This window comes from Nymphaea colorata, chromosome 1 (assembly GCF_008831285.2).
Source record: "Nymphaea colorata isolate Beijing-Zhang1983 chromosome 1, ASM883128v2, whole genome shotgun sequence".
Taxonomy (NCBI): Eukaryota; Viridiplantae; Streptophyta; class Magnoliopsida; order Nymphaeales; family Nymphaeaceae; genus Nymphaea; species Nymphaea colorata.
Window position 1 is genome coordinate 19,060,776 of NC_045138.2, and position 142,215 is coordinate 19,202,990.

Here is a 142,215-nt window from a genome sequence, read left to right on the forward strand (position 1 = left end):
ACCTGCAGGTTCTGCTGAGGTACTGAGTATGTCATAGAATCCATCCAATACTTTCTCCTCATAGTCAAGCAACCCATATTCCTGTTAACCACAGTGTAGAGAATAAAAGTCACATCCAAAAAAATATAAAGAATATCAAAAAAGCCTGGGTATCTTTAAGGACAAATGGGTCCAGCAACTAATTTTTATCAGATAGGACATGAAAACTACAGCAATAGCTATGCAGCACATATAGCAAAATATCATCATTTTATCCTTTTATGTCTACAGTAGCATCAAGTAAGAGGCAAATAAAATGGTAAGGATGGGGATGATTATCACACTAAATAAAACACAATTTACTCAATTTAGCATGGCCATATGTTCAATGTGCTATAGTTGGATTGTTAACAAAGAGAAATACATTTTACCAGATTCAGGACAATATTATTCAAATGGAAGGTGATAAGAGAGTCATGAGCAAGACAAAAACAACTAAAGTAGTTCTTTATATTTCAAGATTTGGAATACTATAAATTAAATATTGTCAAAAGCTAAAACAGTGTAATATCTAAAGTCTCACTTTTGGATAAACATATGAAATCTTTAGCTTGAGACAGCCATCAAGTGAAGTTTCAGGTCCGGGACTTATCATGGAAACTAAACATAAGGCTGACTTGTTTAGCATAAAAGTCTTGTACACTTTTTTCCTTTTAGTGGGAAAGAAAAGAGAACAATCTTTCCATACAATAGACCATGCAAATGCCTTAAAAATGATTAACTTGAACAATTTACCATGCATATGTGTAGCACTACTCCATAGGAAACTTTGCAGTAAGCACACAAGAAAATAAAGAACCCAATGACGGATATGGAAATTGGAAGTCTTACTAATTAGGTCAAATTTATAGTGGTATTGGAGATACACCTTGCTTTGCATGAGCTTCTTAATGAAACTTCGTTTCAAAACAGGCTAATCCTTGCGTGGTGAACATTTGTTGATATGACCTAATCTATCAGATGTGTTCACCCCTTTTGCATAATGGAATACAAAGAAAATAGGGAGAAGTAAGAAACTGCCATTTGCCTGATAACTTTCATCTTTTGTGCACAAGGAATAGACGATGAGATCAGAAGTTTTATTAAATAATAAGATCTATGTGACAAATATACTACATGGAGAGATTATTATCTTGCTTTCTTTCTACAATCAGAAATCTTGACTTCTGAAATTCAAGCAAATGCCACCGCAATTCCCACCAAACCAAACTGCAACTTTTCATAGTACATCATGTGAGGCATAGATGTCATGTTGTCTTCCTGCAGAAGTGATGAGGATGTAACCTGCCATATGTTCCAATGCATGTAGGATGATAAGACAAATTGAAACACATAAATAGGATTATTATCGCCCTTTCCATTCAGACCGTGAGAATACTTCTGCCATATAGGTTGAGTTCATTTCGCATGCACCTCTGTCTCATGAAATGCCGTAAAAAACTATAAATCTGAATTGCTCTATCTCCTTCCTATTCTTCTTGACTCTCCATTTTATCATTCACCATTCTCTTCTTTTCCCTTTCTTGCATGGACTGAAAACAGGCGATCTATACATCACAATCCATTTTATCAGAACTACGCACATGCCACAATTTTATTGTCATTCCTCTCCTGAGGCCAAGCAAATGATACGCCCGTGCCCACGTTACATCTCATGCTACATTTTTGCTTCCATTCGTCTCCTAAAATCATGCAAACGATTCTTCAGCATTACGAAGTTTCTGCTTCTACAATGAACTTTCACTATCACGCATCCATACAAGGAACCATCCGTGCGTCGCCCCCAAACTGGCCAACAACCGCTGACCCATAATTGTGCGATCAATGCAACCAAAAAAGGTGAATTTTAAAAATCATAAATACCAATAAATGCTGTAGCTGAGAAACTCCTACCCCAACTCCCCAAAACCGGAAAATCCGCGTAATTCTTACACAAGTCAACGAAAAAGAAAAATACCAAAATTTGCCGAAGTACATTAAAGCCAATCAGCACAAACCACAAAAGGGATTAAGAATTCTTCTCCAAGTATAGATGAAAATCTCAGGCAAAGTGCGCACAAAAGAAACATAAAAACCCTAGAATATCCATACCCAGTACCGCCTGGACTGAGCTCCCGCGGCATCCCCAACACGAACGGACAACGCAGGTGCATGGCCGAGGCTCATGAGAGTGGCCGCATGGATCTGCTCCTTATCTGGGTCGTCCCTGAGGTCGCTGTTCGACGCGGAGATCGCCAGGGCCAGCTGATACTGGAATTCCTCCTCCGACGTGTAGAAGTCCGTCATCCCTGTCTCCGCCACCGACGGGGCAGTGACGGTGTTTTGTTCATCACCTGCACTGGCGGCCGTAAGCGAAGCGAAGCCGCCACCGCCAGCGGGAGAGGGAGCGGAGGACGACGAAGACGAAGGAGAGGGGGTCACTGCAATCGCGCCGGAGGTCCAGCAGGGGGATGCTCGATGATCCGATCCGCACGATTGGGCGGGAGTGGCCGCGCCGCCGGCGTCGTTCGATCGGGGCGGCTCATGGCTGCCGCCAATGTGCAGCTTCCGGAAAATGTGCTTCATCTTCGGCATCGCGAGAGGAAGGCGGAGGAACCGCTGCCCCCGATATGTAGCCCGAATCTCCCTGGTAAAAACGACCTCGTCGTTGGTCCTAATTCACAGAGATGCCCTTCCAGTGTTGGGAGTACGTTGGCCTCGTCACCGATGGAATATTCGTGGGCTTAATGACGAAAACGTCCTTCACTAAGTGAAGTGACTCTGTGCCAATGAGCTTCGAGTTATCGTGTTCACTTTAGAAAAAAAAGTGTAGGGTTTTAACTCAACTTAATGCAAAACCCTAAAATTTTCAACAAATATGCAATACAAAGAAAAAAAAACTTACTAATTTATTGTAGTTCTATTATAGCAAACACACCGGTGACCTGATTTTTTTTAAAGAAATTTTGTGTTAAAATTATAAGATTATTTATAGATCCTTGCAAATTAGCAAATTTACGGTTGGTGCCAAATTCGGCTTTTTGTGCATTTTAAGATATTAGATGTTAGATGTTTAAATGTTTGTTGTAATGTTGATTTGAAGCTTTCTTGATTGCATCATAATGCTAAGTGGAGAATATGCATTAATTAACCACAAGTTTGTGCTTAAAAGTTCATTTATCACTTCTAAGCCATAACAAAATAGAACTTCTTATAGTCATTCACTTTGCATGCATGATCCTATCGATGACATGTTGCCGTTCTTTTCGATGAGCGGGAGGATATTCTCACTGCTTGAGTGAAGACCGAAGCCTCTGCCTTTGGCCCTTTCCCATCATCCCTTCAAGTTCAGAGCTGTAGTGCTTCAGGGTACCATCCCACTATACTTTAACTTGCATATCAATATCAATGGCAAATCCATAATGCATAAAAATTAAGCAAAAAAATAACGGTTTGAATCCAGATTGTATTCAATTGTACCAGATTCTACTAACCAGATCCAAATCCAACATTTACTTATATGGGTCGGATCTTTATCACATTTAAATAGAATACCCATACTGGACTTCGGATGCAACTAAAAACTGCAAAACGGACGTCAACCTACGGTGGACTAAATGGTAAGAGTACCCACGCCAGTGGCACCCGATGGCAGTTTGAAATTCTTGAGAGGTACGAGGGTATTTTAAGGCGTGGGACGCAGCGCAGCCTCTGGGAGGCGGATCGTTTTGAAATTGGTCAGAGGGAACTCGCAAGACGGAGCAGGAGTAGGTCTGGGCCCCACTTTGTATGTCCGAACAATGTCGACCGTCGATTGGTGCCACGTTTTCGTTTTGGACGCTCAAGATCGGGCGTCCTGGACATACATGTTTCGCCTTTTATCCGCACAGAACCCCGACTTCTGTGTTAAGCAACTGTGAATTTATTTAAAATTGGCCCAACTAATGAAGAAAATGACAGGAGACGTCCTTCCCGCGGTTGAAATCGCGAAATAATGGAAAAATTAACGCGAGCGTGGGGTGATACGAGTTGTATGTATTTTAATTATCTATTTTAAAAGTTACTTTAAAATACTTTTGGTTATTTTAAATTTTAAAATGGAACATAAAGCAATAAAAACGGATGTATAACAATGTAAGGGTGGTTGATTTACGAATTTCCTCTATTTCTCGGGGTTTTCTTTGGTGGAAATCTCCTCCATTTCTTAGTAACGAATTTAACTGCCTACTTTTTATGTCTTATGTTTAAAGGCAAAGTTTAACTTTAAAAAAGATTATGTAGTTGACCACCTTTAAATTTGACGAAGCAACATAAATACGCTTTCATTGTGCATATTCCTAAGAAAAAAGAGTTTGAGGAATTAGTTTTCAAAAGTAATTACCTTTTTAATCAGTAATTATCGCACTTGGGTTTTACCTTACTAGTTACATTATTTCCCTAAGTGCAAAGATGACCACATAAAAAAAAGTGTTTTCTTAATAAAACAGTCATTAAAAAACCCAACAAAAATATACGTAAAAAAATATTCGCCGAAATCCGACAATAAACTAAATCTCCTTTGCTTTGCAGGACAAATAACTTTAACCGAGTACTTAAAAACCTGAGGTTTATAGCATATTGCAAAATAAAAGAAAAAATAAAAAAATAATAATTAATCAATTATAGCCTTTTAAAACATCATAATGTTTTCAAAAATAATAACAAAACAATGATGTCACATGCTTTGAAGAACTTGAGATCATATCAATATAGTTAGTAACTTGAACAATAAGTTGGGTCTTTTCATGTAATCTCATCATCAATACACCAACAAGTTTTGAAGAAAGGCTTCTAAAAGTGAAATAGTGGCAAACTTGTTATAGTGTTTCGTGAATCTGCTCCAATTGATAGCGTAGACACACGAAATAGTTTGTTACTATTTTGATTGCAAAGAATCCCCCAAAATTAATTCCTTTGTTGTTCAAATATAGGTACGTAGAAGGAAAATATATCTACTTAAATAACGGATCATAAGGGGAAATTTAAGACTTAGTCCACAGGAATGTTAGATTGAGCAGATCCAGATGGCACATCAGACCAAAGTTTTGAAAAAAAAAATTGAATATAAAAAAATTAACATCAAACTAAGAACTCATATTGGATTCAGATTTAGAAAATAACATCTATGTCCAATACCTATTCATTTTAAAACTCGGTCCTTAACAAATCATAATGCAGCTCGAATTCTGCTGTCTATTTAAAAATTGGATCCAAATCATATTCAGGTTGTGATTTTGAAAATCGGATAAGATTATGGTATGTTTTTTTTTTTTTTCTGTTTGTGTTTGAATCCGAATTCGAATTCGAATATGTGAAGATCCGATAACTCTACGGCCGGCTGTAAACATTGATTGCACGTCTCCTGTTCAATAGGGGAGTACACCTAGCTTCCAACTTATTTCCAAGAAAAAAGGATTCTTCTTGTCGGAGCCAAGGTGGGGTCCACATAGGCCTTGGCCCCACCTAAAAAAATATTTTTTTTAAAAATTCACTTGTTTTATATAAAAATTTTAAAAAATGATATTTCGGCCTATTGAAAATTTAAAAACTTTAATTCGACCTACCTCATGAAAAATTTCTACCTTCTCCCCTGTTTGCAAGAGCATAGTTCTTGCAAAAAACACAATACCAAAAAATACCAAGCCATCTGAAATTGAAATTCACATAAGGACCAATCCAAACAAGAGTGGGTTTGGATATGGTGGAAACGGGTCGAATCCTTGATGGATTCCGGCATGTTTCGGACCACATTCGGGTTCTGTGAATCAAAGTTCATTCTGTTATTCTTTAGAACCTCAATCAAGTGCGTTCTGATGGTACCTGTTTGTCTAGGAAACATATATTTATTATTCACATATGTATGATAAAATAATAATAGCGTTACTTGTTATGTTTATTTGTTATGCATTATTCAACCTTTTCTTTCCATATAATGGTGATTTTCCTCCTTCGGGGATTTCTCAGTTCGAGGGACAGTTGATAGGTGCTGTTTTGTGAATTTGCCTAATGACAAATTCATACACCAACTATATTGTAGAGTTCCATAAATTTGTCTCAATCTTTGAGTTGATTTATAAAACATTTGATTTATAAAACAACAACACACTATTGCTATTACTAAACGCCCCCTCTTTGTAGGAACAGACATTTATGAACAAGGAAAGATTTAGTGGATTGAGTCCTTACACAAACAAAACCTACAATGGGAATGTTACAAACATGCATGTTTGCTGATGTTTAGTATAAATTAATTATGTTGCAATTATTGCTAAATGCTAATAATGTGAAAGTATCATGAATTATCCCATAGTCATAAATTAACAAAAAAGGAGTTCAAAAAACTGTCCAGTTTTATCGGATGTTTTCAAGGAGACAGTGTGCCAGATGGCTAAAACTTAAAAATTCATTACTAAAGAAACTATGAATAGTCACTAAAGCCACTACAATATTAATTTAATGACTGTACTTTAGTAACATATTTTTTATTTACACTTGTCAAGTTGATGGATAAAATGCCGTTTAGAAAATCCAAAAAATCGGGTACTAAAAGTCCTTGGCACCAGCTGCCATCTTTGTGCTTTTATAATATTTCAGATTAGCTGGGACAAGAAAATATCATGTTTTATTTGAGAATAGACATGCCAACAAGATTTTCATCAACTAGTAGGTGATTCATGGACTTAAGATCCACAAATTGAAGCAAATAAAATCGTTCAATATTAACTAGTGGACAACTGCCTAAACGAGGCCAATCTATAAAGAAGCACACCACACGTTCAAGGATTCAATGTCCACAATAAAAAATCGAGGATAAAAAAGTCTTGAGATCTGAAATCCCACGAACAGGATCTAAGAACCACAGTTCTTAGACCTAAACGTACTTTGTTTTGCCTTGTCGATACTTGTCCATTTGGTTGCATATGAAGCCGAGATTTTCAAACTTGTTTTCATCGTCCAATTCTTCTATATGTCAGATAGAGACCATAATTTCAGGTGTTCTTTTGGTTAATCGAGGTTCTAAATTTTTTTTTTGTTTAGATCTTATTTATTAATGTTGATATTAACATATTCTGTATTTCTTCCAAGCCGTTCTTAAAATATTTAAATAAGGTTATAAGGAAATTTTTAATATCTCAAATGAACTTTATTATATAGCAAAATAGGAGGCCTTTGTTTGTGGATTATTGCGAAAAGGTCAAATCTTAAATCAAAATTTCCTAAGAACTGCCTTAAATTGTTATTAATTGGACATCTTTTATGGTGGACAAACAGATCGGATATTGGATCAGCAAACACATTCAGAACCGGATCGTATTCGAACACAATTAGTGTGCGTGTGGGATCCGGGCACCACCAGGCTTGCAGCATCCTTTTGGATCTAGACGATTCTCATGCATGGCTTTAAAAATTAAGAGTTTATTAACTTTAACAAACTAAGCTGTTCTCTTGTTCATCATTCAAATAGTTTTTGTTTATATATATATATAAGGTCAGGGACAAAAATCAGACCCTTTAAATATGACATTTAAATTGTTTTTTTTTTTAAATCTAAACTTACTAATATGATCTTAAAGATAAGTTGATGTAAATATATACTAAGTTGATCATTTTTTGGGTTTTAACAATGTTTTTATAATAAGCAAAAAATGAATGGCTCTCATAACAGCAACATTTTGGTAACAGAAAAATCAACAGTTTTCATAAAAACAACTTGATTCAAAACATGTTTTATACCAAAATAGTTTTTATAAATATATTATGATGTTTATAAATATATATATATACACACACACACCCACACACATATATTATATAAAAAGCAGTAAAAAAACTATCATATATGTAAAACTTGCATTCTGGAACAACGCCTCTCATCTGCTTGTCATAAAGGAGATTATAAAGATTACGAGATCAAGTCACTTTTGTGTATGCTCATGCAAAAAGCAACCTGATGGCATAGACAGAGTCGAGATAGTTTTCGTATCAAAATGATGTTTTAGATTATCTTTCTGAAAAACAAACATGTTTTACTTTGAGATGTTGATTTTCTCTTTTACATATTAAAATGAAGTGATTCAAAGCATGATATTTATCAAATGTTCTATATATACAAATCACGTCCATCCAGTTGTTTTGGCCATTTGGATTGGTTTCGATGCACGGAATATAATAAGAAGACATAAAATATAGGACAAACTATTCAATCACTCGTGTTATATATAAAACTAGCCAGCGACCGTCGTGTATAAAGCAAGATAGGATTTCGTTTTGTCCTTTGGTGAGAAGATACCTAACTTTTGTTGCTCCACATCACGAGCATCGATGCGATACAAAAGGTTGTAAAATGTGGCTATCCCGTCACCTTTCCATATCAAATAAAGGCGATGCATAATTGAGTGTACCCTATCGACTGTTGCTTGCTTTTGGACACTATTTTCAACAGTGGCGCTCTTGTTTGTTTCTTGCTCTTGAATCTTTTCAAAGGTTTTCGTGTAAAAGCCTGTGGCAGAGCCAAAAAGTTGATGTGGAAAACACTAATAAGATGACAATCGTATCTAGGAATTCGTAAGGTTATCCACGAAAAACTGGGATAACCAGAGAGAGAAATCAATGCTCTATGGTAAAAATAAGAAGAGAGTGTGTCCATGGTCTGTATGGTGAGATATGACAAGGACTATGATGAAAGAGTTGTCATTTGCCAAGGTTGTAGTATCTTAGACTGAGTTACACGAGATGATCAAACTTAGCATGATTTCTTTTGAGATGAATATATAAAGTCTTATTGAATCAAGTCATACCAGAAATGTGGAGTTTAAAGACATGAAAATGTAGATTTCAGAATAAGCTTTTTACAAATGCAAGTATGTTCTCTTTTTCTCTCTCTACATTGAATGCCAATCATAGTCTTTTTTCAACATTTGGTATAGTTATAGCTATAATTTAGAGAAAATGGAGTATAATAATACATGTTTGTGTGTGTGTGTGGGTGTGTGTGTGTGTGAAAGAGAGAGAGAGGGAGAAAGACTGTTCGCAGCCACTGGCTTGTCCCTCAAGAAGATAATGCTCGCGTCACCCGACCAGTTATATTATGCTCCTCGGAAGGGGGAGAAAGAGAAAAAACCTTCCTCTCCACTAGAGAGGAAAAGGAATTTCAACATTACCAAGTAATACTTCCACGCCCTGAAACTTTACTATGTCACGCAAATCCATATGACAATTAAATCGATCTGCATCCAATCCGATATTTATGCATATCGAAATTTGATTGCATGTCATTTGTTAAATCCGAATTCGACCTGATTTCTTAATCAGATATTAGTTTTTTTTAATCAGTTTTTTTCATCAAAATCAGATATCCGACCCAAGTAGAATATATTGATTATTGACATCCCTAGTAGCACATGTCTAATTAGTAAAGCGCGCCCTTGTACTTTACAACTTTTTTGTGATTTTTTCAATAATTGTTGCCCTTTGAAACCCTAGTTAGGGATCAATCTGAAGCAGTGAGACCAAATATTTTGAACGAAGGTCCCCAAGACGACAATTAGACATAGTGCATGCTGTCGTTTGTGACTCTTCGTCACCATTAGCGACCGAAACAGCAGTCTTATTTTCGTTACTTTGGACGTCAGAGAATGAGCCAAAAGCATGAACCAGTCCAAGCATTCCAGACATTTGCTGGTGAATGGCTACACCGAACAAAAGAACATCATCGAATATATATATATATATATATATATATATATATATATATATATATATATATATATATAGAGAGAGAGAGAGAGAGAGAGAGAGAATGCCTCAGAATGATGGAAGAAAGATTGTGGGACCGAGGTCCTTGGAATTATATGTGGAGACTGGTTGAGTCCCATCCTTGTTGGACTTCTCCGATCTGGATTCAAACAAAAGCCGACATCATAGAACAAGGCCAAAGCAACAATCATATATGCTTGTATGACCGTTTGACGAACATTGTGTGAGCATTCATGAACTTATCCTAAAATTGGAGCAAGTTTTCAGAATAAGTGTTTTATTAAATTATTTTAATTTTAAGATAGATTCATGAAACACTAATCCGCTATTCGTAGCTGCCCATTAAAAATGTCGTTGAAAAAAAAATGTCGTTGAAAAAGGTCAACTTTTGTTTGGAAGTTTGATAAATGTATATGATTTGCCTGCAAACGAACCAGTTCAAATATAACAATAAATGCGATTTCTTCTTTACGCAAAACGAAGAAGTGGATATAAAGTCAGAGTAATAAGTAATTACGTCTGACGAAGGAATATTACTTGGATGCTTGCCTAAGAAAAATGCTTTGCTTGGTATAATGGTAACATACTTCTTTTTCTTTTTGTTTTTTCCTTCTTCAAACTTGTCCGATGTATACAAAGTTTTACTTGTATCCGATGCAAGGTATGAACTTTTGTCATGAAATCTAAATCTAGGCCCAAATTTGAGAAAAAAATTCAGGAAAAAGAGTTGGCTTAACTTCTTATTAGACCGAAAAGCTCAAAATTTATGTAAATTTCTTTTTAAGACGCTTATAATGTGCCTTTAAAGTGTGTTTAATTTGTAACATCGGAGGCAGAACACGTGAAACATATTGTTCCTTGATTCTCTCTTATTCACATGAAAATGAACTAGAAAAAGTAAAACTAAAAGGGTTCTTTGTAACATAATATTAATAACACATGAATCTATCTTAAAAAACAAGACAGATTTATGAAGCAGCATATATGTTATGAATCTGTAGTTGGACAGTAACAATGCGTTAAATAAAATACTTAATTGGTTCGAATACTTAAATGGGTGTCTGATAAGTAAGCTCTTCATCTAGTCTCCAAGATCTGAGTTCTATGGTCAATACACTAAAATATCTTCCATTCTCATGTTGTCACTTTCGCAGTGCATGAAGAAGGGAGATGGACTGCATACCTCATTTGTATGTCATCAGTACTCACCATACCAAAAAGATAAGGACTAATTACAATTATATGGCATTAGTACTCACTGTATAAACAAATGTCATTAGTACTCACTAAGACATACTCTCCTAAAAAAAAAAAAGACTGCCAATTATCGGACGTGAGCATGAGAAAACGTGAAACATATTTTAGTTCTTATATTGGCAAGTGTTGATGAAAGCATAGATGAACAACAAACTAGGTTATATGCGTCATAGTGCACTATTTTTTGTGCACCAGTATGATTAATGACTAAAATACTCTTAATTTACACTAATTTTTTTTTGTAAAAACAAAATTGAAAAGAAAAAAAGTAAAAAAAATATGAAGGATGTCTTTTTTTTTAATAAATTATCAAAATGTCTTCCCCTCCTTTACTCCTTTACCGGACAGTGTGCCCACACGTAACCTTTTCTCGAGTTCCAGAGGGTCTCACTATTTTACCACTATGCAGGTAAGACTGCAAAATACAAGTTGCACTTCAAACTGCTACTATTTTAGTTCCTTAAACATTTAGGATTTTATGCAAATGAGAGAGTAGATAAGAAGCTCCCATTTTAAAAGGAGAGAAGCTCATGCTTATACTCAGAATTGTGTAAAATGACGGCCCTGGCCCTAAAATTATGTAAAATTTACAGGTTTCCGATGAACTTTTTTATTCCAATTAAGCACGAAGTAGTGGCAAAACGGAAGTGACCGCATCTAACAAAAGTAGGAAAATAACATTTACAATGACAGATTTGTGGTCTAGTGGGGCAGCTCAAGTTCTTCTACGAACGGGTCGGATCTGGATACACTAACAATTCCATTCCAACTTGACCCGCACTGCATTTTTTTTGGTTCGCAAATGGGTCGGTACTGTCATTAAAAGCCGAACCAAAATCAAATTCAACACATTAAAATTTCACAAAATTCATTATCTGAATTGGTGAAGGCTAAATTCTTCATTACATAGATGTAACAGCACTCTGGATATATTTTCCCGGATAAATCTATCATATAAATTACATCCAATTAACAGTCATTTATTTGGACCTCGACCCGTTAGTTACTTAATAAATCCATGCTTCTGCAACACGTCCAACCTGATTTGGTGATCCGTTTAGACATATTTCCATCCTGTTTTGATTGGACCCGCACTGTCCAGTATACTGGATCCGAAATCACGACTACAGTGTTAGTAAAATGAGTCCGACCCACATTCTGAATCTAAATCCATGTGACGACACTTACTTTAGCACTAATTAATACATTTTAGATGGAAATATTACGAACCTGGGTCATGGCAAAGTACGGGTCTGCCAAAGATTCAAATGTACAAAAACGTCTAAGTTGGATTCTAGATCTAGTATCAGGTCCGAAGTGGTGAAGTGGTTCTTTGAGTTTGGGTCCCATAAGATCTGATCCACGCCTGTTTGAATCTGCAGTAAAATGTGGGCCCGCTGCCTCATCATTGGAGCTCTGTCAGTAGGGACGAATGGACCCGTGATCCGAACCAAAACAGCGAATAAAACGAAACTTACCTTTCACAACGGCCTAAAAGAAAAGAAAAGTAATTTCCAAAAAGGTTCCTATTACTGTAAATATTGAAATAGGTGCCTATTATTGTAAATATTGGAAAACTGCCTCCGTTGGCGTTCGTGCTCTACTTATTTTGTAAAATAAGTCCTTAGCGTTCTTAGCTCATCTTGTTGTTGGGAAGAAGTCTTAAACCTAACACGTCTATATGGTACCAACCATAAATTTTTGGGCACTTACTTCAAAAACTTAATCATGTGTTATTTTTATAAATAGAAAATTTCAACTTACAAAATCCAAATCTTATATATAAAACATGCATTAATAATTCTAAGGTCAATGACGTTTGAAAAGACAAAAATGAAGAAAAAAAATTAATGTTCCTTTTTCATTGTAATTAACTTTTTTTTTTAATAATCGGGTGAATAAGAAGATCCATCTTCGGTGAGAGCTGTAGCTCTATTTTATTTTTACCTTCAAAATTCAAAACTGTGTCGGTATCAAACAATGAGATATTCATGTGTTTCATCTGGCACGTAAAAATTCACCCACTTTTTTATATAGTAAATAGTAAAAAGCATAGCTTTTATAGTTTGAACTGCAGGCATGCTGCATAATATGTCACAACCTACTTGTTTAAGCTATGCCTCTTAAAGCAACATTGTTTTATAATCATTTTTAAGGAGAAGGACATGAAAAGCTGCATAATGTTTTAAAAGAACTGGACATTATTCCGAAGTTTAGAAGTTAGAAGGCATTTTTGGAAAGTTCAGGCTGGTTAATGATTTCTATAAAAAGTAATGTGTTCATTGTAATATTCAAAGGTTATAGGTCTTTACGAAAACACCTGCGATGTAGGCGTCTCTGAGAAAGAAGAATTCCACCGCCAATTGCTCCTTACACCTCCTCCGCCTCTCTCTCTCTTTCTCTGCTTAAATCCGCGACACCTTGTGGATCTTGAGTTCCCGTTCAATCGATTGCCTGGTGGCCCTCGGAGTTGATTGAGTTATCCGATCGTTTTCCCTTTTCCCTTGCCTGTTGTGGCGCTAATGATCCAGAAAACCCTAGAATTCTTAGCCGCCGAAATGAGGAAAGTAGGGTTTCATTAGTTCTTCCAATCAGCCTTTTTGGGCACCTCAACCTGTGGAAAATTTCAGTGGTCTGGCCCTGGTTAACTGGGTCTCCGATCTACTGGTCGAGTTTTTTCTTCCTCCAGTTTTGAGGGAGTTTGCCAGGTTTTCTCACTTTGCCTTTTATGTTTATTTCTATTAACAGAAATGAAGTTCATTTGTTGCTAATTTTGTAACCGGTTTTAGATTTCCGTTGATTTGGAATTGATCTCACGGTAGAAATTGTCACCTTTTTCTTTTTGGTTAGTAGGATAGGTTTCTATTGCCGTTATGGATATGGGAAGTTTTTTGGATTTTTTGGGTGCTAATTTATGTTTTCTTCTTTTTTGGTGCTATCAATGGTGATTTGGTTGGACCTCTGGAAAGAGGTTTCACTTGATCTTTTTTGTGTTTCTATCAATCCATGTGTTGTTTTTTATTTCCTTCCCGTGGTTTGATTATCTATTATTACCTCTTGCCTGTTTTGTCTTTTCCCTTCGTGTTTGCACTAGTATTTTGGACTTACCAGGGTTTTTGTGCACTGATGGAGGTATTTCATGCATTTGGTGTTAGGATCGGGGTTTTGGTTTTCTTAGTGAGAAGTTTGAGCTTTCAGCAATTTTTTACTTGAAGATGTTTATACTCGAACGCTGCTTTAAAACTAGGTGAAGTGGTACTGATAAACTTTGTGAAAAAGAGCAGCTGGTGCTGTGTGTATAATCAGAACGATTTCATTGTAAAAGGTCGTGGTTGGTTTTCAGATGCTGGGTCCTTTTTGGGTTAGGTTTTTGAGTGCGGAATTGCGTCTTTTGTTCACGATGTTGATAATTTGGTTTCAGGTTTTCAACGGTCTCCGTGATCATGAAGGTTCCTCCTCCTCCTAAGAAACGGAATATCACTTTCCGTTACGATATAAACACGACTCTCTCTGAAGCTGGGCTGCCTTCTTTCTCAATTGTGGGGAGGCAGAAGAAGCTCCGGAGGCTTCCCCATATTTTTAATAGGGTTCTGGAGCTGCCGTTCAATTCGGAGGCCAATGTTTCTGTGCAAGAAAATCAAGATTGCTTTAGGTTTGTGCTGATCACCGACCAAATTACAGAGGACGTGGAAGCCCAGTTAGTTGAAATTGTTCCTGGGGTTTCGAAAATTGTAGTCCGTGGCAGGAACTTACTTGAATTGTCACTGGATGAGCTAGAGCTGGACCGTTGGAGGTTCAGGCTGCCGCCTTCGACAAGGCCGGAGCTTGCAACCGCTGCTTATATAGCAGGAGAGTTAATTGTCACGGTCCCCAAAAGTGTCGAGTTGGAGGATGATGATGGTGTTTCTGAAGGTGAGGAAGAAATTGATCAGAACGGAAATGATGGTGGTTCACTGCCGGATGCAGGGAGGCAAGCCGGTTCCGGAGGTGAAGATCGAGGGGCATCGGCTGGTGCATCGACGAATTTCCAGGAACTTGATTGCAAAACTAACGCCACAAACTCACAGGGGTCCTCGGTTCAGCACCTTGTTCTTGTACAGTAACATCTAATAGCAGTAACGTCTCTTCCTCTTTGAGACTCGACATTGTGCTCATTTTAGGTTTGGAAACATCGCATCCATGTACAAGCACGTTTTTGATCTACAAATGGTGATTTTCCTGACTTCTTTCATTGTTTTCTGCTACACAACCGGCTTTTTCATACTGAATTTCGAATTGCAACTGCGGCTGCTTTTCATATTATTGTATCTTCGCTTGAATGTGCTTGCCAATCCAACCTGGGGTATTGCTACCAGGGTTCTAACTTGGAAATTCATCCACAGGAATGCTAAAGCTACCTTAGCTTTTCTGCTTGCGTTGATTACTGCGTTGCAGTGAGTGTGATTTTGACTTTCTTTGCGCTTGTCAGTCCACTACCTTATATCGGTGATTTTTTTTTTTTCGGAATTCGGTGCTGCCTTTTAATAGAATCAACTGGTAATTTAGATGCATCGACCACATGTAGAATGGTTGAAGGGTAGTAGTTGACATACCTGTATGCATGTAACAAACTGTTTATAGTTTGATTCAGACCGCTATTTTCATTTCCATACTCTTTTCGTTACATATATCGGGTACTTGAGTGAGAATCCGACAACTAAAGATTACTAACCTTCATACTAGGACTGTTTCACCCTGCCATTCCTTGTTTTCTTTTCCACTCAACTCTTTCCTTGGACATCCTGTATTCTTTTCTCTTTAACCCAGTTGCTGCACTCCTTATGACGCGAGGTAGTTCATCTCATGAAATATGGAACCAGATGCTTCGGTAAAGTTAGTTCTTGACCTTATCAAGATGAAGGGAATAATTTACTGATCTTTTCACTGCGTGTCTTATTCTTAATTATTTAAAAGTTCCCATTGGGTAGTCGTGTGATAAACCTGTGAGACGAGTTTGAGGAGCTACTTGTTCAATGAAAGCAACTTGCAGATGAGAACCAAGGATTTTCTGTAGGTAGACTTCTTATCATGTGCCTTGGCGAGATATATTTGCAACATCTTTGGGAGATATTCCCATGGATTCTCTCTCTCTTGACTGGTAGATTATAGGGATTTCACATGTCATGCATGATCCTCATATTCTTTTCAAGTGTAAAATGTGTCATGATGTGGCCGCTGCAACAACAACAGAATATAGTACGAGGCTCCTGTTGAATTGCAGAGAGGCGCATGATGTGTATTTCATTTATGGAATTGTCCTAGAAAATATATCCCTTCACATGTGCCATGTGAAGCCTACCAATGATTTAATGTGGCGGCAAAAAATTCAGTTCATCTGGACAAAACTCAGGTTCACGATGACATATTTGGTGCGTCACCTATCGATATGAACTGGTTGATTTCTGATTGGCCACAGGTTAGGACATTAGGTGTTGCTACTGACTTCGTCTGACCCAGAAACGAAAGCCGTCTTGCAGACGCACGGTCATAAAGAGGACGACGCGCAAGGACCCGCGTGTTTGCGTTTGCCTCGTGCTAAATTATCTTATTCTATGTACGACGCAGACCGCCTGTTTGAAAGTGAGATATATCTTAAACGGCGTGTTTTTTGTTGCATATGAGAAGTTTTCACATGGAAAATTTTAAACACAACTTCTTCGGTTGTGTGTGCGTGTACAAGTTTTCAAAAAGTGAGGAAAAAACAAGTAGGTTCACGTGAAGTTTTTTCGATGTTCTTATAGAGAAAGCTTCGAATGCAGAAGGTGCAGGATTTTCCTGTCATTTCCTCACATGCAATGACGTATGGAATGTGAAACGGCTCGAACTATAAAAAACGAACTAGAAATAAGCATATCTTAGTTCAGGGAGGTTCTTTCAAACTCTGTGAAGATGGGTGGAGCAAAACTTCACAATTATACTAAGAAATGCACTTTAGCCATCACTGTCTTAGCTTCCTTTAACTTAAAGGGGTCATTTGGCAATGAGAACACTATGAATGTTTCATGAATTTTAGGGCAGATTGAGGCAGATTCATCAAACATTAGTTTTAATGTTTTATGAACCTACTCCAACTTTTATGGCAGATTCATCGAACGTTCACTGAGTATCCCTACTGCGAAGCAACCTCTTAAGCATAAAATCAAACTTCTTGATTAGGTCGATAGTGCTCATAGATAGGAGATGTCTCGCACTGATGGAAAAACACAGAATCGTGTCCAGAGTGCGCCAGTTGGAAAATTAGTAAAGAGGGTAGACAACTTCCACTTCACACAGGCATGTTGCAAAGTTTGCCAATGTTTGTGGTGGTTCCGGCCACCTACTCACTTTTTTGGATTGGAAAAAGAAGAAAAGAGAGTAAAGCTTGAAGGAATGAGTTCGAAATTGAGGCATCTGTATTAAGGTGTACCAATAGCGGCACCTGATAATTTTGTCCTTTTCAGTTGAGGGGAACCGAGACCACAGGTTTAAAGAGGAAGCCGCAAGGAAAAGTTTAAGCAACAAAATGCAAAGGTTAAAACTTGATTCAAGGTTTTTTCAGCTTGACAAACTGCAATTTTTTTATACCTCCTGTTGGACCTCAACCTTCATTGAATCGAAAATCTTGTTCAGATCGCTTCTCTGGGTAATCTCTCTCTCTCGCGACTCAAAAATCTCGATCTGACTACTTCGGTTTAGTAATCTCTCAACAAGTTATCGCTTGTGCTCTTGGTGCTTCAACCGACACCATCTCTTCTGTTCCATTAATTTTATCTGTTTCATGAACCAAAACCACAAAAACAGACAAAAAGGTCTTCCTCTCGGAAGAAGACTTTACAAAATCTACATCATTTACAAGATTAAGACAGTAAAACACCTTTCAAAATGATACAGAACTCCAGCAACGGGTGGAAGTGACGTTGAGATGCAATTATGAGCAGCATATGATTAAACGGCAACAAGTGCTAATATTTGTCATTTGGTAAGTAAAGAAATGACGATGCCATTACGATGGATCTTATGGTGGTTGGACGATGCCATTATGATGATGACGAGGGGAGACAAGAAAAAGGACAGGTCTCTAACCACTGGTAGTTTTGAAAAGAAAGGAAATGGCCAAATCTTAACACAACAACCAAATTGAATTAATTCTTATTATAAAAATTCCAACTAACATAAGATCCAACTGGGTAAACTGAGAACCAGATTCAAGTTATGTATGGCGACTGATCTTATTAAAAAACTACTATTTACAAGCAAACAATGCAAAAATGTATTTGCAGATTTAGATCTGGACCTGAAACTTGTACCAATGCAAACCAAACAAAACAAGGATTAGCAAATCACAGCTACTTCGATGAATTGCCTCCAAAACTATGAGAATATGAGATTGAATTGAAATCATGAGTAGTTGCAGGAAACAATAGCCTCCCCTAAGCGTAAGGAACTGGAAAAACGAGAGTTACACAGCCATCCCGACCACACAACGGATGATAAATAGATTCCTGGTCACATCTTTCTATTGATATATTCCTTTCTGAACGAAACATGCTGTATAATTTCCCAAATTGCCCTTTAATCAATTTATCACAAGATCTTTTCTGACATCGTTCAACAGTTTAATTGGAATAATAAACCATCCCTTAATTGAAATCGTCATGTACATTAACTAGGAGAGCCTCTTCCAACTACAGAAAATGACAACTTAATTGTTTCGAAAATGCTGGTGCCTAAAGCAAAAATTTTCCAGGGAATAAAAACCGCTTCACAAGATTTTACACATGCAGATCAAAACAGATCAAGTGCATGTACGCACAAGCACCGGCAACACGCACATGGCACACATAACTCCAGCAAGTCAGCTATTGCATGCCAAGTAAGTGGTGAAATTCTCAAAGCTGAAAGAAAAGCCATTGGGTATAAATGACTATTTGGACTTCCTACCCCGGTTCCTCTTCGAAGTAATGACAGTCCATCCATCCCCAGCATCTTTTGTTTCTTCAACATTGGCATCCATTGACATATCTGATGCATGATTAAGTTCTTGGGCCGAGCCACACACTCCATTTTGGATCTGGCAGAAATTTGTTCAAGTTTACGATGAATATACCTCCAAACAGAGAATATCAGCATATCACCAAGACTTGCATTTAATCACATAATCAAAATCAACCCAGCAAGAAAGTTTGCAGAAAAAGAGCATCTACAAAGTTGACTATTCTAACAAGGTATTTTTGTAAAGTAGATGAAGGTTTATACTTTATACTAGCTAGATGTTTTAACTTGTTTTGGCTAACAGAAATCCACCCAAAACAGCACTGAGACATGCCACCAACTGGATCTGAAATGCTAGTAAAGTGACGACAGTGCTGACTGCTCACTAGCGCTGCCGTCTCAAAGTTCAATCAACAAATAACTAAACCAATTACACTATTTGCCTACCCAGAATCCCAATAATGAACATGGACTACAGTACGACCTAAGGATGATTATAAATTGTCAGGAATGAAATATTGCTGGATTGAGGGTGATCAAAGTTTATGAAAAAAAACATCTACTTAATCAAGCCTACAGGATTTGACAAGATCTTCTGATTATAAAAATATTCATAGCTGATATCAACAAGAACTAAACTGACGAGCTCTTCTCAAAACAAAAGGTGCTGGTTTGAAACACGTACTGCGTGGCAACATGCAGAGCATGTCAGTACGAAAAATAATTGACAGAAACATGTAGACTTAAAGGTTCAGTGAAAAACCATGTGGAGGATATATGCTTGCTTACCCTAATTTCCGAACTTGGTTGGATGGCAGATGATCCAACAACACTTTTTTCTTCTTGCATATCGACATCTAATGCCATATCCTCGTCTGAACTATCATCTTCATTTTGGTCAATAACCTGGTAACGAAATTGCATTACATTTTTTTCCAGAACTTCAAATGATATATCCACGAAGGGTTAAATGAATGAAAAATTAGCAAAATGCTGGACACATTACATGAAGACACGTGTGTGTGTGTGTGTGTGCACATGTGTATAAGCAAGCACACATGCCTGGTAAATCAAATAAAGAACAAGCAATGCACCTAAACATAGTTGAAAAAGAGAATTTAGATAAACTAACCTATTCTCAGATGCTTCTTAGGGGTCAATTTCTGACTTAACGGGTCTTAAGACTTTCATAAGATTGAAATCTGGAAGTCAAAGCTAGAGTTCCAAATTTACCTGTCTACTTCCAGAAACAGCACCACTTGTACTGCTTGAGCTTCTCAAACTCAACAAGGATTCAAAATTTCCTTGAAGACACTCTTCATGCAAAGTCATCAGTTGCTCTGCCACCTGCTCAAAAGCATGAGAAATAATGATGAACATAAGAAACAGAAGTAGCACAAATCAAATTCGTTTATCTGATAATTACACTTATCAAATGTTAAAGCTAAAAAATTGAGAAATGTTAAAATTTTAAGTAAATTACAAGATGGGAAGGCCGGGGAGAGCTTAAGAGTTTAAAAAGATAGAGCCAGCAAATTAACCAAACTGTAACAATCCAAAAGAACCAATAGTCAAAATGTCAAATACAATAAAAGGAGAGGAGAAAAATTATAGCAGACTTATCCCACACATCACAGTTAAAGCAAGAGCTTCTCCGTCATATTGGAGTTCAAATTACTCTATTCCTTCGTGAAAAAGTGAAGCAAAAAGCGTAACACAATTCTCTGATGGTACATTAGGCATACTCTACATATACCATCTATCCATGCACTATAAGACAACAAAAAGGTAAAGGCCAATCACATATTGACTTTGTAGTAATCAAAGCTAGAATAGGAATTCAAATTTAATTAAAAACAGCTCTTTAATCAGATTGTGTAACAAAGCATACTGTACAAAGTTATAAACATCAATCCAATAGAATGAGTGCAGGACTTAGAATATCCAATATACGTAACCGCAAAGTTTGCCATCTAAAGAGAGCAAAACCTGTTAACACCAAGCTGCAAAACATCACTCAAACAGAAGCAACTTCACTAGCAAAGCGACTTTTACGGGCTTAGCATATGCAATCATATTAAACATATCATCTGGAATCTTGTCACTAGATCAGTCAGTTCATGCAAAACGTGAGAAATCTCAAGCCATCAGCAGATTCTTTGTGTTTACTTTTCCTTTTGACACGCATAGGAATCGTTTTGAAATTCTCACTTGGCAATAAAATAAACTATAATAAAACAACTCTCACAAAACATGAAATAGCATAGACCAAAAATAGCTGCGAGTATGCATGATAGGTTAAAACCAAACCTCCTCGATGCTACCATCCTCAATCTCTGCATTGAAGGAAGCTAACATATTCTCATCGAGCATTGTTTCCAACTCATCAATGTAAAGGATATCTGAGCAAACCATCCCAAAGAAGAAAAGAACACAATGAGACACCAACCTTTAATGGCAAAATTTAAAAACATTAATTGGTGATTCAGATGCACACAGGAAAAGAAAACCCAGAGAAAATATTTGGGAAGAAAGAAGGAGAAGAAGAAACAGACAACGTTAGAGACACTGATTTAACAAAAATAAAATCTTATGCATGAATTGGCAACAATTTGAAAAGAAAACATGGAAAAAACGATGTAATCTCACCTACAAAAAACAAAAATCAATAACCAAAAGAAGATAATGCAAGATCATCAATATAAATAAAGCAAAATTGAAAATAAACACTTAAACGATATCAACAATTAAAAAAGCCATAATTCAACCTAACAAAGAAATTATGTTAAAGCACAAGTTTCAAGCATGTTCAAGCACAAAGTTGCAAGCACAAAGCAGAAGATTAAAGTTATTCAACACTAATTTGAATGGATAGTACGAAATGAAAACTAATCTTGACAAAATCAACATCACAACCTCAATTATGTAATAAGAAAAACTAACAATAAGTTGAAAACGAACCTAAAACATTGCATGTATGAAACAGAAAAATAGGTTGACACGTAGTATCTATCAGAAAAATAAGGAAATTATTGGTACCTTTGGAAGCAGTGAACCAGGAGATAAGGTCGACAACCAAATTGTCAAACTTCTGGCGGGAGCTCCGGCCTCCCCACTCATTCTCGACCGCCAACCTCAGTGCTGTCCACCGAGAGAGAATGAGATGAATACCCTCGGAGAAAAGGGGCAGAGCTTCTGGTGAGAACTTCGCTGGAGGACCATGGCTTCCGTGGCAATCCATGTCTAGGATCAGTAGCAGAGTCCAAAATTTTAAGTCAGCGAGCCACCAATAAATAGTAAAATAACAAAAATCTCATAAAGTAAGCCAAACGTTGCTTGAAAAAAATATTTCCATTAAAAACATATATTTCCTACAACAACCTATCTTTCCTGTAACATCATATACTTCTTGTACTAACAAATATTCCAAGTGACAGTATATGTATGCATCTCACACACAAACACACCTATAAATAGTGAAATGGAAAAAAATCTCATAAACTAAATTAAAGGTTGCTTAAAAAAAATATTTCCAGAAAAAACATGTGTCAAGGAAATATATTTCGCTTAACGATAAATATTCACTTTGACAACATATGTCTCTTGTAAAAATAAATATTTCATGCGGTTGCGGAAAACACACAGCAATTTAGTGTTTATGTTGATTATTAAAACCAAAATTTAGTCCCAGTATTTTAGCATTTTTTAACCACAAAATAGGTCAAAATGGATTTATAAGCCATGTAGGATAGCTACATACATCGTTCCTCCACATGCATCAGAGAATATAAAACTAGATGCCTGAAAGGACCATGCATGACCATATGTATCTCTTACTCTACATGTATCTAAAATCATTACGACGCCATGCCAATGAAGCAATGACCAAGGAAGATAGCTCAAAGGAAATCAAAACAGCAATGAATTATGCGTTGGCATGTCAAGCATGACTTGGCACATAATTTTATTGTTCATGTTAACTGGTTTATCAGATCATTGTATCTTGGAACCATTAAAAAATTACAATTCCCTTCTTGTAGCCATGGACATCAGACTTTTCCAAATAGATTCTCTGCACCTACAAGATTGAACAATTGTCATGGTGACCAGTCTCTTGGAGTGTAAAGTTGTCTGCATGCATTTGGAGTTTTAAATGGCAAGGTTTTTCTCGGGTATAATATGGCGAGCTCGAAAAAAATGGCTTAAAAAATCCTAAGAAGTAGAGAAAAAAATAAATAAATAAAAAACTAACAAGACAATACATGTATGATTTTACATATATGTATATTATATGATTATAATTATATATATAACATAAACGTAATAACCATGCATTATTAATAGCTGCACCCACTGCACGCCCAGTGTCCACCTGATTTCTGGTGTAGCAGCAAATTTACAGTGTGATCAGCACCCATGTGACAAACCTAGTAATCACAGTTTCTTAAAGGACACGCTTCAACACGATGTGTGCAATCCATTTAGAGCCCCTTAACCCACACAAACATGTAACCCATCAGCACAAGAACGTGAGAAATTTAAAACCAGAACGAGGAGAGAGAGACACTGAGAGAACCGCTGGTTATGTGGAAACCGGAAACGCATCAGAGCAACGGCAGAAACTGAGAGATGGGGAAAAGAATGGACAGAAATTGAGAGAGATGGAAGGAGAACAGACATAAAGAGAGATGGCGGTGGAGGCAGAAACGGCAGAGGCAGAGTTAGTAGGGACCATATATTGATTCAATTCGAAACAAGAAGAAAAAGAAGAAGAAGCGCCACTGCAACAGAAAAACGAAAGCCCTGACGAGTGTCCAACTTGGAGAAGAAGTGCCACTGCAAGGCAACGCTGGAAGGAGGCCGCCACTGCAAGGCAACACTGCAACAGAAAAACGAAAGCCCTGACGACTGTCCCACTTCGGTTCCAAAAAAAATTATGCAGGGTGCTATATAACGTTTGGAACCCAGAAGTTATCTTCCTAGAAAAGAACCCGTGGAAAAGTGTAAGGCAGGGAAAATTTAGATGTCTTGCAAATCCAGGCCATGTTTGTTGGCCTGGAAGAAAAAAATTGAGTAAAACTTCCCTTGGTTTGATGGAGCCGTAAAATTTTCCAGGAAAACCTTTTTTTTTTTTTTTTTTGACTGCCGGTGGACATTCGATACAAGCACATGACGAGTCCTAGCAACCAAGGTATCCATGCATAAAAAATACAACATGAAAACAATCTAATGTAGCTACCTGTGCATTAAGTACATGCAGCCATTCATGAATGAGTTTTCCGTTCATAGTTGCTGAGCACAAGTGAAGGAGACAGCCAAAAAAGTGAGCAAAAGGCCCATTTTCTGGCAACTACAAAAGATAGCCAAAAGGAGCATCAAAAGCCCTTTTCCGGCAACATTCCCCCGAGAGAGAGAGAGAGAGAGAGAGCCTATGGTGTTTATGTGGATGGTACCGTGGTAAGGAGAGTTTGCTGCTTCTCACCTAACATGGGAATGGACAACGAAAATGAGAGACCAAAAAGAGGGCAAAAGGACGACTTTCTGGTGAGAAAAAGCAAGAAAAAAACTACGTAACAAGACACCAATGGCATAATTCAGGATTGTAGGTCTTTTACAATCTCTTCTCGGTATGGACTTCTGTTTCAACTTTCAAATCAGTTCAAGAACTTCCAAGGGCCTTATCTTCACATTCGCACAGTGAATTGTGTTGAGATTTGGACAGTGGTAACTGGTAACTAACAAACACCTAACCTACAGAAGTTGGTGTATCCTCTTGTGCACTATACATCATTTGTTCTCTGCGCTCAGTAACTAGAACCCATCGTAATTAAAAAATGAACTGTTCTTTTTGCACGATATAGTTTTCTACCCTCTGCTACCATACCGTGAATGATCCATATGCCTCTGTTTTTGACTGATCGTTAATGCATCACATGAACTTTGTCCAATGCATATGCATCATGCCTCAACCTCAATTTGCAAGCATAAGGCAAGGGATGGGGTTGACCCAAACTATCTTTTTGCTGAATGAATCTAGTTCTGTAGCAAAACACTTCACCTATTTCTGTATTTGAAGAAGGGTTTTAGACTTTCAGTCCTTTTTGATACACTGCTTCACCAAACAATAAAACACTATTCTGCCATGAATCTCTCACTATGCTGCCAAGTCTACCCCAATTTCACTTACTTTTAGTCCAGCCCATACAGCATTATAAAAGCCCTATTTTATTTTGACATTAACTGTAATTAAAACCCAAAAAGGAACCGTACAGCTTCAGCCCCATCTGAAACCAACACAGAGCTGAAATTACTTTCTTTTCCCAACATTCTGTACTCAAAATTCCAACCTTAGCCATCAACACGCGAACTCATAAAAACAGCCTTCAAAAAATTTAACCGTATGACCATGCAGCCCTCTATAGAAGAAATATCACATCAATGAATGCTAAAAGTGATACAAACGTGATTCTCTATCACACATTAACAAAGAAGAGATTCAAGCTTCTAATCTAAGAAGAAATTTTTTAAAATGATTGGAGAAGAAACTGAAATTTGGATGATTTACCTTCTCTACCGTTCTTCTCTTCCTTCTCTATCTCTCACTCTCTCGTTTGCTCTATTCCTCTCTCGCCTCTTCTCACACGATCTCCCTCTTTCTCTCTTCCCTTCTCTCGCTCTTTCTCTCCCGTTCTCTCCCCGTCTCCCTTTCTTGCTCTCTCAAACTCTCTCTGTTTTTCTTTGGGACAAGAGGAGGCACAGGCGGTGTGTAAAACCATCCCTTTTTATCAACTCGCATTAAAAGAAAATTTTACAAAAACACTCATTTTAGTTTATAAATTATAATGCCCCAAAATAGTCCTTTTAGAAAACTTACGTTGGCCTCCGAATCTCGTCTTGAAGGCAGTCCGGCGTCTATGGCTCAGGCAGGACCGCAGCGGAAGAAATCTGGAGAGAGAGACGAGAGATAGGCGTGCATAAACAGATGGAGAAAATATGCGATTTTGGATTCAAATCCGAAACCATTTAGCTGGATCTATTAAGAAAGTCCACGTAACTTACTTCTTGTTCAAATTTGGTATGCGGTTTTGTTATTGAATCTCAAGTTGGGTCCAATGTCCAACCTGACTATAGATAAGGTCGGATCTGGATTCAGTTTCGAGAAATTGAGTTTGAGACCAAGTTCGAATTCGAACTCAATTATATGGAATCCAACTAAGTCAAACTCAATAAAGGTTGAAGCCGACCCAAATTCGAACAGTCTAAATCCCAAATGAAAATGCTCAATGTGCATAATGGCAGTAAATGGAGTTAGGGAGTGTTTGATACAAGATCGATCTACATCCATTTGAATAAGAATTTCAGGCCGGCAGGGAGGCTGGTTACAAGAGCAATCCCTTGTTTTTAGAGATGAGCCGTTACAAGAATTGTTTACAAAGTTCTTGGCATCTTTCTTTCCTTAGTTTTCGGTAACATCATCTTCTTTATATTTATCCTTTTCAAGCTGATCTTCATCTTCCTCCTGAGAATATCTGTTTCCTTTATCTTCTCTTCCGAGATCTATTTGGCATACTCCAATAGCTTACATAAGCAGAGAAAGACTGCACATTGTTGAAATGAGCAAGAACAAACTTGTTTAACATGAACTAAACGGTCCAACAGGTTTATGAGGTCGTATCAGCTGAATTGTAAACCCAAATAAGCCAAATGTCGATAATATACTGTGTTTCATGAACTTGACTCAATTTTTGAAGCAAGTTCTTTACATGGGCCAACTTGTGCTTGAGCTTGGTGAGCGCAACTCTACTCAGCTCCCATATTTCTCGGCTCATGCTCAAGTCTAACTGTAGAAGGTCAGCTCGAGCTTGGTTCCATAGGTTGGGTCCTGGATCAATCTCAACTCATTTAAGTTCATTTACCAACTTCTCATTTGACTTTATCTCTTTTCTTAGCTTTAAGTTTGGAATTTTATTTTTAAAAAACCTAGATTAAATGAGCTTACTCGAATTTAATCGAGTCGAGCCGAGTTCATGTAACTTGAACTCGACTTGTTTATAAGTTCAAGCTTTCAGCTAAGCTCAAGCTCTACTCGTTTGCAAATGGATCGAGCTGGAGTTAACCGAGTGAGTTCTAGTCAAGCTCGAGTTGGCTCAACTTATTGCATAACCACAGGTTCATGGAACAGTATGTTACTGTTCTATTAGCCAAACGATCCTGTAGACACCATCTTCTAGCAGTTGGATCATTAGACTATACCGGGCCAGCTTGTTTTCAGCTTATCAGCTTATTGAACCTAGTTGACCGAATCTTAAACGAGAGAAGCCAACCCGAAAGATGAGGTACTTAGTTCACTTACAAGCTCCAAATGAAAGGATCTAGTTTTGCTTGGGTCTGTATTAAGCAATCCAACTTAATCGGATATTTTGAAACTCAGTTTGTAGACATGTTGTATACAAAAATAAAACAAATAAATACCTTACGAATGAATGTTTCATCTGGTTCATGATTGAAAGCACCAAGTTCCATGCTCCCATGTCTACTTCCAAGAAAAAGAAAATCAAAGAACTTCCTTATCGAACCATTTTGAGATCATAATGTTTGAGATTCTAAAGTATTATTGGGTAGTTAACATAAAACTTCTAAGGAGAGAGCCTTCATAAGCATGATCTAGCTACATTTGAGGCCACCCATAATGACAAGGGATCTGATGATCAAGCTGATGAATTTGAGAATGGGAAAATTTAATGCAGTGCTTGAGTTGAGTTCATCCCATCACCTAGATCTGGTTAAGATAGAAAATGCACACTACGTATTATAAATCGTCCCTGTTTCTGCCAACGATCACTTGTGTTCCTGCTAATAGAAATTACTGAAGTGCAGGCATAGGTGCGTAAAGAACAGAACCACAAATTTTTTGCTTTGCTTGACTTTTATTTACCTGGTACTTTTATTTTAATGCACTTACCGTATATTGTTCACATGCAAAACTAGGCCGATCACAACTATTTCTTTTGGAATATCCTGATTCAGACTGACACTCTAGCAATAACTAAAACCATTAACTGCAGAGCTGTAAGTTTGGGTGAAGGAACTCTTAAAATTCAAGTAGAGGTTCAGACTATTATTAACTCCAGAATTCCTGAACAAAACTTTTTCACTCCATAGCTCCCGTAGTAACTTCTACACCATTGCCTGCAAATGCACGCAGTGAACATTTAGCACTAACAACCTTTTGTAAATCTGTCATGAACAACAGAGTCTATGCTTATTGAGTTTCAAGAAAATCTTTAGAACTCATGCATTACAATATTCTTCATTAACAGCCAATATTTGACAGTTTTAGTGTGCAAGAGAATCAATCTATTACTGTAAAACACCTTACCATCTGGATCAAAGAAGAAGACCTGTCGAGTTCGACCATTAGGCGAGACCATTTCAGAGAACCGAATTCCTTTTTCCTGCACATTATTGCTCTGTTAATACCTCACCCAAGTAAACTGCTCCCAATTAACTAATTTCTTCTGGAAGCAACTCTGACATGCTCAATTATTATAGCTATTAAGAAATAACAAAAGAAATGACTGAAAAAATGGCCACAAGTTTGATATGAAAGAAACAATAACATTGATGCAGTCCTGTTGAAGGAAGGTCCCCTGCCTAGAGGAGAAAATTGCTTAATAATAACATGGCTCATGAATAGCAGTGCATTCCATTATGTAGATAAGGGCCAAGCAATGGAACTGATAAATTCTCATGAACGACACCATTTTCCATCATGTGATCTAACTCAGGTGACAATTAAGGAATACATATCATATAATAACAGAATAGATCAGAAACTGACTCTAGCCCTGGGGTAAGAGCTATCTCACTGGAAATAAGACAAGCACCAAAAGGAGGGCTTTGATTTCATAATCAAACCAAACCCAGAAAATCTCATTTCCATTTGATAAGGCTTATTAAGACTCCTAGATACAGAAAAAATTGATGCAACATACATCTAGACCTATGCCAATACATCCAATGTCCAGACTGATGTGGCTTAGTTATATTGAAGACATTGAAAACTTTATCTTGTGTGGTATCCATGTTTTAGGCCACAGGGAAACACATGGTATTCATGTCTGGAGGACATTCAAAACTTTAAGAATTGCTATAATATGTATCTTGGAGTGGCATCCATGTTTAGGCTATTGGAAAGCACATGGTATTCATGTCTGGGTTACAGCTGAAAGAAGACACACCTTGAGGCCTTCAACAAAGGAATCGAAGTTGGAGACAGAAAAGGCGAGGTGATGACTTCTAGAGAGGATGCTGGGATCCCTACATACATCGTCGGAGGAGCTCACCGGCAGCTTAGTCCCTGGCTTTCTCTCTATGATGTGCAAAAAGAAGGACGGTTTCAGCCTCAGCCATACCACCTCGAACCCACTGAATTTTGGGCTGTCAACTCTTTCAAACCCCAGAATCTGCAACTCAGAGACACAACAAACACATTATCAAACTCCCAGATGCAGACCCTGGAAAAGCAAACCACGAGAAGCCTTTTTTTCTCATCGACAGAAAGAAAAATCCCTTCTACCGACAATTCCCAATCACAAATTCCGGTGAGCAAATCCTGTGCAAAGGTAATTGCACAAAAAAAACTTGAAATTACACATTAAAAATAAAAATTTTGAGTGTTTTCTTTCAGTTCCGAGTGATAGAACGTTATAGCATCGAAAATTGTACCACATAAAGACCTTGAATTTTCATAAGTCAGAAAATCTCATCCACCTGAAACACGCAGATTTAAGAGTGAATTTACAGGTTTGGATCATAGCGACTGAATTCATAATAAAATTTTGGGGAAAAAACCATAAAAATTTAACTTAAAAATGCAATAAACACTTTTTGGGAATCACACTGTACTGACGATAATACTTGGGCAGCCCTTTGGCCGCAAAATTATCAAAGAACTTGTTTCCTAGCAAGAAAGGCACAACCCAACTTGGATGGACATCTACCAGTTGGCCCAACCAGATTGGCATTTTTTGCCAAGAAGAATCGAAGCTAGACCCATTAAAAATGAAAAGGGTATATGATAACGGGAGTCGGTAAGGAAGAGACGGAACAATAAGAACAACTCTATAATTAAATTTGCACCTCCTGGTAGAATTGGGCCAGGCGGTTGATGTCATCCGAATCCCTCGCTATGTGATTGAACTGAACTCCTGCTGCCAAGCTCCCCATTCTCTCTCTCTCTCTCCTCCTTGTCCCCAAATTTTGTTGCATTCCCATTTTATTGTGAATGGGCTCTTGCCCGTTTCAGCTGCTGCTCTCCTGAGAAAATTAGGTAATAATTTGTGATGGGTGGTGTTCTGTCCTTCGAGAACTTGGTGATTTTTTGCAGTGAAATTTCAAGATCGGTACCTCAGTCGATTCAAAACCATGAAATGCCTCTGTGGTACGATGTTCAGCCCGTGTTTTCTCGTTTTCAATTAAGTTTCGGATGTTTTTCCATTTGTTTATCAAGAAATTAACTATCGTTTTTTTCCTGATTAAAAACCGATTCAGTTAAACCGCCATTGCAGAATGATTTTGGCATCATTCCCATTCTCAGCAGACAGCAGATGGTCCATTTCTGATATAGCCAGAAATTTTTAACGTGGAAGCACAAATGTATTTTCAATCTTTTCACAAGGGCCACTAAGTATTCTTCAAAGTTTTACAAGGATATTGACAATGTTCAAAATTATTAGTAAATTTTATTTTTCGAAAATTTGGGGGAGGGGCCAAATCTCCGCCCCGCCTTCTAATCGGCTTCTTGAAACTGCAACCGGGTTGGATCTAAAACTTGAATCATGTATCTGGTAATGCAGCTAAGGTACGTCCTGAAAAGTTTACCAGAATATGGACATGTACAAACTTAACAGGGGCATATTAGAAGCGATCATCATTACCCGTTCATATGCGTACCAGAAACAAAACCAAATCCGAACAATACCGGTACCAAATCTGAATATAATCCGATACTCTGTTCTAGTTGGAAATCTTTTTCCATATCCGACTGATTTAGTTTGTTCAGTTGGATATCTAAATGAACACTATAATATTCATGAATCAATCTAAATTTTCATTCTTGCAACAGAAACTCTGAAACTAGAAAAAAAAAATCAATTTCATTACATAAATAGAAAAAAGTCAAGGATAATTACATTTTTGAAGAATCATGAATAAGATAATTACATTTTTGAAGAATCATGAATAGCATATTGTAACAAACCAAAATGCCCCTCAATTTTTACATGAACTCTGACAAGAGAAACCTTTCCCATTGTGGCCCTCTCTTCTCCTTTGGAATCATAAATTCAGGGTATATATTGTACTTTCTTAGCTTAGGTGCATTCTTCATCAAGCAATCAACTGTTCTTTCATGAGCCTTCACGCCTCCTGTGATGATCAGCAATTCTTTCAAATACAGAAACGGCTTCAAGGAGATCTCGTTTTCTTGTTCCCCTCTTGGATGAAGACCAGTAAAGTTCACAGAGAATCCCAAAGTCAGATACTTCACACAGCAGACTTGGTTTATCAGCCTTCTGAAGGCATTGTTGACCCCCAACTCTTTGTTGATGATAATGGTGGCTTTCTTCAAGTTACGTGGAACACTTCTCAAACTAAAGTTCACCACCTCTCCCTTATACTTAAACTTTTCCAGGTTGGGAGCATAAATTTCACATTCTTCCAACCACTGTCCAGAACATTCAACAATTTTTAGGCCCTTCATCTTCTCATTCACAATGGTATTCTGCCCTTGGGAATTCATGGTGCCGCCCTTAACAACAAGCTTCTTGAGGGTCAAGAACTCGATGTTGAGGAACAACGCATGAACCATGTCAACCGAGATCTCTTCAACCTCATCTAAGACCACCTTCTTCAGATTGCATAGGCTCTGGAGGCTGAAGGAGGGTTCAACCGTGCAGCCACGTAGTGTAAGCACCTGTAAAGAAGATGTACAGGAAAAGAGGTCCGTAGGAAGGCGATACCGATGCACGGAGTCGTTCCATTTAGATGCTCTAAGATCAAGATTGAGTTCCTTCGCTTTTCTTCCTACTACAAATTGCAGCCATCGATCAACCAGTGGGTCGAACGTCTCGTTGGTGGTGAACTTCAATTTGAATCTTGTGATGCAGTCCTCGTGAAGCTGCATATATTTTTCCATGATGGCTGCAATCTTCTTCTTCCTGGAGCAACCAAGTCTGCGACGCCGGGTATGAAGAGCTATGGGGTCAGTGACATAATCTGAGTACGGCTCTTCCTTGCTTAGCCATGAACGAGTTGGGGTCTGGTCCAATTCCACGACTGTTACCAAAGTCCATAGATCTCTACAAGCCTGCGACAATAGAGATGCGTCCACTGCAAGCTCAGTTGGGATGGAAGAAAGAATCGTAGCAATGATATCATTGGGAAGACCGCTCAGCATGAGGTTATGGCTTCCTTGCTTCTTCTCATCTACAACAGGATCAAAGTTGGAACCTCCCATCATGTTTGGGAGATGGGTACCTTCCTTAACGCTGTTTTCCTATAAAATAAAAACCAGTTAGCTTAAAAATACAGACAAGAATATGCCCGAAGCGAAACAGTTGAACATAGATACTTACAAAAACATAAATAACAAGTGTGGGGCTCTAGAACTGACAAATAAGAATTCTAAAATTCAAATGAGATATATGGGCCCTCTTCCTTTACCGTGAGAAGTTTCCACTTGTAAAGAGAAGACGGATTATGCTCCCCACTGTTTCCAAGTTCCCCTCAAGCTCACTGATGGGAATGACTTTGGTCACATGAATTTACTGCGGCACTACGTTTCTTCATTTGTGGATCTCACTGGGCCAGGCACTTTGATCATATGGTATACATTCTTGAACATATGGTATACATTCTTGAACATATGTAGCTTTTTACTCTCAGTTTGAAATTACACGTTTATCGATGAAATACTCCTAATGCTCACTCAACACTGACTTTGGGTTTGACTTGGCCCGAGCTACATGATAGATTTGTTATTGAACACAGGCTTACTACCCAACTAGACTCCATTACATAAATATGCACGAATCAGTTTAAAAATAGATACTATGATGCAATTAATTTTGAGTATTTCATTCTAAATATCAAATAAATCAGGTAGGTTCCAGGCCTCGATTCACTTCATAGGACGAGCTCAAGCCCGGGCCTCTGCACTGAGCAACCCTGCCAAGTCTGTACAGGCAAATCCGAACCAAGCGGCCATAATCGATCAAACCAATCTAATACGACTGTTAATTACACCAAGTCTGAAACCAAATAAAATTCAATTAAATGTACAGTTTGGACTCACAAAGTCAAGAATAATGTGTTTATTTTATATGGCACTCTTTTGTCTTCTAAAAATATACCACGCATTAACTTCTAACAAGGGGAGAGAAACATCAGCATTTCAAATTGAAATTTTCTTTAAATGCCTAGTTTTAAGTTATCATGCACCTGCTTGTTATGTTTTCACATAATAAGATGCCTGAATGTATGTTGACATTATTCAGATTTGAAGTTACGCTCAAATATCTATCCCCGACAATATCGTCTCACTCCGATGAGATATTTTTCAACAATCTGAATGCGACACGATCCAAATTGAGTTTTGATATATTATCCATATCCAAGACAATTTCATCACTGAATCTACTTTGCAATCCTTATGGCTGATCAGATCACATGCCCAGTGAAACCCACTGCAGTTGCTCAAGAAACGTGACATCTTTTATTTAGTAAACTCATAAGGACAAGCCCCGTGGCCATCATGGTCCATAAAAGAGCTGCACCGAGTCCAAAATCAGGATCTCGTCTTAGCATTCAGATTGCTCCTTACTGTTGAAGAAATCACCCTTTATTGGCCGAATGCTCTAGTTTTCCTGCTGTTGGTACTAGATTTTTAACTTGTATTGTATCATATATGTGATCTTTTGTCATTTTTTTATATTAACGTACTCACATTAATCATGTTTATTTCGGACCTACAATGTAACCAAGATCTGACAGATGCCCTGGCAGCAGCCTATGGAAGTGCAGAAAATGTTGAATCTGGTGAGCAGCGAGAGAGTCAATAAGGAGAATAAATGCTAACAACAATCCGCAGCATTGTTGTTAGCATTGACAGGTATATATATATGTGTGTGTGTGTGTGTTTCCACGTCTAAAACAATGGGAAGGCCGAAATCTTTGTCGCCTTGCCACCTGCGGCCACTGAGGACGTTTTACGTTGGGCAAGGCCAGAGTCATGGCCAAAAATGTTATTGGCCACGGCCGATAAAAGAAGATGATTAACGGTTGAAAAGAAAAAAAGAAGGAATCTGACCATGTATAATGAAAGAAAATAATACGATCATGCAATGAATATAGTCACAGGCACCACAGAGGACTTACTGGAATTCAACAAGCAAGGCTCTGATATCAATGCTGGGTTCTTTGCAACCGAACGACACCCGTTCTCCGATCTTCGTCTGCACAGCACGTTCACTAGTGTGTCTCCAGGATGAGCATCAAAGCAGCAGCAACAACCACTGTTGATGAAGAGGGCGCACGTTCACTAGTCCGTCTCCAGGATGAGCATCAAAGCAGCAGCAACGACCACTGTTGACGAAGAGGAGGAAGAAGATGAAGACTCGGTTTGCTTCTATGAGGCGAATAGGGTGTTTAATTAAAACCTTACGTCAGAGAACCAGCAGGGGTTACGGCATGCTCATTTATAATAAGAAACATAGAAAGCTAGGATGGTGCGAATCTAGGATGGTACGAATCAAGCAAGTGTGAGAATTCATGAGAATCCAGTCCTTGACTTAAGGAGGCCTTGAAAGGAAGGAAGGAACTGTAAGGAAAGAACATTTTTGGATAGAGATAAACGAAGGAGCCCTCCCAAACTTCAGATGGTTAAATAAATTTCCTTTTTTTTTCTCTTATTTTTGGATAGATAAACGCGGCAACAATGGTAATATTTTCTCTTATTTTTTTTTATATTTATAGATTTGATCATTATAACCAATATAGCTGCATGTAGTTTATTTTTTGATATATTGTCATGAACAGCCTTTTTTTCTTATGACTAATTAAAAAGATCTATATGCCCATTTTTTTTCAAATCAACTTGTTCAACTTATTGGCATGAATGAAGAAAATCGTATGATTAATTTAATTATAAATGGAAAAGCAACTAATTTAGATAGTGTAAACATGTGCATTGATATAATAATGCCAAATGACCACGAATTAGTTTATATGGTTTTTTTGGTAATTTATCTCATAAATTTAACTTGATAATAGCCTAAATTTATTTGATGAAAGATTATATTTTAGTGGTCGTGATAAATTTAAGTCTGTTTTTATCCATATCTGAAAGTGTGTGTTTATCTAAATTGCATCAAATAGTTACCATACGGTTACTTTTTTTTTTGAAGGAAATTAACTTGTTCGAGATTTTGATCTCTTTCCATATATTTTTTACTTATTCTTTTTTAGTTATTCCAGTCAACAAGGAAAGTCTGGGATATTTGGTAAATAAAAAAAGGTAAAATGAAGGATGAAAAGAGAAACAATGGGTTTCTTCTGAAGTCCACAAAATGAAATAAAATGTGTTTGTAGTTTGGTGTCATAAACTCAAACTCGTGTTATACAGCAAGTTTTCTCTTTTTTCTAAATGTAGAAGAGATTTTATCTTCCCCCCTCTTGTCTCGCATTCTTTCCGTGCTTTCAATCTCACTCTAGTCTTAAACGGCCAGATTTTTCTTATGTATTAAAAATCGCTAAACTCCCCATTCTCTCTCTCTCTCTCCCCCCTGTGGCTTCTGCAGGCTTCTGCTCTTCAATACTCCGTTGAAACAGGGGCGTCTATGTTGGCACACTCATCGACAGAGCAAATAAGACACGTAGTCACTAATGTTGCTTTCAGCAGTGTGTCGGTGGCATGCAGATTCTTTTTTTTTTTCTTTGAGAAATTATTTATCAATTAACTGTAAAATAGAAGTAATACAACACTCTTCCTAAGATTTCTAAATGAATATTTAACTAAAGAAAGAAGGCTTTTTAATCGTAAAGCGAGCTGTGATTATCAAACAAGTAGTTATCATCGATATCTCTCTGCATATGCCGAAAACTGAACGTCTTCTTCAACCAAAATAAAATTGGAAGTCCAACGTCAAATGATCGGGAAAATAACGTTTGCCACTGTGATTCCAGAACAAGAGTGAAGCAAGAGTAGCCCTCGTGGCTATTATAACCATTTCATTTGGATAGAGATCACCATGTGAGAACTCTCCTGTGAGACTTTTGGAATTTAAAAGTTTTTTCTTTGGAGGACCGTTTGTCAGCAGTCAAAAAATTCAGTTATCAACGGTCGCTTAATGGTCATGCTATCGTAAGGAGCACTTCCCATTTCGACCGGCCGATGCAAGGGGCTACTGCCAGGCTATAGACTCAAAGAACATCGTCTGCATCCTTGTTTTGTCTTGACAGTTAACTTGAAGTTTCGGTTTACCAGTAATCCCTGCAAGAACAACGTCCTTCGCTGAAGTGGTGAAACCTATTATTGTCCCTCAGGATGATTTCTCTCTGTAAAATTCCTGAAACGAATTTGAATACGCTATGACAATCGCCGCAGACACGAAGGTTTTTTGTGATTCGAATTGGGATCCCTTGTTCTGTACTGATCATTCCGAACGCGAGGGCCAGCTTCTCACTGTGATACCAGAGTTGGCTTTCCTTCTCTTCCTCCTCCAGATCAAACAACACGAACTTGGTATCGGGAACATAGCCTGCAGCTCTCATCTGTTCCCTCAATTTCGTCAACATTGCATAGATCTCGGCTGTGCGGGGATGAGACCGGTCCTTCACATGGAAAACATGCACACCGTCCTTGACACTGATCCAGCTGCAGCCTGGTCCCTTTCTTATTCCATCATTTTTCATCTCTTCCCTTACCACTGTCGCCTCCTCCCACCTACCACTTGCAGCATACATATTGTACAGGAGAACATGGTTTCCAGGGTCATGGCGGTCCAGAGCAAACAGCTGAGCTGCGGCTTCAGCTCCCAAGGTAACATCCCCATGAACTCGGCAACCACCTAGAAGGGCTCCCCAGACAGAAGCAGTCGGTGCAATTGACATTGTCTTGATCACATTGTGAGCTCGTTCAAGATGTCCTGCTCTGCCTAGGAGATCAACAACGCAGGCATAATGCTCTGCTCTCGCTCTGATTCCATATTTCTCATACATGGAATTGAAAAATGACAATCCAGTATCCACCAAACCACCATGACTGCAAGCAGAGAGAACACACACAAGAGTAATGTAGTTGGGTGCAACACCCTCTTCCTGCATTGCTTCAAACGTGCTTAGTGCTTCATTCACATACCCATGCTGAGAGTAACCAGAGATCATGGCGTTCCAAGTAATGAGGTTCCTCTCTGGCATCTCGTAGAACACCTGATCAGCGTCCCATATGCTGCCACTTTTTCCATACATGTCTACAAGTGCACTGCCTACATACACATTTTCATCCAAACCAGATTTGAAAACAAGGCAGTGCATCCACCTTCCTTCCCTCAGGCCAGCTAACCTTGCACATCCACTCAATATGCTGGAAACCATAAACTCTGTCGGCCTTACTCCTTCCCTCCGAGCACGGCAGAACAGTCTCAAGGCCTCTTCTTCACAGCCATTCTGTGCACAAGATGCCACCATCGAACTCCATGAAACAACGTTTGCTTCTTTAATCGAATCAAATACTTTAGCTGCTGCACCGACCAACTGACACTTCCCGTAGAAATCCACCAGCCCATTAGCAACCGATACATCGCTGTCGAACCCAACCTTCACAGCGTAGCCATGGGCTTGCATCCCCTGCATTGGGGCAGATGCATCCGAACAGGCATTGAGAAAGCCACAAAATGTAATCGAATTCGGATACTCGCCCACCCTCCTGATCTCCCGAAATGCCCACATCGCATCCTCCTGCCGACCATTAACCACAGAACCTGAAATCAAAGCATTCCACGACACAACGCTCTTATGGGGTATTTCGTCGAACAACTGGCAGGCATCCGCTAAGCAGCCGCACTTCGCATACAGATCGTAGATACTGCAGCTTACGAAGACGTCGGTGTCCAATCCAATCTTGATCGAGTAGCCGTGGAGCTGCTTTCCGGTGATCGTCGATCCGAGGCTGCTAGAAGCCTTGATCAGACATGGCAAAGTGAAATCGTTGGGCAGGACCCCGTCAGCCTGCATCTCCCGGAAATGCTCAAGGGCGGCAGCGAAACGGCCGTTTTGGACACTGCCAGCAATAAGGGCAGTCCAGGGAACGACGTCTCGTTGGGGCATGAGGCCAAGAACAGCTCGAGCATCGTCCTGGAGGTCGGATTTGGAGTACAGGTTGATGAGGTGGGTGGCGAGAAAGAAGAGAGAATGGTGCCCGCATTTGAGGATGGTGGCGTGAGCAGCCTGGCCGAGGGACGGGAGTTGGCAGTCGAGCGCCGACGCGACGGAGAGAGCGAGAGCACGAGGGTCGGTGTGGAGGAGTTGGAGTTGCTTACCTGCTTGTTGGAGGAGGGTGGTGCAGCTGCGCATAGAGAGAGAGCGCGCCAGAGAAACAGAGTTGCTTGATAGGCTTGATAGGCTTGATTCAATCAAGTTGCATGGCCACGCTTGCAAACCGAGAACATTTTTTCCTCTCATAAACTAGCTATTTTCATAGGAAAAGACGTCTTTCATGAGGTTCACATGGGACTCTTCCTCTCAAGGACTTCAAATTCCGTCTCAAGGACCTAATATCTGATGAAATGAAAGAACTATTAGAACTTTTTAATAATCCTATCAGCTAGCATCGTGTCAATTTACGCGGCCGATTCTGATAACTCAGGTATAGATTGAAATAAGGCATTAAAACCCCACGGGTCCACCGTAGGCAGTCGGGTGTTGTCGATTCGATTTTCATAAGCACTATGTTAAAATAGTATACTATTTCATTATCCCCACATCAAATACGAACGCCGCCCTGGACTAGGGAGACGCGGGAATCAAATATAAAAACAATTTCATATGCCCTTGAGGACGTACAGCAGGAACCAATCTATTCATGTGGAACAGCAAAAGTTGATCGCTCAACCAATCGACGTAAGCCACACACGTGCGCGCACATGCACATACGCGCCATATCCCAACATTCATGCATTGAAGAAAACTCCAACTGAAGAATATAATATTCTCGAAACTACACAACACACTCAAAACCAACATTTTCAGAAGCCAGGCTGCAGTACCATATCCTCAGTCATGCTTCATACATGCAATCAAACCAACTCAGCTAAAAGTTTCAACTATTTGAAGTTAGGATGCAAAGGGACACCGAGAGAGAACAAAACCTTAAATTATATATGTGTATCTGTCGGGATAGTATTTATAAGCATCAACATTTCAAGCATCACTTACCAAAGTATGCTTGATTCTGCAGAATTCACAAATCACTTAATCACTCGAAACAAAAGTCAAAATCTAAAATCTAGAACATTGGTGACCGTTTGGGGATGCCTTTTTTCCTCCTTGGAAGAAAGTTTTGAATTCGTCGAATGCATATGTCACCATCATCAGATATTTCTGTCACCTTCGAACTGGCAGTTGAAGTTGAATAATTTAGCATGCAAGTGCCCTTTGCTTGCTGAACTAGTTGTTCTGGCATAGCCTCTACCTGCTAAAACCCAAGATCAACATATCAGAAATTTGAGCAATTAAACAGACATAACCAAACAATTGGGAATCCCACGAAGTGGATAAGGTGATCCTTGAGCAGTTAAGTGTGACTTGTTGGCAGCCAGGAAACAGGTGCAGAAGCGAAACGGAATAGAGAAGTTCCTTAGGTCGTTCGTAGTTTTTCTATATGAGGTTTAACTTGAGGAATATTGCTCCAATTTTTTGCAGTTCCCGAATAAGAAAACAAGCTGATGCAAATAATTGTGGTCAATGCTTCTAAGCATGTGCTATGTATGAACATAAGATGAAGTAATTGCTCAATAAAAAATTCAGCAAAAGAAAAAGGAATCTCAAGAAGGTAAAAGAGATGTGCATGTGTTACAAATATGGCAGATATGAATCATAAACTGTATAATCTTTTGCGAGGATGGCTCAACTTTCACACCTAACAAATGCATAAGCCTGATAGAAGAGAGCCTTGTGTTCATCATGGAAGGGCAATGTTTTGACATATTTCAGAGCCTTTCTTTCTTTTCCTTTTTTGACCGTCAAGATGGGATCATGCAGTCCCACACCAGTTTATTCTCTGACTTGCCAACGGACCTGCCCCGGCTATTGAACCTTTGGCTCCTTCAGGCTTCAACATGTACATCGTGTCTAACCCCCTAGCCAGCTAGACACCTCTTATTGGGCAGAACAATTTTGACAAATAAAACTGATAACATAATAAACCAACATAGTTTGCCTTCTAATATGAATATATTACCTACAAGATATTGATTCAGCAAATACTTGTAAAGTTAACGTAAGTTTATCAGCTAGTAATCACACAAGCTATGTATGCATAAAGGGCAATAAATGACCTTTTTGTGGCTGAGAACGTACTTGTTTATTTAAATGACAAATATCATCATCTGCATTTCCTAGAAGGAAGTAGGACGGTTGAACGAAATAAGTTTGAAGTTAGATACAACCCCAAATGGAGAACAAAAAATAAACCATCCTGTAAAGTGCCCTAAATACTATCTAACACCCCCTTAACTACCGAGTCATTTCTTCAACTTTTGAACTTTTTTTGCAAAATATAAAAAGCACCAACAAATCTATTGGCCCAAACTTCCATTTTTGCTATGCACAATCCTCCTAGGGCCTGCTGTAAATCACCAGATTATAGTGAAGGGTCTAGAAAGATGGAAGGTGCATAACCCATTTTGGAACACGCTAATAACAATGATGCTGACCCTGGGTCAAAAACAGTTTGCACTCTCTTTCAAACCATAACGGCAAAGTCACAAAGATTGCATGAATGTGCTCCAATAATAGCAGCATTCTGTCTCAGCTGACTCATGTGTGGAAGAAATGATGTAGAAAATGTTTCCCAAAGACATGCATGAATAAATAATGAGAACTTTCCTACTTATTGAACTAGCCAAAATATGTCTATTACGACTTGAGAGATGTATTGAGTGCCACTTCAGTGGCTTGAAGCATTAGCAAGTAACAGGAATCTACTTAGGAGACAGAGTGGAACAAAATGGATGAATACCATAGAAGGCAACAAACCCATAAAATTTATGACTCCAACAGAGAATGGAAAAATTGGACACAGCATTGTAATGTAGTACTTTCTACTGTTCAATTGACAACAGAAGCAGAAAATGGATTAATACTGAATGGAGAAAAAAAGAATAAGACAATATAACAAGAACAGAGAAAAAGACAAAACTATCAAGCAAAGTTTGCATGGTGTAAGACCAGCATTCCCCAACAATCACAGTATGCTCAAATAGTTTTGATAGTTAAAAAAGTAACGGCCAACATAAACTTCAAAGGATGCTCTCGGAAAGTTCAACCTTACAAGCTATGCTGCAGTAATGATAAGAATGCTGAAGCATCTTCTTGCATGTGCGGCAACAGTTATCCATGTCTTTTAGCTGTCCTGTTCGGGCTTGGCGATTCAGGAAAACTGCTTGGTAACCATTTACAATGTATCTCTAAGAGGAACAGAAAATGAAAGGTGAGGCCAGTTGTCAGACAGAAATCTTGAGCACCATTAAAAATGTATTCTTAAACAAAGTTACAAGAAGGCAAAGAGCCGAGATCAACAAAAGCAAGCCAAGGAAAATGTCATCAAGACTAGCAGCAGTATGAAAAAACTTACCTCATGGGGATGCAATTTGCTTCCCATTCAAAATACAAAAAGGGGCTTTGTGAGGGCAGATATTCAAAATGGATATATTCAAAGTAAACTAGACAAATGAAGAAAAGGAAATATGGAGAAAACAAAGAACATGAATTTTCGTGCAGAGGCTGTCGTGATAAAGAAATTCAATCTGATGACATTTTCTAGTATCCTGATGTCTCAAAGATACCCCATTTTGCTCCTTATTAAAGCCCATATGTAATGTTCCCAATGGGACCTCCACATGAACAATCCTAATTCCTACCACATATAGCAATACAAATTTAACGTAGATAGCTAGCAAGAAACTTCCTTTAATAAATACATTTAACCATCTGATGAAACATCCCATGAGGTTCAAAATATTGCCTTGTTTACTATAGTAAGTACATAGATACGAGCACACACAGATACAGAGGACTATGGAGATGTACAGCGCACTGTATAGAATGAAGACCATGATATAAACTTCGTGAAGAACGATGTGAGTGTGTGTGTGAAAGAGAGAGACAGAGAGTTAAGGGTGCATTTGAAATCACAAAACTTATTTTCCCATGCAAGGAAGACCTGATATAGAAAAAAGATACTGAGAAGAGAAAAACTGCAAACAGCATGTACCACAGCAGCTTCAGGTTTAATGAACATTGCTGAACGGCAAAAAACTGTTAACAGTTGTAACTACAAACTTGGACCAAACAAATGAGAAGTTTTGCGATTCCAGCAATGGAATTAGAAGCAACCTGTAAAACAGTTCCAGAGGTACTGCCAGACTAACCCGTAAACAACTTCCGACGCAACCAGCACCTCATTTCTCCTTTTTTATGATTTAGTTAAGAGTTTTCAGGCCTTATTCACATCTAAATGGTTTTCAGATAGTATTCCGTAAATATGTGACCAAGTTGTAGTCTCAACTCCATATTGCGTGCATGGCTCTGCATGATAGCTCGCCTGTGGCTTTTTCCAAAGTATAATCAGCAATCTCCAATTTCTATTTCTCACAAGCTTTTCATTTGGAACTTCCCGAAAAAATGGTTTAACTTCAAGAAGATCACAGAAGTTTAAAAATGAAAGCACGTATAGAGAGAATAAAAACAAGTCACAAACTAATAATTTCTTCTAAAAGTATGAAGAATAGAATTTCATATAAAAAATATTAACAAATAAATACTTAAATGTATCAAACGAAATTCAAAACCATCAAAAGATGTTTTCATAATGCTGCAGCTCTCTCTCTCTCTCTCTCTCTCGCTATATATATATATATATATATGAATTCTAAAAAGGTATGGACTATGTGAACCACTGTCTACCATCCATCTCAAAAGATCTGAATACTGAGCCTTAAGGAGTGATTAAAATTAAAAGAAGGCAGAGAGAGAGAATATCTTTGGCCAGCCCAAACGACCCGCCTCTCATCAATGTCATCAGAGGAGAACTGGGAGAGTGAGAGAGGGGAAAAACCCATTCCCTTATATTAATGAGAGGGGGGCACTTTAGGCATGCAAAAAATATTCTCTTCCTAACCATTTTAGCTTTAATCATTTGTTAAAGGTAAGCCATCAAATCTTACAAGATGGGCGATAGAGAGTGGTCCAGGCTGTCCAGACCTTTATCCAGTCTATATATATTAGAGTCACTAATGTTGTTTATGAGTCTTAACAGCGAGGTTTTTCTTGAATATAATATGAGAAAACCGTTTTTTGGGAAAATCTCGATGAATCTTAAAGAGAGCTAAAGAGAAAAATCCTAAAAACAAAATGCAATAAATGCAGTAAAAATGCAATAACAGAAAATGAGAAACAACACCAAAATGAGAAAAAGAAGCATTTGCATGTTTTTTGCAATTTTTTCATTAGACTTCTTTTCCCAAAAAGGTGTCTTTTTGCAGTCTTATTGGCTGACCTATTTTTGAAGTATAAAATGGGTTTTTCTTTAAAACACGTTTTCTATGACTATATATATATATATATATATATATATATATATATATATATATATATATATATATATATGTATGTATGTATGTGTGTGTGTGTGTGTGTGTGTGTGTCTATAAATATCTTCTGTGCATGCCATTATGCTGACAATAGTTTCATAATATCACAAATGTTGTGTTTTATGTTTCAAATAAAGACATTTATGATATTTTCCTGCTAATCTATTTTTTCCCTTAATGAAAAGAGAAAAATATTCAACCAAAGTCTAGCTGAGAAAGGCTTAATTAATCCACATGATGTAATAACAAGTTCAAAATGTGCATGAGCTATTTTGACAGTAGACAGAGAGTAGATATTCAAGAGAATTGATTTATACAAAAATAAAAAATCAGAAAAAGTGAAACTTAGTAATTAAATAAAAGAGGGTGAAACGTAGAGGAAGAGAGAGCCTGTATATGAGAACAATCCACCAGGTTCCTCGACAGTAAACAAAGAGTAGATATTCAAGAGAATTGATTTATACAAAAACAAAAATTCAGAAAAAGTGGAACTCAGTACTAAAATAAAAGAGGCTGACATGTAGAGGGAGAGAGAGAGAGAGAGAACACCTGTATATGAGAACAATCCACCAGGTTCCTCATGTCCTCGAGACGGACAACATCGTTGTATAAGTACCTCCGGATCTGGATGTCAGGAAAAGCAAAGATATTAACAATTGACATCAACCTTACAAATCCTTGTATCAGGAATCTCTTGGACCCAAGAAATTTGCAATTCTGCATAAAAATTGTACATGCATTCCATTTTGTGTTTTCCATATGCACATGTATCAAGATTTGTTGACACAAACCATAGTCCTAATCTGTCTTAATGGTTCATAGTTCATGAGAAGAGAAAACGCAACAATCGACAGTCATATGTTCAAGTTTCAAAGAAAGGTACCATGGGTCTATTTTCTAAAACTCTGCTGAGAAGATTCTCAACGTTTGACAACTCACTTTCTTCATCATGCTTTACTCTCATGATTCTCATTTCATCGTGCCTTACTCTCGTCATTCTTGTTTTTTTCTTCATCAACACCTTCTAATATATTATTTCATTTGCTGTTGAAGATCTTATACATATCAACCTCCAAAGATCAGTGTAGATGAATACTTGAGGAACTTACGAATTTTATGCTTGTCGGCATGCTGCAGACACCTACCAGATTACACCAAGAGATTGACCCAACATATTGATCTTTTTACCTCCTTCATCTAGGAGGTCTTATGTCCAATTATTGCCAGAAGAATGCAGCTTACCAAATGTCAGTTTAGAACAAAATCATGAATTCCCATATTTTAAGAAAAAGAAACAAGATGGATGAAAGAAATCGAGTGATCCAATGCTGCAAAAATAAACCATTTATCTTCAAACTGAAAAGGAACAAAAATACTACTAAGGAAGTAAAAGTCAACAGAATTTCCCTAAACAAGAAAGAGAATTCCAAAAGAACAGTCGGCATGTCTAATATAACCTCATAACGTGCAGCAATAAAGTACATATTGCACACTGTCGTGGTATAAAGTTTCATATATTATGTCATTGTGTAACCCAAGGTTGCTAAAGGGGGTATCAAAATTGAAAAATGTTATGAGAAGCAAAAGAGAGAAACAAAGTGTCCATACATACAAAAGAAAGTGAAAGGTGTGCAGTTAATTGAACATATCTAATAAGTGAATTGAAAAGCATTCAGAATTTACCAGAGGTTAAAAAATTGAAGAAATATATCATCTTTTAAATCTTTAGCATGATCAAAACAGGTAACCTACAGACCTTTAATAACAATTGCTCGTCAACTGCTAAATGTAGTTGTCTCTGAAAGGATCAATTCTCATTTTGAAATATGATATCTTCCAAGATATTTTATATGATATGAGTTTCAGAAGCATTTGGGCCCAATGTTATCCGTATCGTACGATACGGACGCGTATCGTACGATACGTATCGTCTGTATCAACAAAAACGATACGACACGCCTACAATACACGATACGGAGGTGTATCGTAGACGTATCACCCGTATCGTACGATACGGGCACTGTATCGTACGATACGGTCGATACACCCCCGTATCGTACGATACGGGGGAAAAATGGCAAAAGGGTCCGATGGCCCCTTTTTTTCATTTTATTTCAAAAGATATGCTCCTCTCTCTCTCTCTTCTTGTTTCTAAACATTGCAAGAGACGTGGGAGGAAGAGATTTTCCTCATTTGCTTTAAGTTTTGCCCGTGAGATAGCTTTCTTTCTCGTAGAGGGCACAGTGGAAAGCTTGGAGAAAGAGGGCTTTTTGGATCATGAAAGATGATAACTATGTCTATATGTTTTGACTTCTGAACTTATGAATTGTGATGTAATCGAATACTCTTCGGCTGCTTAGTATGTTATTTTGATTTTTGAATGTCTGATTTCTTATTTTGGAATGTGTTGTTCATATTCATACTTCATAGTTCATACTTCATATACATGAATGATGAATGTTCCTTTAAATACATTTTTCTTGATTTTTTCTTGTTTTTTCGAATTTATTTAAATTTTTTCTGATTTTTTTCTATTTTTTTATAAATTTTTAATAATTTTTACAAATTAAAAATTAATTTTACGATACGTTACGATACATTTACGATACGTTACGATACATTTACGATACGTTACGATACGGCGTATAGGTCGGCCCGACCGATACGCGATACGATACGCCAGTGATAACATTGTTTGGGCCAGTTACTCTAGATGGTTGACAGAAGGCAGGCATTGTCAACATGTACAACTACTAAGGATGTCTTTCGTAGTGAAACATTTGCAAGCAAGCTATCATGAAAATTTTTAATTTAAAGATGATATCACCTAGTGATAAATTCAAAAGGCAAAATGAATTTCATTAGCGAATGGAAAGGCACAACTATATTTGTCTTGAAAGACATTTTTTAGTGGCTAATTTGAGCAGGAAATAGAAGATCTTAACAACCTGAATGAGAGGATGTGAGCAGTGCTTCAAGGTACATTGTGAGCAAAGTGAAGCACCACAATGGATACAGAACATGTTTTTCTTGATCAGGCCATGAATAGAGCAGTCAACAAAAAAGGTCACCTTCAACAACTTCTCGATCCATGCAAGGTCACCACTTCCCAAAATGGCATATCCCATTCCAATAATGCAACACCAGTCTTCTCATCCAGCTGCAAAAATAAAAACAACTTGAAATTCTTACAAATTGAACTGAAAAGAGTGCATTGGATAATAAAGATGAAAATCAGAGACACTTGCAGGATTTAGATTAACATAAATCAGTAAAAAGTATGAGATTGAGTTCTTCTAACATTTGAACTTTGAAATGAGAAATTACAACACACTCATGCACACAGAAAGATGTGTTGTTTTGTTGGGATAACCTGACAGACATGGTTCCTGTGTCATTCCACAGTGTGGTTGATGACATATTTCAACTTTCAATATCATTGTTGTTACCAGAATTACCCCTCAAATGATTTTATAAAGTGAAAGGCAAACTTGTCAGTTGTACTTTGAAAATGAGCAACATCCTTCGCTTCTTTGGCTTTCTAATGTGCGACTTACTAAAATGTCTTTACGCTGAAACAAATTCAGCACCCAACATGTTAGGTCAAAGGAGCAGCGGGTGCAGCTTTACAGCTGCAAGACAAGACTTCAAACTTGAAGAGCACACACAAGTGACACAACACATGTATATATTTTCCAGTTATAAAGCAGGCTGCAACTGGTGACAACAAGGATGAAAGAAAAGAATTGCACCATGGAATTAACAAGGTCATTTTCCTTTTCTGGTTCTAGATCTACTCTATCCTTTCTGATGTGAACCCACGAGTCTAGATACTAAGAGGTAAAGGATGAAGTGTGACTACCACTAAGGCATTTTAGCTTCTTGCTAAGTTCTTTTAATTGCTAAAACATCAAATTAATGTTATTTGTCAATGTATAAGGAGTATAAAATTTCTGCTTAGATGCACTGTGTAAGTCATCACACACACACACACACACACACACACAGAGAGAGAGAGAGAGAGAGATTATCAAGCATGTGACTTCTGAACTCCTTAATTAAAAGATGTAGGCAGGTTATGCTGGCCAAACATAGCCATCAAGAGATGTTCAGCATGGAACCAATGCCTGTCTTTTTCAGGTGCAAAAGATTAGATATACAGCATGACTAGAGAGAGAAAAAGAGAGATGTATTATGTACTGTGGATAGCTAACTACCATAGGAAAATAATGGACTTAAATATAATCACTGTTTTTATTCTTCTGTTGAAGCTGTTCCTCTGTCTGCTCATGCTGTTCATCCACTTTAATACTGCAGATTTGTCCATGGTTTGTTGTGGACTCGCTGTTGATCACACTGCTTATTGCTCATGCATGTGATATTATACACAAAGAAAAGGCTCCCAAAGTGCCATGTTAACCAATCAGAGTAAAGTCAGATCAACACCACTAAAAATGACCACGCAAATTAAAGTCACCAGTATAATTCAGAATCTCATATGAATTCAGCTGTTTGCATTCCTACCCTCCTTGTGCAGCTATGTTGTGTACCTTCTATGCCTAATGCAAGCAGCTATCCTCCAATTTCCTCCCAGATCCCAAACCTCACACGAATAGACCGAAAAAGTTGTTGATCATGTCTATGCAAGAAACAGTGACTTGAGCATGAACAGAAGTAATCACTAGCACCCCGTTTAAACTGCACAGTATTTCCATGTAAAAGACAAGATCAGGCCAACAAATTACTACTCCTACTGCTGCTTCTGCTACTACTATAATTACTACTAGTACGACTACGACTACTACTACTACTAAGTACTAATCATACTGATAATAATACCTCAAACGGGTAGGTCATGCACTAAACAATTCTTTTTCCTTTTGGTACTCAATAAGAATCTGCATAAGATGCTATTTGGGACATATCTTCAAGTTTCATGGTGTTTCCATTCCTCTGTCCCCAAAAAAATAATTAAAAAATAAATAAATAAAACCTGACCTCGGTAAAATGGTGATGAAACTAAAATTTGAACTTCCTTCCGTAATGGTATACAGTCCTTTTACAAAGGTAGGTTCTTGGTCGGAATCCACCTTTTCAATGGGTCCCTCTTCTGCAAACCAGCTGTATTATGCCACCATGTCACCTCATGCTGCAAAACATTCTCGCCGTAGAAAAATCAGAAATCCTCTCATCCACACTAATTTTTAAGGACAGTACATACCCTTCTGTGGTTTGAGCTTTTCTATTCCTTCAAAACCATTAATGTAGCACACTATTGGAGATCAACTCATGGATTCCTACAACTGACACAAACATGCTATTTTCCAAGTTCGTAAGCAAAGTTCCTTCTGAAAACAAGCCCCCTTACCAAACAAAGGACCTTAATTGATGATTCATCTGCATGCATCTTCGCGACCCACCAATGTTTTCGCGCCAAATGTTACGAAAGACCGAGTTCCTCTGCGGTCAACATCCTGGAAAGGAGCGCCTACCACAATTCTGTAATTCTACCGTCGATCCATTAGCATGTGCCCATTGAGTTCCATCATTTTCCAATCCAAGTTAACGTTATTTCTCGATACAAATCCCCGCGAAACCGCGGAAACATAGAAAAGCAAAAGACAAGTTTCTGCAGTAAATTTTTGTGGCAATGACCTTAACAACAGGAAAACCACCAAAAAGAATTTACCGATCTTCCTTTCCTCCGAACGAAGCTTCAACGCCGCAATTCTTATGAGGCCTTCCTTCTTTGCATGAACAAAGAAAAGTTGTTACTTCTACCAAAAGCTGACTTCCAAAAAACAAGGAACTAGAAAGGTGAAGAAAAGTGACATGAGTAGTGGTGCTCACCAACTTGCACTTCCAATCGTCAACTCACAATTCTCGACAAAGCGAGCGAGAGAGGGAGAGAAAAAAGCTCGAGAATTTCCTGAGGACCGTACCAGAGGGAGGGAGGAAGAGGGAGGGGGGAGAGGACGTGACGCGCGGCCGCGCCATTTAAAACGAGGCGGAATGACAAAATTGTACCCGACTGGTCATTCCAACCACAGTGGGCAGAACCGTTTCGCGCCAAAACTACCCAATTCCTACAAATCCCCAACACTTCCTTTCGGTCTTCCGTTTACTGCCTTTCCTTTTATTATATTTCCTGTTACATCATCGGATGGATGTCGCCGACATAGTTACGATGAAGCCCGTTCAGATTCTAAGATTTACATCGGCCGGAACCGTTTCGGACTGCCGTCGATAAGATGGTACCACCGGCAAACGATATTGTGCACACCAAGATCCGACGTTCATTGGCCGGACTAATTTTGACAAACACTACATTTCTAACTTTAGCACCGGGCGTGTTTGAGTGACCGACTCTTTTCTACAATGTGTGGTTACTGATTAGATAGTTTGTCCCAACTGTCCGATCATTAAACGGGCTAAAAATATTTCATGATGAAAATAAATATCTTAGGTTTTGCCCCGCAAGCAGCTTCTCACCAATCCAACCAACTATACTATCCACTGATTTGGATGGCTTGTCATTGAAAATACAATTGCAGCCTGCTTCAAAACTTTTGATGTGTTCGCCAGTTATAAATCTCATGCACAAGAAAATCAATTTGTTTTGAGGTTGAATGTTTGAGCAAGTCCAAGTCTCGAACCTTACTTTGGATGTTCATCCCTATTTCCACCACGAACAGTAAAAATTTACACCCACCATTTGATTAAATGGAATTGAATTAAGAACTTGAAATGTCATTTCGGTCCAGCAAACAGGCCCTAAAGGTAGAGAGATACGAAGCAGGACGAATTATAAGAACTTGGTAAATCTTCAAGACCCTTATTGGGATCGTTTGGAAGCATAAAGAAGAAGTACATTCATTGAACACTAGAATTATTATCCCATGAGCCTTTTTCAATATTAGAGTAGATTCATGTACAAAGTATCCTCATTGAATCTGAGACTGAGTAATTAAGTAACCAACAGAGCTTGTTTAAGCTTGAAAAGTAAGCTGTTTCCAACAACTCTAAATTCAGTTTAAATTAGAGCTTGCAATGTTGTTAGTTGATGTAGAAATCATAAGGTTCGTTTACCCAAGCTTGAATCCTCTGCTCTAATATGGCCCATGGTTTATATGAGTACCATTGCAGCCAAACAAAGCTGAACTAATAAGTAACATTCTCGCACTTCTTCACGCGCAAGCGTGTAAGATTAGAAACGAATTTGATTTCTACCTATCTTTCCATTTCCAACTTTAAAACAATGTTGGGCACTTAATAAAAAAAATTGAATGCAGCCATTACAATATTATACGTAGTAGGATTCCACATATATATTATAAACATAACACGTTGACCTCTTGTTGAACGACAAACATTGCAGGAGAAAAGATGGATCTTAAAAAAAAAAAAAAATCTTTGATATAATGTGATGTAAAGGAGCTCGTATGTATCTGACGTCTTACAGGTACAGACTCACAGGGACCAGCCTCAACGCCTACAGCCTACTCGAGGTGAAAGATCACTCCTCTTATGGACTCTGTCCACACAAATCCCGCAGCAAGCAGGTTGCACGCAGAACTAATGACAGCATGAACCTCACTTATGCCTACCCGGTCGCCCCCGCTCTCTTTCTCGGTCTCGATCTCGCTGTTCCCGGGCACGGTCATAGCCTCGCCCGTACTCGTGTTCGTCCCACTCCCGCTCGTCCGCCTTGTACCGCGACGACGAAGCCTTCCTCTTGAAGTGGCGGTCGTCCTCCTCCTCATAATCGTGGTCGTGGCTCGACCTCCGGCTGCTCTGCTTCCCCCGCTCATCGTGGTGAGAGCGAGCGGCATCGGCGTCCTTCGAGCCGTTCGCTGGCTCGTGGCTCTTGCGCTTCTTGCTGGTGTCGCCGGGATCGGGGAAGCTAATGCGGGAGAAGACGCTCGCTTTATGCTTCCGGTCAGCCATCGTGGGCTCGGACATCTGAGGATCGTCGGGCTCGGGTCTGCGCTTCGCAGGTGGTCTTGGAGACAGGCGACCCGAGTCCAAGTCGCGGGTCGGGGCGGGGCTGGTTGCCCTCTCGGACCGATCCAGACTAGCTGCCCGGGGCTTCAGCCTCTGCAATCCAATAACAACCATGAGTCTACCCTTCAAATAAATTGTAAGAGACAGAAAAAGAGACACCGTTCTTTGTTCCTCTGTTTTTTGTCCCTTCGTAAAGGAACAAAAAAGAAAAGGACGAGAGCATAGAATGATTATTCGTTGGACCACGCGAAAACCAACTAAAAATCACTCAAAGTTGACCAAACAATAACTAGACCCGACAAGATTTCATGTTTCGACTCCACAGGTGTTAAAAGAATTAATCAATGACAGGGCCCAGTTGACATTCTTTTCTGTTTAGTATTTTAACGGGCAGACTTGAACTGCCAAATCCATTTTAGGGCCTAAACGGATCCTTCTTTCCTCCATTTTCTAGGTTTCCCGCAATCTTTCATACAAGAAAATGGTGAGAAGCATGGGGCCCTTATACCGAATTTCTGAACTGCTGTCGACCGGATATCCACCGGGTGACCGTAAAGCAGAAGACAGTCCAAAATACAAGTTCGCGTATCGGAACTTTCCGGCAATCGAAGAAATCTTCACAATTTTCAGCGGACAAGTCGTGACAACGCCTGCCACCACATAAACCGCACCTCTGTACCTTTCCCACCCAGCTCCCTTGGATAGAACACACAGAGAAACCAGAGAACGGAGAACCACAGTGCTCACAACAGCGACCACACTTCCAATGGTGAACCACCTACAACTACAAGAGGTATATAATATCTTACGCAGCCAGCCAGAAGGGAGAAAAGTTGACCACAGAACCATCTCACACTGGTACACACCGACAGGCTTAACAAACAAACCTTGTTATTCAGAAAGCCTGCAGTAACTCCGCAAAGTTGATCCGAAATAAATGTACCAAAAGAAGTAACGAAAGGGTGGTGATACCGTGTACAAAAATATTTTTGCCGTGAGATGCAATCAAAAAAACAAACAAGAAACAAACAAACTAGGAGGATCTTCTTCAAGATATGAAAAGGAAAAAGATCAGGCACAGGCCGAACTTGATCACAACTGCCCCCCTCGACCGGAAAAAACGCACAGCATGCGGCCCAGTTTGATACAAACTTTCCGACTTTTGACATATTCACATATTACAGTTTTATCTGACAAAACGACAATTTAACGCTTACAAATTATTTAATGTTGTCTGCGCCTTTCTTAAAAGAGAATTCTTCTAACGGCTAGAAGCAAGTTTTATATACGTTAATAAGGCCTTCAGGTTTAGCTAAACTTTTTATTTTGATGACAAACGACAAAATCGACGATGTGGTGAAGGTCGACCCCCGTTCCAAAGGACAGTAACCCTGAAGCAGCCGACCGCACGTTAACCCCATTCCCTCCACTGTACAGGACAACAAATAGACAGCACTCCTGCTAAATCCATCCGAGCCAGTCAATTTCAATCAAACTAATGGTAAAACAACCTGCCGTATCTCCACCGTTTTCCCAAGTTCTAAATCCACCTTGAAATGGCTGCTTTCCAACGGGTAACAGGCCTCCCAATCCCCAATCCAACCTGAACTGATTGATTTTATTCAACATTTTTTGAGGTTTTCGTGTTAAAAATGATAAACTCTCACCACCTCCTTCCCTCCCCTTGCCTCCCCACTTAACCAACCACCTCTCATATTGCACCAGTGTAAGTTGAAACCTCAACAGTCAAAGGCATTAGAGACAGAGGATGGTGTCTGCAGGCATGGGTGCTCGCAACAGTGAATGCGAGCATTTACTCGGACAACAGAGCCTCGGGAAAAGTACCAGAAACTACCTAAGATGGAACATCTCAGTCAAGGACTACCAAGAGAGGTGGACAACCTAAAATAGAAAGTAGCCCACATGTTGCAAGATTCCCGTGCATGAGGCCTTGTCTTGTCCTTGGCCAACTATAATAGGCAGGCTAGTGATTTAACCCGGGAGACCAATGACGGAGACTTCCATTGAGAACTTAGCAGATACAGTACGAAAATACATACAGGTTTCTTATTCAATGATGAATGCGCATCAGCATCAGCATCAGTGTTAAACTCCCGGCTGCGACGATCTCTGTCCCTGGAACTCTCCCTGCATGGCAAACACAATCATTATTCAATAGAAGCAGTAACCTGAGAGAGAGAGAGAGAGAGAGCATGCTACTATCACCTATACAAGGCATTTACTAAGACCGAACTATCGATGTGAAGGTTAAGGGGCATCGATCTTAAAATCAGACATCGAGCCATGATAATCTGCAGAAAAGGTTTTATAACAACAATCTTGATGGACTACTCAGATTTTCAATTCCAAATTCCATTGGTGGTTTCCAACATCAAGAACACAGAGTGTTGAGAACTTCTAGGATAAACCCCGTTCATTGTTAACGTGGCAACAGCCGTGTGTGGTACCACCAAGACTATGTTTACTCATTTAAGTTTAAATAGTGCAAGAAGTTGATACAACTGCCACAACGGACTCCAGTGGTTAGATGAAAATCCACTTGAACAATTTTTTGTACTGGTCAGACAGAGTAGGCTGACCCGAACGGCACTTTTCATAAACCATTGAAGTGACGTCATTAGCAGCTGCAGTGTCTACCATATGATGTATAGGCCTTACAAACATCAGGAAAAAAAGTTAAAACTTCAAGATTTTACCTTTCACTTCGCTGCTCAGACTCTCTCTGTCTTCTTATAACCGCTTTTCGAGCTTCAAACTCTTCTCTAGTCAATGGAGGTTTGGGGTTTGCACCAATCCCATACTCCGGAAACTCCCTGAGACTTTTAAAAATACAACGATACCTTATTTAGCAAAAGATTCACACCACCTATTAACCATCCAAAAGAGATATACCTGTGCGGAGGAGGAACCGGCAACATGTAACCAGAAGCTGCAAGCGGGTCCTGAGGTAACATTCCAAAAGACATGTCATAAGGAGATGGGGTGTAACCCATATACGGCATACCAGCTCCATAAGATGGCATGTATCCATCCAGGCCAAACTGCATTCCAGGCCAATATCCATTGTATGCAGCAGGTCCAACATGCATAAGCGAGTTATCAGGAACAAAATCTTGAGAATTTCTCCATTGCATATCCATTGCTGCAATAAGAAAAGAAGCTACCATTACTTCAACCACACAAATATGCTTGCCAGTGAAGTTTGCATAAAAAAGTGAGATAGAGAGGGAAAAAAGCTTACGATTAGCAGGTGGTCGGAGTCTCTTTTTCTTCTTCTTCTTGCCTGTCAACACAATATAAAGTCAAGAAAACGTGTATAAGATATTGGAAAAAATCATCAAACAATCACAAAAACATCACGAGAAAATCGCGAGATATTAGTTGTTCCTGAGATTTTCAAAATCTCATGAGATTTTCCAGATATTTTCGTTTTACTTGTCTTTATTGTAAATATAACAAGACTTTTGAAAATCTCACGATATCTGTATGCAAGTAAAGCTGAAATTAAAGCTGAGGTAAAATTTACAGTGAACTCATACAAATATATTTTCATACGATTTCCCACACTAATATATTTTCCATACTTCTGCTATATAGATATCTGTATGCAAGTAAAGCTGAAATTACAAGACTAGCAAGGAAGAATTTTGAGATAATTATTAGCTTCCACAATGCACAATAAAAACAAGTGACTGAACAGCGGATGATTCCCTAACTTATTTGCCCAGGACAAACCCGCTCTGCAACATGCGCACCTTGATCTCCCATAGAGAGCTTTTGTTGGACTTCCTCCTCTGCTTGCAGAGCACTTTCCTGAGAAATTGGATCCTTAATGCTAATGGAGTCATGTGTAGCCTCAGTCTGATCAATACTTCTTGCTGCTTTGTTTTTTTCGTTAGACTGCTGAGGAGCGCTAATGGCTGCAGCTGCCTCACTCTCAGCCACAGTCACCTTCAAAGCTTCAGAACTTTCTCTCACAGGGGGTTGCAAACTCTCTTCTTTTGCAGTAGCAGAAAGAGTGGGAGATGGTGCTTTTGGCTGAGGGCAGCGAGAAGATTCCATATCTACAATGTATACATAATTTTAGAGATGATAAGAGAACAGAAGTGTTCACACAACCAGAAAAGGCAAGATTCAAAAAATTTTCCAGATTCTGATTCCAGCACCAAACAAATGTATATAATAATTTATAAACCTTGTATCTGCAGCACGTTTCCACCATTTTCTGCACTGCTAGTTGCTTTTGTTTCTAAGATACGGTTAATGGTCTCCCTAAGCCTTTTATTAGGAAGCAGATCATCCGCAAGAACATTGGTTTCTCCACAAACACATTTTGATTGTGTGATTATGTACTCTCTTATACCTGAAACAGACGCATCATGTTACTCAGAAGCTAAGACTCAAGCCACAGAATGAAAAACTGACTATAAGTTCCACCACTGCAAAAAACAAAGAGCAAGAGTTGCAACTACCTGCAACAAAATCACAGCCTCAGAAAATAACAGTAGAATTTAACAGGACAAGCTATATCACAATAAAAATACATACTAAAAGTGGAATTTGCACAGTATTGGAAGTGGAGAATTAAACACATACATTTGTCACAGAAGCTCTCATAGCAGCATTTGCTAGTGAAGACAGCATCTTTCAACACATCTTTGCACAATGGGCATCGCAGTTCAGCAGGAAGCTCACCAACAGTCCTGGTAGAAGGCAAGCCCTCAATTTCTTTTTCAAAGGCAGCCCTAGGTCAAAAAATACAATCTGATAAGTTGCAATAACCACAACTAAAAGATAACAGAATACCACGCATATGCCAATGCTTACTCGTTTGGCTTGAGAACTGCAACAGCGCCACTTGGCAAAGCATAGGAGCCATCAGGAGTGGCTACTAGCATTGACTTAGGGATGCCGGTTGGTGGTTTGACTTTCTTAATGTCATAATTAGGATCACCGTTTGTAGGGCAATGTTGGATGAAATGTCCTGAAGATACAAAGGATACAATTTCAACAACGTAATGCATGCAAGAAACCCGAGCCTGTCAAAAAAGCAGTGACAAACAAGCACCGGAATCCTCAAACTGATAAACAAAAGGCAACCAAACATGAGAATCGCTAGTGGACCTACCAGGAACCTTGCACCTATGGCATACGTAACCTGGAGGAGGTGTTTTAGATTCCATCCCACCCCGACCTTCAATTAGATAAACATGACTTTTGGTTAGGAGCATACAACAACAACAAAACTAGCATTCACAACTTGCAGCAAACGCAGAATAATTCCTACTAAGAAAAAGCAGCGTAACCAAGTAAAAACAAAAGGAAAGAATAGCCACAAGAAGAACTCATCTTCTAGTTTAAGCAGGAAGAGATTACATGTGTTAGTGTGTAAGCACGTAAAATTATGATGATAAAGTAAAGAGGCAAAGTGGCAAACACAACGTCACACAAGCACTCCCAAAATATGCACATAAAGAAGGCACAACATAATTTATGCACATAATAGACAAAGGAAAAAAAAATAGTTCGTCAACATATTCAAGGGTTCTATGGGATAAATTTCCTCAAAGATGTACCCATCTTACACGACTGCAGAAGATTTCACGATTCTAAAGCAGTACATGATGCAAACAGAAGATCTTACAAAAAATTTCCAAGGCCCATTACACAGAAAGAAAACTTCAATAGAACCCAAAGAACAGTCCAACATTATAATACAGGCAGCAAAGCCATGCTCAAGGAGTAAAACCAAAAGGGTAATTACCGAAACCACGCCCAGGCATCATTCTCCCTCCAATACCCCGCCTGAATCCTCTTCCTGAGCTTGACGCCTCCTGCAATTGCCTGCCAGTAAAAGGCGTGCAAATAAACACAAAAACATATTAGTAATGCGCTGTCTATGTATTTTGACATAGTGAACAAATACAATACATTAAGGAAGAAAGATTCATGGTTCAACAAGCAAAACAAACTACCGCTGCCAATCCATGTCAGTCATGTCTATATGAGCCTTGATTTTGCCATCTTCCTCAACTCTGCTTGGGATAGACTCCAGAACTTGATTGGGTTGAACTTGGGGGACTTCTGGGATGGCATATAAATCATTTCCAAATTCATCCCATTCTGGATCTTCAGGCTGCAGAAAACATCAGCAGATAATCATCAAGAATATCAGCAGAGAGCAGAACTAACAAGAACAAGACTGAAGATCGCATCCGAGGTTATGGCTTAAACCACACAGCAGAGGCATAGTTGTAGTCGAGGGGCCTATGCTTACATAATTAGATTGTGAAGGGTCAGGAAGCTGAAGACTACTACTAGGTTGTTGAGGTTTATCTGCATGGCTGTCCATCTCCTTCGGCCTGCACACATGAACAACCCACTAACCTCAAGATTCTCAACATCGCTTGGGGGATAAAAATCTGTTAACATCAGAAACAAGAGAAAAGAAAAAGAGAACAGGTACAAATATTGGAACTCGGCCGTTCCTGATGTGGCTCAAACACAATAGGCAACCCAATTCAAAAAACAGGCCAATGAAACTATGCCATGGTGAGCAAAAAGACGCTCTTAAATGAGTCTATGCCTATTTTCACATATAAGTACAAAATATTGGAAGTGGTTAAACATTGAGGCATGAGATAGCAGTAGTACTCTTCTCTTTCAGTTACAATTCGCATGCGAGGTCTTCCAGGAACTCGGCGCACCAAAACAGATGTGTTCTTTGGCAGCAACATTGCTTCATCAAGATACTCTGAAATTGAACAGGCACCAAATTCTATAAAAGGCTGCAAGGGTACTAGAATGGACTGCAGTTCTCATCAGTGCACGTGGACTATACACTTTTTCTTTTATACTTACAAAAATGGAAAACCAAATTAAAATTTTCACTTGCCCATCAAAGTTGATAAATTATAAATATTCAAATCTGACACATGAATCTCTTAGCAGATATGTAGTTCACTGTCGTCTATTACTCATAATGCATCCAAAAGGACTATTTTCATTAAATATTATCATAAAAAACACGATAACAGCCTCGGCATCTGCAAATCAAATTTGTTTCGAAAAGCAACGTGTAATAAGGTCACGATATATAAATTTAGATTGGTTAGTTTGAAAATCCCAAAACAGAGATATCTTAGAATAATTCTCGTTTCCAAGCGCATTCAGGGAATTAATCATGTGGACCAAATGACAAATTATTCATGTTCACCGGATACACTATCATCTTCTTATAACTGACAATTTACATTCATCCTACCTCAGTCAATGGTAAACTTGGAGAATATAACATTCTGGACTTTCCGAGACTTCTTTGACAAAACATTACGAAAATTTGTACTGATTGAACGGGTATTTGGCTAAAATATGCAAGCTAACTATGTCAGGTGGACTTGCAAAGTCACCAAGCCACCAAGGAACCAAAGATTTTATAACCAGATATACCTAATTCTGGAATTTACAGCTACCAGCCAATTCTAGTTGCCAAACTGAATATCAGTTCAAAGCACCCCTCCCTGAACCCCCAACAGCCCACCTCTCATCTTTCACAGTTCATGCTTACACACCCTTCCCAAAAACACAAATAACCATTAGAATTGTCGAACATCTGGCAGTTCAACAAGATCTCATAACATCATAGTCCTAAAAATGAACCTAATAATCCCAGACAACTACTGAAACAACCAAAAAAGAAGACATGAGCACCGCGACTTTCGTGGATATCCACAGAGAGTTCAAATTGAAATACGAGAAAGAATCATTGGCTCTGTATCGATGTCATTTATACATATAACCATGCATGACAAAAGGCCATGACTAATGCGCACTAAGTAATGAAAAAGAATTCAACATGAATTTAAATTGCAAAAGCAAAGTAACCAACCTTCCTCAGTGTTGGGATTTGACACCACGAGGTCAAAATCCGTACCCCTGCCCAAATGCTTGGATTCAAATATTTTTTCTTTCAAATTCCCGATGGATATGAAATGGCCATCAATGGGTATAGAGTCATAGTCTTTTGCACTCTTAAACTTAAAATATATAGCCATTAGTTTTTTTTCCTTTATTCTTTCTTCTCTTGCTTTTTTTCTTTTCCCTTTTCTTTCTCAAATAAAAATCACAATAATGAAGCTTATAGAACAATTGCCCTAAAAGAGCAAAAATGGAAAAGGCAAAAGTAGCCTGGTATTAAGCTAAAAAAAATGATAGATACAACTTATTATATCCTTTTCCTTAAACCCGTCGAACAACAAACAGATGCAAGAATCCACTTGGATGCCTCCAATTTCTTCCAACAGCACAGAAAAGTAACGCCTGATGTCCAATCTTCTGGAAAGGACCTCAAAAAGGACCCACCAAATCAGAATACCAGCAGAGATAATCACACTTCTTGATGAGAACCCGCTGCGTCATATGGTAAGAGCTTGCACAAGCAATTGGCTTCCCCAGAGAATCAGGAAGCAGACTCTTCAATCAAATCTTCGAGACGCCAGATCAAAGGAACTAACTCCCTGACCGCCGATCTCAAGGAGCGGTGAGAAAGTGGAAAGCATCGATCTCGAAATCAAATCTTGAAGACTTTTTCATACAGATACCAAGATACGCCTCCACCACCACGAAGTTGCTGCAAACCTCCTCGGGGTCGACGTGCGCGAAGCAAACACAGACGATCTGCCAAAAATAAGCAACTCAGAGAAGATCGATGCAAGAATCAAGCGTCTCCCCGACGACGTCTTTGGAAAATTCAAGGAACACGCAATCAGAAACTCCACTCGCGCAGCCCGTAGCCGAAACCTGCCTCTGGAAACCAACAACCTGAACCCACGACCTCCAAAATGCCTCAAAACTCTCCGCGATCACCTGCGAACGCAAAAAACTATCTGCTCCACAGCGACATCAGGGATTCCAGGAAACAACAGCTCCGACACGATCGATGCACAAATCTCCGCCTTCCACCGCCGCGTCAACCCAAAAAATCCAGCGTCGACGATAATTGGGTACTCAATCGCACAGTGGACCGATCCAATCGGACGGATGAGTTGCCAAACCAAGTCGATCTGGTACGCCTCGCACGAGAGAGAGGGAAAGATTTCGATAGAAGAAGGCACTTTTGAAGGGCGAAAGCTAGGGCTTCGTGCGTAAACCCGCAAAGGAGAAATTAAATGGAAAGATATGGAGATTATTTAGGGTTTTCTTGCAGATAAGGCTTCCAGTAGGAGAGGAGAAGAGAGGAGGAGAGGACAGAGAGGGAGACACGGGTTAGGGTTTTCTGGGTTGAGAAGGAAACCACGGGCAGGAAGGAAAGAGGCGTCGATCCTTCGGGATAACGAGGGAGCGAAGTGCCCGCCCTTTTTCTATAGGGCGCCACGATTGGTTAGGGCCGTTTGATCAGCGAACGACCTGCTGTGAGGGACTCCCATGTTCCGAACAATCGGCCGTCGAACTGGGAACGACGCAAACACGTGACTAATGAACAGCAAGTGAAAAATCCGTCCCACCTTAGGCGGTTACGTTTCTCCCTGTTCTTGAGAGAGGCACGCGTCTATGACGTGTTTGAATCGGATTTTAGATAAAGGTAAGATCCGTGGTTTTAACAAACATTGAATCTCAAAAGTCAAAACTTCGAATTTGAAATCCTCAGCGAAGAGGAATTGGCTTGGCCCTGTTGCTGAGTTCCATAGTGATTTAATATCCTAAGATATTAAATAATTGGACTATTTTAGAACTTACAAGGATTTAAAACCTTATCTTTACAAGACCTGAACTTATTGGCACTCATGAATCTCAAGGCAGACTCTCTCTCCTCTAGCTGAAAATTGCTAGCTAGATTTCAAGCATAATGTTGATCACAAGTTCAGTGCTCTTCCCAAATCAACAATTTCTTAAAACTGAGAATTTAAGGTGAGTCTTTTTTTTTCTAAATCAAACCTTCTAGTTTAGGATTTGAAGTAATCAAATACTCCTTATCTCCTAATCTCAAAGTTAAAAGTGACAAACTACAAAGCAAGCAAAAAGTATCTTTATGTACGTTTCCTTCAAATTGTTTAGCCAATCAAAGTTAGAAGAGAGAGATTTTCAAAGGGGTTGGTGCAATGGTAAGGATAGAGGCTAGAGGCTGGTAAGCGGCTAGTGTTTGTTTTCAATGGCATCAACTCTTTATGCTGCAAAAGAAAATGCACCAATATATATCGTCCCGAAGCACCAAAAGTAGTCCAGAACCTTGTGGGGATGAGAGAAAGTGAGAGGCTATAGCCTTCACTCGGGTGGTAGAAATAGTCTAAGTCTCCCGCTCACTGGAAACAAAGCTAAAAGAAGTATAAAACAGCTTCATAGAGAAAAACAACTTCAAACTATATATAAGAAAGAAAAGAACTTATCAAGAAGTGAGTTCTGAACTGATTACTGATCAGAGACGAGTGATCTTTCCTAAATTTCATATTAGATATCCAAATATGGGAGACACAAACCTACCAATTATCTTCTGATTTCCACCCATTCTTCCTTCAAGCAAATTCAAACCTGACGCCTTCGTAGAGAAATTTTAACCACTTAATCCAAATGCAGAGCCAATAATCCGCGTTATCACTACCATAAACGCCTCACTTTTAAAATGTTCCCACATATTTCGATTAATCTTGTCGCAAAAATGGAAGAGGAATAAACATCTTCAACCATCTGGAGTACGAACCAGACCCGACCATCGAGTGAGGAGAAAAATTCATATTCGGGTCAGATATTTGACTAAATGAGGTAGTTGGGTTTGGGAACCCCGAAATCCAAATCCGAATAAAACACATTCCCAGATATCGCATATAAAACGTTGGTACCGTCTGAGTTTTAGCGTATGCACCGCCTCAATTCCGAGTTTGGATTCACAACCCGAGACCGAGCCGGACCCGTTCATCCCATCCCATTGACACTTATACCCCTCGACAGTCGACTGCCGTTGGTGTAAACTACCACCGCCGAAGGTCATAATCACCAAGTTACCCTTACCAAGTCGGTTCGGACGAGTGCGAAACACGCGCCTCCTTCCTAGCCGAACACGTTGTACATGAACGGGAACTCCTGAAACGTGCCTTTTAGAGCTCAACGCGCGTCTGTCTGCCGCGAAGAGATACCGCCATGGACGTTGCTATAAGACTTTCCGGCGTGATTCTCCTGAAGAACAGCGCCCTCTCGTTGTTTCAATTAATTTTGATCGGCTATCCTCTTATAGTTGTCGGCGCTTTCTTCTTTTTGCCGCCCTTCTGAAACTGGTCGGAGTCCCGCTTGCCGGAGAGAAAAATGAGCCAGGATCAGCCACGGAGGCCCAGCAACAACACCCGGGCCCAGGCCCGGACAGAGCCCATCAAGTACGGAGACGTGTTCGACGTCTCCGGCGGGCTCGCTGATCAGCCTGTGGCTCCCCGGGACGCCGCCATGATGCAGTCCGCGGAGAACCTGACCCTCGGCCAGAGCCCGAAGGGAGGGGCCGCTGCGGCAATGCAGTCCGCGGCCAGGCGCAACGAGAACGCCGGCCTCGTCGGCCACGACGAGCGGTCTCCGGCAGCCCGCGAGGGAATGACGGTCACCGAGATGGACGCCCCGGGTCGCCGCGTCGTGACAGAGTCGGTGGGCGGGCAGGTGGTCGACCATTTTGAGACTCCGGCGCCGGTGACGGCGCAGCCGGCCGTGACGGACGCGTTCACAATCGGCGACGCGTTGGAGGCAGCGGCCGTGACTGCCCGCGACAAGCCGGTGACGCACAGTGACGCGAGTGCCATCCAGGCGGCGGAGGTCCGGGCCACCGGAAGGACCGCCGTCGTTCCGGGAGGCGTCGGTGCTGCTGCTAAATCGGCTGCTAACGCCAACGAATGGACCGTAGACGAAGATGACATGACGACCCTGGGAGACGTTCTTGAGGTAAGCGCTAGGTACATTCACTATTTGCGGATAGTTGGAGCTGCGAAGTTCGCAGGCTCTCTTTGCTTGGATTAAGATGTATGAGGTCGTCCTAATTGGTCTCTGTTGGTGCTCAGGATGCGAAGGCAAGATTGCCTGCAGACAAGGCTGTGACGGCTGTAGACGCAGAGAGGGTGACCGGAGCTGAGCTGCGCAACAGCCCCGACCTGGTCACGTATCCCGGCGGCGTCGCTGACACGATGACCGCCGCGGCCAGGCTGAACCGGCAGCCCACCTGAGCCAATCAATATATATCTCAGTTCACTTTTGGTGTTTTTAAGAGTGAATTTTTCCTTTTAGTGAAGGTCGGTTTGTTTTTTGCGGGTAGGTTGTTGTAAACCGGGTTAACAGGAAGATAGATTATCCTTTTACTTATATACAGATATATATACAGGTTGTAATCTTCTTAAGATAGAAGTAATAGATGTTCTTTTGTCCTTTTATCCATGTTCGGGGACGTGCTCCAAAGGCCGTGAGAAAGTTCGAGTTCTTGGAACAATGTGGCTTCGGATCAAATCTGAGATTCATGTCACCGTGAAATCCAATGGCTAAACAAACGGCGAATTTCAGATCCACCGTTGAATGCAAAAACTGTGTTTAAAAGTTCCCATAATAGTCGACTGACTTTTTTTAACATTTCCAAGATGATCTGACTGGTTAAATGGAAGACCTTTTCGAGAAATTTTCCTTAAACCAGAAAGAAGTCCCATAATTATCAAAATGCCTCTGTCATAAACATTGTAAACCTCTTCACCTCTGAATGCACTAAACCCTTCCTTTTAAGGGGTTGTTTGGCACGATTCCAGTCAAACGACCCTTGAGATTGTGTTTGGCACAGTGTGCTGCGAATTCGTCCATGAATCTACTTTAATTCGTTCATGAATTTATTATAAAGTAATTCGCTCATGAAATTATTTTAAAGTTACTATAGAGATCGAGTTCAAAGATCAAGCAGATTCAATAAACACTAGTTCCCTCCAACCCAGAGGGAGAATCTAGAAAGAGAGAGAAATGAATTGATACAAAGAAAAAAAAAACATTTGATTTTATCAAATTTTCCTTTTCTAAATTTTGGTTATAACAAATCTATTTATGAAATGAATATTATAAACAGGTTCAAATCGTATGTCTATCACTCAACTTTTTAGAACTTAAAACATACCAAAAGAACAAGATACAATCGATTGTATCGAGATGACTTCAATTTAGTATTTAATAAAAAAAAACTATAATAAATATTTTTTTCTGTTAAAGCAAATGGGACATTGTCAGGTTTATGTGGAGGTATGTTAAAAAGACTTCCATATAAATGTATAAATGCATCAAACTCTGATTACAATGCGTCCAAATTTTATAAATTAAATGGCCACGATTTCATGCTTTCTCACTAAAAATATGATCTTAAGAATAATGATACATTGATATTCAGGTATGACAACCACATACCCAAACCTACTAATTGACTTCTAGTGTCTGATTTTCTTTAAGCAGATCCAACCTCACCAATTCGTAAAGGAATTTCAAAAACTTAACCCAAATATAAGATCCACGATCCAAATTATGGATACTAAAAAACGCATCGCTGTTAATACGATCCAAATTATGGATACTAAAAAACGCATCATTGTTAAAACGTTATCATATATTTTGTTAGTACGTTACGATCGAACCCCTTTTTTTTCTGGTTGATTCAAAGATGGGAAAGTGAGGTATAGTGCAGTATATCTATTATTTAGAACTTACAGAAATAGTCCTTATTAGAATCCAACTAACAACAACAACTAAACCATCATGAATTCACCCATTCCACCAGTTATGTTATATTTAAGCCTGGGCACAAGACCGAGCCACCGTCGAGGACTTGGTATTCAGCCCAACTTAAGCTCAGGCCTAGAAAAACGAGACCCAGGCTGGCCCGATAAACCCGGACTGGGTCAAGCCGGCCTATGCACAGACTTAATTATACCTCCAAAACTTTGTTTATGTATGTTGACAAAAAAAAAGGAAAATAAACATCTTCAAGCACCTGACAATGAGCAAGACCCGGCCATCCGAGTGATGGGAACAATTCAGATGCTGGGTCAGACAGTTGACTAAATCCAAATTGGAGGTAGATACCCACATTCAGATCCAAATCAAATTCAATGCTTGATAATGGATCTAGAAATAAGGGCCACAGCAGATATTTGAGCGTGCGCCTCACCGTAACGATGGATCTGAATTCCGTATACGGTTACCCAATTCGATTCCTGCTTTAGGTCCACGACCCGAGTTTCTCCCCCACCTTGACACTTATACCCCTTAAAGTTTACATGCCGTTGGTTCAAACTACCACCGCCCATGCTCATAATTACAAGATTGGCATTACCAACTGGATCCTCACAAGCTGCAGCACGCGCCTTCGTTTTTGTAGCACACGTTGCAACTTGCAAAAGAAAACGAAGTCCTGCAACGTGGGGCTCTGGTCTTGACTCGAGTCCATATGCTGCAGAGAGAAACCGCCATGGACGTTCCTATAAGACCTTGAGGGATGATTCCCTGGAGACCAACAGCCTCTGGCGGTTCTGTATCATTTTGAACTTCCGAAGTTCTCGGTGGTATCCCTTTCTTGCTGCTTACTGAAATTGCAGAGAAAATATGAGTCAACGTCAGCCTCAGAGGCCCAGTGACACCCCGCAGGGCCAGACGCGTACCGAGCCCATCAAGTACGGCGACGTGTTCGACGTCTCCGGCGGGCTCTCCGAACAGCCTGTGGCTCCGCGGGACGCCGCCATGATGCAGTCGGCAGAGAGCCGCACTCTCGGCGAGATCCCGAAGGGCGGAGCAGCCGCGACAATGCAGTCCGCGGCCAGGCGCAACGAGAACGCCGGCCTTGTCGACCACGACGAGCGGTCTGCGGCAGCCCAAGAGAGAATGACGGTCAGTGAGAGGGCCGTGCCTGGTGGCCGCGTCGTCACCGAGTCGGTGGGCGGACAGGTGGTCGAGGAGTATGAGACTCCGGTGCCGGTGACGTCTCGGCCGGCGGTGACCTGAGCCGTTTCGACTCAGTGCCAAGTCTTTGGAGTTTCCTTTTGGTCTGTTTGTTTTGGGGGGAAGCTGTTGTAAGTCGGGTTAACTATGGGTTAGGTATGATGTATAGGTCGATCTATGTATAATATGGGCTGGCTATGGTAGGGTATGGAGTTTTGGTGGCACTATGTAATCTTCCTATGATAGCGTAATGAAAGGTTTTATCCCTTTGGTGATGTTCTCGTTCTGTTCTTGGGACATGCTGTAATGTTTTTGTGATGAATGATTTGGCTTAGTAATCAGTTCACTTCGAATACAAAAACGCGATATCTCCGCGTGATGAGAGCGAGGGAGCAACTGCATCTCTCCCTTTCTCTCGCGTCCTCGTTCGTTATTGATTTGGTTGTTTTTTTCCGAGTCAAGCATCTTACGTTTGAAACTTGTTCTACTCGTGCTTTCATACCTCAACGATTTTCGTGTCTTCTTTAAGTTTTTTCACGAGATCGTTAGTATCTTTTACATGGTAAAAATCGTTTTGAAAAACAATTCGCCTTTTTCCAGTACAGGGGATTGGTGGATGCATGGCAGTTTCTGGGTTCCGCCGGAACGACCCCGGGTGAAAGGAGTCTGTAATTTCGATCATGTCTTCGATTGGAGGGGCTTAGGAAAGACTTGCCATGCTTTCTGGCAGGAATCGGCTTAGCTTTGGAAGACTTGCCAGATCAGATCGATATTTTTTTGGGGTGAGTTGGACAATCCTTGGATAAGAGGCCCAAGGCTTCCCTCCTTGCCCGGAGGCTCCACTTCCTTCTTCTTGCATTTGAGGTCCATGGTTACGTTGATCCAGAGCTTACCCTTGCTTTTGGAATTCAGATCTTGCTTTTGGTATTCATAGTTACATTGAGATTTTAACGAACTTACGGTTCCTCCTTTTCAGTTCATCCTTTGTCAACTGAAAACGAACGATACTCCTTTTCAGTTCCTCCTTTTCAACTGAAAACGAACGATACTTTTAGTGCGTTTTTTTTTTACAGTATAGAGAAGTGCTTTGCCACTTGTTTACCACTTTTTTACAGCCTAGGGAAAAGCTTGCTACCTTGTTACAGTCCAGACCCTAGAGAAGTATAATGATACTTGAGAAGCTTTTTGCCTATTGATACTTGAAACAGCAAAATGAGCTCGCGAAAGTGGAGCGTGCTGATCAAATATACAAAAGATACATGCGCTGGGGAAAAAATAAAAGGAAAACGAAAAGAATACAAAATACAACAAGACTCAATTTGATACTGTGGGTGTGGATGATCCTCTCACGCCAAGTAGGGCTATGTTTTTCTATCCGCTGATTGGGAGATCAACCGGAACGTAAATGATCTGATGCTCTAATCTACGACGCTCCCTTTCTGCAAGCCCAATTCGATAGCGATGAGTCGTAGCAACACCTGAACCAGTTCCCTCACTCGTGCTTCCCTGCAGGATTTCCAAGAACAGGACTTCAAAATTGTGAGGTAGGAAAGAACAGTAAAAATTTCAGTATGACCCAGAGAGAGGGTATAGGGTTTTAGTGGATTGCAACAAGGAAGTTACCCTTTTGCATCTCAGACAGCATTGCTGCAGTATTTCAAGGTGAAGGAAAAATTTTGCCTACGTCTAATTTCTCATCACTCGGTTGCAGAAAATATTAATTAAAGAGGTATGAAGCTTTCCTAGCATCAACGATTGACACTTTATTTCTAACACAGGAGGTTAGAGGTGCTTCTGTGGTTTGTGAGTTTCACAGATGCGTTTCCAAAAGAACTACTTAGATTGCCACCTAATCACGGAATTGAGTTCGCTATTAACTTTATTCCAGGGACTCAACTATCCCAATACAACGGCTTTAGTTGAATTGGAAGAATTGTCATGCCTGTGTTCCTTCTAACACATTAAAAGGAACTGCCCTTTCCTTCAAGGAAGCAGAATGGAGAGAGAATGTAGATAACAGTGTGCAAAATCAACGGATGGTGGGAAATTTCTAGAAAGAACACCCACAACGGAAAGAAGCCTCCTCCTAGAAAGCAAGAAGAAAAAGTGCAAGATACTGAAATACATACCTGGTAATTACAATATCGCACAAGGACGGGAAGAGAATGGGAAGGTGGCTGCGACTGTAGGCAGCGTTGCGTTTGAGGAATGCTTCTTTTGCCGGTTGTTGTAAAGGAAGAAGAGCAGCTGTAGTAGGATGGAGAACGAGGTGGGCAAGCTCCTTGAGGACAAAAAGCGCTTCCTGGATTCTAACAGATGGAAGAGGCAACTCACCTGTCAAAAACAATTTGAGTCTTGGTGAAGCAAAACACAGCTAGGAGCAAGAAGGTCCATAAAAAGGAAAACCGTAAGAAAGGCAGCAACTATCGTCTAGTGCCAATCCAATTCGTGCAGATTACTCTGGGATCTGTCTAGTGTACTTTGCGTTTAGACGTGCTGCCTCAGTTTTCGTTTAGACATGGCCTCAGGCAAAAGTCCAAAATAATCTAAACGAATCAAAGTGGACACCCAAATTTAAAGAATGGAAACAATGCTTCATGACGATTGATATCACCTAGGCACAGCAAAGTGGCCTTTGGAGTGCAGTGGAGCATAACCTATGAAAGCTGGTCACAAATTTTGTGGGTCTTTCAAAGAATGATGCCTATGCTTTGCTGTAATAAAGGTCCAAAAGATTCTCTCTTCAAATCGCAAGAGGCGAAGAGAAGCGATGATACAAATCTTGCGGGTTCTTCAGAATTATGCCTATGTTTAGATGGAATAAGATCCTCATTTTCAAATTGTGAGAGGTAGAGAGGAACAATGTCATACCCAAGTCATTTTCATCGATCAAAAACCGTTCTAGGATAAATTCGCATCTTCCAATGATTATCATTGCAGCAACTTTACTGACTTCAAATCTTGAAGAAGACCACTCGTCACCTTGTTCATAGCTGCCACCAGAAAAAGGAAAAGAAGAAAATGAAACAAAGTCAAATTAACAAAGTTGATCAAATAACATGGAGTTATAGCCTATGTCACATGGGTGCGAGGTGCAGTGCGGGGGTGCACCGAGGGTGTACACACACACACACACACATATATAGTTAATTAACTATTTCATAGCCTTAGTTAACTATATTTACATTTTATTCATTGTAAAAATTTATACTAAGGCTAGTTTAGCCAGGTGTGCATCTAAAATGGTAAGTTTTGGTCTAGTTCTATTGACCGCAGCAGATGTGTTGTGTTGCACCAAATCCATGCTGAATTGATGTGCATGCGACAGCTATTTAGGAGCAACCATGTCACGTAAGTTATAGCCCAGGTGATGTGTTCAGATAGAACTTGGGATCTGCCCAAGGTTCACTCAAGAAGAGTATATTTCAAGTTTATCCAACAAGTGTTTGTGATTTTTTACTACTAGATCTAGTGGGACCTACATTCATCCCTCATATCAATCCATGGACTTCGGGAAGAAGGAAATTTGAGACTTGAGAGATGATAGTGATTAACAAGCACATCTCTAGTGACTGGACCATTTTGACAGTCCCTTAGCTTAACAAAACTGAAAGCATATCTTGCCATGAACTTCTCAAATTTCTTTCTTTTTTTTTCCTCACTCAGTCAAAATGATGAAAGAATTTTCCGTCGTGTTGTACTAAGTACTCTTAGGTCCAGTGGACCCAAAACTAACACTCTAGCTTCAAAGTTCCTGCATCCGACCTAATATCTGCGAAAAGCCCATCAAAGTATCAAATCATCAATTAACATAAACAAGCATCACCCTACATAAATGTTCTTTTTACCATACATTCTTTATGTTACTATACGTAAAACAAAAGATAATTTGTGGCTATGAAAATTTGTATGGGTTTGCTTGGATGGGAATGCCAACTAAAGCTGTTAGGTTACACAACAAAACAAAGACCAGACGGGCAGAGTTTTTAGTTATTCTTGTACAAGGATTTTCTGGTACAACAAGAGTCAAAGGAGCTTGTGCTCTGGCATGCAAGAAAAGTAAAAACAAATGCTAGCAGGCTTCACTTTTGCAAATTCAAACATTTTACCTGCATGCTGAGAAAATCTTTTGCAAGCAAGCTAATGAAAATCTGCTGCAATGCAACGGCAAGAGTCCTACACTTTCAAGAGGCAGAGAAGCAGTCCGGGATGCACAACGGTCCAGTGTTGAAACTAGTCGCTGTAATATCTGCGAACAATATTACTTGAATAATTTAAATGGAAAAATTTGGCCAAAAAAATTATAAATACTAAAAAAAAAAACTATTAGGTAACGCGCCAACCTCGGGTGGAGCATCAACATTTGACTTGAGAATCTTATCACTCAAAACATCTAAAACAGCCATTTCAAGTTTCTCATCTGCAATAAGGGCTGTAGACGAACAAACTCCAGATGGAAATGCCCGTCCACATGACCCCACGAGAAACAATTCATAGACATCTGCAACCTCTTTCCAGAACCGTGTCCTGGTAGGCCTGCTTATTTCTGGATCTGACTTTTGGTCGTCTTGCAATGTATCAACATCATCTGTAATTACACGGTTCATTCCTTCAACAGCTTGTCTCCAAATCGTGCCATCTGGATGATCCCTTCTTGTGATCATACACCTTCATCACATAAGAAAGAGAATTACTTAACTGGAATGATGAACTTCAAAAACTTCAGCCTATCCCTAAAAACTCAGTGAACGTCGGCAGTAGGATCATAGAATCTTGCCACCACGTTCAAGAATTAAACTGATTACCTGATAACATGGATCCAAGTAGGTCAAAGCAAATGCAAATGTGCTAGCAGGAGGCTCTCTATCTTCCCTATCTATAAACAATTGCTGCACTAGTGCAATATTTAATGTCAGCAGTCAGCACAGAAACATGTTCTTTGGGGGCATCAGGCTGACACCTAAATCCAGGTTAAAAACCAAGGGTTGCTCGCTAGAAATAGCTGGACTCATATCATTCTGGTTGGACAACACCAGTCTGGCCACTTTAAGGCCAGCTATCAGCTGGAAATTACCAAAAACTGTCATTTTTTTTTTCATTTTGTCATTTCCTAGACATATACTGGAAAATCAGTGATCAATGTCGCGTAATATGGGCAACCTTAGACACACTACTTTCAGCCAGTGGTAGCCAGTAGATGGTTATCATATTCTTTTAAACAAAAGTTCTTTCCACCGAATATAGTTTGGGCATCCAAACAACACTAAAACCAGGCATTTGGCAAACCTGATCTGTCAAAAACCTGGTTTTTTCAAACCAGGTTTTGCCCCATTAGCCAAATCGGCCCAAGGTGGTTTGCGTGCAAAAGATGTGTTTTGAATCCTGAAGCCAAAACTTTGTAAGAAAACTAGAGGTTAAGACCAGAGATGTTATCATAGACAAACACACATACAGCACGTTTCCCCTTCAACAATTTCTGGGCGATCTTCTCTTAATACCTTGCATTCCATCAAGGGATGATCTAAAACAACTTGCAAATCCAAGGTGCCTAATTCTTCTATTTGCAGTAGCTCCATTATATTTTTCTTGATTCATAAACCCACTGAAGCCCATAATAATAAAAATGTAGGAGCTTGTATTTTAGATTATATTCAAAGATTCAAAGGTTTTAACGAGTCCCAGTTTGGAGCAAGATCTGTATATTTTGGGAATTTAATATACCTGATATTGTTTAGTAGTACAGGCTGGAATAGGCTTCTCTCCTGATGAACACTATCCTGAAGGGATGGCCTTAATCAAGGGTAACTGTTTAGCAGGAGGGAACAGCTGTTCCACATGCCGCACGGACATTCATACAAGTTTGGATATACATATAACATATACATAATACATACATAAACACAAATATATATGTTGACACTTCACAGTTACAGAAATGTCCATACAGAATAGGCTCGTCTCGTTAGTGGTGACTCGGCAGTTAAGCAGGCCAGGACAAAAACCACTATACAAGTTCTGGGGCTGCTATGTAGAAATGTTTTCTTTCTTGCTCCAACATCACCTGTAACCAAACTCCGATGTCTATAGATGTATTGAACACATATAAGGGATCATATAGGCATCCTGCACATCATGACAAGATCCCCATGACCAAGCAGCTATTTCTGGAAATTTGGAATCTTGCTTTTATTCATCTCAAAGACAATACCGAGCCTCCAAGAATCTGTCTCAAACCGTTCCATGTGCTTCCCAATGGGTACAGCTCTCCCTTAGCTCATGTAGCCACATAAGGAAACACTAGGAAAAGTCTCAACTTGCAGGAGAAGGTTGATATAGAAATGGAAAACCACATTATTGAAAAAAAGACATTTGGGAGTTACAAAGTTTGTCTTCTAAAAAGATGAAGCAAAGGAAGAAAAATGCTGCCAAAGTGAGCAAGTTCAACAATACACAAAATAACACTTTTTACCCTATAATTGATTAGATATACAGTCTTTTTCCACTCTTTCTTCAAACAGGCATGAACATGTTTGTACATGACAGACATATATATACAAAGGCAAGGACAAATACGTAGAACAATTTTAGATTAACTGTAGACTAAACCCCATCCTTGTCTGGGAAGCTATAATGTTGTGCACAAGCAAAAACACTGGGCAGAATCCGCAGATATTTATGCATATACAGAAGCTCCAGACCTCGAATACAGTACAGATAATAAATATCAATGCCTATGTACAACATGAGGAATCTTAGTAGTTGAGAAACAAAGAAAGCTTGAATAAACATATAATTCCATGTTTTTATTATCATATCATATTGCATCAGCCTGTTGCTGAAGCGATACTGGCTGCTGATATGAACTTTGAAAAAAATCTACTTATATTCTTTAATTATTTTAAATTCAATTCAATAAGTCTTAGAGAAAAATAGAGAATTGGCCAACGTGGGCTCCTGCATACCAGCCTACCAGGTGTTACAGCCTCAGTCGCTGTATCAGTCAGCAGGCCTATACAAGGCAGGTTCTAATGCTGTCGTACATTGATACAAATTGTAAATCCAATATATACAAGTCAAATAATGAAGCAGAATTTAAGAGTTTTATGCAAGCACACAAAAAACTATTACCTTCCAAGACCTTGAATAATTTCTGGTAAAATATGCAATTTTTCTGCTTTTGGAGCATGAAGGAAAAGACCCACAAGAACAGGAAGAAGCTTCTCTGCAAATTTACTTGAAATGCTCAACGTTGTAAGCTTGCCAGTGAATGATCCATAATGTGGAGACTGAACTTCTGATTTAGATTGCAGAGCAATACAACCACCACTAGAATTTTCATGCTTTGGGGATGTTAATTTTCCATCAGGCAGATTTCTAGGATCATCTGGAATATTAGTTCCTGAAGAGGAGCTATGCTTGCTATAGTCTTCAGTTTCATGCTTGGGATTTTCTTTCTGCACATTACAATCATCCACCTCCAGTGGCGGGGGCTTGAATCCTGGAAGATAACAGAATAACTGCTGGAAAAGAAGCGACCACATTGTAGACAGATGTGGCCCAGGTTTCAACAAGGGAAGCATTTCTAATATAGTTCGTTGAATTGGACTGATATCCTGGAGGAAATTGTGTAATCATCAATAAGTAACTTTCTTAGAGTTGATAAACAGAACCTGAAGGACACGTCATTTAGGCTTAGGAAACCATGTTATAGCCGACAATTAAATCCCAGTGTTCATGGACCTTCCCTACCAAGACTAAATGAAATGACAACTAAATTTTCATGCTTACAGGATCTGCTTCCTCATCAACCCTGGCACTTTTTGAATATTTAACAGCAAGATGCAGAATCCCCAGCAATCTTGAGTACATAGCATCATCAAACATCAAATTTGCTTGATCATAAAAATCACCTGCCATGATTCAAAAGCATTTTCTTGTGAAATGAAACAGACTTATGAAACTAAATTGAAGTTCATGATATCTAGGGCGAGTATATTACCAAGGCTATGCAATATCTCCTGTTTCACCTTGATGACAACTGCATCTCTGGAGTTCGGTGAATGTTGCAGAATGAGTTCATAAACATCAAATATAGATTTCATGTAAGCCTCTGGCAGACTTCCCTGATATGGTAAGCATAATTAAAAGCTTCTCGTTTCTAATTAAAAAATGCTAAAACAAATGTAAGAGAGGGATTTGATTGATCATCGATGCAGCATAACCCAGCCCTGTGACTGTGATCTTTAAAGAAGTTATAGATGGACGAAATTTTCAAATTCACTGACCAAAATTTGAACAGATAAAAAAGGGAATTGTTTAAATTTCTTGTACTCAAAATATGCAGAGAAAGCCAGTAAGAAAAATCCAAAGTTACCTTTGAGCCATGACAGAGAGCAGTTGTTTGCAAGCAATTTATAGCAGCAACAGCAACCTCCTTACTACCATTTGAAATGCAGTTTCTAACAAAAAGAAGCACAGACTCCCAACCTGAAAAGATGCAAAAAAATCCAGAAACACAGAATATATTAGGAAAATAAAGATTGACCAGCTCAATAAGCTAAAATAATCCTCATACAGTTCAGAGAAGTTCGGGACTCACCATTCCAGAAGTTGTTCAGCGTCAGAAGGAATGGGAAGAATGAGCGAAGAATGCGAGTTATTCCACCTAATACTAGGACAATTGTCTCATCCCATTGTTTCTGTGCGGTATTACGACTGCAAGATATTGCAAGAATAGTATCCAAGAAAAGGATTCTTAATCATCAAAAGAAGATGGATGCAGATAACATTCTTGAAGGAATAGTAGAAACCATTACCTGTGATGTATAAGCATGTGAACAGCTTTCCCTCCTCTTGTTCCTAGTTCCTTTCCCTGCCACTCATCTCTAGAAGAGCTAGCTGCCTGCAGGGAAGAATGAAGTAGAGTTCACCCAGATGCTCAGTTGGATGACAGAATAAACTGAGTTGCGCAGCCTGGTTTTGAAGGAAAACTCAGGTTTGACAACAAAGAGAAGTTATTCGTGTGTATGGACATGCCAAACTAGGTTCTAGAAACTCGGTTTTCATCAAAACTGAGTTCTATATGGTTGATTGGTGCTTATGAAAATGGTAGTCATCTTCAAAACTGTGTTAAACTTTGTTCAAACTTCAACCAGATCTTGGAATCAGAAATTCTGCCCAATAATGTGGATCATCATAAGCCTGCACAAGATGGGTTCTCTTTATACTGGCAAGTGGGTTCATTCTTATGCAAACAACGATGGTTGCAAGAAGACACAAATCCACAATGGATTGGTGAATATGCATGCATGCAATTTCTGGAAGCATTGCCCCTTCTATGATCTGTCAGCATGCTCTAGCATTGTTTCATTCTATTTGCATATCTTTGCCTTGGTTTGTTTTCAGATGGCCTTAATTTTTCTTTTTCACACAGTTTTGTCATCCAAACAATAACCAAGTTATATAAAGAACCAAGTGAGACAGTGTCATCCAAACAACAAACACACTTGATTTTTATCTTATTCCAAACATCAATTATAAAGCCTAGCTTTTCAAGTAACCAAATTTTCACAAAATCTGATATTAACAGGTGTCATCCAAATGGCCCCTAAGCATTAGAAAAGCTGCTTTACCTACCAAACAGGCAACACTGTTTAAAATAGGGAAGACATAGTTCCAAAGGCAATCCTCCCACATGCTTCTCGACAGTTTTTGCCCATGACTGCTGAGGGTTTGGAAGAGGGTCCGAATTGCAGAGTTCCTCACCTGAAATTCATGAGTGATCAGAAAAATGAATGCATGGAAAGCAACTTAAAAAGATTATTCAAGTACGCGTCAACAACACCCAGTAAGCATGCAATCAAAAGTGACTGTAACATGATCAAGATCCAACTAGATTATAAGACAGATAATCGTTTAAACTTAAAAAGGAACAACTGTGCAGCATTTAATTGAACAGATGATTTGGCCAAATTTTGCAGTCAAACTCTGGCATCCTTGAACCCTTATTCAAATTATATAATTAGAAGATGTAACTAGAAAAAGGTCAGAATGCAGTCAAGACATTTTTTTTCACATGATAAACAATATCTCTGTGACCACCTCAAACAGTGGAAACTGGAAAGCCCTTAATGGGCACTAAATTTGCTTTTCATTTCCCTGAGCACTTAGAATAATGTAATAAAGAAACCAAGGGAATTATTACCTCTGGCCTTTCATCTGTTCCTAGCTTTTGGAGTATTGAGAACACCAAAAACAGAAGTTTGTCACAATGACCTTTATCCACCATCGGCAGAGATTGCTCATAAACATCACGAGTTCTAGTTATGGGATGCTCATCTTTCCCTTGAACATCAATTGCAAAATGTTCTGTGTGTGATTCTTCATCAATTTTATCCCCTATAAACAACATATACAACTACTCTTCAATAGAGAACTAGATCCACTAAAGAAATTGTTCTGATATAGCCAAGAACATGAAGAACTTATCGTGATGAAACAAAAGACAGGCATGAACCCGTTTCTTTACCTCCTAGTTGCAGGTGACTGAGTCCTTCCTTGGTACCCCATAACACCTTGGCGATGAAATCAGTTGCAGTCCAGAGAAGACCAATGGCTGTCAAACTGATATTTATCTCTGTCTTCTGTGCAACATATGCACCTGTAACTTCAATACACCTGTAGAAATCAACTTCAAATTGTGAGATATAGACTGCACTTTGTCATTAAGAAGTACTGTGGGAGCCATCTGGTTATATAAGCTCAGGCACTCACAAGTTGGCATGTCATAATACCGGGTAATATATATCTTCAAAAATGACACAGCAGCAAATGCACTATCCAATCCAAATTGACACATCCACTACATTATGATTGGATGGAAAATAGTGGTTCTCATAGGAAATGTTACATGTGACTGGAACATCTAAACAAATGCACTCAATAATGTTCTAGAATTTTGGCATTCATTTCACTCTTCTTTTTGAGGTCTACCAGTCCAGATGGATTCAACACGCCCGAGAACCTAAGAATAGTCATATAGTATGTATTTCCTGTCATATAGAGTGTAATTTTGAAATCTAAGGGTTTAGATATCTAAAAGTTTCTAAATGCTAATAATTCGCACATTAACAAATTAGATAGCAAATTACTAGATTCGCCGACATGTAGATAACATCTATATAGTTACATTTGTAATCTCTAGGCTACCAAGAACATTATGGAATGCATGTTTCCAAACAATATGAAACTAAGAGCTCTCTTTCCCCCTCTCACCACACAAAACATGGATCTGTTAGCAGTTAATTGGAGGTCTTTCTTGCTAATTCATTCCTTGATATGTTAAGACTTAAGAGTTCTCTTTAAAATTTCGGTTCTTTCACTTGCATAAATTATTGATATGGACTTCAAGGAAAAGAATCCACTAAGGAACAGATTAGAAGAAGGTAAAAGGTCTGGCTTTCTCCCTGGGGGGCCCACTTGTTTGATTAGGTGGGAAGGGATCCCTTTTTCTCTGTGCTGGGCCCCACATCCTGTTCATTGTCAGGGAAAAAAATGAGAAAAGTGACTTCTCACTCCTCCACCTTAGACTTTTCTGACCAACTTATTGATGTTTTTTTTGTTCAGTGGTGCAAAAATTTTCAACTTTCCTTCCATCCAAGCATTTTCCCATCACTTGCGCTGAAAAGAATGAGCCCTTACTCTTTTTACCGGTCCACCACACAGGCTATAGGAAAAAAAATGTCATACATTCAAATGGGATCAAATCAGTAAAAACTGGTTGATTGGCACAAACTTTTACAGCAGTGCCCTCAATTGATTCAGCATCTTATGAAAGTAAAAAGTTAGTTTCATGTGCCTAAGTTTGGTACAAGAAAAAAAAAAATTGTCACCGGTGGATTGACTGAACAGCTTGAAAGCTACTAGAGAACAGAATTGGTGAGTGATTAGCAGACATGGCATTCCACAGAAGGAAAGAAAGGAAAACAAGCAAAAAGTATCAAATAAGAGGCTAAATGTACAAAGAGAGATGCAAATAGATTGGCATATCCTTACATATGCAGGCAAGGTGGTGGAATTGTTGAAAGACCATCATTCATAATAACACGGACACACTGCAATGGAGACACAACCAAGGAAACTTAAGCCAACAAATAATTGAAGTACCGAAAAGGGATAAAAAAGTATTCATTCATTAATTTCCTTGATTGAAACAGTGATATGAATTATGAAGATGTTATCGGAGATGAGCTGTAGAAACTACAACACATAGGTAAAAAGAAATATCAAACTCAGACATACAAAACAATGATCAAATCTTCTGATTGGCTTTAATATCTTCCCCAGTTAAAAACAAGTTCATCTTTGTACCACATCTTGATTGTCTATTTTCCTGAACAGTGGAATGGTAAGAACAAGTGAAGTCTTTCAATTATTTTGAATTACAGAGTCCATGTTCACACAAGCAAGGAACTCTTTAAGCATAACTAAAGTTTCTTTTACACTTCAGAAAAAATCCGAGTACCAGTTTCCTTCCCTCCTATTCATATGGCTCCTACAAGAACTTATCACTTCAAAACATAGACATTTTTAACATGATATTTTGCCACGAAGAAACCTTTTTAGTTATATTTTTCTAATATGAAAATTCATCAAGTTCATAAATCATCTTTATGTGAATTTGAAGGTCTTCCACAAGCTATCCTAACCTTTATGTTACCAATCTATTGTTATTGAGACATATTGCAAGTTGTAGTGCTGCAATATAAACTAAACTGTTCATGTCAAAGGACTTATTACGTGCATTAGATCTATAATAAAATGAAAAAATGCCTTTCACTTGTCAGGGAGGATATATACTTGGAAGCCCAGTGGAATAAGATCTTTTTCAGAAGAATCAACAATTGACCTGACAAAAAAGAAATAAATAGAGATTCATAAACCATGACAAAGAAAGTGATAAGATAAACAATCATTTTGCAAAGGTAAGTGGAAAATAAGAACCATGAAACTGACCTCAGCATTTCAAGGATTCCTTGCCAACTGTGATGTAATTTCTCTCCATGTCTCTAGAAGTTAAATTATCACAGAAACATTTCAGTGTGGCTTTGCTTTATAAGAACTCATTACAAAAAGTCAAAAACTACTTCATATTAGCAAAGAAAATCTTGAACATGGAATTGCTTCACAATAATGCAGAATAAAACCAGAATTCAGTTGATCAATGGAAAAAATTTTACCTCTAAAACATGTAACAGAATTTTTGTTGCACCAATGCGAACATCATGTATTTGGGTAGATGAATAAAGAACCTTCAATGGAGAAATGATAGCCCACTCGAATGATTCTGACTCTCTATCAGCAACCTCAATCTGGACATGGAATCCAAATAGAGATTTAAAAGACGAAGGTTATGCAGGAAGGGTGCTTAACCAACTTGGAAAATGGTGGAGGTTTCCTCACTTGATTAATTTCTAATGGCTGCATGGAGAGGGTTAGGTCATGAAATTGATCAGAGCCTAGTACAGCACAGACCGACTGGTCAAGAGCATCAAGGGCTATATTTCGAATCTGCATATTTGGGTTCTCTGCAAGCTGTAGCATAGGAAGTATATAAGTATGAGGGGGCAACTATAATCCTTTTTTGTAAATCATGTCAACTTGATCCAACCTCAAGGAGATGACCAGAAACAAGGTCCCACAAGGGCTCCACACCTGATCAAGTAATGAAGAAATGAAATAAAATTAATTGTTCCAACAAAGGTAGAGCTCAAACAAGTAGTAGGTACAAGAATTGACCAAATTCTTATAAAATGTAAAAAACATCTGTAATGAGGAAATGGGAAAAATCAGTATGCCTATAAAGAAAATACAGAAGAATGATAATGGATTGTATCATAAATTTCTATATCAACCGTTTCAACCAAGTTACATCATATGTGCAGTAACATCACTGTTATGTTCGAAAAAGCCCTTTTGTTGTTAGCAATAGCCGCCAATATTGCCAACATGCTGAATGTATTCTCGTATTCAAGCCATCTTGAAGCCAGATGATAATAATCAGCAAAAGTTTATGATATTTTTAAAAATAATTACTTGCTGAGAAATTGTCAAAAACAAAGTGACTATCTATTAAGAAGTAAAGAACAAACCATCAAACTTTAACAAGAATCCTCCAAAAGAAGCAAGGTTCTACAAAATATTTCGACAGTCACTTCGCCTAGCCAAAATTTCAGCTGAAGTGCCACATATAATATCTTCAGTTACTACTATAGGTGGCAACACAGAATATACAGAACAAGGACATCTGTGTGCATTAACGTCTATACTAGGAACTGAATTTTAGGCATATTGCTCGCAAAGAAAAGCCAATTCAAACTTTGTAATGAACTTCAAACAGAATTAGTTCACTTGGTTAAAAAAGAATTAAACTTGCTTACATTGATTAAAAAATCCAACACACACAGACACATACACACATGTGAATGACTGGAGACAACTGCTTGACCAGATCAACAGGAGCACAAAAAACATAAACAATGGCACATACTCATTGTGTTCATGATGCCTACCCACTGAAACTAGAAGAACAAGCTGCACAGGTTTCAATTTCTTTTGTTAAAAAACAGAGATGTGGCAAATAAGGGGACGACCCTCTTCTACATAAGGATCTGGAAGCTCTAGCCAATGACTATCACATTAGAAACCAGTATAAGAACATATTAACAAATACCGCCATGGCCACATGCTAAAGATACATACGGTGCAGGTTGCTTTTGAGTATAGCTATCATTCGTTCAACAGAAAATGTGATGCTTCCAATCTGCTGAGCTGATCCGACAAAAGCATTTGTCCCAGAAGTTTGAGGTGACACTGATGCTTGCCCAGAAGCATGAGTCCGCCCAACACAGTGTTGATTAGACAGATTTCTTAATGCAGAAAGGAGAGACTTGACCGCAGATATATGCATCATTGCAGAGCTCTCGAACAGCTTCACAGATAACACAGATAATACAAATAAGTAACCATAACAAATATGAAAGAAGAGATAAAAGAAGAGGCTCATTACTGACCTGAGAATTCAATGAAGACAAGATGTTGAAATCTGTATACTGACTAGAGCTGTCTCTTGTAAGCCTTGAAACCATTGTAGGGACTTCCTGAGCATGCACAAAGGAGTTGTTACAAAAGGAAAAAGGCATAATGACAATTATAAGAAATGTTTTAGGCAATTTATGTAGAACCTCCATATAATAAAAGCAGATGATCTTTCTGGAGCTTGGGTTATTTTAATCATCTGCAGGCTAAAAATTGAGGAATAGGATAATCCCATCTTATACTTTGTAAAACAGGTACCATGTTCATTCTGGAGTTCCGATTGTTTTACTGACATACAGGTCACAGCTTGAAAGATACAAAGACTAGTATTTTCATTAGTAAAATTATTGTTTTGGCTGTACAAGGCATATATGGTAGAAGCCACATCCTGAAATGTAGGTTAGCCCCAGAACCAGCCCAACAAATTCAAGTTTTTCTTCTTTTGGTTTATTACCTGAGTAGTGGCATGAGGAGAATGAATTGCACGATCCAAAGCTGCTAGTGTCTCCAAAACCTACAAATGCATCAGAAGTTTATAAAAGAGAGAGCAGACAAGTCTTTCTTTAGGAACATCTTTGATTTGAAAGCATGTAGCATACCAGAATCCACGATGGCCCCAACACATTATGTAGCCTGTGAGCAATGTTGAATAGGGTCCTCAAAGCCTAATGAAAGTAACCATTATTAGGAATCAGGAGTTACATGCAAAACCTAGAAGTACGCAATGTCAACCACATCAGTGATCATTACATTAAACAAGGACAACATGAAAAGTGAGACAATACCTGAACATTCTTCGTGGTGAGTACAATGCTATCTCGTTGATCAGATATGTGTTCAAGCCGCCTTGATCCAGGTGACAGCAACACACTAGAAAAAGAATCAGTTAGAAGAATGCATCTGGTGTAATATAACATGAAAAAGCAAAGGCAAACACTCGGATGATAATTTTTTATGCTAAAAGAAAACAAACAGCAATAACTACCTAAATCCTTCAATGGTTTTAATTCAAAATTCTTACATGCTAAAGAAAACAGACACTAGATATGCAATTGCTACTTTTAAATATGGTAGAATTTAGAGCAAGAATAACTTAACAGCTGATATTTCAACTAAATTGGTTTAGTTTAAAAAGAACTTTAAGAAAATAAACAGTGACTAGGACATACACAATTTTTGGACTAAGAGAACACACACCTTGTTTTCTAGAAATGTTAAGGACAGTCTAGTACAAACAACATAAGAGTTATCTATTGCTCATATTTTAGACCCTTGAGGAAATGAAAAAAACTCTTCTTAGAAATGTCTAAAATATGTACATAAAAACATGTTAAAATGTTAGTGAAACCTCCATGTATAAAGTCTATAATGGTTATTGATTGCCCTGAAACGAAGTTTTTACGACAAACAGATTCTTACTACACTAGTGCTCTCAATAACCTTTTCCTTAATACACTATTGCAGCTTCATTTTTTATCAACTTATCCAAAATATTATCAATTTTGAAGGACGTGATTGTGGAGGTTCTTGAATCAAATTGGATGTTCTTTAGAGGCTTAGTATTTCTTCACAACTCAAGAATTTAATGCCATACATTTGCTTGGTCAGCAAAGACTACAGCTTTAAAAAAAAAATAACTATTAACAACTTCGAAAGGAACATTACCAAAAAATTGCAACTTACTAATATTTTGTTATCCTAACATTTTGAAAGTTTGCCCTCCAAATTGGCTTTTTATCGAAGTAAGACACTATCATACTAGTCATTAATTTCAACTTTTAATTTTGAAAATGTGCATGATATCTATGACTAAGTAAAGTTACTTGACCAAAAATCCAAAGTACATGAATCCTTCACATAGAAAAACAGGTGGGATGAGAAGACAGATTTGAAATTCCCTTCTGGTGCTTACAAAATAGAAAAAACGCCCAAACCTCATATTATACAGAAAGTAGAATAAGATAACAAGATGTTGCGCAGATTATAGCTGACAGCAAACTAATGAGGAGGCGGACAAAACTGCAAACTTAAACAAAGGGAGAAAACAAAAAGAGCATTTCTGGACAACTAAGGAAATGCATCCACAACATGACCTATTGGGCTTCTTTGACAGGTTATTCTTATTCTACAGAGTGAACTCTTTCAAAACACCTTTATGGTCATCATGAAGCCTACATGGAAACCTGGCAAGTGGCAACTTAGTCATTCTAAAGGATTCTCTAATGAGTTGATGGCTTGATGCAGTGAAGGATTCTATAATTAGTTGATAATATACGTTATAGAGAAAGGAATAACAAATCAAGGACACACAAAGAAACTGCCACATTCATGAAAGCTATGCTTGTACAGCAGATACATTCATGTTACTGTGGTTTTCCTGTGTGAAACAACATTTACTTCAGCCACAAGAAGGTAAAGGTTCTTTATCACAATTTAGATTTTACAAACCACATACCTTTTCTTTTCATAATCATCAGGAAAATTGATAGTAAATTTGCAGAGAGATGCAAGAAAAGAGTTTAGAGGTTCTACAGTACGAAGAACTCCACATGCCTGTGACATAAAGAAAGGGTCATAGACTAATTACAAATTTGACAGATAGTAATGGTGAATAAACAAATTTAGGTTTTCATTTCCACCTGAGTAAACGCTTGATATCCCTTTAGAATTTCCAATATAATAGCTTCTCCTTGTGATCTTCCACAGAATGGTCCACGTCAGAAGAGACGTAAAAATATTCTAGCATACTACTTCGACAAGATTAATCAACATACCTCATCAATATTAGGGAGAGAGCATCCAAGATGATCAACCACAAAGAGTCGACCATAGCCATTGATAGGTTTGCAGTTTGCCCCATCCATTTAATTGGTGGATCACTTTCACATCTTGGGGACTCAAGCTGGAGGGTTTCAGGGAATAATATCAGAAATCTGACAGTTGTCAATTTCTCTAGCAAAAAAAAAAAAAAAACAATCACAATATCTCACTTCACCAATATCCACAGCTTCATCTGTCAAAGTAGCTACTGTAAAAACAACTCCTAATAGTCCTTCAACAGCCAAGGTGATTGCATGAGCTTCACTAGCGACCACAACTGCTGCATTAGAAGCATCATTTTCAAGACTCCACTCAACCCCTGCAGATGACATTATCAAGAGGAATGTCATGTACTCCAAATTGCAGTCAAACACCACATATACACAAAAAATCCATAAATTTGGTTTCCAGAGAAGAGTGAAAACATTGTAAAACGTAACGATAAGTGGAAATGGTCAAGATATTTGTTAACCTTTTATTGTTAAATAATAAACATCACTGCAGAAACAAAAGTTTGACTTTGAGAATCAAGACTGGATTCAATGGGTTCAATGCCTGTAACATGGTTAAGCAAGTGTACGGACTTGAAATCCCCCCTCCCTTCCCATTGTTACTATTACTGTTTCCAATTATAAGCAAGGTTTTCCTTGGAACCTTTCAGCAAAGTTATTTTTCTCAGGAAAATCTCAAGAATACAAAAATTTCAAAAATTGTAAAAGAAAACAATTTAAATGATTATGAAATTATAAGAAAAAGTTTTCTTACGGACATTGATAGAGCTTCAAAATAATTAGTTACATGTTAAAAGATACAAAATAAGGAACACAAAGGTTTACATCCATCAAAAACTATTTTTATCTAAAAAAAGACTACATTTGGCAATATTTTCAAAATATGTAAATATTTTCGCACTTCTTACATTTTTCTCTATTTTGCCGATGTTCCTGTGATATTTCCTAAAATATCATATGCAACAGTGGTCTCACCACATCGGTAACAGTAATATCAACTAGAAAAGGAAAAGAGCTTTAGGTCATAGGGGGATCTAACCAAACCAGAAACCAGGACTGTACGTACCATATGTATGTGACCCTATGCCAATACAGGTATCTCGGATTTCAATCTGCACCTAAGTTGCAAAGTTGCAAACAGCACCTCTATGATTTCCGAAGTAACTTCACTAGCAAATGAAATTTTTGGTTGGAGACGATTTCTAAAACGAGATCTAAAGAAAAAGATGTACTTGGGGACAATCAGACATTACAAACTGTAAATGCAATGCCGTATATGATTAGTTGGTAACCCTTTTTTTGTCAAAATCCTGACTATCGGTCAACTAGTCCAACTAGTTAGTTGAGCCAGTTATGATTGACCTGTGCCTTAAACCAGCCAATTAGTTGGTCAGACGAATCAATTAGTCAGCTCAGTTGTTGGTCAGCCTACTAATCCCTGATATATACATATAGAATCATAGACGTTATTTCTTTGTTATATATATATGGAAAAGGCAATGCTGTTGTGTGCCAGATAGTTGCCCAATATATATATACATGCACGCATGCATGTATATGTATGTTGTATGTATGTATGTATGTATGTATGTATGTCTGTGTGTGTGTGTGTGTGTGTCTGTGTGTGTCTGTGTATATATATATCTATGTATGTATGTATGTTTCTATATTTATTCCCATGAAAGTACATATTTTTGTTAGTCACTTGACCTGGACCAACTAGTCCCTACTAATCTCTTTAGGGTCTTAAACAACCTGTTTCTAACTTCCGATTTTAACGACTTAGGCCACATCTGACAAATAACCAAGTTCCAGCAATACGCCACCACATTTGCTTTCCATTAGTGATTAGATATTATCAAGATAAGGTTGGTCAATATAGGCAGACTATAATAAGTTGTGATCCAAAGAAGAGGTTTCATTCGGCACCTTTAGCAAACAAGCAATTTTCTTGTAACCCCAACTTCATGTCTTTGGTGCCTAGAATTTAGTTGTTAAAACTGGCAACTTAAATGTGGAAGCTTGACAAGTTTTGACATAAAATCATTTTTCTTAAATTTCAAGTCAAAACTCGACGCAATTCTTTCATGGGAAATCTCTTGGGATGCTATACTACCAAAAAGTTAGGAAGTTCACTAAGCAGGGTTTTTTAATTGCACAGCAACAAGTCACCTTGTTGATACAATTAGACCGCTGCCCAGTATGATTCCAAGCAATAATTTATTGTTAAAAGGATATTGATATTAGATAATTATTCATAATATATGAAAACAATGCACAAAATGGACCAGTAAAATGGAATGCCATAAATTTACTATGCAATTCCATGGTGTAGAGAAAAAATATCAATCAAAAGAAACAGGAAATAGCTGGTAACTTGTAAGCAGCTACCCGTAAGTTTTGGTTGCTAGGCCAGTGCCTCCACTATATTGTGCTGTAATGACATGACATGTGAGACATGGTGCAGTGAACCTTCTGAAATGCCTATGTATGTTAAAGAAAACATTAAGACAAATGCCAACAGAAATCATAGCATACAAGTGAAAGAGATGATGGTATTTTCAAGAAGAGAGCTATGGCACACACTAAGACCATCTACAAATCATTTTTAAGAGAGAAACTTTGCCAACGATAGACATGACAAAAAAGAAACATAGCTAAAAAAATAGAGAACTACATAGTATATGAGCTAGTGCCTTGGTAAGCAACTAGTTTGAATACACACCTTTAGCTTTACTGTTAAACATCCCAGCAACAGCTGCAAGACTCTCTTCACTTGTTTCTGGAATCTAGAACAGAATATGAGATCTAATTCAAATGATAGAAAATGAATTCTTGTGCTCTGAACCTACCATTGAGATGCACATGCTACTATCTTAAAAAAGAGAGGTAAACTAATACTGGAACTGAAAATCTTCAGGTCAGGGGAGTTCTAGTACATCCACTTACAATAACACTGGAGATTAATAATGTTTGCCAAATGTTGTCCAATTCAACCAAAAAATCTTGTTAAAGGACATCTAATTCTTATGAATAAATCTTAGAGACCATCACATAAGACTGCCAATCAAACTTTTTCAAGGAATATTTATTAATTAAATTTAAAATACAATTGTCTTAAGCAGTCTACAACATGACAATATGTATTTATTATCTCGAACATGATCCATGGTAACATCATTGGTCAGCTTCCTAATAGTACATTGTCATCTATAAGGCTTACTATTAGCAAGGCTCCTTACAAGATAAAGAATATCTGGGGAATTTAGACATTTCCTTCATGTTAGTTGTCTAAATTATCAACCCAAGAACTGAGAAATCCCTGAAACCTCTAGAGTAACAGGGCTTTGACTTAAATTTGAACTTAAAATTCACCATGGTTAGTACACATGACAAAGGAGCGAACCATGAACTTGGCTCCTCTCACAGCCTTCCTCCCTTTCCCCCAAAAAAAACTCTCTCTCTCTCTCTTGCGCTTGAGCTTTTAAGATACTTGTTTCAGTCAAAGAAACTGAGTGACACAAAACTAGTAATAGGATTTTAAGAGGTTATATCCACTACCCAGTAGTACCCAAATAACCACTCAGGCATAGTGGTTTTTTTTTCTGTTTCCATAAATCCCCAGACATTTTCTCAGATTTGATGACCTTTACTGAACTGTTTTACATGGCCTCACCTAGTATTTTCATGTAATGTAGGGCCAAGCTTCAGTCACCATTAACACTTTCCAAACAAGATTAACAAAGATCAAACACAATGAAAATCCACCTCAATCTTTGACTGCATGACCAGCAATTTTGCCTTCAACTAGCAAGTGATGTAGGCTATATCTCGTGCCAACAGTTTCGTCAGCAGTCACTTGAAAGTCAATGATGAAGCAAAAAGCGTTAAGCTAAATTTATGTTAGACATAAAATTTTGAATCAGTTCTTACAAAGGACCCAGTCATTACACAAAGAACATAATGATCAATTAGGAAATGACAAGTTCTTATCAAGATGGAATGCATGCTGCACCATCCAGATTATCATGACTTTCTTGGAACAAAGACATGGAAACTTTGCAACTAATAAATGAAACAGTGTAGTTACTGAAGTAACTTAAGTCCATATCATGCAAAGTGGAAGTGAAATGTGAACCCCAAATTGAAGGACAATGTATGCAAGATATTTTATCTCATTTGAGAGATTGACCTGTATACTTGAAACAACCCGAGCCAATGCCCTAACCATGCCCTCCACAACGTTGGTGTTTTTAGGGTTCCTACAAAAGTGTAAAGAAAGTCAGGCCACCTATGAAACAACACAAACACAGCATGAGTAAATCAAATTAAGCCAATTCTGTCCAACCCATTCTACTAGGAAACCAAAGAATTGTCATTGATGGACGCTTCAAGACACCAAAAGCTGACATTTTTCCAGCATAAGGTTATCAGAATAATAAGCATCGGCTATCACATGCCCCACCTATAAATGTTCTGCATTTACCTATTGAATGCTAAGTGCTAGTTTCTCTGACTTGATACCTAAATGTAGAGAAGTTGAACCTGGTCAAGCTCCTAAGCACTTGTAGACCTTCATCAGGACCAGGCACTAATGGATTTCTGTATGCGTTTGTTTTCTTGTTATTAGACCAATGCAGTGGGTGGGTTTTAACTCCCTCTTGCTCACAAGTCACAACACACACTCTCTCTCCAGGTACTTTTAAGCGTATTCAGTATGTTGTTAGACACAACATACTTTTGGTTATGGGTAATCATATGTAATGTTAGATAAAGTATGTATACTTTTCAGATATTGTCTTAACCATAATCTCTACTTAAAGTGAGATTAGGAGTCTAATGAAGTTGATGATTTCCTGTCCATCTCTCTCGCCTCCCTCCCTCTCTTAGTTTCATGTCTCCTCTTTCTTCTCTTCCCTTCGCTTCCTCATATACGTTCTTCCTGTTCATATCTTGTGCCCCAATGTAGATCTCAACATGGTATCAGACCAAAGATCATCCCTGCGATGAGGCAGCAACAGATTGTTGACCTGGAGAACAAAATCTAGAAGATTCAGATCAGTCGTGGATGACAATTTTTTTCATTTAATGTCAAATAATCTGGCAGCTGGCGAGATCAGGTCTGCAATTTTCTTTTCGTGGTGAGAAATGAAACCTATTAAAAAGGGTTTGCTGTCACCTTTTATCTGGAGTTGAAAGTGCAGGCGCTGCTTAAATCAGATCTGAATAAACCAAACTGCGGATTTGTGGTGGCAGAAAAGGAAGTTTATCTCCCACTGCAGGATTGATCGGGTTTGATGCTGGTTGCTCTTTTGTATACAGTCCTGGGACATTTGTGCAATTTGAGTGCACCGAGATACCTGCCCAAATTGGTCCAACTCTGACCAGAGTCTAGTTCTGATCTGTCATGGTATCCTGACTGTTCTGATCTGTCATGAGGTCTTAAGTCATCTTTTTTCTATTATTCATTGTTGGTTAACCATCTTCTTATTGTCGTTGAGATGATGTAAACCTTTATGTCGACCTTCCATTGTGATATGTTGCCTATATCGATACTATATGAAGTTCTTTTCCAGCATAGTTAAAAAGCTATATTATAACTCTAAGTTGCAAAGTCTCTGCTCTTGTTTGGCTTGCTGGTGCTGTTCACAATGCAGATTCGTTGGTGTTTAATCATCTTTGTCACTAATTATGGCTGATTCACATGCGCAAGATGTTGATAAAAAACGAGAGACTCTTGAAGAATATAAAGCCTTTGCTAAACTATGTTCACATGGGTCTTTCGTTAAACTGGATGACACTAATTAGGCAAGGTGGTCACACACTCATTATGATGTCTGTCTCTGGGCATAGAGGAAAACATGTTTTATTTGAACCTGAACCTACAATGAACATTGGCAGGTATGTTTCATGGAAACAAGATAATGACATTCAGACATTGCCATGTCATAGATCATGAACAGTGTGCATTCAAATGCCAAATTGTTTCTAAAATGTTTGTGCACTTCTTTAAATTATACAAAAAAGTTAGCCTAGCAATTAGATATTTTAGAGGAAAAAAGTGGTATTTTTCTTCTTTAATGGTTGACTAAGAGAAACTCATCTATCTCTTTGGTAAACAACATAGCCACTGATATTTGAAAATTTTGTAACTTTCATGATAAAATCAGCAATTTGAAGCTTCCTAATAATAATTGAAATACTCTCTGAAAATTCAAAACAATGAGTAAAAAATGATGTATTATGACAATATTGTGATATTAATATATTATCACAATATTTATGTGACAAAAAATAATTTGTGTCCATCTTAAGCATAACTTTTTGATCTCTTTCATGGTTTAAAAACACCTTGGATGATTTTTTTTTTTTTGCAGTTTTACCAACAAAAAATGCCAGAACATATAACCCCACACCTTTTAAATAGTTTATAACATTTTTTATATTTTTGAGAAATTCACAAGATTTTGTGGAAGGTTGGAAACAACAGTTATGAAACAAGACTGAAGAAATTGCTGAGAATGATATTGATGACTATGGTTTTAAGTCTTTTAACTATAAAAAAGTTACACATGCTTTTAAAACAGTATAGAAATTAGTAACCTAGGGGTGTTCCTATTAATACAAAAACTTCAGATGTGTTTTTGAAAATTTTTGTACAAATAATATATTGATTTTCCTTTCCATTAAGATTTTATAGAATTGCACCAGAAGCTTCTCACACTACAAATACGATTGCTTAATTTGCCAATATCGCTGTTTATGTGATACATAACCATGAAAATTTTGGAAGAAATGATGTGGTGCAGAAACCTACTTAATGTCTTTAATCAGGACAAGTAGAATGTTATATACCATGATACCTGAAAACAAGCATACCATTGAGTTGCTGAGAAAAGAGAAGGAATGTTATAGATGTAACTATGGCTTTTTTTAACATAATGATCACATGAAGGACTTCCCTTCAATTTACTTAATTCATGATCAATCATGGAACACAATCAAGTATGGATTCTGAGCAGCGGGACTTTCACCTGCTTCACTGTCACTTTGTCATAGGATTGTATTCTGGTGCTTATTCACATGGTTTCCGTCTGCCACACTTCTTGAAAGGTCATTTTACTAGACTAAAGTAATAACTCTCACTCAAGTTGCACAGGCAGAAGCATATATTTTCCATATAAAGCAACAAGTTCATTAGCATTGACAAAGTGCTCTGTGGCATGCCAAAAACCATAACCATCGCAAAATATTCTACCTTTTCACATTTATCAACTAAAGAGACTCAAGTATTAAGACAATTACAACATCTAAAGCCTACAGAAGAAAAGGATTACAACATCTAGCAATGGTTCATTAGTTACGAAATTGTATACAATTTGGAAGTTGCTTACATATCAAAATTTTGGAAAAGAAGGCGCAAGGTGCGTGCTTCCACACAAAAACCCTGTTATACGGAAAGATCAATCTAAATGAGAATACATAAGTTGTGTCTTACAATATAAATAGTTCTTAGGTTAGGGATTACCCTCAAAATTTCAAGGACAAGAATCCGGTGCCATAATGGCAAATCCATAGATGTCGACTTCACCAACATATTGAGAAAAACCTACAGCATAGTTCCAAACAAAGATGTCAGTGCAACCATTAAAAATCAGAATAAAGATCATGAGCTAAAGGAAACAGAAGTACGCCTCAATGAGTATAAATTTATAAGTTAATATTGATCGGGCTACTTCTTTTCAAATGAGAGTTTCTGGAAAGAAAATTTTCAAATAGCATGTAAATAAACTAATCTTTCAAATTTTCAATTACTTAAAAATGAAAAGGATGGAGCCAAGTCACCAACTTTGCAATTGCATTTTTTTCTAGCAGTTAGGTTTCCTGTAACTAAAAGAGCAAACTTTCAGGAATAACCAAACCTCACTTGTGTAACACACATTATTGGCATCCTACATGCCGAACAGAGAATTGCATTTAGAAAAATGAAAAACAATGACAGCTATAGCTAACTGACAAAGGTTAAAACTTAAAAAGATTTATTAGCCTTTAAAACTTGTAGCTTGGTATCACCAGACGTCCATGAGGTCAAGATAAACAATCTAATGAGCTACGTAAAATTGGGTGCCTCTACAGGCAAATGCACATGTCATGATACATGAATGCAGTCAACTTGAAGTCAGGTGTAATCAACAAACATCCAATGGTAGACTTGTCACATTTCTCCAAAAATAATCAGTAGATGTGTACATCTCCTTTTATCATTTTCCTCATATATTTCTACTCTTTCTTCTCTTGTTCATCTATGCTGAGCATACACATTGCTAGGTTCAAGCTTAGCATAGGTCCAAGGCTTTAAATGGTTTCCTTTCCTTTTCCATCATATACTTGGTCCCAGCTCACCTGTAAACATGTCTGTGTGTTATGTCTATGTATGGCTTTTGCACCCCCACACTTACACTTCTACAAGTTGCTGCATCACACCCCAGCACTTATATGACACAACCAATATGTGTGTGAGAGAGAGGGAGAGAGTAACAAGCTACCAAAAACTTGCTCCAAATAAGCTATCAACTACCTATGTTATATAGGTTCAGGACCTTCAGGTACAGGTGCAAAGAGTACAACATGCCAATTGGAAAAAACATGAATGCAGGAGGCAGGCTACAGAGGTGGCAGATGGACACACATTACAAACACACACACACAAAGTAATCATGGTGATCCCAGTGAACCTACACCTTAAATCACAGTAAATTTATTTAAATCTAACATGGTGATGTAAATTTAAGTACACATTGCAAGTTCCCGCACAGGTCTGCACAAGAGAATGTAGAGATGCCAACACAGCTTATATACTTATGCATGCACAGAAGAAATGGAAAAATATATGGTATCATTTGAGAATTGCTTCCTAACGTTAATGCAAAGGTTGCAAATTTTAACCTCTACTACAACTGCTAAATTTCACTAGATCAAGGTTGTCTTCATGGAGACATTCACTGGCTTTCAGTCGACATCTCTTTCATCCCCTCTCTCATTACCGTAGTCTTTTACTTTTCTCATTTTTGCATGCTTCTTTTTTTCATTTTTAACGTGTTTTTTTTCAAAAAGATGGCAATATTTGAGAAAATCCAGAACCAACCACCAGCACCACACCCCACGTCACATCATGCTAACGCAGGTGCAGAGGGTTTGGTGCCGCACCCCTGTCACACTCAAACAGCACTGCATCTCATAGAAACCAATGGGAGCATCTCTATAAAGGAAATAGTACCAAGATCTGTATGTTTTTGCAGAGAAACTGGGAAAGTACACAGCTTCATCAACACAAATCTGCCATACATTTTTCGTGTATGAGGTTTTATGCAAGAATTATGAGTTTTTGATATTTATTTGTCATTCATCACTTAGTGAACTCCCCACTAGAACATATTACTGACCTTCAGGCCTGTGGATGGAGACCAACAATCTATTGGAAATGGGTTAGTTTATCTACCAGAAAAAGAAGGGGATGAGCTTACTATTTAGAAGCTTTTCATTGTTCTGCTTTCCACATTTATGCTTGCTTGGCATTACCATGCAACCTATAACTGGACTAGAGGTTTGTTCTTCCAGGTCCTCACATGCTAAGAAAGCTAGCATGCTGCAAACCCAAGGCACCTACAGAAAAGGAAAGAAAGAAAAAGAAAATTCTGCATCTTAGGAGCCAGGAAAACCTCTTATCTTCTTTTTCATTAACAACATTGGAATGTATTTTCTGGTTGAATTTGATGCTTGACATTATGAGTTTCTGGTAAATAGTTTCATCTAGAATTCATAGCTACTCCTTTTGTGTATTCATTGGAAATCTCTCTATCTTCAAGACAAATTTTGACCAGCTTTGTGCATGCAATGGAACAATGTGTCAGATGTATGACTTAACCAATTTCAGTATATAATCAACCAAATGTCTTCAAATTTTCAAATGATTTTAGGGAAAAAATCTGACAATAACATTTAGAAATTCAGAAGCTCGCCAGAAAATAGAAATCAAAAGGGCAAAATGTCATTCCTTAACAATGCCATAAGTTGCCCAAAATAGTAATATTACAAACTTAGCTCTTCTCAAAATATTGAGTTATATTGCATAAGGCAATTGCTTCGTGGGCTAAGCCTAATAATCACCTATGCACAAAAAAGGATGTGTCACAAGTGCAAAAAAACAGCAATGACAAAGACAAAGAAACTGCACTTTTTCAGACCTCACACTCTGTGATAAGTGATGAACTATAGAGCCTGACAACATGTGCAACTGATCGTAAGACCAAACGACGGAAATACGGTTCTCCAGCTTCACCTTCAAACTGATACAATAGCAAGAGGAAAAATGAGTTTAAGCTGTTGACAAGAATTAGACTGCTAGATCAAGCAACATAGTTATTTGAAAAATACAAAATGCAGATGCCAAAAAAAAATAAATCACCTCAACATTAGTACGGAGAGAGGTCATAAGAAGTGAGCATATCTGATGGCGCAAGACCTGACCAATAGCAAAATACTCAGTGGCTGCACATAATCAAGTGAACCTGCAAACGTACCAAGTCATGCCCCAAGAAGATGGTAGCTATGATACCTGTTCATAGGGAATGAGAAACCTGAATATTGCAACATAGTTTGATAGGATGAACCTGCACTTTTAGGATTAGGATATTATTTCTCACAAAGAAGTACAACCCAAATATTTGTTTCCAATTTAAAAAGAGCAATTAGCAAGAAGTTTACTGTCAATAAACTTTTTTGCTGAAAATCAAATACATCTGTACATAAACGTGTACAACACATCAGAAACAAAAAATAAACAAATGCAACTTTGACAAAAAAAAAATCTGGTCATAAATCATCGCTGGTGGTACTTCCTGAAATGAAGAAGACCATCAAATTGGTCATTCTAACAATTATGGAGAGATGTCCTTGCTATGCACCAGCAGCTACATCGTAGCCATAAATAACCTTGCTAGCGGGAAATATATTGGTAATTTAATGGGAAAAATAGCTTCCACCACTTGTTAACTAAAAAAATCACATTTTTTCGTTAGTGGCTGTCAGTGTTAAAATGAATAATCTAAGATCCTAAACATATGGGCTGGATCCAAGACAAGATAGACAAAATAGCTTCCACCATTTGTTAACAAGAAAAATATCATATTTTGTTGCTGTTTATCAGAGTTGCAAAGTGAAAATAACCTAAAGAAGTGAAAACTATTTATTTTAAAAAACATGATAATAAGTTCTACTTTTATAATGAAAAGATACTAAAAGCACTCACTTCCTGCATGAAGATAGCTCCAGACCCATGTTTTCCTTCCCAAACATATAATAGTTCCACATATCACACTCTTAAAGAAGTGAAAGAGTCAGATCCATAACTGACAAGGGCTTTATATGCCATTGCCCATCAAGCAAGGGAAAGAAAGGTTCTGGTGTTTCTGAAGAACATTCATTGTGCATCATGCTCTGGTATGTAATATGATCTGAAGGATGTATTTGGGAAATATAGCCAATGAACATAAAATACATTTGTTAGACTAGCTTCAAACCTCTTCTGCGGTTACAAAACACCATACATAGAATAAGATATATTACAGTGTGCAATTGTTTTCCTAAAAGAAATCTCAATTATACCATGGTATTCTTAAAAAAATCTTGTTTCACATATATGAATATATCTTCCCTTTCATGATTTAGTCCTTAAGCCCTATCCAGCTTTCTTATATAGTTATAAAAGAAAATACTGTTGAAGGCTTGAAGCGTACTTTTTTTGTTCGTTTAATTTGTTAAGACATCCTTAAATTTTGAAAAACAGTTTTGTAAGAAACCCACTTGAAAAGAAATCCTGTAAGAAGCTTCATCGAGAAATCCTTTAAAAGTATTGTTATGCGACATGTTGAATAATATTTATGTTAGGTGGTGCTTTGAATATTTAATAGTTTTAGGAACAACTTTTTATTATTAGTTGTTTTAGTCTTGGACTTATTTTGTAATTTGTTGGTTTCACCCTAATTCTCATTTAACATGAGATTAGGGCAGATTAATGGGTATCAATCAGAGTTTTTCTCTCTCTCTCTCTGTCTTTTTCGACCTCGTCTCTTCTCCCTTGATCTTACGCAACACGACACAAAAATAAGAGAGTATCTGGTAGTAATACTATGAATAAGGGGAAAGAGAAAAAGAATATTTGAAGGACATCTGAAGCCCTCAACAGTAGATGCACAAGAAGATGAAAATTTAGTGGAAAAGAAAGTTACATGGCCTCATCTTCACCAAATAGACAAGGTATAACAGGAATAGAACTCACTCCAATATATCAAGTGCAAATCCCCGCTGAACAGAACTGACTCGCAGCCACAATCCCTATATCTCAATGCAAAGCAGAGTTTCCATCACCATGATATACTAGAATAAAAGTAAACGATTATGAAGCAACTAGTGAGCAGCTTCAACATCAGATGAAGAACGTTATTAAAACAAAAACTGGAGTCAGCAGTTCTAACAGCACAACAAACAGAAGAAAGCTTATAATCAGAATTCAGCATTGAAAATGTGAAAAAAGACCAAGATCATATGGCACATACAGATCCACCTGCCGCAAGTGCTGTCAGGTCCTCTAGTAATTGAAGGCCAAGTCTACCTTCTCCCGTTAGACTCTCTTGTGAAGCTGGTTGCAAGCTGGAAATAATATTGCTATCCAATGACCTGTAAAGAATTGAACCACAATCACAGAATGACAAGCTTGCAATTAAAATGGTAACTAAATGACCAAGCATGTCATAATAATCACAGTAGAATAGAAACAAAAAATAAACGCTGTAAAAGGCCTGGCCTGGAGTAGCAAAAGGTTACTTACACTGAGTTATGGATACTGCGATTGACATCGCCTGAGACAGAATTGGTCCGGGAAACATGGCTGCCCAAACCTGACTTACCAGCTGGAAGGGACTCTGCATGAATGACATGATCGAAAACCAAAGCAGAGGCTTGTCTGAATGTAGCAGCTGCAGTGCTGAAATTGCAAGACAATCTTGAAGATTCTATACAATAATATAGAAACTAGATAATCAAAAGAAATCTAACAGAAAAATCTAGAAGTTCCAAGCTAGCTCACTTGCGCACACTGTCTGGGGAACGATTATTCTCAAGCAGTCTGAGAATGATTCCAAGTGATTGACACATATCATCCTGGAAAAACAAGGTCAACTTTCCTGAAATAACTTTCCACCAAAGTCATAATGGATTACAAGTCATCCGCACCTCATTTTTCGGATGTAAATTTGACTGAAATATTATCAGTATAGTTTGCAATGTTTTGAGCTGAACATTATCATCTGCCATTTCAGAATGCTGAAGGATGAACATAAACAGGAAAAATTAGGAAGCCAAGACACAAATGGACAAACTGCAGAAACCATACAGTGTTTCAAGCACAACTTCTCAACAGGGAAACTTAGATTTGTCTCATGATAAACATAACTTAAAGGAACTTCCACATGCATTCAAACATGGAATATTTACATGTAACCACTATTCAAAATTTGGTTGCTGATAGCAAAAATCTTCATGTTACATACAAAAGGATCTGGCAGTTCTATAGCATTCTCAAGGAAACTGAGATTTGTCTCATGATAAACATAGCTTAAAGGAACTTCCACATGCATTCAAACATGGAATATTTACATGTAACCACTATTCAAAATTTGGTTGCTGATAGCCAAAATCTTCATGTTACATACACAAGGATCTGGCAGTTCTATAGTATTCTCAAATCATCTTCATTACACGGGAAATACACATATACTGAGGTGGACAATGTGTTTGTTTCACGTAATAACAATTTTTTACTTCCAGCCAATAACAATTTGAGGTAGCCAACTGAGGAATATCTAATGATGTATATCTTATTGAGAATTTTCGGTTCTCATTGATCCATGTCTGGTAGCTATTTTTCTTATCTAATTTCTGTGATGGTGCACTCTGAAAGTTAAACGGGAATGAATGTCTGAAATAACCGACTTATCATACAATCGGCTAGTATAACTTTTTAATATTACAAAATTCAAACAGTATACATCTAGTAAGCAGACCAAAACCAAAAATAAAGACTATAAATCTTGCTTGAATTCATATAATCGGCAATGCCAGAAAAGGGATTCAAGTGATTCAAAAAAAAAAAACAACTTCCTATCCAATGAACTAGATTTCTAAATTTAGAAACTTCATAACACTTACATCTTTCAATGTAGCTAATATCTCCTTCAGAGCTGATTGTGCAACAGCATCATGTGAAATCAGCTTTTGCAAGCACGACAGCCCAATTACGCTTAGCTTGACAGTCTTGACCTCACATGCCATAAGAAAGATTCTCAGTACGTCCTCGTTCTGTGCAATATCACTAGGCTTCGACAACGTACGAAGCTGCAGACAGGAAGAAATATACTGCATTCTTAAATTAATGTAGCTCATACATCACCACTGTTACTGCAAAATGCAAGAAATATACTCCATTCTCAAATTAATGAAGGTCGCACATATTCATTCTTAGTCAGCTAGAGAGAAAATTAAGCAACCGTAACAAGAAATCTCTCACTTAGTCTTTCCAGACACTCTTTTCAAAACGTAAAGTAACGCAAAGATCCCAATAAAAAAGAAAAAAACAAAACAGAACAAAACAAAAGATCAACCCTAGACTAAACACCTATACATCCTTGACGGGTTCGCTACAGAAATTCCAAGTTCAGCTCCAGAATTTTGGATATCTGAATAAAATTTTTCAACAATAATGACCAATTCACTCGTGGATCCCTAAATCAATCAACTCCCCTACTTCTCGCAGATAACAAGATCAAAATTTATCTCGGACCATCCCGATCAACACCGATAAAGACAACTAACTCCAAAAGCTCCCTGACGCAAGTGAAAACCCACAAGCTGAATCTTCAATCCCATCATACCTCTTTGCATGAACTAGCATAACAATGACAGAAGCAATACAAGAGTTGCCGAATCAACAGCCAATTGACGAACAAACGGAAGAAAAAGTATGCCGCAGGAGATAGACGATACTAGCCTTCAAAATGGCGTGCTCAGCGGCATCCTTCACAGCCGGATGCCTTCGGCGGGCTTCCGCGGAAAGAGCGCGCAGGTCAGATTCAAGAACTGCCATGAACGCCATTCGTGCGCGCCGCCTTAATCTCTTTCACTCCACTTCCTACACGGATCCTAGTCTCTCCGATCGAGAGGGCGAGAAGATAGTGAGATCAAGACAGGCATCTGCATTTCTGGGACCAACGAGACGCCAGGAATGAAATTGGCGGGGAGAAGCGAAGATGAGCAAGTGACGACCCAAGAACGGATGCCGCGCGGATCTGCGTCGCGGAACCTCCTTTTATACGTGAGCTGCCGTTCGTGCCAAGCACCCGTGCCAGGCGTCGAACAGCAAAAATAATTTCAACCAAAGGCCATAATTAAACCATAATTTCAGAAAAGCGGGTCATATTTTTGACCTCCGATCCTCCTTCTCGCTTTGCTAACAGCTATCAACGCCTAGCTATAAGTAAAGTTAATGAAATCAACCGTGTTTTATGAATCTGCCTCAATTTTTAAGGTATGTTCATAGGACAATAACATTAATGTTACTGTCTCATGCATTTAACTTACAAATTGATTAAATTCATTGATCATTTTAAAAAGTACTATATGAATTTGCCTACTTTTCAGGGCAGATGCATAGAATAATAACATACTGTTATTGTTCCCAAACAACTCATAAGGAACACAAACTAGAAGGAACACAAACTAGAAGTGAGTTAGTAATTTTGGTGTTTGAAGGCATGTAAGGATTGTTTTAGAAATCTTTATTGGTCTAATGATGAAGGAACATTGATCCACAAATGGCAAGACCATTGTGTACATTTTCCACTAGACTTCCAGCAATTAACAAGTGTATCATCTTGCTTCACTTGATCTATGGCTGTATATCTCTTAATCAACTGCATGGGAAAGAGAACAAGCTTTGGCATGAAGAGGATTATGATTATCTTTTCTCTGAAAAAATAGTACTGGACCCTTCGTTTAGTTTTTGCCAGTTCCCACATGCGCCTTAAGCAAAGGGGTTAATGATAAAGGTCCAGGGCAAATCCCCAGCGAGATTGCTGCTTGCATCAAGAAAAGAAATTGAATGTGAGTCGAGGTTCTTCATATTCACAAACAAGCCAAGGACCCGAGATATTAATATAATATAATATAATATATGCATAAGCTTGTAGAAAAGACTAAGCCTTGATGGGTGGTCGGGGACCTAGCCCATGAAGGTCACCCCTGATTTGAAATTCAACCTGGAAAGCCATTAAGACCTGAGCGGCAGAGCTTGACGCCCCAATCCATCTACTTAATGAGCTAATCTACGTCGGATCCTGAGCCTCTAATAGGACTTACATTCAAGTTCTGGGTAATTTGAAATTAACTATTAAGATTGATAAGTTGTTAGATATATTGTGGTTTTGGATATATATGCTAGATATTTTAATTTGTTGTACATGGGATTGACATGGACTGACAAAGATGATGATATATATTGTGGTTTAAGATATATGTTAGATATGTTGCGTTCTAGTATGATGACTATAATTAAATGAATGATTATAAATTAAATAAAAATAAGGGAAAACCTCTTCTTCAAAAAAATATATTTTTCTTTGTGATTTTGATCAAACTAAATTTATTTAAATTAAATCAAACAAGTACTAGACAAATCATCCGGCTGTGACCCATAAAATCTCAGTCTATTTGTTAATCGGGCCAGAGGCAAGATTTGCTGAGGCTCAAAAGGCTTGATGTTGTCTAGGACCTACGAATCTTTCTCTCTCTCTCTCTCTTTATATATATATATATATATATATATATATATATATATATATATAGAGAGAGAGAGAGAGAGAGAGAGAAATATAAACAAATAAATATAAAACACACCAGAGGCAAGATTTGCTGAGGCCCAAAAGGCTTGGTCGTGTTTAGGACCTACCAATCTCTCTCTCTCTTTCTCTCTCTCTCTCTCTCTCTCTCTCTATATATATATATATATATATATATATATATATATATATATATATATATATATATATATATATATATATATTGGGTCCCTCTTTCTCTCTCTCTCTCTCTCTATATATATATATATATATATATATTGGGTCCCGAGGATAGCGTTTCTCATGTATATGGTGAACTTGAGATCCTAGAACCCCAGATACCTGCATTTGATGCAGTTGTTTTGAAGTCATCAACGATTTCTAATATCAGCAAAATCTTGTCATCGTTATATGTGAAGTTTTATAGCCTTCTTCATGATTAGTGAAGCCAAAAAGCTTGTGTAGATGAGCAAAACCGCCGAAGCATCTAATCAAACAGGATTCCGAGTAGATGAAATAAACGTAACTAAACAAACTTTATCCCATGTAAATGCATTTCGAAGTACATATTTTATAAAATTATATTTTTGAATTTAAGTATGACTTCATTTTTGCAGTTTTGGTATGTCTTTTTAGCATTTTGATCATATAATGAAATGCATATTTATTAATACATTTTTTTGATATCTCAAAAGAAAATTGAAAGTTTGTGGACTTATTCTTGTCAACATTTTGCGTAAAAGATATTCTTTTTTTCTATTTACGAACCTAGCTAAAGCAATAATTTTGCAATGTTAATAACAATAAAATAAAAAATATATCTTTTTCCTTTTCTCCAACATCTAAAAGGTCAAACTAATAGAATACTTAAAATAGTAGAATTAGCACTTTAACCATCCATCATGTTGGATTAGATGACTATGATTAGATGAACCGTCTACTTAAAACAAATGAATAATTAAAAGAAAAACAAAGAGAAAAATATGGAAACTAATATCATATGACAAAAATATCTATCACATGTTTTTTTTTCTAACCGTTTATCACGATGGATTGGATAACATCTGGTTAAATGACTGAGTAACTTTAAAAAGACAGATTCACCATTCAATTTTTCATTATATATATGTGTGTATAAGAGAGAGAAAGAGAGTGAGTGAGAGAAACTAGGTGACTCAAAAATTAGAGTCACCATTCAAATTTCATTATATATATATATACATATTGCATTAATTAGTTTGAGTTCTATATTGCATTAATTAGTTTGAGTTAATTTATAACTTGTGAAGGGTACAGTTTTTGTCGGTTAAGGGGCCGTTTGATGACAAACACTCTTGAGTTTTTTTGCAACACACTTTATTCCTATTAGCAAATGCCGACCAGCCAATTAAGGTAAAAGATTGGATCTACGGGCATCCTTGCAGGAATTTCTGCGGTCGTTATCTTGGAAATGACTGGCCGCGAGTTTCTTGGTCCAGATTTATTTGACCCTAGTCATATCACAACGCCCCCAAGGGTTTTGTATCATTTTTCTCGTGAGAAATGTGTCCTCTTCTTAATGACATGAAGCTGCTCTGACTTTCCGTCACTTCCAGCTCTACACATTGCAACTACCCTACTTAAGGCAACTAAAGCGATGAAAGGGGACGACACGCTTGTGATACCCTGTCCCCATCCATGGCCCTCAAAGATATGTAGGGACATTAAATCCAATAAGTCTCTTTCAGTCTTTTTTTTCTCTTCCTCTATGATCAATCCAATAATTCTCTCTCTCTCTCTCTCTCTCTATATATATATATATATATATATATATATATATATATATGTATATATATATGTGTGTGTGTGTGGGGGGGGGGGCTGAAATTATTAGTGGTAAAAAAAATGTGGTTAAGAACAGTTGATATAAGAGTTTTAACGATGCGACAATGGTTCATGATACTTTTAACAATGATCTTTGATACTTGTAACAACGATGCAGATTTGCCAAAAAGACAGTCATTGAATCACATTTTTATTTTATGACGACTGTACAAATCGAGTATAAGGTATTTGGTCGACTTGATTACCGGGTTCATGATCATTATGTAAAGTTACTCAAAACACTAGTTGCCATTTGCTTTCCAGAAAACATGGCAGATTGTAAACTATCAATTCAATTGATTAGACCGTTCATAATCAATTCATATGGTTCTCATATTTACTCCGTCCACATATTTTACAATTTTGCTAACTATGCTACAAGCTGGTTGGAGAGAGAGAGAGAAAGATTGGCATTGACATGAAACTAATTAGTGACTATATAACACAACGATTGTTTCCTAAAATAGAATAAACATGTAAGATGTTCCTGCTTGTTTTTCTAGCCAAATCATGCATTTGCCTCACTATTCATCAATGATTTTTTACATTCCATGTGGGAAGCAATGCTATTAATGCTCGTTCATGCCTACTATTCTACCAAATCTCATAAATGCACTTCGATCATGCAAGATCCAAATTCTTTATTCCTCTTGTTCTTTTAAACAACCGTTCATTAATTCCTTCTCTTTCTCTTGCTCCCTCTCTCTCTCATAGTTCTTATCATTTGTTTTGGGATTGCGACGAGGTCCAACAATGTTTCATGCTTCTTGGCATTCTCTTACTCCAGTGGTTTCTCCATCTTCCATTGTACATGATCTTCTTTTCGAACCGCTGGTCCTTCGCAAGTCTAAGTGCTGGCAATTTCTTTGGTGTACATGGTCATGTTTCTTCTGGTTGCAGATTTGGTCACTTGCAAAGACGCCTTCTTTCGTGACATATGCTTTGTTTTCCACCATTTTTGCACACCTTTTTTGTGGAGATTCTAGCTATCATGAAGGCTCTATGTGAAAGATTCTCCAGCTGTCAAGGAGAGATCAATGCAATGGAACACGATTGCGACCGTCGTCTCTGTGAAGTTAAACAAAGACAATTATTTACTATGGAGAAGTCCACTTGAATCCGTTATGATCTTGCAAAACCTACTGAAGTTTGTCGATGGATCGGCTGATGCTTTGATAGAAACCATTTTAAGAGACGGCAAAGATGAACCCAATCCTGAGTTTGCTATACTGAGAAAATCAGATCAATTGGTTGTAAGCTGGACTAAAGTCACTATCTCTAAAGCTGTTCTTGGACAAATCATTAGGGTTTGGTTAGAACAAGAAGCCTGGTTTGCATTAGAAAAATCCTTTTGGCCTCAGTTCCCACTCTGAGTCATGTTATTGAAAATACATCTGATGGTCATTAAGAAAGGCAACTCAGATATGGTGTCTTACTTGCAGAAAATTAAACTTTTAGTTAGTTCTCTTGATGTTATTGGCTACCATATGCCAAATGAAGATTTAGTTCAAATTGTGCTCAATGCACTTCCATAGAATTATGAGAATCTGGTCACCTCTCTAGTCATGTTAGCAACAAAGATCCCGCCTTTGCCAAGCTCTACAATCTCCTGTTGAGCCAACAAAACATGTCTCCAAATTATGAAACATGATGTTGCTTGATGTTGCTGAATTGCCTATAGAAGAAACAAGTTACTATAACAACCTTCAAAGCCATCTGAGGTCGCGAACATGGACGCAATCGAGGATTTTATGAAGGAAGAAGTGGTGGTGGTTGAAATCAGTATCAATCCAATAACCGTCAACAAACAATCATCCATCTAAGGCATCCACTGAGTGTCAATATTGTGTCCATAAGGGCTACACAACTAAGACATGTTGAGATATAATTCCCCTTGCTTTTCAGCCATGACATTGCAAGAATCTGGAGACAAATATTGGTACCCAGATATAGGCAACCAATAATGTTGTTGCTAGTGACAAACATTTGGAAAACAAGCAAACTTAGTTGGTTCAGAAACTGTAATGGTTGGAAATGGTACGTTCTTACTCATTTCTCATGTTGGGGATAAGACTTCTCTTATTTTAAAAGATATCCTAAATGTCCTTAAGATTGCACATAATTTGATTTATGTGGGCTGTTTACATCTGACGGTAATTACAGTTTTGAATTTACTCCATCTAAGTTTGTGATCAAAGACCATAAGACAGGCTCAGTGCTTCTTCAAGGACTGAAAACTAGTGATGGCCTTTACTAGGTTCAAGTAAGGACTAGAACTGATGGTGAATGTCAAGAAGGTGCCTATGGCTCGACAAATAAAAAAAGTTCAAGGGTCGTATGAGGAATGGCACCGGCGACTTGGGCATGCTAATAGGAATATATTGTCTTTGCTTAATTCTCTTAATCATATTTCAATAAATAGTCCTATTCTGAAGAAGGTGTTTGAACCTGTTTAATCTAAATGGCACATAAATTGCTCTTCCTTTGTCTTTTTATGTTGTTAGAACTCTAGATCTTCTTCGCATGAATGTTTGGGGATCAGCCACTGTGGTGTCAAAAAGATGGTTTTAAGTATTTTTTATTGATTGTTGACAATTATTCATGTTTTACTTGGCTATTTCCATTGAAAAGCAAAAGAAAAGTATACCAATGCTTTGTCAATTTCAAACTTATTGTGGGGAAACAGTTGGGAATCAACATCAAATCAGTTCAAATCAGACAATGATGGGTAATTTTGCAATAAAAAGTTTTGAAAATGAAATGGAAAGTCAAGGAATTATGCATTGATTTTCATGCCCATATACACCCGAACAGTAGAAAGAAAGAATCAGCATGTCGTTCAAACCAGGTTAAGTATGTCTCATGATACTCAACTTCACCATCGATATTGGGTTGAGACATTTTGAACAGCTGTCTATATAATTAACTGGCTGCCCACTCTCAAACTAGACCAGAAATCACATTTTCAAATGATGTTTAATCAAGTTCCTGATTATGATTTTTTTCAAATTTTTGGATCCAAGTGTCATCCATTATTGATGTTGAGCGATGATACCAAGTTTCAACCAAAGACCACTCTTTTGTATTTTTATTGGATATGGGAGTCGACACAAAGGATATATGTGTCAAGACCCCAAATCAAGGCAAGTGATCATTCTCGTCACGTCATTTTTTATGAGCATTCTAGAGGCTCAGCAACTCTCATGACATATCCTTTCAAGAGGCTGACTTACAGCAATGGATACATCAATTTCATTTTCCTACTATTAATGCCTATGATACAGCAGTTCCAACTCTTGCAGGACCAGATCTAATCAAAGAATCAAATCTAAGGACCATAATTATTCCACCACCTAATAATATAGAGTGGCAAGCTTCATCAAGTGTTGTTCAACCTGAGGCCATCCATACTGAGTCAAAAAATGTTCAAGCGTCACAACTTTCTCAATTTGGGCTTCATAATACTGCTGATCTAGATCTTCAAGTGTCCACCAAAAGTGAACTACAAAGTCAAGACACCACCACAACTATTTGTCGGCCATCAACTCACTCGTATCAAATGATCACGCACTCCAAGACGGGTTCTCTCAAACCAAAAATATTTTCTGCTTAAATGAAAATGGATCCAAAACACGTTCAAGGAGACCAGCACTGCCACTTATTGGATTAAAGCTATGCAACAAGAATTGCATGCGCTGCATAAAAATCAAACTTGGATTCTACAACCATGACGGCCAGAGAATAATATCATTGATACTAAATGGATAAACAAAATTAAATGAAATGAAAATGGTTCCATTTCTAGGTACAAGGTGCTCGAGTATTTTTACAAGAAGTTGGGTGGATTATTTGGAGACTTAGTCCCACTGTTAATCCCACTACCATACGAGTCATCCTCACCACTGTTGTACAACATGCATGGCCACTTCACCAGCTCGATTTTGATAATGCATTTCTAACGGCTTTCTCAATGAAGATATTTATATCGCTCAATCAAAATGGTTTGAGGATCCAAAGTTTTAGTCTATGAGTATGCAAAGTAAATAAGGTGGTTTATGAGATAAAGCAGGCCCCTCGAGCATGGTATCACCGTCTTAGCACATTTCTCAGCACTATTGGATTTCAGGTATCTCAGTCCGATGCATCTCTTTTTTATTGTCAGCAAAGGATGTGAAAATATATACATATTAGTTTATGATGATGTTATTATCATTGGATCATCTATTGAGCTCATAACTCAAACTCTCGCCAAACTTCGAGCATCCTTTTCAATCAAAGACTTGAGAGATTTATCATACTTTCTCGACATAGAGGTGACTCGACAACCTAACACTTTGGTCCTTCGGCAATAATCGTATCTCCAAAACATTTTTACGAAAATCTTCCACAAAAATATGCCAATTGCATTAACAAAATATGCCCCAAACAGCCCTCGTGTATTTCGTACATGGAAGAAGGGGAGAGATTAATAACTAATATTAGCTGATTGATATATATCTTCCACAAAAACATAACGTTAGGGCGCACAGTTTTTCCGTAGGAAATAGGCAAATGAATTACATTGCAATTCCAAATCGTGACCCTTGATTACGTCACTTTGACTTAATTGTGATTGTATAACGGATATGTACATCAAATTTCATGCACCATTTATCATACTTGTTTTTATCGGTCGTTTATATATTGGGATTCAAATATGAACTTAACAAAAGTTTATAACTTAATCAATACTAATTTTTAAATTTAGAATATGAATCTAACTTTTATTTTTCACATTTGAATCCAAATATGACGTTTAACCAAGTTCAAACCATATAATAATATGTTGTTAATAATGGACTCCAATGCTTTGAAGGGTGTAGCATAGCTCGTTGGACTGCAGGTCAGCGAAACTCTGGTTGTTAGTTTGATTTTTGTAAGTATTACTTTGCAAATGGTGGATGTGCGACATTCTAGTTGACAGATATACCATTTCTTGTTTGTGTCTCACAACAGCCATCGACCGTAAGGGCAGGGAAAAAAGAAGAGGGACTTTGGCCTCTTTCTCCCCACAATATATAACAGACTGACTTCCCTGCATATGGAAATTGGATATACATATTAATATTTATTTGAATATGAATGTGGATATGAGTGGATATTTATTTATAACCAACTTGAATCTGTCTTTATGTCAATTCTAAATCCAAATTCCATTCCATTTTTCAATCATATATATATTTTTTTTCATATCCAAATTCTTTGAAGCATTTCAGTTGGATATCTGATTTCGACATCCTTAATTGTGAAATTAGTTATCGGCTGGTAAGTTAGTTGGATCATCACCGTGGAATGTATAAAATTTTCACTTTGATTGCAAGCTTTTATGTTAGGTAAGCCTATATATATTGTTATTTTGCCAATGGACTTATCCTCGTTGTCCAAGCCTTTGCCTCAAGTAGATCTTAAGTCGACTGCTAGTTAGATGGAAAATGGCTTGTAGATGTTGCATTTTCAAGCATAATTGTAGAGAGAGAGAGAGAGAGAGAAAAGATGTTTCACTAAATCACCAACCTTTGGACATTTTCATGGTGTTTTTAGATTCAGCAAATGCACATGGTTGAAGTGATTTTCTTATTCAAGGCACATTGTAGTAATCATCCAATCATATTTCAAAATTAGGTACTAACCAATTAATTTGATAATTACTAATTAGTTAATTACTGTTTGGTCAATATTTAAATAAAATAGCTAATTACTAATTAGTTAATTACTGTTATTATCATAATTATTTATTTAATATTATTATTGCTGCGGCCGTCGCTGCCGCCAATGTGAACCGACAGTGAGACATAAAACACACGCACTCGCGCGCAAAGAGACGCGTGGATTTCCTGTAAAATAGACTAAAACGTTCTTTTTTGAGTTTTGACAGTATCACTCTTTTTAATATTCATTTCCAAAAAGATCGCCTCTTTAATGCCATGGCAGCCTTTAAAAATGTCTGGACAAAAAGTCCATAATGTTTTCAATAAATACCACCGTATACAATTAAATTGTGAAAGAAAGTGTGCACGGAAAGCTGATGATATTAGATCTGAAAAATTGAAAGGCTCAAACGTGTATAACTATATATAATTATATATATATATATATTATTTTTTTTATATTTTTCAGTCTTTATATAACTATATATAATTATATATATATATTATTTGTTTATATTTTTTCAGTCTTTATATATATATATATATATATATATATATATATATATATATCACAGAGTGTTGAGGAATGATTTTTTTTTAATCTGTCTCTAAAAGTTTTAAAAATCATATCTTTACAATAACAGTTGTTGATGGACTTGTTGGGATATTTTTTTAATTATTTTGGTTTCTAAATGCTTATAAATTTTAAAAAAAGTGAGTGAACCATGACTTCTGTCATTTCGGGTCAGCCAACCATTTTTATATGAATAGTTCTATTATTGGAGTCACTCAACCATCATTATATATGAATAGTTGAAAAAAAAATAAAAAGTATAAATTGATATTAAATGATGTATTTATCATAACTTTTTTATTTTATAATTACTTAGTAATTATATATATATATATATATATATATATATATATATATATATATATATATATATATATATATATGAGGGGAAAGAGGGCCGGTTGAGTCGTTGACAGAATGGGGCAGATCTCCCGGCGCACGATTTGAGTGTTGGTCTCGACAGGGAAAGGGATTTTAACTGCCGTCTCGTTGTAGGCTTCCTTCTCAATTCTCATCCTCACGAAGTGCGACATCTCAACCCCCGAAACTGCAAAGTCAGCTGCGGCATTTAGTGCTCTCCCTTTTCCACTCTCTTCCCTCCCTTAATAACACCCACGCGCCCACTACCTCCCCACCGTCACCGCCACCCCTTCTCCTCCTTTCCCACCGCTACCACCTTCCCTCCTCCTCCGCCACCACCACTCCCACCAATGTCGAAGCCGCTCCGCCTCAAGTTCCACCTCTGCTTCCTGCGCTCGAAGAAATCCGGCCACGATCACGACCCCCGCGGGGACGTTGCCAACCTTCCCTTCGATTCCGATTCCGACACTCCACCGGAGTTCACCTCCAAATCCGTCACCACCCACTCAACCGCCTCCTCTTCCTCCTCCTCCTCCCTTCCCCTCGACCTCGCCAGCGCCCTCTCCTCTCGCCGCTTCTTCTTCTCCTCCCCCGGCCGCTCCAACAGCCTCATCGACGACGACTCCAAGCTCCCGCCTCCTGTCAAGACCGCGCCCGAGGCTCTCAACGGCGGCGTCGCCGTCCTGGCCTACTCGCCGGACCCTTACCGCGACTTCCGAGCCTCGATGCAGGAGATGGTGGAGGCTCAGGATCTCGACATCTCGGCCGACTGGGGCTACCTCCAGGAGATGCTCGCCTGCTACCTGAAGCTCAACAGCAGGCGCACCCACAAGTACATCGTCGGCGCCTTCGCCGACCTCCTCATGAGTCTCATGATGGGTCGCCGAAAAACGGCCGCCTCCGGTGGGTATGAGGTTCTCCGGTGAGTTCGGTCTTCCCGAGTTTTTTCGATTCAACTATGCTTCTCATTTTGTATTTTTCTTCAGTTTTGGGATCTTGGTTGTTTTTTTCCTTTTCTTTCTCGGGTTTTTCTATGGTGTATAATATGATACTTACATTATGTGCATAATGGTCTGTACAAATTACGATCTTCTGTTTTTGGGATTTCTCTAATTCCTTGTTTGTTTTCGCTTGGGGTTTGGATTTTTGTGTTTTGTGCAATGTAAACGATATCTTTCTATTTTGTCAGATATAGATTTTGTATCTGTCTATGGGTCACAATCAATATTTTTCTTTTGGCTTCTTCTGAGGTGCAGGAACCACGAGTCGTTTATCTGGAAAAATTGGGATGAAATGGGATATCATACTCGTTCCCTAAGATGTTTTTTTTTTTATCCTGAAAACAGAAAACCGAGGTACGCTGTGATCTTTATTCCCGAGAATTTGAGGTTGAAAATCCGAGATAGCTCTAACTGGCTTCACGATTTTAATGAACGTTATCCTGAGAATATGTGTGATTGTGGAAAATTTCATGCACCTTCAAAATACCAAACAGAGATCTTCTAGCTTTTTGTGTTATCCGGGTAAGTGAATCTTTTAGAAAAAGTCTTCTCGTTTGTTAAATGCTGTTGGTGCGAGAACCACTACTAGTGGGCGGCGGTGGGAAAGTGAACTGTGTCACTTTGTCAAACAAACTTTGATGAGAGGGAGAGACACCTTCTCTAAAAGTGTTCACGTTTGAACCACGAATATATTCTCTTATTGGCTGTTTGGCTATGTATCATAAATTAAAAAACACCAGGATATAAATGAGAAAAATGACCCAAAAATATTAATATAAAAATAAAAACATTCGTGTAGAAAATTGCCCACACATGCCCAATATCTACCCCAAGAGTATTGCATAAATCTGCATTTTTTTTTGTATGACAGAGATAATAACACAATTGTTATTGTTACCAAACAACCCCATTAAAGATCATTTCATCTCAAACAAGGTCTTTCAAACAAGGTCTTCCCCTTTGAAAATCAATTTTCATTAAAGGATTAGGGCTCTACTTAAGCACTGGAATCCATGACAATCAAACAGATCCTAATTTAATTTATTGAACGAACCTCTAGGTCTTCAAGCACATAAGTATAAAGTCCCATTTAAATATCAAAATAAGGCAAGTAGAAAACAGTTTTAGATTTTTTTTTTCTTTTACGCAGATACAACATCCCATTTACATATCTTAACCAAATGATTAAAGAGGACTGGTCGATCCAGTGCTTTGAGTGAGCCGGAAAAACCTACTACTTTGGCATACAGATGAAGCTCTCATCCGACCTCTGGTATCAAATAATTATTGTCTAATGAAACTGTTAGAGTCAAATTCATAAAACTTGTAACATTCTGTTTCATGAATATACTACAATTTTTTAAAGTAAAATTACTCGATAATAACAATATGTTATAGTTGCCAAAGGGAGTTTATTTTTAGTGCCTTGTCATTGGTGACCCTTCTCCCTCTCCCTTTTACAGTACAAAAGGTTCACCCTCTTGATAGTTGAAATGAACAACGACGGCCTATCAATCTCACCTTAAGTTGTTGGACCAACTCCGTCGTAGACATCGACCCTTGCTTGAAATTGGAACGTAGCGAGGGAGGGATCGATAAACAAAGACGGCGAGATTTCTACAATCCGGCGGCTAACACTGGGAGGTTCATGTGCACGTACTTTACTATTATAATCATGGTGGCAATATAATAGACATGCATTATGCATCATGGGACTTAGGTACAAGATTATAAATGAGAGTAATGGTTGTCTTTTTGGAAGGATTAGATCGTGATGAGCCATGGTTTTGACCAAAGTTTATGAGGCTTTAGTCATCGATACAGCTTCTGATCGGCCTGTCAATTCTGTCGCCTTGTTTTTCATTTTAAATCATTTAAATCAATCTAAAAATAAAAATATATATGCCCGTATTTGCCATGGATAAGTATATATTTACCACCATGTAATGTAAGCAGCTCTCGGGCTCCTTCTCTTCGAGGCAGGTTATTAAAAGTTCTTTGTGAAAATCAGGTGTTACCAAAATCGAGTTTTACTATACCCAGTTTTATCGTCACTTAAATGCACATGAAATGACTGTTTGCCTTCAAATTTTAAACGATTGTCGGAACTGCGCCATATAGTGTCTTTTTTTTAAAAAAAATTATACAAATTAAAGTTTGATTAAGTGTTGGACAAAAAATTGCAATTAAATCCTTTGAAAAATGAGTTCAACTTTTTTCAGTTCAAATATTTTTTCCACATTAATAAGAATAGAGAAATTTTTCAACAATGTACCATTTGAAATTTTTGTAGTTATAAAGGATGAGATGAGAAAATCGTGATACATGCATGTGAAAATCAAATGAGTGACTTCGTAATTTTAATTTCATAACTTTTAACTTCCCTCTGTTAATCAACAGTTCATTTCAAAATTTTAATACCTTCCTCAGTTACCAATCAATACCCTAATAACCATTTCTTTCTTGAAGCGTTAACATCAATTAATATTAATACGTAAATTTATTTTTTTTTCTCTATATTAAAAAATCCACATTACCTGTATACGCTAATATGGGACGAATCTTTCTCGTGTCAGCAGAACGACGTTTCGGTAATCTAGAAAAGGAAAAATTGATCAAGTAGCATATCAGCATATTTTCCATTTTATTAGTTAAAAATAATTTAATTTTATTAAATTAAGAAATAAAAAAAGGTATATAAACGCGTACTGGTCTTGAATTGTATTTTCAAGGGCCCCTGCATGATGCATGCATGCATGCTTACCGTGATAAAACAGACTTCAGAGAGGATTGGTAGAACCAGTAAATATACTGGTCCTGGCACAATCAGTATGCCAAGATCAAGTTGATCGTCGAAGCTGAAGGCATGCTCCATTAATGGCGATCAATAAATATGACGACGACCCCCGGCCATTTCGCGTTTCTGCCTGCCTTCGATGACACTGATGAACAAGACAAGACACGGTTATAGAGTAATTTAATAACGTAAATTTACCATTTCACTTTCGATTGCGAATTAGGCAAACTTTAATGGCAAAAAAAAAAAATGTATGTTGTCCTCGAACAAAAGTTTAACTAACTTCGTATCCAACTTTCGGAAAGGTTTCGAACTTTCAAGTACCTTTCAGACATAGAAAATGAAGTAGCAAGATTGATAATTTAATGGATGACTAGATACATAAAAGTTTGGGGTTGTCGGTGGCCGGTTAAATGATTCAAAAGGGTTGGCCAAGGTGACATTCAATGCGTATGAGAGAGAACCAAAAAAAAAGGAAGGGGGCACCCAATAAGTCTGTCCCAAAACTATTCAATAACATTCTTCAGCCCAATTCTTAAAGCCATCAAAAGAATAATGCCCACGGCAATTGAAGCCTTCTGCCCAACCAACTATGTTATATTCCGTTTACAAAGAAAAAGAAGAGAGTTTGTGAAAATGAGCATAAGAAAACGAGAATTGTGTAGTATCATTCCTTTTAAGTTTTAAGAGATGCAAAACTTTTCCAGAAGAAAAATATGGTATATGAGATTTTGAAAGCTTCTCTCTCTCTCTCTCTCTCTCTCTCTCTCTCTCTCTATATATATATATATATATATATATATATATATATATATATATTGCAAAAAAAATGAGGTGTAGTTCCGAGGAATAATTTTTCTGTGTTTGCAGGTCCAGGTTATAGGTTTGCCAGCTCGTGAAATTGAATAGTAGATCATGACTTTCTTTAATTTTATGATTAGATATATCAAAAAAACTAAAAATTACGCAACAGCTAAAATTATATATCTATACAGTATATAATCAATTGCCCCTATATTCTAACAAGATCTAGATTGGCTTCTCTTCGTTTTACATTCTTAATTTGTTTTCGTGTTGTTTCTTATTCGGCTTCCATTTGCGATTCAAGCCAACAGTCTTACCGCTCGTTGGAAACTAAGGGGGACAAGGAACTAGAAGCGCAATCATATCCCACAAAGAAAACCAATCCCCTTCTTCAGAACATTATCCCCTGCCACTTCTTACAGAGTCCCCTCTCCACTTCCATCCTTTTCTCCAAATCGAGCAGTAGAGGGAGATGACGACCCATCTGCTCTTCTGTACATAATAAATTATAGGGGTTATTGAATATGCGATCCGGGTTTTCTTAAGTTCTTGATATTTCTAATCATGTCGATGAACTTGGAACGTCTAAAATGTAGAAGAGAGGATATCGTGGTTTACCGATGTCCCAATCCAATTTCATGAGCTGAGAATCACAGAAGCATGACTTTCAAACTCCCGTCGAAATCCTTCAAATTTGTATGAGTTTTCCTAATCCTACAGTTCTAAACATTACGAACCCTTTGGTTGAACTCATCAAAAACACCCAAAACAATGAAACTTGGTTGTGAAAAAAATTATGTTTTCGAATAACCAAAAACTAAAAATCAGTTATTGAAAGCAGTGCAAAGCATTATTAGAAATATCATGAACCATTGGTAACGCTCCTATAACGCCTATTCTTTAATAACATAACAAGGGTCGTCCAAGTCAAATAATGTTTATTGATGCAGTTCATTTAGTCAATTCAAAGGATCCAATTATTGAAAAATTTTACAAAAAACATTCTCAAGTTTTCACAAGACGATAACACACCACTGTTGATTATACCGTGAAATTGGATTCTGAGCCCCAAATTGGAAAAATAGACGCTCCCAATGTATCAAACGTTGCCGATGGTTAAGAAACCGTTTACCTTATCAATCGATGTTGAAATCATCTTACATTAACCATGTTATTATTACTAAATCGAAGAAAAAAAAATTAGTTAATTTTCGTGTTCTTTGTACCAAATTATATATTTTACCATTTACTTTGCTAAATTAAATAAGGAAAATCTAACTCGCCGGGACGACATTCACCGATCAGATCCGAACAAAGCTAACCATGGTCCAAGCCAACGGTCTCAGAGCACACTGAAACTGAAAGTGGACGGAACACTTACAACTCCGAAGGGCAATCATTTTACACAAAGAAGAAAAGATACACGACCGTAAATACCAGGCACATACCATGCCCTTTATGTCCCATGTAACCAATCCCCTTCTTCAGAACCTTATCCCCTGCCGCTTCTTACAGAGTCTCCTCTCCACTTCCATCGTTTCCTCCCAAATCGAGCTGCAGAGAGCGAGGGAGATGGCGACCCGTCTGCTCTTCCAGCCGCTATCTCTGAAACCACTCAACCAATCCGCTCCCTTCTCCGCCACCACAACCACCAAGCTGAGGGTGGAGACGAGACGGAGGAGGCCCACCAGGCAGGTAGCGGTCGCGAGCACAAAGAACTACAAGGTGACGATCGACCACGAGGGCAAGAGCACGACGCTGGAGGTTGGGGAGGACGAGAGCATACTGGAGAGGGCGCTAGACGAGGGGCTAGAGGTCCCCCACGACTGCAAGCTCGGGGTATGCATGACCTGTCCCGCGCGCCTCGTCAGCGGCGAGGTCGACCAGAGCGGCGGGATGCTCAGCGACGACGTCGTCGAGCGCGGCTACGCGCTTCTTTGCGCCTCCTACCCGCGCTCCGACTGCCACATCCGCACCATCCCTGAGGAGGAGCTCCTCTCCCTTCAGCTCGTTACCAGCGCAGAGTGAACTTCTCGTCCCTTCCATGGCGACTCGAACCTTCTGAAGTAAACAGTGACGCTTCGCTTGTGGGCTGCACTTTTTTAGTTGTTACCTTTGATTCTCAGAGAGAGAAACAGAGAGAGCTTTGCTTGTAAATTTTGAAGTTTTGGTTCTTTATCTTCAACAATCAGCAGATCTTTTATCTTGACTTTATGTACAACTTGCTGTTACCAAAGCACCTGGTAAACTACAGAGAGATGTTATTGCCCTCTTCCTTTCTTATGAATAATCTATAAATGAAGTCGCATTGCACATCTCTCTGAAACATGGATGACGTGTGCAATCCACTGTAATCCTCAGAGTGGGAGACCAAAAAGACGTCTGTCTTAATCGAGGAAAGGAAAAGGTATGCTTCACGACTCTCGGCGACGGACGATGCCGAAGCATATAAAATAATGAGGAAAAGAGTCCACCAAGATTACTTAAGCTACAAAATGCGATACTAAGAACCGCTAGTTAACATAAGCCCTCAAGATTTTACGGTACTTCTTTCCTGGTGATGTTGGTGAAAATCTGAACGGAAATAAGATATTTAGCCCAATTATGTGCTGCCAATAGAGAATAATACACAAATATACAGTAATTGTTCTAGATCTCGGCTGATGTCAAAGGATCACTTGATACTTGGGACAGGCATGATTCATAGCAGTTAATTGTCGGCATCCGTTGGACCGTTTCTGAAACCAGATACGACCCTATGGGCTTCAAACTGTATTAGCGATTTACAAATAATTTATATTAAAAATAGCAATCAATTTCTAATACTGTTTTATTTAGATATCAGCCGGTAGAGGCATATAGCGGCAGATATGGTAAAAGGACGACGCAGCGATTTCTACGTTAATCCATGTGAAAGGCTCACCGAACAGTCACTTGGAAAGAAAAAAATAACACTGGAAGAATATGAATAAACAAGGAACGATGGTTTTAATTTTTTAAAAACACAAAGAATGTCCGAGGAGAAGACAGGAGGATGGAAACAAGACGAGGAAAAGAAACTTTGAAGACAGGAGGATATTCACGTCTCCAGACCCTTCCATCCTCTCTATGTGTTTGGATTTTACAAATTTATACGTTTTCCAAAGGAAACGGTCGACGGCGTCAAAGGACACCTCTGACGTTTGAAAAGGAGCCTTTCGTCGATATAGGTCTGTCCCAGATCCTTTCTTCCACCATTCAAACACACCATCAGTGGCTATATGAAAGGTGGAAATAGAAAAAGCAGAGAGAAGACCACCCATCACACTTCCCACCACAACGCAAGCGAACCTTCAGTGGGCATTGGGAAGTGGAAATAGGACAAGCACGTAAGAGGAGAGAGCGCCCGCCATTTGATCCTAAACAAGGTAATTGATCACCAAGAGCCCCTGCAACAATGTTCTGCAGAATAGATATCTAAAGGGGTTGTACAATTCCCTACACAAACAATGGCACTTGAGAAATAAGCAACTGTACCATCTAAAGATTTCTTCTAGAAATCATAGGCAGAGGGGTACACTTTGCGAGAACCATAAACAGGTCCAGCGGAAGTAGTTTCTATTGATGTTTAACAACGAGACCTAGCTACTAAGATGAAAAATGAACAAGTACAGGAAGTTGTGAAAGCATGAGAAACATAAAGCAAAATAAAAATATCTGAAAACCAGAAATTATATGCATAAAAGCAGACAAACAAATCTGCCTAAAAATCAGAACCCGAACTCGCTTAAGTGCATGTTAAATCATGAGCAAAATCCTGCCTTTTCGTAAAAGCCCGCCGACGGATTTAAGAACTTTCTTAATCACAGGAAAAGTAATAAGCACAAGAACTTTGTTAAACACAAAAAGTTGTCTTTTCAAAGAACTTTTACCATAAAAGACTCATTCTTCCTTAAAAAGGAACAGCTTTTTAAACCTAAAAGAAGGATAAATCTTCTGGACAACACTGAAACAAGAACCGACAAGCCTAAGCAACCACTCCGAACCATCGCATAGTAGATGATTCGAATATTATAGATGAGCAACACCCCGAGTTCAGTCTAAGTGAAATACATAATACGACATAATATAGCAGGCATCACAATTTAAAGGCTTGAAGAATCGCAGAAGTGGAATCTCCTCACACCAAAACCGAGATTGACAATCATGATAATAATTTGACCAAATACCTTCATATGAAGTAGGTTCTTCCAATTTGAGGTCCAATTTCACATTTTGTTCAAATTCATGAAGAATCACGTTCTGTTATTAGATATTAGTATTGAATCTGCAGGGCTTCAAGAAAAACTTCCCGATGCCCTCCATCAGATATACCTGATCTCGTGGGGAGAATTTGAACTTCAGTCTCCGAATTCTCCACTTTACGACCGTCAGAATACATGGACAGCATAGCATGCCTTAATGACAGGAAATAAAACTGATGCCACATGCAAATATAGCATGAACTTTTGAAGAAAATGAACAAAAAAGAAGGAATTCAGTTAACCAAATTTCCCATGATATGGAATTCCAAATCCCAATTCCATAGAATAACCATCCCTCATGATATGTAACCTGGCTGACTTGTAGCTAGTCAGTTACACAGCTGGACAGACCAATACCACGAGGCATAAAAGGAGCCATTTCCTAGAAATATCTTCAGAAGCTTCAATTAAATTAAAGGATTAAAACACGGCGCCTAATAGGTAAGGTCAACCAGAAGGGAATAAACCATCATGTAGAACTAACTGCCACCAAACTCACATTATTTGACAGCACATGATGAAGAAGCGAGGCAATCAAATTAGAGCGAGAGGTAAATGCAACTGCCAAATGTGCAAACGGCAGTGTAGGAAGGCAGCTTCAAGCTGGAGGGGAAGATAGTTTACATGAAACCATAAAGATCAGGACCCAGTACCAAAGCACAAAGAAGAGAATGACTCTATTGGAACGGTGCTAAAATTTTACTAAACCATGCTAGTGGTTCTGACCTACAACAGATAAAATCAAGTCTCACAAATGTACTTCAGGTGATCTTACGATGAAACAGAGGGCTGGTTGATGTAGTCCACCACTCAGGGACTTCATTCACGAGGATTAATAAACAAAGAAGCAAATAAAGAAAGCCACCCCAGAAAAAACCAACTCACTTAAACCAACTCATGTACCTTTAAAAAGTGCAAGGCTAATCTGCCATGATATCAATTACTAGTACAAGCATTTCCAGACAAACTTATCTACCCTGAAATATATCTCGTGAAGCTTAGAACAGGGAGCCTTTTTAGTGCTTTTGGGATCTAGTGGTCCCATCACCAATGTTTGCATCAGTCTGACAGATCAAAATCCCTTCTGCTCTTGATCAAAGCCTTCTTGCGAAGATCAAAGTCGACCTTTTCCAAGTCAAAAGCAGTACCAATATAACCATAAAGGACACGTTTTTTCTCACCAGTCCGCTCATCCACTTTTACGAGGTCAGGGTTCTTGTCATCATCACTGGAACTGGAAGCTTGTACACGTGCCCAGGCTCTGCGCCCATGGTTGTCTTTCTCAAAAAACTCAGCTAGGTGCTCACACTCCTTCAGTCCTGCTGGGGTAGCAGCAAATTTGACAAGTGTGATACCAAGATGGCCATCCTTGCCATACATGGACTTCGACTTTCCACCACTGAAACCAAGTTCTAGAATACCAAAATCATAAAACCCATATTAAACTACAATCAGGTGAAGATGGAAACTGTCCAACTCCCAAGAAGAGACTATCCACAAGAAACGATGCAAAGAGAAGTGTTGACAAATAGATTCACCTTGTATAACAGATTTACAATGTAAAAGCACAGTTTTATTTCAGTTTCCCATACAGCAGACTGCAGCTGCTGTTTCTGACAACAGCAAGAGATGATGTTCAGGTTTTTGTGTAAACAGTAAGTACCAAGTACCCATGCACTGAAGACATTCAGAAGAAAGTACACACTTAAGACATGGTATAGTAACATATTACAATTAAACCTTCAACTTCCTCACTAATATATCTTTAAACTACTAGACAACTGGTATAGAATAGCAGAATCCGTTTAAACATGGATGACCAGCCTCATACAACATATCTCTGTATATTGTACAGATAGCGAGATAGAATGTCTAACATCTCATATATGAAGACAACAAAAGATGTTCTGCATCAAATGTTCAGGAGCATATATAGGTAAACCTTACCACCCAGTCACCAGGTTTACAGTTTTTCTTGTCAGACTAAAATAGGATGTGAGCAGGTAAGCATCAGTCAAATCAGAAGTCTGATCTTACATTTGAGATAGTGTCTGTCGGTCATTAAAATTGATAACAAAGTCACCTTCAACTCATGAACTTAGGGTTCAACACGCAACCTCCATTGTTCATTAAGAAGGCAAATAGTAACATAACAAGTGGCTACCCATGTTGCATAAGCACGGGTGCGTTATGCAGGTTTGGTGCAAGCGTGGCAATTCCAAAAGAACTTGGACGTAGGTTCAGCAAGGGTCATGTAAGCAAAATAATCTTATATATACATATATAAAAGACAATTATAATATTGAGACAATAGACTTGCACCTAGAAAAGCTAACAGATACCACCATCTATGACTACGTTTTGTTACTACCTTGTATCCTTGTCCGCAGTCTAACCAAATATGCTATTGATTAGTGTCCTACCGAATAAAATGTTCAATTACTTTGGACCAGGTTACTAATATATGACCCAAAGAAAAAGGGGAAAAACCGCAGCTACAAAACCATGTCAAAGGAACAGATACAATTTTTCCTTGAAGATATCAGGAAGTTACAACTTGCGATATGCAATCAAACACACTCATTTACTTCATCTAAATATAGCTATATCAACTTGATTGTATGACATTGCCTAAGACACAAATGGCGCATTACTTTATTCAGTAATACAAGTGATATAATTCATAATAAGCAATCTATTAGCTACTGCATTTATTTACTTCATCTTAGTACAAGTATAAGAAGAGACAACTTGTAACAAGCAGAACTCTTGTTTCTCATAGGAGCTAATTATGACACCTTGTCCATAGTCTAACCAAATACATGCCCATTGATTTGTGTCCTACGACATGGAATGCTCAATTATTTTTCCACCAAGTTACTAGAAATGTCGTGACCTGAAGAAGAAAAGTAAAAGACCATGACAAAAGATAGATACAGCTTTACTCGGTGTTATCTGTGTAAAAGACCATGACAAAGGATAGATACAGCTTTACTCGGTGTTATCTGTATCTTATGACACGCAGCCATATCTTACAATGTGTATCCTATACGTCAGAAAAACCTATACAATATGAGCACGATACACAAAATGCATGTGCATCGTGCCTGTGTATCCCAGCCATACAGGCCATATCTTACGTTCTCTGTTTTTCAAAAAGAGGTCTGATGCCCCTTATAAAGAAATCATTGTCTTAAGGAAGAAATCACAAGCTTGAAGGGATGAGGATGAAGATGAAGAAGATAATGATTATTGTATTGATTGACAATAATCATGATTGTTATTTAATCATAAACATTATTTCAATTTCTAATTTGACAGTGAACGAACAAGGGTTATACATTTTGATGTGATGTAAAACACTCTAAAGTTTAGTCTTTCTTTTGTTAATGTGTCGTTACTTATGAACGATAAATCATGGATCTTCATTATGTATGTAATGAATTTTTTTAAATAGAACATATTTTTCTAAATTTTTCTGATTTTTTTCTATTTTCCCATTTTTTATGAATTAAAAAATAAATTTAAAATATATTTGCAATATGCTTACAATACGTGTTAGTTCGGCCAGACGATACACCTTTTACAACATTGGTTTTACTTCCTTGAGGAGTTCAGGAAGTTACAACTTGGGATGTGCAATCTGACACATTCTTTTACTTCAACTAAGATTCTAAATATACCAAAACACTTGCATTACCAACTTGACTGTATGACATTGCCTAAGACAGATATCCTGCTTTACTTTCTTGTGTAACACAAGAACCAATAACTTATACTAAGCAATCTATTACCTACTGCAGTCATTTACTTCACCTTAATTCACAGTGTCACAAAAAACGAAAAAAAACGTGTTTTTTTTCTTGTTCATCTTTTTCATGTCCTTTAATGCCAAACAGTTTTTTTTTCTATTTTTTATCTGCAAGTCTACTTATTTTTTCATGTTTGTGTTATTAGTTTCTCACCTACTTTATTTTTCCCCCATTTTTAGTTTTCTTAAATTTTTAAAAATTTACCTTAGAAAATATGTTTCAAAATAAAGAATATACATCAACATAAACAAATAAATAACATAGAAAATATATATCAACGGCTCTTCCAGCAGTGTGTTTAAGAAACCTATGAAAAACATTAAACATATGGACAACCAAGCAGCCCCCTAGTCAGATATGAACATCAATCGAATTTTCGCATCCAAAGAATAGAATAAAAAGTGAGGTGAAAAAAATTAAATCAAAGTAAAATTAAGCAGTTTAGATCTACAAGTACCCAAGTGTCAAAGTACCCATTTTGGGTACGGGTACGGCGACACGGGTACGTGGACCTTACTGAAGTACCCATGTGACTTAGGTTATAACAAGCCGGACTCTTGTTCCTCAAGGGAACTAGTCATAACTCGTAACATATCAAGTGTCGACATGGTTTGAGATTAATCATGAATCTAGAATTTTAAGAAAGTTGAATAGCCACATATACCTGAATTTTATACTACCTTGTGCCTTGGTTTGTGAACCATTTCGGGATGTGAACCAGACTGAAAATGGATGGATCATATCCATTAAAAGGTGTCCTCAAATCAGTTTGGTATAAGCATCAAATAAATGGAAAAAAGAAAGAAAACCATTTTCTTCCGCATATATCAAACATGATGAGGTCAAAGGCATAAAAATTGCAATGACAGCGGTCATACAAAGATATGGAATGGCCCACATGTGGAAGAAAAAACCTGGAGATACCTTTACCAGGAGGCTGGGCGGGGTTTTCTCCTCAATGTTCAATTGCGATTTCATATTTCCATGTAACCCCTTCCCTATAAGATTGTGAACTAAGCACAATGTTGAGATCTGCTGTGTTAGATTTTTATATTTAAACACATGTGTCCTCTTTATATATGTGTGTACTGTGCATATATTTCATTAATATGCATATATGTGTGTGTGTGTGTGTGTGTGTGTGTGTCTACACATTACACACACGCACACATAAAATAGTGTGTACATACTGTACAGTGCACATAGGTATTTATGTAAGGGTATTGGTGCAATTCTAATGTTCAGTTGGTCTGCCTTTTTTCTTTTCAGGTATTTTCTATTTTTCATTTTTTCTCCTTATCTGTCTGGTTAAAATTAGGACTGGAACAGTTGACCAGTCTCAAGAGGACAACCACCGATCGAGTTAGTATCTCCACCTTGAGAAACTACCATTTCATTTATTTAGTAACTTAAAATGCTATAAATTTCATTATGAGATGAAAGAGGTGTACTAGAAAGTGCACTTAAATTTCATTATGAGATGATAGAGGTGTACTAGAAAGTGCACTCAGGGCCCAAGCATTCCTTGCCTCAATCCAGGTTGACCCTACCAAGAAAAATTCACGGTCCTTTAGATAAAATGGTCCCTACCAAGAAAAATTCACGGTCCTTTAGATAAAATGGTCCTGATCATATTACCACCAAAGAATTTCCACAATTCATATCGCATATTACAAGCTCATGTATCTCGAAGAAATGTCCTATGCATATAGGAAGCATACCAATAAAGGAAAGAGTTTGCCTTGGAATTCATCTCTATGATCCCCCACGTGCTTGCTAGCTCGGCAGATCACCTATCAAGCACTTGCGAGCAAAATAGACTATCTAGAAGATTTTTCTTTTTCTTCAATAGTGTTATTCTACATTCAAGCAGATCAGATAATGCACACAATATTCATTTCTTAAACAAGCTTGCTCTCCAGTAACCTAGAAATATTTACCTCGTCAAGGGTGGGAATGGTAAGTTTTACATGTGTGAGAATGAGTATTTGATTGTGTATTTAGCGAGATGCTATCATCTATTCAAATCCATCCTAAAATGGTGACCGTGGTGCATCACCTTCTCATAGATGTAACAATTGCTAAACATACTGAGTAATATCCCAAAGAAAAACACAAAAGAGAGACAAGTGAAGATCTTCTAGGACCAGTAGGAACTACGGCGACATGCTCATTCAAGCAGTACATAGTGAACCCACACTTCAGAAACAGAACACAGGGAGTAGGAAACAATTTAGCAGGGAGAAGGTTGTTGCCAATGTGAAATGATAAAGCAAAATGGAATGCTATTAACAGAGGATCAAGAGTTAGCACAACTGGAGAGCCTTCACCATGGGCAGCTGGCATGGACTCGAGCCTCAACAAGAATTTTGTGGGGGCAGAATTCTCCAGTCCAAGCACATTCATAGGGATTAAGAAGCCATGCCTCAGAGTTTTACACTGCTGGGGAGGTACTGTGGGTACGCCAGATTAAACCAACATGGCTAGATCTTACAACCCCAGAGTGGTTTCTATATCTAAAAACACTTCAACGTGTCAACAGATAAGGATGAAGGATGTGTTGCACTATCATTACCCGTAATATATTAGAATTGGAATGCAAAGGGACATTCCAAAATACTTCAATATGTCAACAAAAGAAGAACGTTGCGCTAGCATTACTTGTAAATATGTTAGAAGTGGAATACAAAGGTTCCAATGGTAGCTAAAGCAACAAAAACTTTAACATGTCAACTGAAGAAGGATGTTACACATGTTAGAAGCAGAATTTAAAGGTCCCAACGGTAGCCAAGAAGGAAGTAATACAACCCAAATAAATTTCATCCATCAAGCACAGAATCACAGATATCAAACATTACTACAAAATAAAAATCTTACTTAATTCCAATAATATCACAACATCTTCCCTTTCCCAACTTTTGACACATGGGTACTGCTGTGAAGGCAGTGTACCCGTACCGGTCAGGTACGACAACAGTACTGGTACCGGTACTGTCCTGAGTACTTTTTGGGTACTGGTCAAACAAGACCAGATACGGTCAACTTACCCAGGACCATATCCGTTGGATTTAGGACTGTCAAGTTGACAGCCCTTTCCTACCCAAAATTTTGGATTTCCATTTTTTTTTCTTTACACCATTTACACTCTGGAAATGGATACAGAGCTGCATTTTCATATTTTGTTCAAGTTTTTTTTTCAGAATCTACAAATTTTCAATCATGAACGTACAATTTTATTTATATATATATATATATATATATATATATATATATATAGAGAGAGAGAGAGAGAGAGAGAGAGGAGATGAGCAGGACTAATTCCATTTTTACAACTGACACTTTGAGCCCTTGGTTTCATCCATGGCTCCAGATCTCCATTGTCCTTTTAAAAATGAAATAGTAAAAGGAAGGTGGAGGTAACCACCTTTTTCTTAAAGAGGAAACTAGACCCCATCCAAGCATCTCTCTCTCTCTCTCTCTCTCTCTCACACACACACACACACAAAAACAAACACACTTGTTCCTTAGATTGCTTCTTTTATAATTCAAAAAAAAAACTCTCAATTGTCAGAACTTTTGCAATAAAATAGTAGAACACTCATAGTTCGACAATTTTTCCTATTATCCTCTTCCTTTTTTTGTAGAATTGATTAATATCTCCCAAAGAAGGACAAATTTTAAAAGAATTTCCATAAATAAACTTCTCAGAAAATAGCCAAGCAGGATAATTGTCACCATGATTTAACAACTGATATTTCTTCAGGAAGACTGCCAGCAAAATTATTCAGCTACCAAGAAAGTAGTTTTTTTTTTTCACCAGCCCTTTGGAAACATACATAAGGTGAAATGAAAAAACTGACCTGGCAAATGTGGCCCCAATTAATTTAACTATTCACCTCTCCTATGCCAGTTATTAATCGCACGGAGAGAAATGTGGTTCAACCCCTAATCCCCCTCCACATGCTGGCTATCAATAGGGTCCAGATTTCCCTTTCCCTTCAATCAACAAATGGCCCCTAATTGACTAGAAAATGTAATGCAGAACTCCAAGACTACATAATTAATTGAAGAAAAGAAAAGAGAACTTATATCACCTTTAAGTTTGATATCCATCTCCTTGTTGCCCATACCATCCATGCGACCATCCTTTCTCCTTCCAGTATTAGTATTTTGAATAATGACCAATGGGGGCCATATAACGAGATCATCTCTGTTTGCTGCTGCATCCTCAGCAGATAGGGACTGATATATTTTTGAGTTCTCTGGCTGCTTCATATAGCTCCATCCCATCAGAGAACACAAAGCTTTGTGCAAGCCAAGGTGATCGATGCGCAAGTCTGGATTTTGTGCATTAAATGCATGCATGATAAGACAATGCACGTCTGTGAACTCCTTGGATGTCCTGTTTCAGTGTTATGACAATTCAAAGGAACTTTAATAGAACTGTCATGATGGAATATTCAAACCAGAAAGACAGGATTCAGAAAACCATAATATATGGGTATGACAGTTTCCATAATTAAATGACTTATGCACCTAAGCAGAGCCACAAAGATTCCTTGTGAATGGTGAAGAAACTGCCCCCCTACACCACTTATCCATACTTCATTATTAAAAAATTAGTATGACCTCATAGAAGAACGTACACATTGTCTAAAGACTCTAAACCAAGAATCAGACACAGAAAAAATAGATTCACAAATTACAACGTAAGAAAATAAGGCTGAACAGCCAGAACATTAAGTGACTAAACCCCAAATAGTAGTTAAGTGCCTAACTATTCCAAAACCACCCAATGATATCAGCCTACTATTAGTGATCAGCATCATCATCCCAATGCTTTTCCACTAGTAAAATTAACAAACATTAATGATCAGCACAAATCCAGGCATCGATTGACTGTATTTTAAGAATTAAGCAAGGATGGAGTTGAAGATCAATGAAGTTAGCTAGGCCACTTGGTTAAACATACAACAATATTCAAAACTTAATAAGTAACAACTCAAACTTCCATTAAGCTAGATATTAGGACATGATACTATGAAGTTTAACATTTACACCCAGTCAGCCAGTCTAGCTAACAGAATGGCCACATAATTGTCTATGAAATGTGAAACTATTACTCATTGCAGCAATTTCCCATGTCCTTGTCACATCCAAAAGTTGATAGAAGTCCACAAGCAAACAATATTATTCCAAAAGAATGGTTATGACTTGGCACTGAACCACCCACAGAAGCATGATGGAAGCAATAGAAGATGAACATGCCAAAGCACCTGCCACCATTATAACTGCACAACCATGACAATTATGAGAACATACTCCTATCTACTCAGACTGGCCCAAGAAATGAACTCATTAGCATATGAAACGTCACCTCCACAATCGGATGCAAAGAAGAACATGAGCCAACCATATGCCACCAAAAAATTAATCATATTTTATTATATTGAAAGTTAAAAGTTTAGGTATCTAAAATAAATAGTCAAAAGCTCCAGACAACAACAAATACACCCTTATGGCGAGATGATTGCAAGACATCAAACATCAATTTATGAATGAAGACACACATGCACAACATTAAGCTTGTTTGTCATATTGATAGAAGGGCATAAACTATTACCGCTACATGCCCGAAAGAAGAAGAAGGCAAATAGGCAATGAAGAGGAAAGATCAGAATACAACCATGAATTTTGTTTTGAAAAAACAAAAAACAACAAAATAGCCCATTCAAACTTTTAGAAACACCTACATATTCATGGCTTGTACTTGATCTTGTTCAAGTTATAAGGTGAACATGAAAATAGAGAAAAATAGATGAAATGACTAAAATGAAAAAAACGTTATGGTACCATGAAGAGAAAAAAGGTACCATGAGAATAGAGAAACATTGGAGGAGAGAATAATGATAGAAAGAAGAAAGGGAATAGTCGAGAAAGCTTCACTTTCTGTAAGCAAAAGATAACAAAAATAAGAACACACAAATAGGATGTGCCTCGGTTGGAGAAGCTTGTGTAGCACCACCTCATCCTTAGGCCACGACCAAGGGGTATTGATGAAGCATTTTTAGATCCACAATTTTTCATGCTAGTATTGCATTTCAAGCACTCATACTTTCATGCATATGTATACCTCACTCCAAGCGATGGATTTTGAGCTTCAAGGAAATTGAATGAAAAGATACTTCTAAGACAATTTAGGGAGAAGAACTAGGTAAGAAAAGAGAAAATATAAAATCCAATCCACAGATCCGACAATTCAAAAAAAATCTCCTCCGAAAGCTGCATTCAAACACTAGAACAAAAAAAATTCTCAATATGTAGTTTGCACCATTCAGAGGCAGAAACAAGGGTGTAGCTGTAGGGGTAGAAGGTTGAATTTTTCTACCCAAATTTGAAGGTGGGGTGGCCAGACACCAAACATTGTTGGGAATGGGAGATATATCATTGAGTTTGTAACAAGAAGAAAAAGAAGAAGAGGAGCACAAGAGAGAAGGGCATTGGAGAAGGAGTGGGAGCTTGAGAGAAGAATAGTGAAAAAAATCTGGCCTACTGTGCTTGCTGGTGAGGTTGGCAGGGTGGTGGGAGTAGGAGAGAACATCAATGAGGACTCCATTGTCCCCACATCTTCCAAAACTAATGGCACATCAAGTGCTTCCATGGCGAATGGAAAGTGCCAGAGGAAAACTAACACCACCTCCACCAACACAATGACCATTGAGCCCCTACTCTTTCATTCAAGCACAAGAACAAAATAAAACCATATAAATTACCTATGTTATTCAAACACCCAAACAATATATCCTTGAATATCTATGTATCACTCACGATGATTTAATTAATGTTGTCAAACACTACCCAAAACTTAGAAGTATAAGATCCAATTAGCACAAGATTGGATCTCAAATTCATCTCAAACTACCAAGGTGGATCCAAATCCATATCCATGTTTAAACTTTAATCAATCATGACAAATAGCTATTTGTTTAATCGTGACAAAAATAAACAAAAATACAAAGATAAATTTTTATGCAAAAAATGAGAACATCTTTCATTGAAGACTGGAAAATGGAAGGACTTGAGGGGGCAGGAATTTGTTGGAGAAGGAACAGACACTATCAAAAAAGAAAGGAAAAAAGGTATTCTAAATTCCAGTCCAATGCACCTTGCATTGTGCCTAGATTCAGAACAACTTTGAAAGTTATGACACACAAGTGCCGCTATTAATCATGTGGTACCCATGTCCAACAGGTACTACATCGGGTACCTATGGCCTTAGGTATAGTTTAGATACAGTCAAGGCTGCTTTCCTCTTCTGTGTTATTTATTTGTGCTCTAAGAGCAATTTTATTCTCAGACTATGTTGTTTTGTTTGTTTAAACTTTAAATTCTTATTTTTTTCATTTTACATATTATATATATATACATATATATATATATATATATATATATATATGTATGGCAGCATTCCCATACCCAAGTCTTTTGAAAATTCTCCACACTATATGTCACAGTGGTATGTGGGATATGCGCACATACCAGTATCATTTTTTTCTCATTTTTGTTACATTTCATATTTTTGTTAGTTTATTTATGTTTTATGAGATTATATGTAAAATCGTAAAAGTAACTGTTAAAAAATGTCTTAACAATGTGTTGTATAACAATGTGTTGTATAACAATGTGTTGTATATATGTGTGTGTGCCTGTGTGTGTGTGTGTACACACACACACACTTTTCTTTGTCGTACCCCTGTACCAAGATTTTCTAAAATTGCCGTACCCGCTTCCTGGTACCCATACCCAAACCCGTACTTGGCTGTACCTATGTGACATAGACTGGCACCCATACCCATATGACATAGAAACAAGTGAATCAAGCTAGTTGCTGAAATGTAGGTAAGTTAATCTAATGACGAACTGCTACTTAATAATCAAGAAAAGTTTGCCATCAAAAGCACTACAATAATACAATTGATTATTTAAAAAAAAACAGTCTAACACCCACCCGTAATGGATATTGCCATTAAAAGAATTAAATTCTGCTACTAGATTATAACAACCTTGGAATAGAAAGAACATCCCACCACATCGAATACAGAAGAGTGAACAAAACATCAGTAAAATCACAGGTTTTGTCAAGTTCAATCGGCCGTCAAGAATGTCTTCGTAGGAATAAAGAACTGTCAATATCAGACTTTGTTTTGTGCTATGTTCTATTATTAAATTTGTTCCTTTTCTGAGATTTTTTGAGTTATAAAGCTTTTCTCGACTTACCAAACGCATCTCCACCAACATCAAATGCAGCAACTGCAAGCAAATAACTAGCAGATGCTTAATAAGTAGAAAAGCTAGCCGAGACATAATCCTGTCTCAGTAGTCGCCAGGAGCAAGAGAAAAGAAAAGCCAATGTAATACCATCTTTAAGCATGTAAGCAAATATGTAACTATATATCTCCACAGATAGAAAGTACATAAAGTTCTGAAACACTTTACAAGGACTAACTCATGCAAGGTCGCAACAACAAAATGAATAAACTGAACAAAGAGGGAGAAACAGTCATCAGAGTAGTAGACATGGAACAGGAGAGACACATGAAACAAAGAATAATGAAAAAAGTTAGCACCGACTGCAACCTAAAGCGCATCAACTGACACTCCAACGATTTGAAGTGATGAAAACTATATATCAAAAAATTTTAATAAATACGGAAAAATTATAATAAATAGACCTACAACAAAATGCACAACCGTACAGGAACCTTGACCCTTGAAAGATGATTAATAACGAGGCAAAGCCGCAAAGTCCCAATCCCATAAAATTCACAAAACTTTTGCTATTGTTGCCTGCAAACAGACTGGAGTATGTTGGAACTCTGAAAGTGTACGAAACAGCTGGATTTGATGATTATAGGAAATGTCACCAAGTACAGCAAACGAAGTCCATAAAGATGTTCATCAAAAGCCATGTTCAACAATCACCGTACCTATTTTACATCTTACACATACAGAAAACAACATTATCTAGTACATAAGTGAGCAGATCTGATTCCTCATGTGGTATGGAGGGTACCAATGGTATCTGCAAAGTATCAATGACCAGAAGAAAAAAGAAATCCCAACAAAACCACAAGGTTTCGCTGACACCATTTAAGAATGTACCTCCACGTCCATGACCATGAAAAGATCATGTGCATGGCATTCTCAGGTCTTTATGCAATTGATGCCGACCAGTATCATGTACTTTTGTCGCTTAACACAATCAGCAGGCATTTTTCATAACACAGTCGGCAAGCAGTTGCATAATAGCAAACATCTAAGCAGCAAAGAATCGGACGATTAAATCAATCACATTCTCGTACATGACCCACAAAAACAAGATGCGATTGCCAATTTCAATAGTTCTAAATACAGAAATCCAATTTCACTAGCCGTCTCTACTAATAACTGATCCTCTCAAAAAACTTGCATTCTAAATTTTATATCACTTATTTCTCCACCTTTCGCCCATCTTCCAGTCAAATCACCTTCTAATTGAATGGAAGAGGACCTGCCGCACTTTATGACAAATATTTTGAACCCACAGCACAGAAGAAATTATCCGTAATTACTACGAGTATATAAACGGAAAAGCAATGCCAAGTCCAACTCCAAGCAATTACATGGGCTGGGACCTCGAGAACCTGGAAATTGTTACGTGATATGCATCAAATCTGCCTACAACTGCTCAAAACGCTAATCCTAAAAAAAAAATTCGCCCTGCAAAACTCGCGCTCCTTGATGACATGGTAACACCTTTGTTGATGAATTAGGAAAAGATACATCAAAGAGGTCGGAAAAGCAACATACATAATTAACTCAAACCCATTCGTTCTACTAACAAACCTGCCGCAGACGACGCATCGTACAGGGCCGGATTTACCATCATCTAGATATAGCTTCCTCTGTGCCACGTTCTCGTTTAAAACCTTAGTTAACCTAAGAAAAGCTTTCCTCAACGCGACCTTGTCCACATCCAGAATCACCTCTAATGTGTTCTTTCCCTCGCCCTCATTCGGTCCTCCGTGAATTTCACCATGCCTTTGAACCTTCGGCATGCGTAATTCGTCCATCACCCTGCCAGAACTCGGAATCAGCGGGTTGCCGGAGACGCCGGGGAGGCCATTAGGGTTTCCATACTGCAGTATCTGCTGATGCCTCTGCCGGGCGATCTCCTCGTCTCTGAAACGTGACCCGTAGAACCTGTCAGGCTCACCAAAACCTGCATCATCTTCCCCGTACTTCCTCTTCAGAGGATTATCCAAATTCCGGTAATCCTCACGATCTCTTTCTCGTGGGAAACCAGAATCGAAACGTTCGGGGCTAAACCTCGGGGGAAAAGGCTTATCCATTCCGATGCGGTCCAGGCCCCGCGGATCAACTAATCCAGGATGAGGAGGCCCGTATGGATAAAGTCTATCATCGGCCGGTGGACGCCCAGGGGGAAGATCGGGCACACTCCGATGTAGCGGGTAATCTGGCGGTAAAGCAAAGTACGAACGGACACTTCCATCCGCCAAGACAATAGTCCGACGCTCTAGCATGTGGAAGCCGTAAGCAGGGGCCGGAGGAGGGACCGGAAACCCGCCTCCGCCACCAGGACCAGCGTCCTGCAAGGACAAAGGCGGACCACCGGAGGCGGGCGGAGGCGAGGGATTTACGGGAAGTTTCGACGGACCAGCAGCCACAGCGGCTGGTGAACGAGCAACCTCCTCCTTGAAGGGTTTGGGTTCCGCAGGCGACTTCTCGGCCGAGGGGTTGTTGCCCTCCCAGCGGCTTTTCCGGCGTCCCGAGGAAGAGGGCGAGGGCGAGATTTTATGCGAAGACGATTTCCCGGCCATATTTCCGGCGAGCCAGCGAAAGCAGACACCGGAATAGGGAAATGAAGAATAATTTATCCGAGCACCAACATCGCTTGCCAAAGAAGAGACGCTCTAGGGCATCCACAGTGCCCGGCCTCCAGAGATAAATGGACTACGTCGGGGGATCGTACGGAACGAAAATTTTCAATATGAATTAAAATTTGTCCTATAATTCCAATAACGCCTTCACTCGTGGCTACTTATTGCAAGGTGTTCCCGGTAAAGAGTAAATTAAACGAATTTGCATTTTTACATGAAAAGATGCAGAACTTTTTATAAGAAAATAAAATTGTTACAAGTAAATGGACGCAAGGCTTCTTATTAAAACTGTTATAGGCTAGATATTTAAATTTACCATTAAAAAGCAATATAAAGTGTTGCTAAATCATAAAAAAATTATTTTATACCATGTATACTTTTCATATTGGTTTTCAAAAAATTTGTGTCATCCAGCAACATTCGGCGGTTGGCCGATATCACAAAGCAACAATAAAAGGTAATTGTCTTAAAAAACACATTCATTTGAGAATCGTTATTCGCTTGTAAATATCATATTAGTACATATAAATTCTCATGTTTTGTATGTTTATATTCTAAAACCCCGTTATAATATTGCAATACTTTGAAACTACCGTAATAAAATCACAAACCGTTGTTGTGAATACCCTAATGACCATTTTAAGTGCAACATAAACTAAGTTATTCATGTGACAAGATTTCGTGTCCTGTTAGCATAATTTTTATGATTCCAAATTTTTTGTTAATAGAGAGAGCGGATACATGACATTTCATGAAAAATGGTTAGCTCGGTTTTTGAGCATAAAAAGCATGCGTGGCCTGAAATGGTATATCAAATAAATATGAGCTCATCTAGGAAATTTGGTCTGATTCGTGCCGGTTACGCTTGGCTCCGGGTTAAAGACAAGCAAAGGAACCCAGATCCGTTTCATGGTCGAAAACGGGTTGATTTTGTCCCCGATCCAGTCCAACGTGGGCGTTATTTTCGGATCCGGGTCCTTAAACCAGTTCTGAAACTCTTAGTATCGGAAAATGTACAAGAAACTGGTCAACGAAAGTTCGGGTCGCCATGGGATCGGCTTCCGAGTTCAACGCCTTCATCTCTGGTAAGTTGCAACGATGCGAACCAGTCGGATCCAAAACGCCTGAAATCTTTTCATTATAACAAAGAACATTTGACAAACAGGTGGGCTCGAGTAGTGTCTTATCGGATTTTATATAATTGGACTTGGATTTAATTTTGGATTGAGGTTCCAATTTGGAACCCAAACCCAGATCCAACTAGCATAAATTCTAACAATTACTATATGTAAGTGGGTTGGATCATTTATTCGGATTTTAGTCATAAATCAACTTGGATTCAGATTCAGTTGCAAAAATACATATTAAAGTCTGAATCTAATTAGTAATTCGTCTTTGTTTATATTGGAAATGGAGGGATATATAAGGAACTTGGAAAATTTATAACCACCGAAATCATCAATTTGATTCATTTGGTGGTATTCATTTAAACTGCAAACAATAACATACACGATACTCGAGTTGAGTTGAGTTGAGTTGTATACTATATAACCACCCAAGTCATGATTTTGCCTCTCTTAAACTACCAATTATAAGTGAACCTGGAGATGATTGTAAATTAAACCGCATCCATTCATATAATTTATTTGACTATGAAATAGTAAACTAATTTCAATTAGATTTGGAATAAGCCAGAAAAAAATGGATTGGTATAGCAACGGAATATCAGAATTGGAGTTAGATTTTACTTCGCTTCTGAATGGATGTTAATAGGTCATTTTCTATTTCGCATTAGTGAATTTTGTTGAGTTGCCGTCAACTCCATGGTTTTTTAACTCTTTTTTTTTTTTACCAAAGCTTGCGACGTTAAAAGGTAATAATTTAACTCATAGCAGCTCAAAGGAAGCGTTAACAAAAAGGAATGCCAATAGTGGAAGCATCGTATCATCGCCTTTCAGATTGTGGAACCTCCAAATGTTTCGTGCATTTTAAATTTGTTGACAATTTCAAAGGCTCAAAGATAAGCAGCGATCAGGAGTTCATTTTAGGGATATCAACAAAGAGGATTTTAATCGGTACCTTTTATTATATCCGAAATATTGGATGTTTGCATATTTGGATTCAAATTCTTATTGGAATGTAAACGAATAAAAATCTACTATATATTAATATGACTTTTTAGATTAATTATTCAACCTTTAAATTCACAATTGAATTCATGCTGTATTATGGTATGTTAAGGACCAACTTTCAAAATTCATATACATCATATACATAAAAATTCAGGTTCCAAATTGGTGTTTAGTATGTAATCAGATATTTATTTAAGCCTAAATGTGAATAAATTTGAATGCAGTTTTCTAAATCCAAATTTGATCCTACTACTTACAGGGATGTTTTTTTTTTTTAAATTATTTAAAGCAGTTTGCTCATATATCTGATTCAAATTTAATTAGTTAATATGGATCAATATCATAATTTTGTTTTCATATATATAATTACTCAGCAAAGCCACGTTTGAGTCGATAGATGAATTGAGTGAAGTATTGTGAGATAGGAGCAAAACCAGATTACCGCTGCTGGTGCAGTAGTAGCGGCAGAGGTAGCGGGACGACAGGGGTGTGGGTGGAAACTCCTTACTTAAGGAGGGCCATCCTCTCCTCCTCTAATTCCCCATCATCTCCGTTCATGCGCACTTCCATCCTTTCTGGTTGTGCCCGGGTTTGTCTGAAGTTCCATCCTTTTTGTTTCGTTGGCTGGTGATGGTGGTGTTGGCGGTCAGACTATGAGAATTCTCTGTGAGAGTGAAGCGACACTCTCTAGATTACTGCTTTTTTTGGCCTCATTTTTTTCTTCTCATCATGGACGGAAATTCGTTATGGGGTTTTCTCTTCGATACCGCGGTGTTGACAGAGTCAAGAGAAGCTATATGCCTTTCGCGGATGTGGTTGGTTGGTTGACTGCTTCTATGCAATTATTGAGGAGCATATATTTGCAACTTCTTCTTTGTGAGTTATTTAATTAAGTAGTGAATCAAATGTTTGGATTTAGAAAATTTTTGACTTGGTATTGAAGCTTAGCCAGGGTTGAATTTCTCACTGAATTTGGATCTAACTATCGTTCAACCTAATACGGTTTCACCGAATTTCTCACGGTCGTCTATTCCACGGAAATTCCTTCCTCTTCCTTTTCTATAAAACGCCAACTTCTCTCCCTCTCTCTTCCTCTGGCTGGTGAGGCCAGTGGCACAAGGTCACTTGGCAACGGCAATGGAGCCGAACAAGCTACTGCTCGCGGTGCTTTTGTGGTCGTCGTCCACGATGATCGGTATCTTCCTTGTGAACGAGCTTCCCGGCGAGGCTGCCGCGACGACAGCTGATCCCCAATTGTTTCAGTCCGAAGATTTCCAGCTCTTGCTGCTCCTTATTGGGATCCCAGTCGCCTGGACTGCCTCGCTGGTCGTTGTCCTTTTCGGCCATCAGCTTGCCGAGACGACGGTCAGTAACTGCCTCTTGATCGCCGCCCTTTCTCTTGCCTGTGTGCTCCGGGCATTAACATTTTCCGATGACGAAAGACATGCCCGCCTTGTGCCCAACTCCTTCAACCACTCTTGCGATCTAACTTGCGGTTCTGGGTCTTCGATCGTATGCACACATATTCTGTAGGTTGGAATTTCTGGGATTGCTATTATGCTATCTATGGTTTCTTGTATGAATTTTGCCGTTCTCCGGCCGTCACCGGCCTTGTTCTCCGTCCACGCACGTCAAATTGTCCCGTACTTGCATAGTCCTTACGTTTGCTTCATGGTTATGGCGTCTTGCTGTTTGTATTGGGATTCAAGGACCAACCTGTTCACTTTACTCCTCGGAATTCGTCCACTTAACTGTCGTCAACGCACACAAACTGCACAAACTTGTGTAAAAGTTTCAGAGAAGGCCGAAGCTTTGTTGATGCATTTTCGCCGGCTGCATTTCCCGGTGGCGATGGTTCGCAATCACGGCCAGCGAAGGAGAGCGAGGATGGGGCGGCCAGTGGCCGGAAAAACAGGAGAACAAAAAGGATTAGAGATGCATAGCTCGCCGTGAAGCCCAAAAAGTATCCGCTGACCCGGTCAAAAGACTTTAGAAATCATGCTCGATATTTTACAAATATATTTATAGGTTGTTTGAAGCGTTGAATTTTGATAGGGGAATTAAAAATTCTACAAACCAAATTTCATTTCAAATTGGAATTTAATTAAAAATTATAATTAATATTTAGTAATAGTTTCTCACAATACCAAAATTTTGATTTACGAATGAGCCTATAATTTTATAATCAATTCTTTGTTAACGAAATTCCCATTTGATCAAAAAAGAGAATTTTAGTTCTACAATTTAGTCTCATCAAACACCCCTTTTAAGTTTTTCCATGTTTTAAAATCTATCGGCGGACCTGTGGCCTGAAGTTGATCCAGGTTGGATACCAATTAGATCCAGATCCAACTCAACAAGTTGACTCCTTCACACATGGTTCAACAAGAAGTTGTACGCTAGTATAGTTGTATTAGCTCTATTCTAATTCTTATGACCCGGATCAGTTCGTACCCAAAATGGCCGGGTACATCTCATCCGGTCCGGTCGGCTGATGCGGATTCTACTTATCAAACACGAAAAGCAGGTTGATCGAACAACGGTTTTCTCGATAACCGGATCGATATTGCAAAAAATCCGGCAACTCATTTTAGCTGTTTCCGCTTAAGGTTAAAGAAAAGCAATATAGCATTTTTGCAACACTTTTAAATAGATGAAGTTTATTCTTAAGAAATAAAAAGAAAATGCCTTGTGACCTGGGCTTCTAGATTGTCTGATTATACGCACTAAAATATTTAAAATTTTCCAGAAAATTGTTTCGCCCAACTTTCTTGTGGTACGCACGTTATAGGTTAAGATTTAATTTCTTTCATTTTTCTATTTCTTCTACGTGCAATTCATATGAGGAACGGGTGACTTAATTATGAGAACAATAACAAGCTATCTCTTTGTTTCACAATCTTTAAAGCAAATTCATAAAACAACTTGTTTTTGTTTTGTTAGCATTAAGTATGTTGTGTAAAGTGTTTCACGAGTTGAAACACTTGCCCTATAATTGAAGTAGATTTATAAGACACATGGACAAGTGTTTTATAAATGTACTCTAATAAGATTTACGAAACACTAACACATTGTTTCTAATGTCAAATGACATTTAAATGAAACATATTCAAACTTATAGATCCTTTTTTTACCTCCTTAAATGTTTATTTTATGGAAAAATTTTTGAAAACATGGCGTCCAAGTAACTGGGTGCATCTCAATTCTCAAGTTAGCTTTTCATTTTGTTGTCCCCCGCCACAGGTTTAATATCTCAACAATCGAACATAACCAACGTGAGGCAAGTCAAGGATTGCGCTACCAATCGGCTTACAAAATCCATCGAGAACAAATTTTTTCAAAATAACGTCAAGGGTGAACTTGAAATCACAAGGAGTATTCAGATTTTACTAGCAGTGATTCCAGATTTTGTCTAAATCATATACATTCTTCTGATTTAGATGCCTATTGGACGAAGGAACTGGGCAAATAAATTTGGATTCGAATGTAAAGCTCCCACACTCTCACAGATCGCACTCAATCATATGATACTTCTAAGTCAACTAAGAAGTCATTTAGCAATAGTAACACATTGTTATCACCTCATGAATGTGTTCCAAAAAACAAAACATGAATTGCTTCATTTCTTGGGACGCATTCATGAAATAGTAACAATGTGTTTCTGTTGCCAAACTACCCTTAAATGCTACAAAATGCACATGCTTAGATCCTCACTGGTCCACGGATCTCAAATCCTCGGTGAGCTGAGATCACCACAAATGTCATACTCACGACAATCAAACACAATCTAAGAGTGGTGGAGGAATAATAGTGATGAATAAACAATGAAAAAACAGAGAGAGAGAGAGAAAAGAAGAGAGGGTGACTTGAGTGTTAAAGACATTCTACCTAACAACTAACATGTTTGGAGGAAAGAAAGGCGTTCCTGTTATCTTCAAAAATGTTGTGTATTTTATTCATTTTAGGGTAAGTCTCGTGAAACACTTACACAACATTAGAACCAGAAACCTACAACTACAAAACATATTTGGCAACGTTCCTACCATGACATAAATAATATAAGGTATGAAGAAACCTCAAAAAACATGCAAATATTTGATTATTACTAACAATAATTACAAATAGGTAGTAATTAGAGCAAGCAAACATAAAAACTATAGGGGTGCTTGGATGACACCTTCATCTAAGCAGTTTTATAAAAATTTGGATTCTTGAAAGTTGAAGAAGAAGACACACGTATGCAACAATGGCAAGTCACGATTAATATACCGTATATTACTTCGCATTACACATTAGTCGGGATCATGCTTTTTTCAAGGGTGTTTTTGCCATTTTACTTCCACAAGTAAAAGATCATTGAGAAATTGCAAATCGAGGAGCTGATATGGCCAGTAGGACGTTCGGGCCCACTATGCTGGTTGGGATCGCTTAAGAGTGTTTCGGTAATTTTACTATTAAACTTTATTTTTGTTCGTTTGTGGAGTTTTCCAACGGCAGCCGACATCCTTTCGTGTCTTATGTCCGGCGATTTTACAACTTTGCAGCAAGCCCATAGGTTCTTCGCCTCTCTTGTAAAATAAAGATTAAAGACATTAAAAGAAAGAGAGAGAGAAAAAAACAGAGGAATGCAAAGACACGTAGATGGTTAGATGACGACGTGTTGAATCTCAACATCAAGTCGAAAATCTCATTGCGCATGTTCACAGACCGGAGCGAAGGGTATTCTAGGGAGAAGCTCGTTAGATCTACCATTTGTCAAGAGCGTCAGCTGGGCTTCAGTTTCAGGTAGCTTACAGAAAAGAACGATTTTGTCTTGTACTAGAAAATGGCGCACCGAGGTAGCGGCGGTGTATGGCAATGGCGGAAGACGGGATTTGAATACCGGGATCTTGCGGGAGGAGGGTGGAAAACCGGAAACCGCTTACGAAACCGGAGTCGCTTTCTTACGACGACGAAATCGATGACATCACGATCATGGCTGCAGGTGGAGAGGGCGGAGAGAAAAAGAAAGACGTTATCCATCCAAGCCGATCACTCTAAAAAGCAGGGCGATCCTCGGCCTTCCTCACGGTCGCGGAGAGCAGCGGGAATGCATACGAGCAAAGTATTCGGAATGGTTTTGTTGCTGTCGTCCAAGATGGTCGCCTTCTTCCTTCTGAACATGCTTGCTGGTGGCACTGCGACGGCGACGGCAGATCCCCAGATTTTCCTCCCCGAAGATTTCCAGATCTTGTTGCTCCTTCTTGGCATCCAAGTCACCTGGACTGCCTCACTCGTCGTTGTCTTACTAGGCCACCGGCTTACACCGGCGACCGTCCGCACCTGCCTCTTCGTCTCCACCATTTCTCTTGCCTTTGTGCTCCTGCCATTTACGACTGCATCCGGTGGCCAGAGCAACGTCCGTCAAGTGCCCAGCTCCTTCAACCAGTCATGCGCTCTAACTTGCTGTTCCGGGTCTTCGAGCGCGTGCATATATACTCACTAGGTTGGAATTTCTTTGTTTGTTGTCACGCTACGTGTGGTTTCTCCTTGTATGAATTTAGGCGTCGGCACTGTGTAACTCCATCCGTTCTCGGGTCGTCTCCGGCGTGTCTTTCCGTCTTTGTATGTGTTAAATTGCCCCCTGTCCGCTTCGTCCTGAGTTTTACTTCACGTCATGGTTATGACGTCTTATTGTATGTATTGCCTACTGGTATCCATCTTGTTCGATGCTGAATTTTAGGTTAATTATGCTCTGTTTTTTTTAGTTGTTGGTGCTAAACTTAGTTGCTTTTTTAGTTATCGTTAAATTTTGAAGCATGGTTAAAAAATTTACGCTGAAGAGTAGGATTTGATGTCACCAACCATGCAGATTTGACGCTGTAAGTATGATTTTATTGTAACTAGGATCCAGTTCACACCCGATTAATAGGATAGATAATTTTCACTTGGAAAATTGCGGATCGTGAACGCAGCCCGAGATCCGATGTCGATCCAAATCGTACACTAATCAGATCCAGATCCAGTGCAACAAGTTGATTCCCTTGCACCTGGGTCTGCTCTGTTTCATTCCCGCAAATGGCGTATAATCGACAGTGTTATAGATAAGATGGTGCAGATCGGCCTAAAAATACAAACCAGCTTCAGTTAAGTT

The 142,215-nt window shown here is 38.3% G+C and overlaps 14 protein-coding genes across 32 annotated transcripts in view; 5 read left to right on the forward strand and 9 right to left on the reverse strand.

Annotated features, from left to right (window-relative positions):
- The window catches only part of LOC116252731 (serine/threonine-protein kinase EDR1-like), a 9,975-nt gene extending 7,345 nt beyond the window's left edge, over positions 1-2,630 (reverse strand). For all 5 annotated transcript variants that reach the window (XM_031627249.2, XM_031627241.2, XM_031627232.2 and 2 more), the window contains exons 1-2: positions 2,131-2,630; positions 1-81 (exon numbers count right to left, since the gene is read on the reverse strand). The exon at positions 1-81 is cut by the window's left edge and continues 354 nt beyond it. In XM_031627249.2, the coding sequence (XP_031483109.1) occupies positions 1-81; positions 2,131-2,613 (564 nt within the window). In that variant the 5' untranslated portion in view covers positions 2,614-2,630. The remainder of the gene's footprint in view (positions 82-2,130) is intronic.
- Positions 2,631-13,400: 10,770 nt separating this feature from the next.
- Positions 13,401-15,301, forward strand: LOC116260057 (uncharacterized). The gene is made up of 2 exons (XM_031638137.2): positions 13,401-13,778; positions 14,492-15,301. Exon 2 carries the CDS (start codon positions 14,514-14,516, stop codon positions 15,171-15,173), a length of 660 nt encoding a protein of 219 aa, XP_031493997.1. The 5' UTR covers positions 13,401-13,778; positions 14,492-14,513; the 3' UTR covers positions 15,174-15,301.
- Positions 15,302-18,576: 3,275 nt separating this feature from the next.
- LOC116260041 (uncharacterized) lies at positions 18,577-26,067 on the reverse strand. 2 transcript variants are annotated; one of them, XM_031638126.2, is made up of 6 exons: positions 25,955-26,067; positions 22,120-22,323; positions 21,391-21,482; positions 20,314-20,427; positions 19,870-19,986; positions 18,577-19,159 (listed from the first exon to the last, which is right to left on the reverse strand). In XM_031638126.2, the coding sequence occupies exons 2-6, from the start codon at positions 22,319-22,321 to the stop codon at positions 19,013-19,015; spliced, it is 672 nt and encodes a 223-aa protein (XP_031493986.1). In that variant the 5' UTR covers positions 22,322-22,323; positions 25,955-26,067; the 3' UTR covers positions 18,577-19,012. The 2 variants fall into 2 exon arrangements, with proteins under 2 accessions (XP_031493986.1, XP_031493979.1); XM_031638119.2 differs by lacking the exon at positions 25,955-26,067 and adding an exon at positions 25,646-25,844.
- Positions 26,068-27,977: 1,910 nt separating this feature from the next.
- On the reverse strand, positions 27,978-30,506 carry LOC116264208 (glyoxylase I 4). The gene is made up of 4 exons (XM_031644301.2): positions 30,223-30,506; positions 29,322-29,546; positions 28,460-28,535; positions 27,978-28,269 (listed from the first exon to the last, which is right to left on the reverse strand). Exons 1-4 carry the CDS (start codon positions 30,355-30,357, stop codon positions 28,232-28,234), a joined length of 474 nt encoding a protein of 157 aa, XP_031500161.1. The 5' UTR covers positions 30,358-30,506; the 3' UTR covers positions 27,978-28,231.
- Positions 30,507-31,339: 833 nt separating this feature from the next.
- LOC116263239 (F-box protein At4g09920-like) lies at positions 31,340-34,789 on the reverse strand. The gene is made up of 2 exons (XM_031642932.2): positions 34,519-34,789; positions 31,340-32,638 (listed from the first exon to the last, which is right to left on the reverse strand). Exon 2 carries the CDS (start codon positions 32,600-32,602, stop codon positions 31,361-31,363), a length of 1,242 nt encoding a protein of 413 aa, XP_031498792.1. The 5' UTR covers positions 32,603-32,638; positions 34,519-34,789; the 3' UTR covers positions 31,340-31,360.
- Positions 34,790-36,332: 1,543 nt separating this feature from the next.
- LOC116249570 (pentatricopeptide repeat-containing protein At4g14850) lies at positions 36,333-39,002 on the reverse strand. Its single transcript, XM_031622703.2, has one exon. It carries the CDS (start codon positions 38,818-38,820, stop codon positions 36,619-36,621), a length of 2,202 nt encoding a protein of 733 aa, XP_031478563.1. The 5' UTR covers positions 38,821-39,002; the 3' UTR covers positions 36,333-36,618.
- Positions 39,003-39,444: 442 nt separating this feature from the next.
- Positions 39,445-50,018, reverse strand: LOC116245678 (protein RGF1 INDUCIBLE TRANSCRIPTION FACTOR 1-like). 12 transcript variants are annotated; one of them, XM_050076939.1, is made up of 7 exons: positions 49,378-49,635; positions 49,008-49,158; positions 48,560-48,707; positions 46,958-47,169; positions 44,559-44,633; positions 41,685-41,825; positions 39,445-39,829 (listed from the first exon to the last, which is right to left on the reverse strand). In XM_050076939.1, exons 4-7 carry the CDS (start codon positions 47,135-47,137, stop codon positions 39,644-39,646), a joined length of 582 nt encoding a protein of 193 aa, XP_049932896.1. In that variant the 5' UTR covers positions 47,138-47,169; positions 48,560-48,707; positions 49,008-49,158; positions 49,378-49,635; the 3' UTR covers positions 39,445-39,643. The 12 variants fall into 12 exon arrangements, with proteins under 12 accessions (XP_049932896.1, XP_031473044.1, XP_031473043.1 ...); XM_031617184.2 differs by lacking the exons at positions 48,560-48,707; positions 49,008-49,158; positions 49,378-49,635 and adding exons at positions 49,699-49,756; positions 49,860-50,018 and having other exon boundaries at positions 47,081-47,169; XM_031617183.2 differs by lacking the exons at positions 48,560-48,707; positions 49,008-49,158; positions 49,378-49,635 and adding exons at positions 49,699-49,756; positions 49,860-50,018 and having other exon boundaries at positions 41,690-41,825.
- Positions 50,019-51,404: 1,386 nt separating this feature from the next.
- On the reverse strand, positions 51,405-61,378 carry LOC116255920 (E3 ubiquitin ligase PQT3-like). Its single transcript, XM_031632008.2, has 15 exons — positions 59,923-61,378; positions 58,689-58,788; positions 58,312-58,396; positions 58,010-58,170; positions 57,799-57,878; positions 57,163-57,228; positions 56,862-57,018; positions 56,631-56,779; positions 56,230-56,397; positions 55,790-56,098; positions 55,276-55,317; positions 54,927-55,176; positions 54,731-54,853; positions 54,074-54,161; positions 51,405-52,106 (listed from the first exon to the last, which is right to left on the reverse strand). The coding sequence occupies exons 1-15, from the start codon at positions 60,086-60,088 to the stop codon at positions 51,603-51,605; spliced, it is 2,448 nt and encodes an 815-aa protein (XP_031487868.1). The 5' UTR covers positions 60,089-61,378; the 3' UTR covers positions 51,405-51,602.
- Positions 61,379-63,146: 1,768 nt separating this feature from the next.
- LOC116245667 (late embryogenesis abundant protein D-34-like) lies at positions 63,147-64,426 on the forward strand. Its single transcript, XM_031617162.2, has 2 exons — positions 63,147-63,944; positions 64,061-64,426. The coding sequence occupies exons 1-2, from the start codon at positions 63,327-63,329 to the stop codon at positions 64,220-64,222; spliced, it is 780 nt and encodes a 259-aa protein (XP_031473022.1). The 5' UTR covers positions 63,147-63,326; the 3' UTR covers positions 64,223-64,426.
- A 2,022-nt stretch (positions 64,427-66,448) lies between these two features.
- LOC116245966 (late embryogenesis abundant protein D-34-like) lies at positions 66,449-67,211 on the forward strand. The gene has a single exon (XM_031617613.2). The coding sequence runs from the start codon at positions 66,621-66,623 to the stop codon at positions 67,014-67,016; it is 396 nt and encodes a 131-aa protein (XP_031473473.1). The 5' UTR covers positions 66,449-66,620; the 3' UTR covers positions 67,017-67,211.
- A 912-nt stretch (positions 67,212-68,123) lies between these two features.
- On the reverse strand, positions 68,124-100,269 carry LOC116248950 (uncharacterized). 2 transcript variants are annotated; one of them, XM_031622001.2, is made up of 43 exons: positions 99,984-100,269; positions 99,146-99,331; positions 98,171-98,260; positions 98,025-98,098; positions 97,767-97,922; positions 97,495-97,615; positions 97,218-97,273; positions 95,496-95,550; positions 95,346-95,402; positions 95,125-95,226; positions 92,409-92,489; positions 92,275-92,327; positions 89,073-89,142; positions 87,606-87,669; positions 85,040-85,188; positions 84,824-84,951; positions 84,689-84,746; positions 84,505-84,602; positions 82,835-82,919; positions 82,649-82,714; positions 82,504-82,563; positions 82,025-82,111; positions 81,714-81,942; positions 80,623-80,666; positions 80,415-80,546; positions 80,192-80,323; positions 79,968-80,020; positions 79,812-79,860; positions 79,008-79,066; positions 77,482-77,630; positions 77,158-77,351; positions 76,590-76,718; positions 75,770-75,855; positions 75,553-75,668; positions 75,328-75,440; positions 74,953-75,076; positions 74,742-74,863; positions 74,082-74,566; positions 71,297-71,621; positions 71,063-71,202; positions 69,825-69,946; positions 69,083-69,287; positions 68,124-68,459 (listed from the first exon to the last, which is right to left on the reverse strand). In XM_031622001.2, the coding sequence occupies exons 1-43, from the start codon at positions 100,086-100,088 to the stop codon at positions 68,372-68,374; spliced, it is 5,097 nt and encodes a 1,698-aa protein (XP_031477861.1). In that variant the 5' UTR covers positions 100,089-100,269; the 3' UTR covers positions 68,124-68,371. The 2 variants fall into 2 exon arrangements, with proteins under 2 accessions (XP_031477861.1, XP_031477870.1); XM_031622010.2 differs by lacking the exons at positions 95,125-95,226; positions 95,346-95,402; positions 95,496-95,550; ... (5 more) ...; positions 99,146-99,331; positions 99,984-100,269 and adding an exon at positions 93,284-94,043.
- Positions 100,270-110,378: 10,109 nt separating this feature from the next.
- Positions 110,379-111,518, forward strand: LOC116266363 (transcription repressor OFP12-like). Its single transcript, XM_031647545.2, has one exon. The coding sequence runs from the start codon at positions 110,664-110,666 to the stop codon at positions 111,237-111,239; it is 576 nt and encodes a 191-aa protein (XP_031503405.1). The 5' UTR covers positions 110,379-110,663; the 3' UTR covers positions 111,240-111,518.
- Positions 111,519-116,381: 4,863 nt separating this feature from the next.
- On the forward strand, positions 116,382-117,230 carry LOC116267475 (ferredoxin C 1, chloroplastic). Its single transcript, XM_031649208.2, has one exon. The coding sequence runs from the start codon at positions 116,488-116,490 to the stop codon at positions 116,941-116,943; it is 456 nt and encodes a 151-aa protein (XP_031505068.2). The 5' UTR covers positions 116,382-116,487; the 3' UTR covers positions 116,944-117,230.
- Positions 117,231-120,067: 2,837 nt separating this feature from the next.
- LOC116267450 (uncharacterized) lies at positions 120,068-133,983 on the reverse strand. Of its 2 annotated transcripts, none has more exons than XM_031649182.2 (3): positions 132,896-133,983; positions 127,105-127,412; positions 120,068-120,610 (listed from the first exon to the last, which is right to left on the reverse strand). In XM_031649182.2, the coding sequence occupies exons 1-3, from the start codon at positions 133,888-133,890 to the stop codon at positions 120,258-120,260; spliced, it is 1,656 nt and encodes a 551-aa protein (XP_031505042.1). In that variant the 5' UTR covers positions 133,891-133,983; the 3' UTR covers positions 120,068-120,257. The 2 variants fall into 2 exon arrangements, with proteins under 2 accessions (XP_031505042.1, XP_049933274.1); XM_050077317.1 differs by lacking the exon at positions 120,068-120,610 and adding an exon at positions 120,666-120,811.
- Between the last annotated feature and the right edge of the window lie 8,232 nt (positions 133,984-142,215).

Excerpts from the sequence above, each read along its gene's own strand:
- LOC116263239 (XM_031642932.2), bottom strand. The coding sequence starts at position 32,602 with ATGATGGGAGGTTCCAACTTTGATCCTGTTGTAGATGAGAAGAAGCAA.
- LOC116260041 (XM_031638126.2), bottom strand. The coding sequence starts at position 22,321 with ATGGATTGCCACGGAAGCCATGGTCCTCCAGCGAAGTTCTCACCAGAA. Across the intron at positions 21,483-22,119 it reads CTGGTTCACTGCTTCCAAAG|ATATCCTTTACATTGATGAG; the intron begins GTACCAATAATT and ends TGGTTTGCTCAG. Across the intron at positions 19,160-19,869 it reads AACCAAGTTCGGAAATTAGG|ATCCAAAATGGAGTGTGTGG; the intron begins GTAAGCAAGCAT and ends AATTTCTGCCAG.
- LOC116245678 (XM_031617179.2), bottom strand. The coding sequence starts at position 47,137 with ATGGGATATGCCATTTTGGGAAGTGGTGACCTTGCATGGATCGAGAAG. Across the intron at positions 41,826-44,558 it reads TGGATTGTTCTCATATACAG|AGATACATTGTAAATGGTTA; the intron begins GTGTTCTCTCTC and ends TGTTCCTCTTAG. Across the intron at positions 39,830-41,684 it reads ACTGCAGCATAGCTTGTAAG|GTAGAGGCTATGCCAGAACA; the intron begins GTTGAACTTTCC and ends GGGTTTTAGCAG.
- LOC116245667 (XM_031617162.2), top strand. The coding sequence starts at position 63,327 with ATGAGCCAGGATCAGCCACGGAGGCCCAGCAACAACACCCGGGCCCAG. Across the intron at positions 63,945-64,060 it reads CCCTGGGAGACGTTCTTGAG|GATGCGAAGGCAAGATTGCC; the intron begins GTAAGCGCTAGG and ends GTTGGTGCTCAG.
- LOC116245966 (XM_031617613.2), top strand. The coding sequence starts at position 66,621 with ATGAGTCAACGTCAGCCTCAGAGGCCCAGTGACACCCCGCAGGGCCAG.
- LOC116255920 (XM_031632008.2), bottom strand. The coding sequence starts at position 60,088 with ATGGCTATATATTTTAAGTTTAAGAGTGCAAAAGACTATGACTCTATA. Across the intron at positions 58,397-58,688 it reads ATTGTAACTGAAAGAGAAGA|GCCGAAGGAGATGGACAGCC; the intron begins GTACTACTGCTA and ends TCATGTGTGCAG. Across the intron at positions 54,162-54,730 it reads TCTGAGCAGCGAAGTGAAAG|GGAGAGTTCCAGGGACAGAG; the intron begins GTAAAATCTTGA and ends TTTGCCATGCAG.
- LOC116248950 (XM_031622001.2), bottom strand. The coding sequence starts at position 100,088 with ATGGCGTTCATGGCAGTTCTTGAATCTGACCTGCGCGCTCTTTCCGCG. Across the intron at positions 98,099-98,170 it reads ATTTACATCCGAAAAATGAG|GATGATATGTGTCAATCACT; the intron begins GTGCGGATGACT and ends TTGTTTTTCCAG. Across the intron at positions 75,441-75,552 it reads GCTGAACAACTTCTGGAATG|GTTGGGAGTCTGTGCTTCTT; the intron begins GTGAGTCCCGAA and ends GCATCTTTTCAG.
- LOC116266363 (XM_031647545.2), top strand. The coding sequence starts at position 110,664 with ATGTCGAAGCCGCTCCGCCTCAAGTTCCACCTCTGCTTCCTGCGCTCG.
- LOC116249570 (XM_031622703.2), bottom strand. The coding sequence starts at position 38,820 with ATGAGAGGAAAAAATGTTCTCGGTTTGCAAGCGTGGCCATGCAACTTG.
- LOC116264208 (XM_031644301.2), bottom strand. The coding sequence starts at position 30,357 with ATGGGAATGCAACAAAATTTGGGGACAAGGAGGAGAGAGAGAGAGAGA. Across the intron at positions 29,547-30,222 it reads TGGCCCAATTCTACCAGGAG|ATTCTGGGGTTTGAAAGAGT; the intron begins GTGCAAATTTAA and ends TCTGAGTTGCAG. Across the intron at positions 28,270-28,459 it reads CTTCTTCTTTGATCCAGATG|GCAATGGTGTAGAAGTTACT; the intron begins GTAAGGTGTTTT and ends GTGCATTTGCAG.
- LOC116260057 (XM_031638137.2), top strand. The coding sequence starts at position 14,514 with ATGAAGGTTCCTCCTCCTCCTAAGAAACGGAATATCACTTTCCGTTAC.
- LOC116267475 (XM_031649208.2), top strand. The coding sequence starts at position 116,488 with ATGGCGACCCGTCTGCTCTTCCAGCCGCTATCTCTGAAACCACTCAAC.
- LOC116267450 (XM_031649182.2), bottom strand. The coding sequence starts at position 133,890 with ATGGCCGGGAAATCGTCTTCGCATAAAATCTCGCCCTCGCCCTCTTCC. Across the intron at positions 127,413-132,895 it reads CGATGCGTCGTCTGCGGCAG|GACATCCAAGGAGTTCACAG; the intron begins GTTTGTTAGTAG and ends ACACTGAAACAG. Across the intron at positions 120,611-127,104 it reads GATGGATATCAAACTTAAAG|AACTTGGTTTCAGTGGTGGA; the intron begins GTGATATAAGTT and ends TTGGTATTCTAG.